Below are 111,128 nucleotides of genomic sequence, written 5' to 3'. Positions count from 1 at the left end.
TCAGGGGCCAATAGATCAATAAGCGTGGATTTATAAGGAATATTGTTTCAGGGGCCAATAGATCAATAAGCGTGGATTTATTAAGAATATTTTATCAGGGGCCAATAGATCAATAAGCGTGGATTTATTAAGAATATTTTATCAGGGGCCAATAGATCAATAAGCGTGGATTTATTAAGAATATTTTATCAGGGGCCAATAGATCAATAAGCGTGGATTTATTAAGAATATTTTATCAGGGGCCAATAGATCAATAAGCGTGGATTTATTAAGAATATTTTATCAGGGGCCAATAGATCAATAAGCGTGGATTTATTAAGAATATTTTATCAGGGGCCAATAGATCAATAAGCGTGGATTTATTAAGAATATTTTTTCAGCAGCCAGTAGATCAATAAGCGTGGATTTTTAAAGAATATTTTTTCAGGGGCCAATAGATCAATAAGCGTGGATTTATTAAGAATATTTTTTCAGGGGCCAATAGATCAATAAGCGTGGATTTATTAAGAATATTTTTTCAGGGGCCAATAGATCAATGAGCGTGGATTTTTTAAGAATATTTTTTCAGGGGCCAATAGATCAATAAGCGTGGATTTATTAAGAATATTTTATCAGGGGCCAATAGATCAATAAGCGTGGATTTTTTAATCATATTTTTTCAGGGGCCAATAGATCAATAAGCGTGGATTTATTAAGAATATTTTTTCAGGGGCCAATAGATCAATAAGCGTGGATTTATTAAGAATATTTTTTCAGGGGCCAATAGATCAATGAGCGTGGATTTTTTAAGAATATTTTTTCAGGGGCCAATAGATCAATAAGCGTGGATTTATTAAGAATATTTTTTTTCAGGGGCCAATAGATCAATAAGCGTGGATTTATTAAGAATATTTCATCAGGGGCCAATAGATCAATAAGCGTGGATTTATTAAGAATGTTTTATCAGGGGCCAATAGATCAATAAGCGTGGATTTATTAAGAATATTTTATCAGGGGCCAATAGATCAATAAGCGTGGATTTATTAAGAATATTTTATCAGGGGCCAATAGATCAATGAGCGTGGATTTTTAAAGAATATTTTTTCAGGGGCCAATAGATCAATAAGCGTGGATTTATTAAGAATATTTTTTCAGGGGCCAATAGATCAATAAGCGTGGATTTTTTAATCATATTTTTTCAGGGGCCAATAGATCAATAAGCGTGGATTTATTAAGAATATTTTTTCAGGGGCCAATAGATCAATAAGCGTGGATTTATTAAGAATATTTTTTCAGGGGCCAATAGATCAATAAGCGTGGATTTATTAAGAATATTTTTTCAGGGGCCAATAGATCAATGAGCGTGGATTTTTTAAGAATATTTTTTCAGGGGCCAATAGATCAATAAGCGTGGATTTATTAAGAATATTTTTTCAGGGGCCAATAGATCAATAAGCGTGGATTTATTAAGAATATTTTTTCAGGGGCCAATAGATCAATAAGCGTGGATTTATTAAGAATATTTTTTCAGGGGCCAATAGATCAATAAGCGTGGATTTTTTAAGAATATTTTTTCAGGGGCCAATAGATCAATAAGCGTGGATTTTTTAAGAATATTTTTTCAGGGGCCAATAGATCAATAAGCGTGGATTTTTTAAGAATATTTTTTCAGGGGCCAATAGATCAATAAGCGTGGATTTTTTAAGAATATTTTTTCAGGGGCCAATAGATCAATAAGCGTGGATTTTTTAAGAATATTTTTTCAGGGGCCAATAGATCAATAAGCGTGGATTTTTTAAGAATATTTTTTCAGGGGCCAATAGATCAATAAGCGTGGATTTTTTAAGAATATTTTTTCAGGGGCCAATAGATCAATAAGCGTGGATTTTTTAAGAATATTTTTTCAGGGGCCAATAGATCAATAAGCGTGGATTTTTTAAGAATATTTTTTCAGGGGCCAATAGATCAATAAGCGTGGATTTTTTAAGAATATTTTTTCAGGGGCCAATAGATCAATAAGCGTGGATTTTTTAAGAATATTTTTTCAGGGGCCAATAGATCAATAAGCGTGGATTTTTTAAGAATATTTTTTCAGGGGCCAATAGATCAATAAGCGTGGATTTTTTAAGAATATTTTTTCAGGGGCCAATAGATCAATAAGCGTGGATTTTTTAAGAATATTTTTTCAGGGGCCAATAGATCAATAAGCGTGGATTTTTTAAGAATATTTTTTCAGGGGCCAATAGATCAATAAGCGTGGATTTTTTAAGAATATTTTTTCAGGGGCCAATAGATCAATAAGCGTGGATTTTTTAAGAATATTTTTTCAGGGGCCAATAGATCAATAAGCGTGGATTTTTTAAGAATATTTTTTCAGGGGCCAATAGATCAATAAGCGTGGATTTTTTAAGAATATTTTTTCAGGGGCCAATAGATCAATAAGCATGGATTTTTTAAGAATATTTTTTCAGGGGCCAATAGATCAATAAGCGTGGATTTTTTAAGAATATTTTTTCAGGGGCCAATAGATCAATAAGCGTGGATTTTTTAAGAATATTTTTTCAGGGGCCAATAGATCAATAAGCGTGGATTTTTTAAGAATATTTTTTCAGGGGCCAATAGATCAATAAGCGTGGATTTTCTTTATTTTGTGGACCTATAGATGTCCACAGCCAATGAAACTGGGTGGAACCCATCGATTTGCATTCACTTTCCTGAGATAAAATATCAATTTTTGGTTTGGAAAGGTAGAAATTTGAGTTATCTTTACCATATTTCCTCTGTTTCGGACTCATAAACCTATCAAATGTGACTTTTTGTAATTTTATTGTAGTCTAAAAAAAACTTTGAACATAATTCAGTATCAAATTTTGACTTTATAAATTGTTTCTACCGATTTCTTCATAAGAATATTTTTTTGGAGTTCTAAGCATCGATTTTCATCAAATTCCAAGACCCTAATCACGGTGCGCCTTAACTAATTTTAAATGGAAGGTGCTTACACCTGGGAAGTTTTTGCAGATTCTGAAACTAGAATGTTCATAGATGAGAAATATCAAGAAACAAAAAAAATCGCCGGAGGGATTTTCAAATACATCGCGATTTAAGTTCACATTTTTAGGGGCTCTTTAGGTCTTCACGACTTTGCTTAGAAACCACGAGACCTATCTGAATGGGCCTAATGGGCCTTTTATAGCTGTAAAAATTCTCCACAAGATTGGCCTTTATAATATTTTCGTAGGTTTTACCGTTTTTGAGATATAGACGTTCAAATTGAGACAATGCACTGACTGTATCGCCTCCTTATAAAACAATGTCTTTACTGCAATTTCCCAAATTAAACTTATATATCTTGAAAATAGTAAAACCTAGGAAAAAACTAATCATCCAATCTTGTAGGGAATTTTCAGAGCTTCAACTTTTTCTGTAGTCCCATTTTGATATGAATTGCGGTTTCCAAGCAAAATCTTGAAGACTTAAGATAAAAACCTAAAAATTTGAACTGAACCTCTATATCTCAAAAATGGTAAAACCTACGAAAAAACCTAAAGGTCAGTCTTGTAGAGAATTTTCACAACTACAACATTTTCCTTAGACTCGTTTCGATACGACTTGCGGTTTCCAAGCAAAATCGTGAAAACCTAAAAAACCCTAAAATTGTGAATTTTGATCGCGATTTATTTAAAAATCCCTCCGGCGATTATTTCTGATTTTTTATTTTTCTTATCTATGAACCTTGCTGTTTCAGAATCCGCGAAATCTTCCCATGTGTAAGCGGTTTTCATCAAAAGTTAGATAAGGTGCACTGAGCATGATATTGTTTTATATGGAGGGGATACAGTCAGGGCATTGTCTCAATTTGAACTTCTATATCTCAAAAACGGTAAAACCTACGAAAATATCATAAAGGTCAATCTTGTGGAGAATTTTCACAGCTACAACACTTTCCGTAGGCCCATTTACATAGGACTCGCGGTTTCCAAGCAAAATCGTGAAAACCTAAAGTACCCCTAAAAATGCGAACTTAAATCGCGATTTATTTGAAAATCCCTCCGGCGGTTTTTTTGTTTCTTTTGATTTCTCATCTATGAGCATTGAAGTTTCAGAATCTGCAAAAACTTCCCAGGTGTAAGCACCTTCCATTTAAATTTGGTTAAGGCACACCGTGTAATACAAATTTTTTGAACAACATTTGTTGTTCAGAGATTTTTAATAAAGCGGATTCTAATGCTTTCCTGTTGTATATTTTCCACTAAATATCACTTCTTGGCGTCTCTCCACGTCGATTACATCCTATTTATTTGACCCATGCTTGATTTATCCATAGAGTTGTTCAGCGTTGTTTATAGAAAACGTCAGCTTTATTATGTTAATTTTGTATAATTTTCATAGCTTTAGGCTGTACATTTATAGCGGTCGTAAAGTCTGCATGTTCATTAATCAACATAAATCTGCTGCAATGTTAATTAATTCATCCACAAGAATTGACCGCATACGCTCCTTAATACAGTCATTCGTATGTGTTTCTGTCCATGGTCCATTGGTCATAAACTATGCGTTAGCATTGCAACTGCTGTCCCCCTCAATGCGTTGACAGTGACATTCTAATTGAGTCGCAGCAATGCAATGCAGCGGTGTCCCCTTCAAGCAATCTTTTGTTATGTTTTAGCAAATAAAAAAATATTCTATGTGGGTTTATGTTTTTTTTTTGTTGTTGTGACGGGGTTGTGACTTCAATTTGTGTTCTTGTAAATTTTGAAATTAGAGCTACATTCAGCTCTGGGGGAAGGTGCATAAAAACAGAGTTTATCAGCGTTCATTATACCTTTTTATTTTTGAGTGCCCATGATTTGTCTTGCAAATGAAAAATGTTGTAACTTTTGCAGCAGCTGCTAATGTTAGTTTATTGTCAAAACAAACAAAAAAACCTGGCAATGGTAACAGTGCCTTCAGTACTGATTGTCATTGACGCTACTGACAGTGTGCCAAGCAAATATTTCCATGACATCATTGCAATATTTATGTTCGTATTTATTGCTAAAAACTTGACTATATTACATAGTGCCAATATTTTTTTAATCACCTTCCAAACCAAACGTGCATTGTTATCTTTTGTAATTAACAAAGTTTATTGGTAATAAAAGTGCTATTTCTCTGATTTCTTAACGATAGCAAAATTTTATAGCAATTTTATTAATAGAATTTGAATGCATTTCACGTTTTACAATATAGCACAAATGTGTTGTACAACAAGTGATTTGGTATGAAAAACATTCAATATCATAGCTTCAGGTTGTGTAATTACTTTAACTGAATTTTCATTATCTTCTTTATTATTCTTTCAAATCCACGCTTATCGATCTGTCGGCTGCTAGACAATAATCTTAAGAAAACCACGTTTATTGATATGTTGGCCCCTGAACAAATATTTTTAAGAAATCCAGGCATATCGATCTGTCGGCCGTTGAAAAAATATTCTTGAAAGATTCACGCTTATTGATCTATTGGCCCCTAAAAAAATATTTTAAAAAAATCCATTCTAATTGATCCGTCGGCCCCTGAAAAATATTCTTACAAAATTCACGCTTGTTGAACTATTGCCCCCCTGAAAAAATATTCTTAAAAAATCACGCATATTGATCAATTGCCCCCTGAAAAAATATTCTAAAAAAACCACGCATATTTATCAATTGGGCCCTGAAAAAATATTCTTAAAAAATTCACGCTTGTTGATTTATTGGCCCCTGAAAAAAGTCTACATCCATAATTGCAGTTTGCTTTCGTTGTTGTAACAGTACACGGTGCTCTTGAATCAAATTTAAATGGAAGGTGCTTACACCTTGGAAGTTTTTGCGAATTCTGAAACTACAATGTTCATGGATGAGATAAATCAAAAAACAAAAAAATCGCCGGAGCGCTTTTTAAATAAATCGCGATTCAAGTTCACATTTTTAGGGGTTGCTTAGGTTTTCACGATTTTGCTTAGAAACCGCAAGCCCTATCAAAATGGGACTGATGAAAATGTTGTAGCTATGAAAATTCTCTACAAGATTGACCTTTACGGTAACTTCGTAGGTTTTACCGTTTTTGAGATATTGAAGTTCAAATTGGGACAATGCTCTGACTGTATCGCCCCCTTATAAAACAATGTCATGAAGGGTGCGCCTTAACTAACTTTTAACGAAAACCGCTTACACAGGGAAAGTTTTTGTGAATTCTGAAACAGCAATGTTCATAGATGAGAAAAATCCAAAAACAAGAAAAAATCGCTGTAGGGATTTTTAAATAAATCGCGGTCAAAATTCACATTTTTAGGTATTTTTTAGGTTTGCTTGGAAACCGCAAGTCCAATCGAAATGGAGCTAAAAAAATGTTGTAGCTGTGAAAATTCTCTACAAGATTGACGTTTATGATTTTTTCTCAGGCTGTACCATTTTTGAGATAAAGAAGCTCAGTTTAAATTTTTAGGTTTTTTTGTTAGGGTTTCGCGATTTTGCTTGAATACGGCAATTCTTATCGGCATGGGACCTGAGAAAATCTTATAGCTGTGAAAATTCTCTACAAGACTGGCTTATGTAATTTTTCCTAGGTTGTACCACTTTTTTAGATATATGAGTTTAAGTTGGGAAATTGCAGTCATGACATTGCTTTATAAGGAGACGATACAGAATTGAATTGAATTTGAATTGTCCCAATTTCAACTTCTATATCTCAAAAGATGTAAAACCTACGAAAATATGACTAAGGCCAATCTTGTAGAGAATTTTTATATCTACAACATTTTCTTTATTCCCGTTTTGATAGAACTTGCGGTTTCCAAGCAAAATCGCAAAAACCTAAGCAACCCCTAAAAATTTCAACTTGAATCGCGATTTATTTAAAAAGCGCTCCGGCGATGTTTTTTTTTTGTTTTTCTCATCTATGAACATTGTAGTTTCAGAATCCGCAAAAACTACCCAGGTGTAAGCACCTTCCATTTAAATTTGATTCAAGAGCACCGTGAGTAGTTAATATGTTTGTGTGCTCATTTTCCTGCTTAATATGACTTTGGGTATATCAGTTGTAAGAATGTGGCTATTATGTTGGTTTGTAACCACAAAGCTATATACTTAAGTTTGTTAGTAGGATTGGTAGGGCAATTGAATAAGTGCAGTGTGTCGTAGGGGCCTGTGCTGTATACTGGGCACGGTGTCATCAATACTTGCCCTTCACAAATGTCTTCATGGAAGGCACCTGACGCCAAGATCGTACAAACATTTGCATACGTTACGATCTCAATGCCGTCTGCTGCGTTTGGAATTCAGGAGAGGTTTTTCACTCTACGGGTCTTGGACTTCTTGATACTTAATTCTACGTACTGCTGTCATTTACACATATAGTTTATTATCCAACGTTCCAAACTTGAACGGTGCGTAGTCTGCTCAATGACTTCAAGCAGCGTGGAGTGCTTGGCAATATCAAAGGGTTTTGATAAATGAAGCGCCACTATCACTCTTCTATCGCAGGGCTTGCTCTGAGTGATTCACCTTTGCTGGCATCCTTGCCAGGCTTCAGTAGCTGGTATATGTTGCGAACTTTAGTAAGATACTCGACTTTCGGTCGTCCACCTGTTGCAGTTTAAGCACCGTTGCTAGCAACAGAGTTTACTTCCTCCGCAACAGATTTTGATTCATCTTACAAAAGGTTTTTTACTTCCCATCAGTGCAGTGCAGATTTCGACATGGACTCCAGCTCCAACTGCAGACTACTTTTTCGTGAATTTTATTTTACAACATTTTGGAAATGTATACTCCTTTGTTTTGTAGGTATCTACAAATCGACTTGTAGAACAGGGTTCTCTAGAGCAGGCAAGGAAACTTTTACAATTGGTCTGTTCCTTAACTTTTTAAAGTGGTAATAGTGACAAAAATGGTAAAAGTGGTGAACTGCTCTAATATAAATTGTATACTTTTAAAAGAAAGGGAACACTATGCGGGTAAAAACTGGTAACCTCAGGCACATAAACGACTAATACCAAAGAGTGCAGTCCGACTCTATTTTTAGCTCAATGATTGGGACTTCCTAGCATAATAAATAGCTATTTACATAGCTTTAAACGTACATATGTATGTATTTAGATAAATAAAAGAATATATTCATGTGTAAAAATAAAAAGTAAAAAGTATCAGTCGGCTTTGCCGACAGAGATATACCCTCAGCCTGTGTGGATTGAAGTACTTTTTTCCCAAAAAAAAGAAATGTATGGGCTTATGAACCGACAGAAATATGGATTGGATTAAAGGTAAACAATTTGCGGGGGATATCGATGGATAGGACTTTTGTAGCATACTAACCTACGAAAAGAATAATATCGGGCCACTAGGGAAACCTTCAGTAAAAATTTCCAAAGGATCCTCGAACAGACCCTCAACTACAAAAATGTGTTGAACATTTGTATGAATGGTACACCAAGTACCATTTGAACATAACTAAGCTTGGACAAACAATTTCGAGATCGAAAATTTGGACCAAATCGGTTGCTACGTTTGTGAGATATTGCGTTTATCATTTTAGCAAATATTTTCAGACATTTGTGGGAGAGGTACCAGAAGCAGTGGACCTATAAGCACTACCATCGAATTTCATCTAATATTCGAAGAAATATTACGATATCCAAAGTGTGGACGAACGCAGTATTCGGTTCGAGCTCTACAGCCACTACATATGGTGCCATAGGGGCTTTTTACAACTTTCGGGCTGTTTTCTCAAGAAGTATGAACTTGTCCCTGAAAAAACTTTTACTGTCGCAATTGAGGCAGCGAATGCAAGTTGCTTTTACAAAAATCAAAGTGATTCGAGAACAGGTCTTAAAGTGAATTTATCCAAAATTTTGTGTGGGAGGTACCCGAAGGACTGAACAAAACAAATATAGTCCATATTCGAACCTGATTTATATCTGGTAAATATATTAGGATGTGTAAAGTATGGACCAAATCGTTCACTCCCATCCAGAGTTATCGTGCGCACAATTTTCCGAACATTTTTGAACTTTTTTGGGGGAGGTACCTGAAGGTATGGACCGATATGGCTTAGCTTCGAACTTAAACTTAGTTTGCACAAAATATTATGAAGGCCACATTTTGGACTGACTCAGTAGATCCGTTCGAGAGTTATCTTGTGCTCCAACCACTACACACGGTGTCATAGGGTTTTTTGCACCTTTAAGGCTAGTTTCTCAGGAAGTGTTGACTTGCCCCTAATGAAACTTGTACCGTCGTATGGGGAGCAGTGAATACAAGTTGCTACAACAAAAATCAAAGCGATTCGAGAGCAGGTCCTAGACTGAACTTTTCCGAAATTTTGTGTGGGAGGTACCCGAAGGGGTGGACCGATTCAGTCCGTATTTGAACCTCATATTACTCTGGTAGAGAATTTACGCTATACAAAGTATGGACCAAATCGGTCACTCCCTTAAAGAGTTATCGTGCGCACAAACTTTCCGAACATTTTCGAACTTTTGTGGGGGAGGTACCGGAAGGAGTGGACCGATGTAGCTCATCTTCGAACTTAAACTATGTTTGGGCAAAATATTACGAAAGCCAACATTTTAACCGAATCTGTTCATCCGTTCGAGAGTTATCGTGCGCTCCAGCCACCAGGACAGACAGACAGACGGACGGACATGGCTAGATCGACTCAAAATTGTCTGAAACACATTTCGTCCAAACATACTTGGGGTCTAAAACCATTATTTCGATGAAGCACATTTTCAACGTATCAAAGTGTATATACCCTCTTTAGCCTAAAGGCTGAGGGTATAAAAACACAAAATTCATCTCTATTGGATCGATGGAATGGGTTCAAATGCTAATGAAAAAATCGGATCTATCACGACTTTCTTTCAATTGGTTCAAATGCTGATGCAACTATCGGATCTTTCACGACTTCCTTTGAATGGGTTCATATGCTGATGAAAAGATCGGATCTTTCACAACTTTATTTGAACCAATGCAAAAGAACCAGTGAAATCATGGCATCTCATGGAACCACTTCCATAAAATTTTGCTGGGGTATTGAAGACATATAAAATGCTAATAAAGAAGACAAGCTAAACTTTCAATCAGTACTAAGTAGATGTCGACAGAAGTCAAATATAAAATAAAATATTAATTACTAGCAAAGTACCCGCTACTTCGTATGCGGAAAGGATATACAAAACAAATAAAAAATATATAATACGAGGGCGGTTCGGAAACTTCTTAGCCTATCAATGAAAGAGAATAGTTAGTTTTTCAAAAATATTTTTATTTTTCAATATAATCTCCTGAAACTTCAATACACTTATTCCAACGCTTTTCTAGCAATTCTATCCCTTGATTAAAATAGTTTTCCTCAAGGTCTTCAAAATAGTGGTTTACAACTGTAATTGCATCTTTATTTGAGGTAAAACGCTTGCCAGCAAGGAATTTTTTTAGATTTGGGAACAAGTAAAAGTAACTGGAAGCTAAATCAGAATAAGGTGGGTGGTCAAGCAACTCGTACTTTAATTCGTTGATTTTAGCCATTGTTAAAACACTCTTGTGCGCTGGTGCGTTGTCTTGATGAAAAATTATTTTTTTGTGTTGTAAGCCAGGACGTTTTTCTCGAATTTGTACATTTAATTGATCCAAAAGGTTGCAATAGTATTCTGAATTTATTGTTTTACCCTTTTGCAGATAGTCAATCAATAAAATACCTTTGAAGTCCCAAAAAACCGTTGCCATAACCTTACCAGCCGATTGAATTGTTTTTGCCTTCTTTGGGGCACTTCCTCCAGCTTCAGTCCATTGTTTGGATTGTTCTTTTGTCTCTGGTGTATAGTGGTGGATCCATGTCTCATCAACAGCTATGAAACGACGCTTAAAATCCATTTTATTTCGCTTAAAACGATCCAAACAAGCTTGAGAAATGTTCATTCTTATGCGTTTTTGATCGACTGTTAACAAATGCGGCACCCATCTTGCAGAAAGCTTTTTCATCTGTAGTTCTTCATGCAAAATTAAATGGACTCGATCATTTGAGATGCCCATGATATTAGCAATTTCACGCACTTTTATTCGTCGATCATTTAATACCATATCATGCACTTTGGCTACAATTTCTGTTGTTGTTGCTGTTTTTGGACGTCCACCGTGGTTCATCTTCAATGCTTGTACGACCACGTTTAAATTCAGCAACCCAATTTTTTACTGTTGCATATGAAGGAGCACTTTCACCTAACACATTCACCATATCATTATGAATTTCTTGTCCCGATAAACCTTTTTTATGTAAATATTTAATGACATCACGCATTTCTAATTTTTCCATTGTAAAAAAATTGTGGATGCGTCTTTTTTGAACACCTGTTTCTATATGAAGGAGGAAGTTTCCAAAACACTTAACTTTTTTCTGTTTATACCGCGCTTTTTGTGCTAGGCTAAGAAGTTTCCGAACTGACCTCGTATAGAACGGTGAACATAGACAAATTTTTGTACTAATACCTATTTTAATTGATATTAATTTTAGAGTAAGTACTATTCGTACCACGTAAGTCCGATTTTCCTCACGCCTACACATCAAGAGGCAGCCATAATTGTTGAGATATTTTAATTGGGGTGCTCAGCGCCAAGACGGCTTAACCCACCAACCGCGATCCTCATTTCCAGCTCTATCTGTTCCCCCAAAACCATTTATAGTACTAATATTTAAAAATTCTCTTTACACAATAACAAATTGTACCAAATCCTGTACCAAATAGTACAATTCGTATATTTATGGTACATATTTCCTAAATCTGACGTTATTACCAAATAACAACAGTAATCTTAATTCTAAATCTCACGAATCCAGGTCTATTCGTTAGTCCAATACAAAATTGTGCCATGCATTGAACCATCTTCGTACCCCTAAGACTTCCAAGTCCTAATTGTACCAAATTTAGTACTTTTTGTAAACATAAGTACGAATTTCCAAAACAAACTCCAACAGTAATCTCAATTCCAAATTTCAAGATTACAGCTCTAGCCGTTCGCTCAATTCCAAATTGTACCAAATTTGGTACCATTTAATACTTTTCGCACCCATAACCAAAAATTTCCAAAACTACCTCAATCCTACACTTCAACAGGTATTTTAATTCCAAATTTGAGAATTGCAGCTGCATCAGATCACCGAAATCTAAATTGTACCAAATTTAGTACTATTCGTACCCATAAGTACAAATTTTCAAAACTACCTCAGTGCTAAGTTCAAACAATAAGCTTAATTCCGAATTTCAGGATTCCAGATATATCCGATCACTCAAATCCAAATTTGTTACCATTTAGTACTATTCGTATCCAGAGTACGAATTTCTAAACCTACCTCTATCAGCACTCCAACATCAATATTAATTCTGAATTTCACGATTCCAAATGTATCCCATCACTGAAATCCAAATTGTACCAAATTTAGTACCATTTAGTACTTTCCCAACCCATAACTACTAATTTCCAAAACTTTATCAATCCTACACTCCAACAGTACTCCTTATTCCAAATCTCGGGATTCCAACCCCATTCGTTAGCCCAAATCTAAATTGTACCAGATTTGGTACCATTTCGTACCTTTCGTACCCATAAGTACAAATTTTCAAAACTACCTCAGTGCTATGTTCAAACAATATGCTTAATTCCGAATTTCAGGATTCCAAATACATCCGATAACTCAAATTCAAATTTGGTACCATTTAGTACTTTTCGTATCCAAAGTACGAATTTCCAAACCTACCTCTATCAACACTCCAACAGTAATCGTAATTCCGAATTTCAGGATTCCAAATGTATCCGATCACAAAAATTAAAATTGTACCAAATTTGGTACCATTTAGTACTTTTCGTACCCATAACTAAAAATTTCAAAAAACTTCATCAATCCTACACACCAACAGTAATCCATATTCCGAATCTCGGGATTCTAGCTATATCCGTTCACCCAAATTTACCAGATTTGGTACCATTTCGTACTTTTCGTACCCATAAATACAAATTTTCAAAACTACCTCAGTGCTATGTTCAAACAATAAGCTTAATTCCGAATTTCAGGATTCCAAATACATCCGATAACTCAAATCCAAATGTGGTACCATTTAGTACTATTCGTATCCAAAGTACGAATTTCCAAACCTACCTCTATCAACACTCCAACATCACTTTTAATTCCGAATTTCACGATTCCAAATGTATCCTATCACGGAAATCCAAATTGTACCAAATTTAGTACCCTTTAGTACTTTTCCTACCAATAACTAAAAATTTCCAAAACTTTATCAATCCTACACTCCAACAGTACTCCTTATTCCAAATCTCGGAATTCCAGCTATATCCGTTTACCCAAATCCAAATTGTACCAAATTTGGTACTATTCGTACCCATTAGTATGAATTTCCATAACTACCTCAACCCTACACGCCAACAGTAATCTTAATTCCAAATTTCAGGATTACAGCTTCATCCGATCACCGTAATCCAAATTGTACCAAATTTAGTACCATTTAGTACTATTCGTACACATGAGTACACATTTTCAAAACCACCTCCTTATATCAACTCATCTTCTAAACCTTGATTTTCATTCCAAATTTCAAGATTTTCGCTCTATCCGTTCACGTAATACCAAATGGTACTAAATTTAGTAACTTTTAGTACTTTTCGTACACTTATAGTTCGAATTTCCAAAAACGCTTTGATACACCTTTGTAACTCGCCATCAGTGAACATCATTCCAAATTTCAGAATTCTAGCTCTTCGCGTTTGCCTAATACAAAGGGTACCATATTTAGTACCTTTTAGTACTTTTCGTACCGTTCTAGTTCGAATTTCCAAAAATCCAGCCTTATCTGACACCTTCGGGTCAAGAGTGACCCTAACCCAAAATTTCAAGATTCTAGCTTTAGCCGTTTAGTCTGGGCGTTGATTATGAATCAGTCAGTCAGTCAGTGAGTCATCATTACTGAACTCTTTTATAAGTATAGATTTTGGTTCAGGTCGACTTAAGTCATTTGGCATAAAAGCCCCCTAAAGTAAATGTTTACGAGTGAAAAGCTTATGCACAAGGGTAGTGGTGTAGAGTATCTGATAGTCGGCCCCGTCCCGACTATAGCCTTTGCTCGCTTGTTTTTTTTATATATGAAATTTTATTGAATAAGTGGAATCTAGCGAAGTGAAGTATTTTTGAAGTCTTTATTCTATCAAGTCAACCTAGAGTCTCTGGTCTTTCTAGAACCATTCTTCAAAACGTGCACATATTCAGTCAAAGGTTTTATCTTTCATGATTTCTAATGTCTTCCAGTTCGGAAGTTTGATAGATTGGCAGTGGGTTAGAACGCTAAGACATCGGCAACCTTGTCTCTTTGTTGGAGAGGACCCAGTTTCAAACCTCAGCTGGGTCAAGCGAGCTTAGCTGTGAATTTTTAGTTCGGCTTATGGAAAGAACTTTGAGGGTAGAAGGTTAGGTTAGGTTAAGGATGCGCGACCATAATTCATCATAGCCGCTTCACTCGGTGACCATAGGTCCATTGTGTTCATCCTGAAAATGGAAAGAAATAAAGAGATAGATACGAATGGTTCGTAGTAGAAGAAGAAGATGGTAGTGTGGTAGATAGCGTGAATAATACAGATTGAAGCGATGGAAAATTGAAAGTTTGTAAATCACACAATAAAAACAATTTTTATGGGTATATCACTGTTTTCCCAAAGCCATTTGCATGACTCTGAGAAACGGACAAGGGTTGCAGGATCTGCTGATGAGACTTCGGTGAGAGTAGAGAATTCGTAGTCACCCAATAGTCTCTGTCTGGTATATCTAAACACTGGACAGCGACATAGCAGATACTCAATCGTCTCTAACTCTCCCTCATCCTCACAAAGCCTACAGAAGTCAATGCCGGTACCGTCCCAATTGCAAGTTCTTGACCTGATACGACAGTGTCCAGTAATTACACCTATCGTGATTCTGATCTCGGACTTACTAAGCAAAAGAAGTGATAAGGTTCTACGTGTCGATATAACTGGCCAGATAAGTTTAGCCACCCGACATATCGGTTCCTCATGCCAAGCTCGACCGGATATATCCGAGTAGAACTTTACGAGCTCACCAATGAAATGACACAACGGCGGCCTCACATAGCATTCTGCCTGAGTACTTTCAGATTCGTCAGCGATTTCATTACCCGCAATGTTGCAGTGCCCTGGTACCCAGCAAAAGACAACTGAGTTTTGAATGTTGCCAAGTATACGTCTACACTTGTGAACAATTTCTGATTTTATTGTGCAGGATTTAAGAGCTTTTTGCGCAGCCTGGCTGTCAACAAACAGGACTACTCGCCTATCCGCACAAACTAAACCATAACGGATCAGTTCAAGGGCCTTCACTATTGCAAAGATTTCCGCTTGAAAACCGCTACAATTGTTATTCAATCTATCTGAAAGTCGAATAGCAAGTATATTCCTGATCAGGTGCCCTCCTCCATTTTTGAGCTATCAGTGTATATGGCCAATCTATCCGAAAAGGGTTCACCATGCGCCCATGCATCTCTCTCTTGTAGGAAGATTTCCGCCGTACTAAAGTTTAACGCTGGCGTAATGTAGTCGCTAACTTTAGAACCGACCTGTAGACCCGTCGCTTGTAAGATGCTTGCGTGTCCTACTTGTGCAGATCGCATACCCGAATTTCTTTTAGTCTTATGGCATTCCGGGAGGCCTGCAATTTAACCACCACATCCAGAGGTTTAAGTTTAAGGATCGCGTTAAGGGCCGCTTGTGGCGTACTTCTTACAGCTCCGGTGATTAGCAGAGAAGTCGTCTGCTGCACACTTCCCACCTTAGTTAGGTATGTCGTATTTTCGAGTGCTTTCCACCAGACCAGGCATCCATATGTTAGAATAGGACAAACCACGGTAGCGTACAGCCGGTATATAATATGTGGTTTGAGTCCCCAGCTTTTGCCGATCGAGTTCTTGCAATGCAATTTAATCCTTTTTTAGCTCGTTCCTCTGTATTTCTTTTCCATCGCAACTGCTGGTCCAGAACAATTCCTAGGTACTTGGCTTCCAGAGACAGCCTCAATTGCACTTCATCCAAAACAGGTAGAGAGAAGTTGTCTATTTTCCTTTTCCTGGTGAAGATGACAAGTTCAGTTTTTGCCGGATTTACGCCTAAACCGTTGCGATGCGCCCCCTTTGAGAGCTTGACTAAGGCCCCTAGCATTAATTCAGACAGAGTTGATGGAAACTTTCTACTGATGCAACAAAAATCAAAGTGATTTGAGAGCAGGTCCTAAGCTGAACTTTTCCGAAATTTTGTGTGGGAGGTACCTGAAGGAGTGAACCGATTGAGTCCATATTAGAACCGCAAAGTATGGACCAAATTTGTTACTTTCAAGAGTTACGTGCGCACAAATTTTCCGAACATTTTCGAACTTTTGTGGGGGAGGTACCGGAAGGAGTGGACCATCTTCGAACTTAAACTAAGTTTGGACAAAATATTACAAAGCCCAAATTTTGGACTAATAAACCGTTGCGATGCGCCCACTTTGAGAGCTTGACTAAGGCCCCTTGCATTAATTCAGACAGAGTTGATGGAAATTTTCTACTGATGAGAATGACAACGTCATCAGCGTAAGCGACAATTTTCGTCCTGACCATTTCAAATTCTCTGAGAATCTCGTTTATCACCAGAAGCCATAACAATGGTGACAGCACGCCTCCTTGGGGTGTGCCTCTGTTAACAGACTTTCTGATGACACTCCTTACTAATTGTGAATCTATGATCCTGCTCTCCAGCATCCTGTCAATCCATTAAATTAGGATGGAGGAGACACCCAGACTTAATAGCGCGTGATGGATTGACTATAGCTTAACGTTATTAAACGCTCCCTCTATATCTAAGAAAGCTGCCAGCGTGAAGTTTGAGCCGTACATATTCTTCTCGATGTGGCCTACCACCTCATGTAGTGCCGTCTCGATAGATTTTCCTCTAGTGTTGCGCTTTACATATTTGATTTGGACTAAAATTGGATCTCAATTCCAGGTCCAATGGCCTTTCCAAAATTTTCAACAGAAATGAGAGAGAGAGGTTTGGTTTCCCATCCTTGGGGATGTAGATCACCCTTACCTCCTTCCACCTGCTCGGTATGTGCGAAAGCAAAAAGCACGACCTGTATATCTCCCGAAGATGTGGAATCAATGTTGTGGACGCATACTGCAGCATCGCTGGGTTGATCCCATCAGGACCGGGAGACTTGTAGGGCTGAAATGTGTTAATCACCCATAAAATTTTGGAATCACTTATTAACCTTTTGACAAGTCCCACCTCTCCATATGTATGGGACTGACGTCCACGCCACGTCTCCGTGTATTGTCAACATCCTTACAGCCGGGGATGTGAGTACTTGCCAGTAGTTCCAGGGTCTCAAAGCCAGAGTTTGTCCAAGATCCATCCTCTCGCTTAATGCTCCCTATGGGTTTTGGATCCTTCGAGAGCATCTTGCGGAATCGGATGCGGAGTTCATTCCTTGCACCGACTCGCTGAATTTTATCCAAGAGTTCCTTTTGGCTTTCTTGACTTCGCTTTTGTACTTGTTGAAACACACCCTGTACGAGTCCCAGTCCGCAATAAACTTAGTCCTATTTGCTCTATTGTAAGCCCTCCTACTGATTTTCCTAAGATTGGCGAGTTCTTTATTCCACCATAGTGGTTGGTTTTTCCTGCCTGGGTACGTAAGCAGGACCCAGAAGAACATTGGTGATTTCCTCCACTGCATTGACAACTGCATCGGTTGAGTGGACGTTGACAGATACTGGAAGTTGAGCTGTCGTCAGGTTTTTGAAATGCGACCAATCAGTTCTTCTCGGATTCCTATGAGGTTCTTGCCGTTCACCGTTAAAAGAGACTTGAAAGATATCGTTTTATGGTCAGAGAAAGAGCAATCATTCGATACCCGCCAGTCCCTAATTAGTTACTGTTATGTCTATGACCTCTTCTCTAACCCTATTATGGAATGTGGCCGTATTGCCCCTATTGCATATTCTGAGATTATTACTTCAAATAAAATCAAAAAGGAACCCTCCCCTTGCATTGGTATTACCCCAGTGAAAATGATGAGCGTTGGCATCGCAGCCCAGAATTAGGTCACACGCACTCACGGGTTCCGTTACCAGGTTCCGTACTCCTTTGCTGGGTGGTTCGGGGTCTTCAAAAGGTAGGAAAACTGCAGCCAGGAAAAGTGCTCTACCCGAGCTCGACTACAGTCTGATAGTCCTCATGTCTCCATCGCTATAGTTTGAGGGTAGAATATAATGCCACTTATGGGATGGGAGGAGAATTATTACACTGAACTTGTCTTCCTTGTTGTAGACATGGCAGAGTAAACTCAATTTCCAATCATCGGTTCATCTTGTTAGATGTTATTGACTATCTTGTCATCCATAACAAGCGAATTGCCGTCGACTCTAAAAAGTTTGATTGTAAACGGATTATGTTACCAATGTTGCATGGTTAAAAAATAATATATATTTAGTTGCTACAACTACACTGCATCAAATGAAGCCGCTCAATATGAACTGTAACGTTTAAAAATGACTATATAATGTCTTTGATATATTTATTTAATTTTCCCCCCACAGTTCAGTATGTAGGCGTTAATATTTTTCCCCCGATTTGGCACAGTATCTCATCAGATGGTGAGCCTCCACTTAAGTAACTAACATTCCGTTTTACTCCATTTATGATGCCTAAATTTTTGATTCCTTTAGTCTCCGCTACAAACCATACAGAAATAATTTAGATTAATGCATTGCGCATTACCTCCCCCATTGCACTTCCAAAGAAGACTACAAGTTTTTGCGTGGTTGTCCTATTAAATTATATTTTTTGTGAGATTTTTTTACGAGGAAATGAATTTATGTGATGACGTTGTTATTGTTATTTGTTGTTGTAGTTAAGAATTATTTTCGCAGGGTTTTTATTGTTGAATTCTTTGTATTTCCGTTTGTTGTGCAGTGCATTGATTCAATTGTAGACAGTCTGCCAGTCAGTCCATCAGTACAACCCCTGAACTGTAAGAAGAAGCGTGATCAACAACGTCATCAAAGAAGAGAATGCCGTGCAAATCAAAAAGGAATGAAATGAAGAAAATATGGAAAGCATATAATGACGATAAAAGAAATGTGTGGGTTAAGGAAATGCAGCTGGTGGGAAGCTAACCAAATATACGCAATTGCGTCTACGAAAAAAGGCAAACCTCAGAATATTGCGATACGATCAGTCCGTTGTTAGATGATCACCTGACATTAGGGATAGTTATACAAAATTTGTATGAGTCAAAATTGTACTGTATTGTTAACATCCTACAGAATGTAGGCTGTAGGAACAGAAATAAAAAACACTCTGCATAGACATCTAAAATTTCGCAATTGCACAAAGTCATTGTCAACGGAAATGAATTGTGTGCTGGCGATGTGTATCAAAAAGAACAACACAAAACGCAAAGCAAAAATTAAATAATTAAAATCATTGCCGCCTTCAATTAATTAATGTGAATATTTAATTCCACAATGTATTGTGTTTTTGTGATTTCTCACAAAAGGTTCTGAATAAAAAAATTCTACACAACATCAAGATGAGTTTTGATGAACACTGTCAGCGGGCAGTAGCATTCCATGGAAACGTGTTTGCATAAAAAACTTCCATGCGAGTTAATTAAATTGTTAATATAAAATATAGAACACTAGCAAAGTGCCCGCCACTTCGTATGCGGAATGGATATAAAAAACAACAACAAATAATATAAAATACCGAAATGGTAAACACTGAAAATTTTGTTGTACTACTACCTATTTTAACTGATATGTAATTTCATTTAAGTACTATCTGTAACACTTTTATTAGATTTTCCAAAAAACGGACGTATCTCACCCCTACAAGTCATCTTACTTACTTACTTAGCTGGCCATTACAGAACATGTGTTCCATAGACCGAACTAAGAAAAGATCTCCAATTCTCTCTGTTTAGTGCTTCGCTTTTTGGAATACCGCGCCTTGTCATCTCTTCATCCACTTGTTTGCGCCATCTATTCTTTGGCCTGCCAATTCTGTTTGCACTGCCATGTGGCTCGAATTTGATCATCGCTCATTCTTATTATATGGCCTAGCCAACGCAATCGCTGCATCTCGATACGTTTAACTATATTCATGTCTTTATATAGCTGATATAGCTCGTCGTTCATACGACGTCGATATTCACCGTCAACGCAAATCGACCCGTAGATCTTTCGAAGAATTTTCCTCTCAAACACACCAAGCACTGCCTTATCTGCTTGCGCAAGTACTAGGGATACGTAAAATCGATTTCGGTTAATCGATTATTAGCCGTAAAATTGCTAAAAATCGTAGTCGACTATTGACTGTGCGAAAACCGTATAATCGATTATTCTTAATCGACTTTCAGAAGACGGAGTGAACTATTATTCGTAGTCAACCATCAGTCGTAGTCTTTCATTATTCGTAGTCGACTATTAGTCGTGATCGACTATTAGTCGCAGTTGACTATTGGGTGTGCTAAAACCGCGTAATCAACGGTACTTTTTTGTATACATATAACCATCACTGATCACATCAACGAAAATGGTCGATTATATTCGATTATAATCGGTTTTCGGCGGTTAACGATTAATCGAAAGTCGACTTTTAGGACACTCTCAAATAATCGACTAACCGAAAATCGAGTTTTAAGTTTTTCACGAAAACCGAATAATCGAAAAACCGATTATTGCATTTCACTGCGTATCCCTAGCAAGTACCCATGCTTTGGAACCATGCATTAGCACGGGTAGTATCAGTGTTTTGTAAAGCGTTATTTTTGTTTGACGAGTTGCGGCTTGGTTTTCAAAGTGCCTTCTTAAGCCAAACTAGCATCTGTTGGCCAATACAATTTTTCTTTTTATTTCACAACTGATGCCGTTTGTAGTGTTTACGGCGGTGCCGAGGTATACTAAGTCTTTTACTATCTCAAAATTATAGGAACCAACTTCAACAGTTGGTCCGATCTCTATGGACGCATTGCGTGTCGACACCATCAACTTCGCAGATTCTGCTTCGACCTTCCTAAAATTATCAGTTACTTCCTTTACTGATCGTCCCATGATGTCTATGTCATCAGCATAAGCAAGTAACATGTGGCTATTGGTGTAAATTGTGCCATTTCTTTTGACAGTTGCCTCTCGTATAACTTTTTCTAGCAGGTTATTGAAGAGATCACACGAAAGGCTGTCTCCTTGTCTGAAACCTCTTTTGGTACAAAACTCTTTGGAGAGGTTCTTTCCTATTTTAACTGAGGACCTGGTGTCAGTTAAAGTCATTTTACAAAGCCGGATGAGCTTTGCGGGGATAACAAATTCAGACATGGCATGGAATACCTTTGAACGCAGCGGTCTGTCGAAGGCGGCTTTATAATCGACAAAAAGGTGGTATGTGTCTCTAGGATTTGCCGCAGGGTAAATATCTGGTCAATGGTGGACTTGTAGGTCTAAAGCCGCAATGGTATGGTCCAATTATCTCTTTACCATAGGCTTTAGTCGTTCGCACAATATCCCTGACACGATCTTGTAGGCGATAGAGAAAAGACTTATGCCCTTATAGTTGGAGCATAAAGTCTTATCTCCTTTCGGGTCGGGTACACGTTCTTCCTGCCAGATGGAGCTAACTAGCTGATGCATACACCTTATCAGCGTGTCGCCTCCGGTTTTAAACAGCTCGGCTGGCAGGCCATCAGTTCCTGCTGCCTTATTATTCTTCAGCCGGTTTATTGTTGTCTTTACCTCATCTTGGCCGCGTGGTATACATTCAATACCATCTTCTTGGATTGGGTCTGTGGTATCTTTGTCGTCTTCGCTGCTATTGGATATCAACAGTTTTGAAAAATGTTCTTTCTATATCCCGAGCACACTGTCTGTATCAGTTACCAGATTACCTTGCTGGTCTCTACAGGAGGATGTGCCAGTTCCAAAGCCATCAGTTTGATGTTTCACTCTTTGGTAGAATTTTCGGACTTCATTCTGTCTCCTGTACATCTCGATTTGTACACACTCCCGCTTTTCCATCTCTCTCTTTTTCCTGTGGAAAAGGCGTTTCTCCTCTCTCCTTTTCTCGCGATACCTCTCTCATGCTCTACGCGTTGCTACTGATTGTAAAGTGCCGCATTTTTCTCTTCGGTAGCAGCACGACACCCCTGGTCATACCATGGATTCCTTGGTGGAGGTCTCTGGTATCCAAGTACTGATTTTGCGGCTGTTTGCATGGAGTGGGCAATGTTTTGCCATTGTCCTGATATGTTATCGGGACGAGGAGTGCTTTGATCAAGCAGTTGGGCCAGTTGAGTGGAATATTCTGTGGCTATCTGATGTGATTGCAGGTTACCGATGTTCAACTTCCGTATTGTGTCTGTTCGCACTTTGTTTGCTACGTTTAATCTGGTACGTAGCTTTGCTGCAACAAGGTAGTGGTCCGAGTCTATGTTTGCATCTCGGAACGATCGTACATCCAAAACGCTTGATGCATGTCTTCCATCTGTCACAACGTGATCAATTTGATTTCTTATTCTTTGAGATGCTTAAATCTGGTACTGCTAACTACTCTGTTTCTTGCAACTGCAAAGTCTATCAGCCTTATACCATTGTCAGATGTTTCAATGTGGAGACTGAATTTCCCGACTCTTGGGCCAAAGATATTCTCCTTTCCAATTTTGGCATTAAAATCGCCTAGAATAATTTTAATGTCATGGGCAGGGCAACGGTCATAAGTTTCTTCTAGGCGCTCGTAAAATATATCTTTGGTCTGTTCGTCCATGTCTTCAGTGGGAGTATGAGCGCAAATAAAGCTGATGTTGAAGAATTTAGCTTTTAATCGAATTGCAGCAAGTCTTTCATTCACTGGGGTGAAGCTGGAGACCAGATGTTTATACCATCCGCAACCAAACTCATGTTTTGTGTTATGGCAGTAATACAGTGCGTCACCTTTAGGAGTTGTTGTGACGCATTTCCCAATCCATCGTATTTCCTGTATGGCGGTAATGTCGGCCTTGTACTTTTCAAGTACATCTGCAAATGCGTAAACTGCACCTTCTCTATTAAGAGTGCGAAAATTCCAGGTGCAGATTCGCAGATCATGGTCCTTAAAACGTTTGCGGGGTTCGTCAACTTTAGAGGGGTTTGTTTTTCTTTTCTTTGTTTTTTTCATAGTAGGCTGTTTTTTCTAGGGGAAGGTTACTTACCCGACGCCCAAACCCAAGTTTTTAACGTTCTTATGGGAGAATGCGCGGTACATGTTAGCTCACTACCTTTAACGGGTGTTAAAGGCAGTTCCCCAGGTGACACCACGGGTAGGTCAGTGTCCACTTGAGATGAAAGAGGGACCAAGATAAATCCTGGGCTTTGCCATGTTAAAGCCTTGAATCTTCCATCCCCTACGTCACAAATCATCAGCGAGGTAAATTTATGGCGTTTTGTCCTCAGGGTTTAAAAGTTCCGGCAACAAAATTGTCGCATAGATCTACGTTTCCAAATGGACTTTCTAAGCGTTTAGAATAAAAACACAACAGTGGGTTTGAAAAATTGTATATAACAATACAATTTTTCAAACCCAGGGCCGTATCTAATATTTTACAGTTCTATATGTTCGCCCATCACATATTAACCCAACACAACAACAGTGGCTCTAACTTTAGAATTTGAGCTCTGTCCCTACACCAAATACCTAATTTAGAACGATTTAGTACTTTTCGTATATTTATGGAACGTATTTCTTCAACAACCTGCATATACCAACTCTACACACCAACACTCACCCTGACACCAAATAAAAATTTAGTACCATTTAGTACTTTTCTTATACTTATGATACGTATTTCCACAACCACAACCATCCATCCACTGTTCAGATTTCGTTCCGATTTCTATACGATTTTTCGTAGGGGAATTCGTTCAGATTTCGTTTCGATTTCGGAAAGAATGTCTGAAGTAAATTTCCTTTCGAATATACCAATGTTTTCTTCCGATTTCGTTACGAATTCGGAGCGAAATGTCGAAAACAAATTTCCCTTCGCACAACAACCACCTTTTGTATGTATCTAACAGCAAGGGGTTCATTTCATTTTAGTTCGTTGTCGAAAAACGGAGTGGTCGGTTATAAAATTCGCATATACATTTTTTTAAATATTTCAAATATAAATGCAACATATAATAATTCAAGCTAGTGCTGATATACTCAACACATTCGTACACAATTTTTACTTTGTCATACAATAACTACGAAAAAATAACAACAGTGGAAATATCATTGGAATGTTTGACATTACAATCTTCCACAAAAAAAAAAAAAAAAAAAAAACAAACCAAAAAAAAAAAAAAAATTGGTCAATAAAAAAAGGCGTCAGAGAAAATTTTTTCCATCGATCTTCCTACTACATTATTCCGAAATCTGTACGAAGATTCGGAAGAAAAAAACTCCACTTCCGAATTTCCCAAGGATTTTTTCCGATATCGTTCCAAAATCGGACCGACATCCATCCGATTTCGCTCCGACATTTCGTTCCGAAATTATGTAAACTACTTCATACAACTTTCGTTAAGATATCGCTACGATTTCGGATCTGACATCGCACGTAGTGTCCGAATTTTGTTCCGATTTCGTTACGATGTCGGTACGATTGGTTTGCAGGGAACAAACATCGAAATTTATACAATATTTAATACATACGTTATCAAATTTATTATAACATAAGCACTACTTTCCGAGATTTCTTTCTCATCTCCATTCTACACACCAACAGTGATATTTTAATCAATATCAAAAAGTTCAAGTTTTAGTTTCACTTGACACTTCTGGAACGCATAAGTACGCATTTCCAAAACTACCTCCATATGTCAAACCTAATCTCAATTCCAAATTTTATGATTCCAGCTTTATCCGTCCACCAAAATCCTAATTGTACCAAATTTAGTACCATTTAGTACTTTTCATACAATTTGGTACGAATTTCCAAACCTCCTTATTCCTATACTCCAACAGCAATTTTAATTCCAAATTTCACAAATCCAGCTCTATCCGGTCACCAAATTTAGTGCATTTAGTACTTTTCGTACCCATAAGTACGAATTTCCAAAACTACCTCAATTTCCAAAAATGTTGAAGTAATCTTAATTCCAAATTTCAGGATTCCAGCTCTATCCGTTCAACCAACTCAAATTGTACCAAATTTAGTACCATTTAATACTTTGTGTACCCATATGTACAACTATCAAAAACTTCCTCAATCTTATACTGCAACAACAATCTTAATTCCAAATTTCAGGATTTCAGCCCTATCCGATCACTCAAATCAAAATTTTACTAAATTTAGTACCAATCCAAATTGTACCAAATTTAGTACTTTTTGTACCCATGATATCAAATTTTCAAAAATATGTTCATTCTACACTGCAACAGTAACCTTAATTCAAAATTTGAAGATTCCAGCTCTATCCGTTCGCCGAACTCCAAACTGTACCAAATTTAGTACCATTTAGTACTTTTCGAACACATGTGTACTTCTTTCCAAAACCACCTCCCTATGTCAACGGTACTTTTTAACCTTTCTTCTTTTCACTCCAAATTTCAACCTTTAACTTTTATCTGTTATGCTCTGTTTCAGAACTGCAAGAATCTACTAATTTTTACTATTTTTATAACCTCAGCATTTATGCTAACGAGGGTATAAACACTTTCATACGGGCAAAATGTGCCTCATCGAAATAACGGTTTTAGACCCCAAGTATGTTTGGACGAAATGTGTTTCAGACAATTTGGAGTCGATTTAGCAATGTCCGTCCGTCCGTCTGTCCATCTGTCTGGCTGGCTGGAGCGCACGATAACTCTCGAACGGATGAATCGATTTGGTCCAAAAGTTGGCTATCACAATATTTTGTCCAAACTTAGTTTAAGTTCGAAGATGGGTTATATCGGTCCACTCCTTCCGGTACCTCCCCCACAAAAGTTCGAAAATGTTTGGAAAATTTGTGCGCACGATAACTCTTTAAGGGAATAACCGACTTGCTCCATACTTAGCACATCGTGATATTTCTACCAAACATAGATGAGGTTCCAATATGGACCCAATCGGTCCACGCCTTCGGGTACCTCCCACACAAAATTTCGAAAAGTTCAGTTTAGGACCTGCTCTTGAATCGCTTTGATTTTTGTTGCAACAACTTGTATTCACTGCCCCCCATACGACGGTACAAATTTCATCAGGGGCAAGCCCATACTTCCTGAGAAAATAGCCTTAAAGTTGCAAAGACCCCTATGACACCGATTGTAGTGGTTGGAGAGCAAGATAACTCTCGAAAGGATCTGCAGATTCGGTCCAAAATGTGGCCTTCGTAATATTTTGTCCAAACATTGTTTAAATTCGAAGATAAGCCATATCGGTCCACTCCTTCAAGTACCTCCCCCACAAAAGTTCAAAAATGTTCCGAAAATTTTTTCGCATGTTAACTCTTGAAGGAGTGGCCGAATTGCTTCATACATTACACATCCTAATATATCTACCAGATATAGATCAGGTTCAAATATGGACTATATATGGACCCACACAAAATTTCGGATAAGTTCACTTTAAGACCTGATATGGAATCACTTTGATTTTTGTTGAAGCAACTTGCATTCGCTGCCTCAATTACGATGGTAAAAGGTTTTTCAGGGGCAAGTCCATACATCTTGATCAAACAGCCCGAAGGGTGTAAAAACCCCTATGGCGTCATATGTAGTGGCTGGAGATCCATTCTTTTTAGTATCTCCTCCGCAAAACTTTTGATCTTTAATCCTAATCAACATTTTTGTCGGTTCAAACGCCCAACATTTTTAAAACCCCCTAAATACATACGTTTTTTTATTGACTGATACTTTTTTACGTGTTTTTATAAAGATAAACACTACGTTCCAAGATTTCTTTCTCATCTCCATTCTATTCTACACACCAACAGTGATACTAATATTAAAATTCAGAATTTTAGTTCTATATTTTAAAAAAATACCAAAAAGTTCAAGATTCTGGAACGCATAAGTACGCATTTCCAAAACAAACTCCATATCTCGAACCTAATCTCAATTCCAAATTTTAGGATTCCAGCTCTATCCCTCCACGAAAATTATAATTGCACCAAATATAGTACCATTTAGTACTTTTAATACCCATTAGTACAAATTTCCAAAACCTACCAAATTTAGTACAGTTAGTACTCTTCGTACCAATAAGTACGAATTTCCAAAACTACCTCAATCCTATATTCCAACAACATTCTCAATTCCAAATTTCAGGATTTCAGCTCTACCCTTCGCCCAAATCCAAATTGTATTAAGTACTTTTTGTACCCATGCGTACAAAATTTCAAAAATATTTTCAATCTACACTCGAACAGTAACCTTAATTCAAAATTTGAAGATTCCAGCTCTATCCGTTCGCCAAGTCTAAATTGTATCAAATTTAGTACTTTTCACACACATGTGTACCCCTTTCCAAAACCACCTCCCTATGTCAATCGTACTTTTTAACCTTTCTTCTTTTCACTACAAATTTCAGACTTTAAATTTTATCTGTTCACAAAATACGAATTTTTCAAAATTTAGTACATTTTAATACTTTTCGTACACTTATATTTCGAATATCCAAAAAACCTTTGCTACATCTATTCTACACTCTATCAGTGATCATCATTCCAATTTTCAGAACTCTAGCTCTACCCAATACAAATGGTATCATATTTCGTACCTTTTAGTACATTTCGTACCGTTCCAGTTCGAATTTCCAAAAACCCAGTCTTATCTGATATACTCGGACCGAGAGTGACCCTCACCCAAAATTTCAAGATTCTAGCTCCAGTCGTTTAGCCTGAGCGTTGATTCAGTCATTCAGTGAGTCATCACTACTCAATTCGTTTATAAGTATAGATAAAACATAAAGGCAGAGAGGCATAAGTAGCTTGGAATTCATGCTACAGGACTTTATCGTAAAAGAATAAAGGACTTTCAAAACCATATTTGAATTGGGGCATAGTTGCTCTTCATTCTTTTCTCAGACAAAACTTTACCTAAAATACCCTATTGCTTATCTGTCCCCGCCCAAAGTGCTTGGAGTTTGAAGTCAAATTACAATCTATTATACCAAATCTTATATCCATTACAATCTAATAAATATTGTTGAACACTCCCGCTAGAATGAGGTCAGCCTTGTTGCAAACATATTTTGCTCATGACATTATTGTTTTTATTTTTCGCTCTCTGTGTTTTGTTTTTTTTTTTCTGGCAACCATAACAAATCTTATGATTTATCTTAAAATAACCCCCCTAATGATTGGGCACAAATTGTTTTACTGCCAATAAACATGAAATCTTGAATGACTTTAGCCTCAAATAATTCGCATTAAAGGACCCACGCAAAATACGTCAAATGGCATTGCAACATAGTTGCAGTTGCACACAGAGGCAGTTATATCTCAATGTCTATCTTAGTCAGAGTTGAAATAAGCGAAAGTCAAGATCTGCATAAGCGGCTTCTCTAAAATGCACACACACACACTTGCGTTGCTAAAACATTTTAAAATGTCATTAATTTTCATTGGTGGTCGTCATCGCTGAGTGGATGGAGTGGCACTTAACCCTGTTTAAAGTATAAAAATTATATTTTAACTGCCTTTGGATTAATGGTCAAAAACACAAACTGTCAACAGTGTAACGTCGTAGTTTGCAATATTTTCAGAAAGTTTAACACGCAAAACTAACCTCTAATTAACCCTTTAATGACAACCACTTCGGAGATGTTAAATGACATTTTGGAAACGGAGTTGGCTCCCTGCATATGCGTGTGTGCGTAAATTTGGGTTTCATCGTGATTAAATAAACGACTAAGTCTAGCAACTAACCAGCCAGCCTTTGGCACACACTTCATTTCATTGATTCGTAAGGCCTAAACGTTAGTCACTCGAGGTACATAGTAACCCAACACTTAGCTTTAATATTTTATTCATTTAGTTGTATACTTATATTTTTTTTGAAAAAAAAGAAATAATATAAGCCTCCGATGTGTGTCATTATCGCTAATCGCAGCTTAAAATCTCGTTAGCCATTTTTAGTTCTTTTTTTTGGGGCTTGTATATTTGTTTGTCACAACAACATGGCAGCCAGCGTGCACAAAAAATGCGTGTGTGATTTTTTTCCAAAAGAAAAATAGAAAAAATATCTAAATCAGACACACACGACTGGCAAAATGCCTGCCTGCTATGACACCGTCAAGATTTGCATATTAAAAACAAATAAAAAATAATTTTAATAAAAACGAGGACAATTTGCTTAGTATAAGAAGGAAAATATAAAATATCAAAATACAAAATATAAAATACAAAATATGAAATATAAAATACAAAATATCAAATATAAAGTATAAAATAAAAAATATAAAGTACAAAATATTAAATAAAAAGTATAAAATATGAAATATAAAAAATAAAATATAAAATGTAAAATATAAACTACAAAATAGAAAATATAATTAATAAAATATACATTTTAAATCATATTTTAAATAAACGTATGCTATTGTATGTTGACAATTAAATAGTTTTATAGATTTTCCCTTCATTATTTAACCAACCTCATGACTGCAAAAACGCAACGCGAAAAACTAAGAGTAATATGCAAAATAAATGACATGTATTTTCTAACAGAAAACAGCAATAAAAATCTAAGCAACAATATTAACAACAATAAAAACAGTAACAGCAACAATAACGACATAACGACAAATAAAAAATAACACTGACATAAAAACTCAGCATATGTGACAATTGCAATACGTAGTGGCGGTTGCAATAGAAGTAGTAGCCTACAGCAACAGCAGCAGTAACAGTTTCTCGTCAATAACAAAATCGCCTGAGGCTAAATAAGAAAAAATCCCAGACTACAGAACTACCTGCCGGCAGCCATACGCTCTGCCACAGCAATTATTATCAATATAATTTGGTTTAACTACCACATTTGGCAGTTTTAACAGGTTTAAATGTGTTTTATGGTAATTTATTTTGTGATTTTTTTGTCGTCTTCATTTGTTGCGTTTTACGTAAATCGAGGGGGGGGGGGGAGAGTATAGTTGCCTGGCACATCGATAACAAAGCATATGTTCGTGTATTTAGGTGATGAACGCAAAATTGCACATAAAAATTGTCAATTACAATTTATTTACAAAATGTTGAAACACGTCGTTGTAATTTGCATATAACAATGATAAAATTACAAAGATAAGTGAATAATAAATTAAAGCTTTTGTTTGTGTTGCATTGTTTTCGAAACTGTAAATGCATTGCGAATGAAAAAGCTTGTAGTGAAGCCATTAACCGGAACTGGGAAACTTTTTGTTTGGTATATGTATGTGTGTGTATAATTGAAAAAAAGCTTTTATATTTATGCGTTGCCGTATTAGTCATTTTCGACCAAGAAAATGGGAGAAAAGTTTAGTATTAGAAGTATGGTCGTTCGTTCGTATTTTTTGAATACGTGAGTAGAGTATACTATTGGAAAACATATCGACACCTCGAAATAATAGTATGCTAAGTCTGAAAAGTGAGTTTTGCAGGAGAAGCTCTCAAAGTTTACAGTTTTCTTTGACCTTCACTACTATTCTGAGTAAACATTTGTTTATAACTTCTGTTCGGATTGACCGATCATTATCAAAATTTGACAGAATTTAAGTTAAAGAACGTAAAATGTAAAAATGTAAAGAACTTGAAAACATGCTAAGTCGACTTAGCATACTATTGTTTGGAGGCGTCGATATATGTAGGTACATTTTAGTTCAGTATAGATCACTGGAAATTTAAAATATTTAAAATAAGTGGTGTAGTAACATTTGTAGATAGGACACCTCCTAAAAGTCTTCTATAGAAAGAATATGCCCAAAATTTTACGGTTGTCTGCTCAATGTCCTCAAGCAGCGTAGAGTGCTTTACAGTAAAAATGGCTTTTGATAAATCAAACGCCGCCATCACTGTTCTATCACATGGCTTTTCCTTGTTGACTCCTTGACAAATATGTATGGAGATGGCGGCAGCGCTGTTGTCGTGCTGTGGATAGCTATTTCTTACGCTGGAGAGGACTAAGGCCTCATGGGTCTTTGCTACGGGCGACAAAAGCGAAAACCCTGTGGATTGCAGCGCTGTTGTAGTTTTGTACTGCGTATGAAACCCTTTCTGATGATGGCATTAATTTCTTGCTCTGGGGAGGAGTAAAGTATCAAAAGATTTGCTACGGGTGACAAAGGCGAAATTGGAATTTACGATTCACCTTTGCTTTGCATTCTTTGCTTGGATTTCGTAACGGGACTACTTTGTCCCTTTTTCGAAACTTCGGGTACGATGTGAGTGGTTAGCGACAGGTTGAGAACTTGTGTGAAAACTCAACTTCCGATTCATTCAGTTGTTTCAACATTACCATGGAAACTCCGTCAGGGCCCAACGCTTTGGATGATTTAGCGTTCCTAATGGCATTTGAGGAATTATTTATTTCAAAATGCGTTTGTTCTTCCTCAGCAGGAAGAGATGTAATGTTACGTAGTACTGGCACTGCCGGGGTGCACTACAAACTGTCGCCAAACGAGATTGAGGTTATATCTTCATTCATCCCAGGGTTCTGACCCAGTGTTGCAACTTTTCAGACGATCAACCCACTTATTCCGCTTGTACTCATCGACAAAACTGTTAATTTCCAGTTTCAGAACAATGAATCTTGGATCGCTGGGGTTGGCTCATCAACGCCATCTGTGCTGGAAAAATTGGGAAACTACTAATACTCAACTCTCTGAAACTAGGTCAATTAGCATTCCATGATCGATGAAAGTACTGCGTTCAAAGGCGATAACGTCGGGTGGTCTGCCGATAGAGACACGAAAACATCGACTGGTTACCTGTAGTGAGATACTTTAATTTTTTGAGTTACCGACAAAAATCGGTAAAATGTAAATGTCTATAATTTCGGTAATAAACGACAGTTTTCGGTAAATTAGCGACCAAAAGAAAAGAGTTGTAAAGTTCTACCGATAGCAAGAGGGATGCCAGCCTTTATTTAAACTTTTCATTCATAATCTTACGTTTTAATTTTGGTTTTTGGACCAAAAGAAAAGAGTTGTAAAGTTCTACCGATAGCAAGAGGGATGCCAGCTTTTATTTAAAATTTTCATTCATAATCTTGCGTTTTAATTTTGGTTTTTTTGTTCGGTAACCGTGCAAAACGTAGTCACGTTGCACTTGAATCAAATTTAAATGGAAGGTGCTTACTCCTGGGATGTTTTTACGGATTAAGAAACTACAATGTTCATAGATGAGAAAAATCAAAAAACAAAAAAAAATCAAATTGACATTTTTTAGGGGTTGTTTAGGTTTTTGCAATTTTGCTTGGAAACCACAAGTCCTATCAAAATGGGAATAAAGAAAATGTTGTAGCTATCAAAATTCTTTAATGATATTTTTGCAGGTTTTACAACTTTTGAGATATAGAAGTTGAAATTGGGACAATTCAAATTCAATTCAATTCTGTATCGTCTCCTTATAAAACAATGTCATGACTGCAATTTCCCAACATAAACTTATTTATCTAAAAAAATGGTACAACCTAAGAAAAATTACATAAGCCAGTCTTGTACAGAATTTTCACAGCTATACGACCTGAGACCCATGCCGATAAGACTTGACATATTCAAGCAAAATCGCGAAAACCTAAAAAAAATTAAAAGTGTAAACTGAGCTTCTTTATTTCAAAAATGGTACAGCCAAACAAACCATATACATCAATCCTGTAGAGAATTTTCACAGCTACAACATTTTCTTTAGCTCCATTTCGATTGGATTTGCGGTTTTCAAGCAAAATCGTGAAAACCTAAACAACCCCTAAAAATGTCAACTTGAATCGCGATTTATTTAAAAAGCGTTCCTTCTATTTTTTTGTTTTTTGATTTTTCTCATCTATGAACATTGAAGTTTCAGAATCCGCAAAATCTTCCCAGGTGTAAGCACCTTCCATTTTAATTTGATTCAAGAGCACCGTGTAGTGCTATCAATCTGCCAACACTTGCTGTATTGTTGGGAAACAGTCTCGATTTGTAGTGTTGTTTAAGTCGCCTGATCGAATGAGGAATAATCCTCGGGGCATAAGCTTAGAGAAGGAGTGCTTGAGTCGAGGAATGCAGTGAGATGATCTAGGCGTATATGAAGGGAGGTTGCTCTCAAGGATTATCTGTGGTTCATTTTTTTAGGAAATCATGATGTATTCTCTGCTGCGGGATTCTCTGAAGCGTCATGATGAGCTGGGCATGGGTATCATGTGGTTCTGGATTGAGCCATTAAATGTAGAGTTGGCGATTGTTAAGGCGGTACTGATGCTGCTGATAGGAAGATTGATCCATAAAACTGTGCTACACCAAAAAAAAATGCAAGGGTTCTTATGCCACAATTCGGTTTTGTTGTAGTCCATGGAAGACACAAATACCTATGGCTTTTCTAGATCACTTCGTAAAGTGATTTTATAAAGATAAATATAGAGAAAAATTACTTTCATAGATTTTCAACTTCTACATTTCACCACGGATTTCTATTATTTTTTCATTCATTGAAAGTACCAAATGTTACCTTACGAATCCTGTCAGCAGAGGAGTGTTGTTGCGACATGATGTTGTTTCTTGTGGATGTCGTGCCAACTACCAGTGAGGGTAGTTTTACTAAACGTTTGTGTTGTTATTGTCGCGGTCATTTTTTGTGTACTTCGCTAGGACCAGGGTTTCGGAGTCGGAGTCTGAGTCGAAAAAAATAACTCGACTCCAACTCCGGGCGAAATTTTTTCCACGTTTTAGAAATATAACATTAAATTTGGAACAAGAAAATTTTTTAAAAATCATATTTTATTTTAAAAGAAAGGTACAAGAAAATATATATGCAAACAAGTAAAAAAAATAAGTCGGTTTTGCCGACATAGATATACCCTCAGCCTGTGTAAATTGAAACATTTAAAAAAAAAGAAGAAACTTATATATTTAGGGGGTTTCAACTTTTTGGGCGTATGAACCGACAAAAATGTTGATTAGGATTAAAAGTTTTGCGGGGGAGGTACTTGAAGGAATGGACCGACATAGACCATGGGGGTGCTATAGGGGTATTTTACACCCTTCGGGCTGTTTTCTCAAGAAGTATGGACTTGCCCCTGAAAAAACTTTTACCATCGTAATTGAGGCAGCGAATGTAAGTTGCTTCAACAACAAGTAAAAAAGTGTCAGTCGGCTTTGCCGACAGATATATACCCTCAGCCTATGTGAAGCGAAACTTTCACCCCCGGACAGATCGAATGTATTTAAGGTCTCTTCAGAATTTTGTGGCCCTTTTTGGACATTTGAACTTGCCGACAAAAATGTAGATTAGGAATTAACTAAGGCACAAATGTTGAACTTTTGTAGGGCAGGTACCCTTAGGGAGGACCGATATGGGACAGTTTAGAAGTTAAACTAAATTTTGATAAAATATTAGGAGATCCAAAGTTTGTACCAAATTGTTTGCCCATTCAAGTGATATCGTCCTAGCATTTTAGTGACATTTTTTTAAATATTGGGGAGAAGTACCGAAAGTTGTGGACCGGTATTGCCCATGAAAATAAGTTTGGATATAATATGAGGAAGACCAAATGTTGGACCAAATCGGTTGAACAGTTCGAGAGTTATCGTGCTCTCCGACCGCCACATACGGTGACATAGGGGTTTTTTACATATTTCGGGCTGTTTTCCCAAGAAATATGGACTTGCCCCTGAAAAAATCTTTACCGTCGTAATGAAGGTAACGAATGAGAATCGCTTCAACAAAAATCAAAGTGATTCGAAAGCAGGTCTTAAAGTGAACTTATCCGAAATTTTGTGTGAGAGGTACCAGAAGGAGTAGACAAATATAGTCCATATTCGAACCTGATATATATCTGGTAGATATATTAGGATGTGCAAAGTATAGATTACATCGGTCACTCCATTCAAGAGTTATCGTGCGCAAAATTTTTCCGAACATTTTTGAAGTTTTGTGAGGGAGGTACCTGAAGGAGTGGACCGATATAGCTCATCTTCGAATTTAAACTATGTTTTGATAAAATATTACGAAGGCCAAATTTTGGACCCAATCGGCAGATCCGTTCGAGACTTATCTGGCGCTCCAACCACCTCACACGGTGTCATAGGGGTTTTGTGCAACTTTCAGGCTATTTTCTCAGGAAGTATGGACTTGCCCCTGATGAAACTTGTACCGTCGTATGGTAAGCAGTGAATACAAGTTACTAAAAGAAAAATCAAAGCGATTCGGGAGCAGGTCCAAAACTGAACTTATCCGAAATTTTGTGTGGGAGGTATCCGAAGGAGTGGACCGATTGAGTCCATATTGGAATCTCATCTAAGTCTGGTAGACATTTCACGAGTTGCAAATTATGGACCAAATCGGTTGCTTCTTTCAAGAGTTATCGTACGTACAAATTTTCCGAACATTTTCGAACTTTTGTGGGGGAGGTACCGGAAGGAGTGGACCGATATAACCCATCTTCGAACTTAAACTAAGTTTGGACAAAATAATACGAAAGCCAAATTTTGGACCGAATCGGTTAATCCGTTCGAGAGGTATCGTGCGCTCCATCCAGCCAGACAGACACACGGACGGACATTGCTCAATCGACTCCAAATTGTCTGAAACACATTTCGTCCAAACATACTTGGGGTGTAAAACCATTATTTCGATGAGGCACATTTTGCCCGTATGAAAGTGTATATACCCTCGTTAGCATAAATGCTGAGGGTATAATAATCAAAGTGATTCGATAGCAGGTCTTCAAGTGAACTTATCCGAAATTTTGTGTGGGAGGTACCGGATGGAGTGGACAAATATAGTCCCTATTCGAACCTGATCTATATCTGGTAGATATATTAGCATGTGTAAAGTATGGACCAAATCGGCCACTCCCATCAAGAGTTATCGTGCTCACAATTTTTTCAAACATTTTTGAACTTTTGTGGGGGAGGTACCTGAAGGAGTGGACCAATATGGCTTATCTTCGAACTTAAATTAAGTTTGGACAATATATTACGAAGGCCAAATGTTGGACCGAATCGTTCGAGAGTTATCTTGCCATCCAACCACTACACACGGTGTCATAGGGTTTTTTTTTGCACCTTTCAGGCTATTTTGCAATGAACGGAAAAAAACAAAACGATTCCCGTACCAATCACACAAAGCCACAAACTTTTCAGCTTCTCTGAATCGTTTCATTCTCACAACCAAAACAAAAACACAAACTTTTCAATGTAAAAAGATAGAAACAGTACGATTGCTGAAATGTAACTTCGGCTATGCTTTGCCGAGTTGTTTCATTCACCACCGATACAAAAAGTATTTTTGGGAAACGTTTGCCGTGTGTATTGCCAATGACACACTCAGACACACACACACACACATGTGATTGCTGAACAACCCTAAAAGTTAGCATCAGCATACCACAGTGAATTTTATCAACCGCCAAACGTTTTTGATTTATTCACATGTGTTTAGTACTATTCCGTTTTCTATCTGCTCTTGTGGAGTTGAGTACTTTTCGCTTTTCGTTTTGTTCCCACTCACGAACGTAAACAAAACAAAACTAAACAGCGAGCTCGGCCAACGTGGGTTATGTTTCGTTTTGTATTGTTCTTATGGAAAATACGAAACGAAACGATTGGAAATGTTATTTAAAGTATTTTTACGTACGCTGCTATTTTGTCAGGAAGTATGGGCTTGCCCCTAATAAAACTTGTACCGTTGTATGGGGGACTGTGAATACAAGTTGTTGCAACAAAAATTAAGGCGATTCGTGGACTGGTCCTAAACTGAACTTTTCCGAAATTTTGGGTGGGAGGTACCCGAAGGAGTGGACCGATTGCGTCCATATTGAAACTTCATCTGAGTCTATTAGAAATTTCACGATGTGCAAAGTATGGACCAAATCGGTTACTACCTTCAAGAGTTATCGTGCGCACAAATTTTTCGAACATTTTCGAAATTTTGTTTGAACCGATATAACCCATCTACGAACTTAAACTAAGTTTGAACAAAATATTACGAAAGCCGATCATCATTTCGATGAGGCACATTTTTCCCGTATGAATGTGTATATACCTGTATAAACCCTCGTTAGCATAAATGCTAAGGGTATAAATATTGTGGGGAAGGTACCATGGTCACTCCACTGACCACTTTAATCTATATATATAAAAGAGCTTGGAGATGAGTGAGTGAGTGACTGACAGATCATCGCCCAGACGAAACGGCTGAAGCTAGAAGCTTGAAATTTTGAGTGTGGGTTGCTGTTGGTGTGTAGGGGTGAGATAAGGCAGGGTTTTTGGAAATTCAAACTGGAAGGGTACGAAAAGTACTAAAAGGTACTAAATATGGTACCCTTTGTATTAGGCAAACGGGACGATCTAGAATTCTGAAATTTGGAATGAGGGTCACTTATGGATACTTAGAAAGATGTATCAAAGGGTTTTGGGAAATTCGAACTATAAGTGTACGAAAAGTACTTAATTTAGTACGGATTTAGCTAGAAACTTGGAATATGGTATGGAAATGAAGGTTGGGAAGTGGTGGTTTGTGAAATTCGTACTCATGTGTACGAAAAGTACTAAATGGTACTAAGTTTAGTACAATTTGGATTTGGGTAAAGGATAGAGCCGGAAATCTGAAATTTGGATTTAAGATTACTGACGGAGTATAGGATTGAAATATAGGGGTAGTTTTGGAAATTAGTACTTATGTGTACGAAAAGTACTATATTTAGTACAACTTGGATTTGGATGAACGGATAGAGCTAGAAACCTGAAATTTGGAATTAAGATTACTGACAGAGTATAGGATTGCGATATGAGAGTAGTTTTTGTAATTTTTACTTATGTGTATGACAAGTTCTAAATGGTACTAAATTTTGTACAACTTGTATTTGGGTGAACGGATAGAGCTGGAAACTTGAAATTTCGAATTAAGATAACTGTCGAAGTGTACGATTGTTATATGGGGTAGATTTAGTACTTATGTTTACGAAAAGTACTAAATGGTACGAAATTTGCACAATTTGGCAATTTTGGTTGAATGAATGGAGCTGAAAACCAGCAATTTCGTACTTATTTCGTACTAAATATGATATCCATGGTATTAGGCAAACGGGAAGAGCTAGAATTTGAAATTTGGAACAAGGGTCACTGATGGAGAATTATAGAGAGAATCCTTTGGTATGGTTTTTGTAAATTCCACCTATAAGTATACGAAAAGTACTTAAAGTTACTAAATTTGGTACCAATTGAATATTTTGAGCGGATATAGCTACAATCTTCAAATTTGGTATGGGAATCAAGGTTGGGAAGTGGTGTTGATATAAGGAAATGATTTTGGAAGTTCGTACTTATGTGTACGAAAAGTACTAAATGGTACTAAATTTGGTACAATTTGGATTTGGGGGAACGAATAGAGCTGGAATGCTGAAATTTGGAATTAAGATTACTTTTGGAGTGTAGGTTTGGATATTCGTGCTTATGGGTACGAAAAGTACTAAATAGTACTCAATTCGGTAAAATTAGGATTTGGGTGAACGGATAGTGCTGAAACCTGAAATTTGGAATTTAGATTACAGTCGTGAAATATGGGGGTAGTTTTGGAAATTCATACTTATGTGTACGAAAAGTACTTAATGGTACTAAATTTGGTAAAATTTGGATTTGGATAGACCTGGAAAACTGAAATTTCGAGTTAATGTTATTGTTGGAGTGTAGGGTTAAAGAAGTTTTGGAAATTCGTACTTATGGGTACGAAAAGTACTAAACGGTACTAAATTTGGTACAAATTGGATTTGGGTGAACGGATAGAGCTGGAATCCTGACATTTTGAATTTATTTACTTTTGGAGTGTAGGATTGAGGTAGTTTTGGAAATTCGTACTTATGTGTACGAAAAGTTGTATACGGTACTAAATTTGGTACAATTTGGATTTGGGTGAACGGATAGAGCTGGGATGCTGAAATTTGGAATTAAGATTACTTTTGGAGTGTAGTTTTGGAAATTCGTGCTTATGGGTAGGAACGTTCTAAATAGTACTAAATTTGGTAAAATTTTGATTTGGATAGACCTGGAAACCTGAAATTTAGAATTAAGATTACTGATGGTGTGAAGGACTGAGGTAGTTTTGGAAATTCGTACTTATGGGTACGGAAAGTACTACATGGTACTAAACTTGGTAAAATTTAGATTTGGGTGAACGGATTGAGCTGCAATCCTGAAATTTGGAAGTAAGATTACTGTTGGACTGTAGGATTGAATTAGTCTTGGAAATTCGTTTCTATGGTTACGGAAAGTACTAAATGGTACTAAATTTGGTACAATATAAAATTAGGTGGACCGAAAGAGCTGGAACCCTGAAATTTGGAATTAAGATTACTTATGCAGTGTAGGATTGAGGTAGTTTCGGAAGTTCGTACTAATGGGTACGGAAAGTACTAAATGGTACTAAGTTTGGTAAATTTTGGATTTTGTTGAACGGATAGAGCTGGAATCCTGAAATTTATAATTAAGATTACTTATGGAGTGTAGAATTGAGGTAGTTTTGGAAATTCGTACTTATGGGTACGGAATGTACTAAATGGTACTAAATTTGTTACGATTTATATTTGGGTGAACGGATAAAGCTGGAATCCAGAAATTTCGAGTTAATGTTATTGTTGGAGTGTAGGGTTAAAGAAGTTTTGGAAATTCGTACTTATGGGTACGAAAAGTACTAAATGGTACTAAATTTGGTTCAATTTGGATTTGTGTGAACGGAGAGAGCTGGAATCCTAAAATTTAGATTACTGTTGGAGTGTAGGACTGAGATAGTTTTGGTTCGTACTTATGGTTACGAAATGTACTAAATGATACTAAATTTGGTACAATTTAGTTTTGGATGGACGGATAGGGTAGAATCCTGAAATTTGGAATTACTGTTGGAGATAGTTATTGAAATTCGTACTTTCATACGAAAAGTATTAATTGTATTAAGAATAGAGATGGAATTCGGAAATTTGGTATTATAGACCCTCTTGATGTGTAGGGTTGAGATATGGATGTGGTTGTGGATATACGTACAATAAGTGTACGAAAATTACAAAATGGCACAGAAATTGGTTCAAATTTTTATTGTGTGTATTAGTAGAGCTGAAATTGTGAAATGTATGTATACGTACTTATGTATACGAAAAATACTAAATTGCGGTTGGGATTTAGTTTTATATAAAAGGCAATAGTTTTTTAACTTATACATATTATAAGTAATGAATTTGGTACCAGTTTGACGTTGCTTGAAGGGATAAAGGTGGAAATTCGAATTGTTGTATGAGGAATGGTGTCGGTGTTTAGATAAGGATTTTTTGAAATGCATACAAATTCTGAAATTAGGCTGAGGGCTGGCTGACTTATTGAGAAATACGGAATGTACTAAATGGTATTAAATTTGACGTTGGTGTAGCAATGAAGCTGGGATTATATAATTAGTGTGTGAAAAGTACAAAATTGCAATAAATTTGGTATTGGGCTAAGGAATAGAAGTGAAATTGTGGTATATTATTTATTTGTCAGGTTCATTGTTAGAAGTGGTGTACAATAAATGTACTAGAAGTATTAAGTAATACTAAATACTGAAGCACTGGTATTGAGTGAATCGATAAATGAAATTTGTTGTGAGGCTCACTGTTGAAATTGGATCAGAATGTTTATTAAAATTCACCTTTAAATGTATGAAATGTTTCTACATGTAATACCATTGGCATTGGGTAAACAAGTAGAGCTAAAACTGTAACATATGAGCTAAGGTTCTGGATTCTAAACATTGTACTGAATAATGTACTATTTTTTCTATGTTAACACGAATTCTGTTTCTAAATAATGTAATAATTGTTCCACAAACATCCTAGACGGCACAAGTGAGGATTCTCTCATATAAATGAGTGCACCACGATTCATATTAGCTCAATTATATGGGACCTACTGTTTATCGCCGAGTCCGATCGGCGTGCCTTACGACACCACTTGTAGAGAAGTTTTACATGGCTGAATACTCAGGAAATGTCGCCAACATTACTGTGGGGTATTTTGCCACCGTCGAAAATTTGATGTTGCCTGACCGGGGAATCGATCGGTTTTCTACATTTTGATATCACAAATTCCAAAATTCGGTTGAAAAATGTGGATAAAATTTTCAAAATACCCATACCGTTCTAATAAAACATGAACTGGAATTTAAAATGTAGGCCGCTGTTGAAGTTTAGAGGTCTTTTTTTGAGATTCGAACAAAGCGTGTACGAACAGTACTTGAAAGAAAGAAGAAACATCAATTCAAATAGGTATTAGTACATAAAAATTTTCAGTGTTCACCATATTAAATATTGTTTATTTGAATATTATGCCTTTTCCGCATACGAAGTAGCGGGCATTTTGCTAGTATATAGATAAAAGTCTGTTTTTAGACCTACAAACTCCCCATACAAAATTTCATCAAATTCGGCCCAACCCTTTTGCAGGAGTTGAAAGCCGAACACCGTGACAAAAGAATTCTATATATAGATTATGCTACATATATACATATATAGATTATACTACATATTATGGTGGAGGGAATAAAAAATCTTTAATATTGATGCCTCAAAAGCCTTGCTACTGATGCATCTTTACTTATACTGTGCAACACGAAAATTAGTAACCATATTCTGACACCGCAGCGTGATAGAAGACCAAAAAAGACAGGACACGTGTCTCGTATTATCTATGGAGCAGAAGCCGAGAAAAGAGGATAAAAATCGAAATTGTATCGTATATTCTAGAAAGATGTTTATTGAGATCTGAACTTCATTTTTGTAGTTGGTTGTTTGCTTCAAATTTGATCGGTTTGATAACTGTATAACAAAACTTGAGACACAATTTTAAAAGAAATTTGACTATGGCGATTTTGACCTTGCAGATGAAGTTTGATGGATTACATGTGTTCACAATTTTTGTTCTTTAAGACAAGATCTACAACTTTTCCTCTGAGATAAATTCAAATTTCCTAACGATTTGGAAGATATAGCCCTGACTAAATGATCCTTTTTTACATCAAAGCCTCAAACCTTGGGAGGCCTATAACCGCAAAAGTTGATGAGATAGGAAAAACGGCGAGACACGTGTCTTCTCGTTTTTTGTGTTCTATCACACTGTGGAGTCAGAATATGGTTAATAAAACATGACTCAAATAGATACACACAGTGTTATCGTAAACAGTGACGGTATTGCCTTCATCCAGCCATACATGTTATGGATGGGTTTTTCGAGATAAGCTAAAGTGAGATACACCAGGACCTCGATTTGTGTTGTTAATACGTTCCAAAAAAAAACGCGAATCGAAGTGAAACGACCCCAAAGCGGGGTCTTGGTGCATGTGTGTACGTGACGGACAAGGGTCTGAGAAAGCAAGTGCTTTAACTCCGCTCGTAGTACAATCCGTCCCAATTTGTGTCACCATTGCATTGATGTATACTTGTATATCGATGGACAAGGTGTTCTATCAAGCCTAAAATCTCGCTGGATTTCTGTGAAAATCATTGCAATTGAATTGCAATATTTATGCCGTTCCTATGGTGCGAAAATACACCAAAATTTAAATGTTGATGTGGCGGCCCAACTGGTCATAGAACAGTAAATGGTGTTGTTAATTGGTTCTTGAGGAAGGTTAACGTTTTGGGAAGTATTTCAATAAAATCAGAAACTTTCAGGAATTTTTAATCTTATACATATTTTTCAGTACAAAAATATGCACAGTGACCAATTAATTATAAATATATATTTAATAGGTTAGACAATAGAATACATTTTTTGTTTGTGAACATATGAAGGTCAATCGACAATTGAATTTGTTTGTTCACATTTCCCACTAACCACATACATACGTACACCAAAGTCTCCAAACATTTGACTGTTAACAAAAACTCTACACAATTTTTTCCCCAAACACAGAAAGCATTAAAAAGCTTTTTTCGCTTTTTCACTGTTACTTTGGCGCCTCAATGGCTGCAACATATAGATACAAAATACTTCCCACTGTAAGACGACAAATTGGCGCCAAAATGCCAAATGAAAATCCTTGAAGTAATTCCTAGTGACTCTCTGCAAACTTTACAAAAAAACCAACAAAAAAACGTATATAAAAATCCTTGTTGTGTTGAAATTCCTGTAGCGTCAGACAATAAAACGAGTGCTGAAAAGAATACTTGTCGTCGTGTTATGTCTTCGTGTTGTGTGCGTACACAAATGAAAAACGAATTGATGGACATAATGGATTGAAGGGAATGGAAAACTTATTACACATACACCCCATAAAGAAAGGACAGGACACGCATCATCCCTTCGCTCCCATCCCGAGTAACGTGTTAATTCTACTTGTATAAGAATAATAAAACGATGCTAGTCGATGTTGCGAGTATGACGTTATACAGCGTTACGAACGGAAATTTAGTTTTAAACTGTCACAGCGACGTCATTTGGACGATGGAGTCACACACAGTGGTCTTATTGTGTAGGAAAGTTTTAATACTTAGAACGATTTTGTAATATTAAAAGTATATATTTAGGGTCACACTGAAGGACCAGTAGCCAATTCCAAATGACATTTTTTCTACTTTGCAGAAGAGGAAAGCCAGAAGCAGAATTTAAGAAAGAAAATGAGTTGAATGTGGCTACATGTTCCATTCGTAGAACATCCGTAATTTAAATGATTTTTCATACGAGGGGAATTTCGAACATTGAATGTGTATAGAAGACCTCAAGAGATATTCTACCTATAGAAGACCTAAAGAGGTCTTCTGTCTATTTAATTCTTCAAGACGTCATTTTCTGCTTCGATTATTCAATATTGCTATTATCGAATATCTATAGAAGTCCACAAGGGATCTTGTACCTATCCAGCAAAAATTCCGATTCGTTAGTCATTATATAACCCATTACAAAGTAATGCAACATGTTAAAACTACTTACTTCTCTACTTACTAAGTAATGAGTATAGTGTGTTCCACTAAAAGTCCTTGGGCTCTGTGTTCAACGGTCACCGCCGGCACACGAGTTTTTTGTTAACAAAACAAGTAAAAAGTTATCCGTCAGCTTCGCCGACAGAGATATACCCCTAGCCTGTGTAAATTGAAACACTTTCTTCCCAAAAAAAGTATATATTAAGATGGATTTCTGAATTTTGGGCGTATGAGTTTGCTGACAAAAATATGGATGTGGATTAAAACTCCAAAGTTTTACGGGGGAGGTGTCTAAAGTAATGGACCAACATACTCCATTTTGGAAGTGGGTCTTATTTTGGGCTAGATCTGGATATATATCGCGCTCACCAGACACTTCAAATGGCCACCATATAATTTAGAACTGTTGGATCATTATATCAGGAAAGATGGATTTGTCAACGAAAAAATATAATATCGCTATAAACCAGTGTTCGAAAAGAAACAGTACACTAAAATAACGTACCGAACCAGGTACGGTATCACTAAAAAATATTTTAGTGTACCGTACCGGTACGCAACCACTAAAAAATATTTTAGCGTACCGTACCGGAGCACAACGCAAATCGTAGTGAACCGCAGTCGGTACACTAAAAAATCGTAGTGTACCACTGGTCGGTTCACTAAAAAAATAACGTACCGGTAATGTACCACACATGTGTTTTTTTTAAATTATGAGGAAATATGAATTGTTATATGCTTTTTTGGGAAAGAAAGTATAATAAATAAAATTCAATATTGTATAAATTAATTAAATTTTAATCGTTTATAAATATTGAGAAAATTACTAGAAAATATAATGTTGTTTAAAAAATCGTGAATTATAAAATCATTTACATGAATGAGTAAAGAATAATTTTACAATTTTGATGTCATTAGCATTTTTTTGGAAAAAAATTATTCAGAAAAAATTAATATTTGCTATACAATCCACATTAATATTACCAGTACCAACAAAAAATACCCATATATTTTGTTTGTAGCGAACAGTACTGTTCATCACTAAGGTTTTTTTTTCCAAGCTATGTTTATTTACACATTTAAAAGTATTTGTAGCCAAATTACAAATTTTAATATGATTTTTTCAATATGGAATGTATTTATCATAACACCAGTATGAGGTTACTAATTGACGTCATAAGGATGTTTAAAAATCCCATCGTGCAAAATCATTATTATTGGCGGCACCAATAACAGAAAATCTATTCATAGCAAGGTAATGTGGACGATCAACGAGAAATTTGCCTGTTACTTTGTGGTACTACTGAAAAGGACGAAGCAGTAAAAATTCGTAGTTCGTATTGTTGGAACAATGAAAATAATATACATATGTACATATCTGTAATGTAACATACATGTGTTTTTATGAATTATGAGAAAATGTAAAATTTGTAATGGTTTTTTGTTTTATTATGGAAGACTATATAAATTGACCCCATAAGTGTGTTATATACATATGTATATCCAATATATTTGTATAAAGTAATAAGGCACGTGTTGGTGTCACATTGATGTTTTTTGGGCCAAACGAACAGTGGAAAAAATACAGATATAGCGCGCCAAAACTGAAAAAAATCACATACGCCTATGTAAAAATTATTGGTGCAGTATTGATCTAAGGTGTTCACAGAATCTAACGACAGTTAAAATAATTTGTTTTACATCAGCCAAAGCGGAATAACGTTTAATTTTTTGTTCACAATTTATGGACTGGTTTTTATAATATATTTTAGTAGTAAATTTGCGATCGTCGTATGCAGTCTTCCTACAAAGTAATTTTAAAGCTTTTCGTGAAGACAGGTGATTAAAAAATATTTTATATTATATGTTATTTATTGTAACTCGGATTTTACACACATGTAAATCACGTGACATCCGCTTTTCTTTCAAATTCTGTACTTTGTTAAAGCTATTTAGTAGGGAGTGTCGCGGGATGGCGCGTAGATTTTTTATTTTATTTTTAGTACATATAGTTCTTACCAAACTTGTAAAGTTTTAGCTGCAACAAAGTGCAACAAAATATTTTACAATTGTTTTTTTTATTATTTTTTTTTTATCTAAAATTAGCAAAATTCGGGCTGTACATTTCTATGGGGGTCATATCAAAACATGAACCTGTGCAGACAATTCTCCGTCGGAATATTTTATACTCCCAACGTAGACTAAATGCCAAGTTTCAACTAATTCGGTTGAATAACGTGGCTACAACCTTCAAAATAATCAATATCGGCGGAACCGTTCTATGGGGGCTATATAAAAACGTGGACATGTACCGAAAATTCTTATAGGAATGCATGTATAACCCCATTGAGGCATTATTCTCATATTCTTACCATGGCAGAACTACCAGGTAGTGGTATCACACCAGCTGATCGAATATGAAAAGTAAAATCACTTTATAAAAAAATTATTTTTGTTGGAATTTCCCCAACAACATAAAGAAAGTTTTGACATAACATATTCAAATTTTTACGATGCCACTACCTGTGTAATTGTGCCATGATTCTTACCATTTTTTTGTTACCTATTACAAACGGATTTTATGTTTTATGCAATTTTATTTTAATTAATTCAAACATATCAACATTAAAACTTCAACAGAATAAACATATTAAAATTTTAAAATATATTAGCTGGAGACTCAATCTTTAGTGATCCGACTGTGGCTGTTTTGTTTGTTCATGTGGATTAGACAACAAACATAACCTTTCTATGAATTGACTTTTGCCGCAAATAAACATCCTTATGACACCAACATATTAACGTTATTCTTTTCCATTCATAGAAATGGTTTTATGATACATGCATTATCACCCCTTTTTACTTGTAAAAACTGTCTTATTATTTAACTAGGGAACAAATAATATTTAAAAAGCAGTGTTTTAATACATATGTACATTGACTACAAGGACCCTAATGAGCCCATAATAAAATTTTCTCAAAGCGAGTAAATAGAAATACATACATTAATAATATGGGTTTTAAACCTAATACTATAATAGAGGGTGGTTCACTAAAACTTCTTATAGAATTTATTAAAATATGTATTGGTTGGAAATTTTAGCTAATTTCATATTTTACACTAATTTTCTCAAAATTCGTATACAGACCGAATTTACCACATTCGTGCATTTAATTTATATAATCTTGAATTTTAGTTACTATTCTTGCCCTTATACTCAAAAACATCAAACATATAATTTTTCATCACAATTTACAAAAAACACACGTGCGGTACATTACCGGTACGTTATGTTTTAGTGAACCGACCAGTGGTACACTTCGATAATCGTACTGTACCGCAGTCGGTTCACTAAAAAATCGTAGCGTACCGCAGTCGGTACACTAAAAATCGTTGTGTACCGCAGTCGGTACAGTAAGATTTTCGTTGTGCTCCGGTACAGTATCACTAAAATATTTTTTAGTGTTTGTGTACCGGTACGGTACATTATCGTAGCGTACCTATCCACCTTGGTACGGTACAGAACGGTACGGTACGATACCGTAGTGTTTATTTTCGAACACTGCTATAAACAGGGCCACTAGTAAAAATTTTCCAAAGGATCATTGGACAGTCCCTTAACTGCACTTAAAAACAAGTAAGAACGGCGTTAAGTTCGGGCCGAACTTGTTATACCCTCCACTATGAGTTGTATTGACGTAAAATGGAACAGTTAGTTTCCTTTCGTTTATGAAGAAGACTATATACCAAATTGCAGCAAGTTCGGTAAAACAATGTGGCTAACCTTTAAAATAGCGACATTTGGGAGGCGCCGTTCCATGGGGGCTATATCAAAACGTGTATCTATACCTACAAATTTCTGGCAGAAAATTTTTAGACTCAAAGAAGACTAAAACCAAATGTCCGATATATCGGTAAAACCTTCAAAATACCGAAAATCAAGAGGTACGCTTCTATGGGGGCTGTAGGAACCCGCGGACCTATACTGATAATTCTTTTCTGAAATATTTTATAACCGAATAGATGACTAAATAAAAACGTCCAGTCTTTTGATGGGATATTGACGTCACAACCTTCAGAATTACGAAAATCGGGAGATACCGTTCTATGGGGGCTATATCGAAACGTGAACCTAAACCGACAAATTTAGTATCGAACATTTAACACCTTAAACGATGACCAAATACCAAATTTCAGCCATTTCGGTGGAATATTGAGGCCACAACCTTCAAAATACCGAAATTAGGGAGGTACCGTTCTATGGGGGCTTTATGAAGACGTGAAGCTATACCGACCATTTTTTGGGGGAAAGTTTTATATCCCCAACGAAGACTTGATACCAAATTTCAGCCATTCCTGACGTTTTATTCCTGAAGTTTTATACCCCCACAGAAGACTAAGTAACAAATTTCAGTCTTTTTGATGTGATAATGAGGCTAAAGCCTTCCAAAAACCTAAGATCGGGTGGTACCGTTCTATGGGGGCTATATCAATACGTGGACCGATATAGCCCATTTGCAAAACCAAACATCCTATGAGTAATATAAACTATACCAAATTACAAAGCTCTATCTTAAAAATTACGAGCTGTATCTTGATTTCAACAAACGGACGGACGGACGAACAGACTTAGAATTTTACCCTGATTAAGGTTTACGTGGTGCAATGGTATGCACACCCACTTTGCACGCTGAAGGTCGGGGGTTCGATTCCCCGGCCAGTCAACATCAAAATTTTCAACGGTGGCAAAATACCCCTCAGTAATGTTGGCGACATTTCCTGAGTATTTCAGCCATGAAAAACTCCTCTACAAAGTTGTGTCTTAAGACACGCCGTTCGGACTCGGCGATAAACAGTAGGTCCCATATCATTGACTAATATGAATCGGGAAGCACTCATTGATATGAGAGAAGTTTCCCTTGTCCTGTATGGGATGTTTGTGGAACAATTATTATATTATAATTCGAATTACACATGCAATGTTTCGAATTACAAATGGAAACAATTCGAATTGCAAATGGATTAATTTGAATGGAACAATTCGAATTACAAATAGAATAATTCGAATTACAAAGGAAATTATTCGAATTACAAATGAAATAATTCGAATTAAAAATGGATAAATTCGATTTACAAATGGAATAATTCGAATTACAAATTTAATTCTCGAATTACAACTAAAATGATTCGAATTTTTATAATTCGAGAATTCCATATGTAATTCGTAACATTTTATTTGTAATTCCAGAATTCCATTTGTAATTCGAATTATTCCATTTGCAATTCGAATTTTTCTATTGGTAAATCGAAACATTTCATTTGTAATTCGAAATTTTTTGTTTCAAATTTCAAATGGAATAATTCGAATTAAAAATAGAATAATATATAATTGTTCCACAAACATCCCAGATGGGACAAGGGAGACTTCTCTCATATCAATGAGTGCACCCGGATTCACTGTTTTTCAAGGCTGAAATATTCAGGAAATGTCGCCAACATCACTGATGGCTATTTTGCCATCCATGAAAATTTGATGTTGCCTGGCCTGGCGGGTGTGCATACCGTTGCACCACGGTGGCACCCACACAAATATAATAATACTAATTTCAAATAGAATAATTCGAATTACAAATGGAATAATTCAAATTTCAAATGGAATAATTCGAATTACAAATGGAATAATTTTAATTACAAATTGAATAATTCGAATTACAAATGGAATTCTCGAATTACAAATAAAATGTTACAAATTACAAATTGAATAATCGAATTACAATTAAAATGTTACGAATCACAACTGGAATGTTTCGAATTACATCTGAAAAAGGTGTCATTTAATTACAGCTACGACCTCGTACAAATTACTGCGTACATCTAAGAACAAAGAACCGTGGACGAACCTAAAGTCGAAGCCTCCGTGTGGGACGGAAAGCCGACGCTTCGTGTGGGACAGAAAAGCGAAGTTTCTGTGTGAGACAGGAAACCGAAACTTCCGTATGGGTTGGAAAGCCGAAAATTACGTGTGGGACAAAAAGCCGAAGTCTCTGTGTTGAACGGGAAAGCGAAGTCTCTGTGGGAGACCATTAAACCAAAAGTCACTGTGTGCAATATATCAATGGGACAGCCACAATGGGTAGTACCTTCCAAAAAGTACCAAAATCCCACCTTAGTGAATAGCAAGCCTCCAGCCGACTTCAACGGCGAAAACTGGAATACTTAAGGCACAGCTCATCTGAAGTGAATGTGAATTATTTTACATTGACTATAGCAAACAAATGATTTCAATGCATGGCTGGCGTAGATGGAGGTGCTGTTGAGAGAGCATATCGGTTATTTGCTATTACGATGGTAGGGGAAGACCGTAGGTGTTGTTGTTTGTATGTGACATTTTTTCACCTCACACTGTTGCAAGAATAATCAAAACGATTCGTGTGGAGGTCCTGAACAACACTTTTCCGAAATCGGTTAGTCCTTTCGTGCCCATAATTTTTGCTAAAAAATTTAACGTTTAAAAAAACGTTAATGTTTGTACGCTTGGCATAGTGTGTTTGGCTACAAATCAGAAGTTCGCATGACCAAATCCAGAAGAGAGCGAAATAAAATAAAATAAAATAAAGAATACTAGACACTTAAAGAGTTCGGTTTTTCGCTAAAAAGGCATCATTTCAAAAACTGAGAAGCCAATTGATAATTCCCTTCGCCGGGAGGAAATCATGATATTGGTAGCGATCAGTAAAATTTTGTAACACTGTCAGATTTCTGAACGATTTCGGAATAATGTAGTATGAAAATCGAAGGTACCTTCCGAATCTTCGTAAATATTTCTTAACGATTTCGGAACAATGTCGTATGAATATCAAAGGAAAAAAATCTCTGACGCCTTTTTTACTGATCAATTTGTATACCCTCAGCCTTTAGACTAGAAAGGGTATATACACTTTCATACGGGTAAAATGTGCCTTATCGAAATAATGGTTTTAGACCCCAAGTATGTTTGGACGAAATGTGTTTCAGACAATATGGAGTTGATTGAGCAATGTCCGTCTGTCTGTCTGGCTGGTGCGCACGATAACTCTCGAACGGATGAACCGATTCGCTTCAAATTTTGTCTTTCGTAATATTTTGTCCAAACTTAGTTTAAGTTCAAAGATGAGCTATATCGGTTCTCTCCTTCCGGTACCTCCCCCACAAATGTTCCAAAATATTCTGAAAATTTGTGAGCACGATAACTCTTGAAGGGAGTAACCGATTTGGTCCATACTTTGCACGTCGTGAAATTTCTACCAGACTTAGATGAGGTTCCAATATGGACTCAATCGGCACACAAAATTTCGGATAAGTTCAGTTTAGGACCTGCTCTCGAATCGCTTTACTTTTTGTTGCAAGAACTTGTATTCACTTCCCCCTTACGACGGTACAAGTTTCATCAGGGGCAAGTCCATACTTCCTGAGAAAATGGCCGGAAAGGTGCAAAAAGCCCCTATGACACCTTGTGTAGTGGTTGTAGCGCAAGATAACTCTCGAACGGATCTGTCGATTTGGTACAAAATGTGGCCTTCTTAATATTTTATCAAAACATAGTTTAAATTCGATGATGGGCTATATCGGTCCACTCCTTCAGGTACCTCCCCCACTAAACTTCAAAAATGTTCGGAAAATTGTTCGCACGATAACTCTTGAAGGGAGTGACCGATGTAATCCATACTTTGCACATCCTAATATATCTACCACATATAGATCAGGTTCGAATATGGACTATATTTGTCTAGTCCTTCTGGTACCTCTCACACAAAATTTCGGATAAGTTCACTTAAAGACCTGCTCTCGAATCACATTGATTTTTTTATTTTTGCCTTATTAAGGCGAAGGTCATTTATAGTGATATTTAATTAATTTTCTTTCGAGTTGAGCTGTTAGACCTTAGATATACATTGAAAAATTAGGAGTCTACCGAAGTCCCACGCATCCAACAATTACGCTACGTTTCAGGGGTGGTTAAGCCGATCTTCAGGCGTATTAGGATATTGTTTTTTGTGGCAGACGAAGGCAAAGCTTGGTAACTAGTATATATGTACATCGCACTTCATTAGATAAATGCATATGCGAAATTATGAAACTCCAAACTTTTCCTATAGTCCTGCTTGGTAATCCCATTTTTCAATGTTCACAACTACTATGGTAAGTTTTATTCCAACGTCATTAGTAATTTTGATTTTTGTTGAAGCGATTTGCATTCGCTACCTCCATTACGACGGTAAAAGTTTTTTCAGGGCAAGTCCATATTTCTTGGGAAAACAGCCGGAAAGTGTAAAAAAACCCCTATGTCACCATATGTGGCGGTCGGAGAACACGATAGCTCTCGAACTGTTCAACCGATTTGGTCCAACATTTGGTATTCGTCATATTATATCCAAACTTAATTTCATGGGCAATACCGGTCCACAACTTTCGGTACTTCTCCCCAATATTAAAAAAAAAATGCCACTAAAATGCTAGGACGATATCACTTGAATGGGGCAACCAATTTGGTCCAAACTTTGGATCTCCTAATATTTTATCAAAATTTAGTTTAATTTCTAAAATGGCCCATATCGGTCCTCCCTAAGCGTACCTGCCCTACAAAAGTTCAACATTTGTGTCTCAGTGCAGTTAATTCCTAATCCACATTTTTGTCGGCAAGTTCAAATGTCCAAAAAGGGCCACAAAATTCTGAAGAGACCTTAAATACATTCGATCTGTCCGGAGGTAAAAGTTTCGCTTCACATTGGCTGAGGGTATATATCTGTCGGCAAAGCCGACTGACACTTTTTTACTTGTTTGTTATGTTTCTTATTGGAGGATTGTATTTTGTTGTTATCATTTTATAGTTATAGTAGAACAATGTAAACTTTGTGTACGATTATGTTGAGTCTATCAGCGCTAGCTTGAGTTAAATTCATGTTGCATTTATATTTAAAATTTTTAAAATTTGTATATGCGAATTTTATAACCAACCACTTTGTTTTTCGACAAGAATCTAAAATGAAATCAACCCCTTGCTGTTAGATACATACAAAAGGTGGTTGTTGTGCGAAGGAAAATTTGTTTCCGACATTTCACTCCGAATTCGTACCGAAATCAGAAGAAAGAGGAAATGAAATTTACTTCCGACATTCTCTCCAAAATTGAAACGAAATCTGAACGAATTCCCCTACGAAAAATCGTACAGAATTCGGAACGAAATCTGAACGATTTTGCTTCTGAAATTGTTGGTTTGCTGGGTAGTTTATCTAGTGATAATAGAAAAACTGGTAATTCAGTGCGACATGCCCTCGTTAAAATAATGGGTTAGTAGGGGATTGTGTAAGTAGTTACGACTATCAAAAAGTACCCATTATTTATTTTTGCTGGGTATCTATAGAATTTTTCTGGAGGTCATTTTCTTTCTTCTTCGATTACGTTATTAAAAATTAAAAGTCACTACCAACCCACTGTGTTCGTGGCGGCATACTCCTTTGGTAACAACAAAACACATATGAAGCGCCAGACCCCCCCACACACACTCGCACATCCATGCGAATTGAGGAAAACTAAATAACGCCGCTACTTGCGTTCGTTTTTCCTTCCAATTTTCCATTTCGGCTGAGCTTCTTCCGTTCACAATGTTGGCTGTTACAATCAGTTGCTCGTCAATTTAGATAGCGTTTGCATCGTAACGAATAAATTCGGAAAATTTAAACGGTAGCGAAGCAAGTAAAAAATTAAACAACAATTAAAATTAAAAAAAAATATATATATATTTTGCAAACTAAAGCAAAAGCATTTACAATATTTTTTGGAATATTTATTTATTTAAATTTTTAGTGAAAATCCAGTGCATTTAAGTTTTGTTGATTTTTATTACGAATATTTTTAAAGTGAACAATAGTATTTGTTGAAAAAAAGAATAAATAAACAAAAACAACAAACAAAGTTTCCATTTCATTTAAAACAACAGAGGTGTCAATCAAAAATTTGTGCTGATTTTTTTGTTTTGAAAAGAACAACAGAAACAAAATAACTCATAAACTTGTCGCAAAAGACAAGAATCAATTTTGAAAAATTAAAACAAATACAAATTATTGTGTGTGTTTGACACTAAAAACCGTTACACATCGAACGGAAATTGCCTCGTTTTAAAAAAGAAAAAAAAAAACATGTCAATGAATTTGAAAATGATGATTATGGGAGTAGTTTTACTGGCAGCTGCTTTGAAAACAGAAGGTTAGTATTTTTTCAAATGGAAAGCAAGTAATCTTAATCGTAATTCTAACTCAGAACAACCGAAATTGGAAATAAATAAATCTACTAATAATAAATCAATTAGCTAATGCACCTTCTTAAAAATAGACTGTAGGTCTGTACGATAATTTTCCCTTTATATTCTAAAATATTTTATATTGTGAAATTTTCTTGTTCGAAAACCATGGTACAATAATTAACAGGTAGAAGCAAGTGCCTTCAAATTTGATTTTGCCGTAATACTAGTGTCAAATTCGATATGACATTCTGACATTTTTCAAATTATTTTTTATGTATACTCTTAAGTGAGGCATACACTATCAAACTTTGATGTCAATATTTGTAGTAGTATGTGTAAATTTTTCAAAATATGAGAATGTGTGTGCGAATTTTATGGATTGAGGAAAATCAAAACGGTTTTGATTTTTAAAATGAAACCCAATCAATCCGATGAATATGGTTTGTTTTCAAAATTTTCATAAAGAAATTTTGAAAAAAGAAAACATTGTGTATGGAAAGAAATAAAAAAATTTAAGTTCATTCGTTTTTAGAGGAAAACTTGAAGATTTCGGTTGCAGATTGAAGGCTGATTGAATGCTTTGCTAGACACTTATCAAGCACACACGTTCAGAAGGAGTTCATCGGATGGACAAGCCAACTTGATAGTAAATTTTCAATTTTTGCGTATACGCAAAGGAATTGACATTTAAACCCAGTGGGTTTGTTAAATCTGGCTATATATAAACGTACTATTATTCAATGGATATACAGCTATCATAACGCAAACCAAAATGTAACATTTGGTAGATCTATCCTTCCTCTATGTACATTCTCGTCTAAATAGAAAATCGTTATATGTTGATATGGGAACCAACGTAGTGCATTGGTTAGCAAGTCCGAAATGTCTTGGTATTTTGCCTTAATATTCAAAATTTATCACTTTTTGTTTGATCACTGTTTTTACATTATATACATACAGTGAGTCTAATAAGTAGTTTGCCTCTTCAGAAAATTTAACAAATTTTAATAAATTCGTTTAAAACCATCAAATTAGTGTTCAAGAAGTGGAATATTTGTATGTAGTTTGTTTGTGGATAGTTTAATATCAAAGAACCGCTTAAAGCTTAATGACCTTCTAGATATTGACAAAAATCTATAACAACCCAAACTATTTTACCTCAAACAAGTATTTTGCCTTTAAGATATTTTTTGAGAAAATTACATTTTTGTTACACGGTAAAGATTTTTATAGCCGTTGTAGGTTATCACATTCTACAACCGTTTTGGCACCAGTTCCACCATCTTGCGACATGTTTTCGCGGTTATTCTCTCCAATTTTCATACATTAATTTCTTCGACAGTAACATACATTAATTTTGGTCATTACCGAAAATTTTCTCTAAGATTACCAGTCAAAAATGATCCGCCGCTACCTTCAAATCATCACAAATGCGTTATAAGTAAATAAAAAGCTAAGATGCATTGCAGATAGTGAAAGAAATTACAGTTTGGAACTTTAAAAATCAAGAACAGTGCAAAAAATTATTTAAAAAATCGTTAAGATCCTTCCTGGTCGCTTCTAAAAATTAATAGGGTCTTCAATAGTAATCTCGGAACCAATATCTTGGATGAAGTGTCCAAAATCCAGAGATATTGATGGTTATGTAGCAAGAAAACAAGTAAAAAAGTATCAATCGGCTTTGCCGACAGAGATATACCCTCAGCCTGTGTGGATTGAAATACTTTTTTTTCCCCAAAAAAAAAAAACATATGTATTTAGGGGGTTTTCAAAATGAACCGACAAAAGTATGGATAGGATTAAAGCTCAAAAGTTTGCGTGGTTATCGATAGGTAGATACCTTTGGTAAAAATGTCCAAAGGATCCTCGAACAGACCATTAACCACACAAAAATGTTGAACAGTTGTGTGGGTGGTACCACAAGGATTGGTCAGATAGGGCCCAAATTTGAACATAAACTAAGTTTCAACAATGTTTAGATATCCAAAGTTTGAACCAAATCGGTTGCTACGTCTATAAGATATCGCGCGGGGGAGTTACCGGAAGGAGTGGACCTACAAGCACCACCTTCGAATTTCATCTAATATTCGAAGAAATATTACAATATCAAAAGTGTGGCGAACGCAGTATTTGGTTCGAGCTCTCCGGCAACTACATATGGCGCCATAGGGGGTTTTTACAACTTTCGGGCTGTTTTCTTAAGAAGTATGGACTTCCCCCTGAAAAAACTTTTACTGTCGTAATTGAGGCAGCGAATGCAAGTTGCTTCAACAAAAATCAAAATGATTCGAGAGCAGGTCTTAAAGTGAATTTACCCAAAATTTTGTGTGGGAGGAACCTGAAGAAGTGAACAAATATAGTAAATACTCGAACTTGATAGATACATTAGGATGTGTAAAGTATGGACCTTCCTTCAAGAGTTATCGTGCGCACAAATTTTCCGAACATTTCCGAACTTTTGTGGGGGAGGTACCAAAAGGAGTGGACCGGTATGGCTTATCTTCTAACTTTAACTTAAATATTACGAAGGCCACATCGGCAGATCCCTTCGAGAGTTATCTTGCGCTCCAACCACTACACACGGTGTTATAGGGTTTTTTCAACTTTCAAGCTACTTTCTCAGGAAGTATGGACTTGCCCCTGATGAAACTTGTACCATCGTATAGGGTACAGTGAAGACAAGTTTTTACAACAAAACTTAAAGCGATTCGAGAGCAGCTCCGAAACTGAAGTTTTCCGAAATTTTGTGTGGGTGGTACCCGAAGGAGTGGACCGATTGAGTCCATATTGGAACCTTATCTACGTCTGGTAGAAATATCACTATGTGCAAAGATGGACCAAATCGGTTACACCCTTCAAGCGTTATCGTGCGCACAACTTAAACTAAGTTTGGACAAAATATTACAAAAGCCAAATTTTGGCTAAAGACAGTATACATTAGAGCTGGCAAAAAATCGATTGCACAATCGACAGTATCGATTCTTTTTCTAAAATGCAAGAGATATTGTCTATCGATATTATCGGACTAAAAATCCGTATCGTAAAATGAATAGAATTTACGCCTTTGACAAAGTAATTGTTAAAAATCTGTGATCGTAGTATTCGAAAAATAAAAAGGATTTATTGCATATATCTGTATTTTTATACCCTCAGAATTTATGCTAACGAGGGTATATACACTTTCATAGGGGCAAAATGTGCTTCATCGAAATAATGGTTTTAGACCCCAAGTATGTTTGGACGAAATCCGTTTCAGACAATTTGGAGTTGATTTAGCCATGTCCGTCCGTCTGTCTGTCTATCTGTCTGGCTGGAGCGCACGATAACTCTCGAACGGATCAACCGATTCGGTTCAAAATTTGACTTTCGTAGTATTTTGTCCATACTTAGTGTAAGTTCGAAGATGGGTCCACTGCTTCCAGTACCTCCCCCACAAAAATTCAAAAATGTTCGGAAAAAGTGTGTGTTCGATAACTCTTGAAGGGAGTAACCGATTTGGCCCATACTTTGCACATCGTAAAATTTCTACCAGACTTAAATGAGGTTCCAATATTGACTCAATCGGTCCACTTCTTCGGGTACCTCCCACACAAAAGCAGGGCCTAAACTGAAATATTCCGAAACTTTGTGTGGGAGGTACCCCAAGGAGTGGACCGTTTGAGTCAATATGAACCAAATTGGTAACTCCCTTCAAGAGTTCTCGGGAGCACAAAGTTTCCGAACACTTTCTTTTGTGGAGGAGGTACAGGAAGGAGTGGACCGATAAAACCCATCTTCGAACTTAAACTAAGTTTGCACAAACAAGTAAAAAGTGTCAGTCGGCTTTGCCGACAGATATATACCCTCAGCTAATGTGAAGTGAAACTTTCACCTACGGACAGATCGAATATATTTAAGGTCTCTTCAGAATTTTGTGGCCCTTTTTGGACATTTGAACTTGCCGACAAAAATGTGGATTAGAAATTAACTGCACTAATGTTGAACTTTTGTGGGGGAGATACCCTTAGGGAGGACCGATGCGGGCCATTTTAGAAGTTAAACTAAATTTTGACAAAATATTATGGGATCCAAAGTTTGGACCAAATTGGTTGCCTCATTCAGGTGATATCGTCCTAGCATTTTAGTAAAATTTTTAAATATTGGGAGAAGTAGCGGAAGTTGTGGGGCGGTATTGGCCCATGAAACTAAGTTTGGATATAATATGACGAAGACCAAATATTGGACCAAATCGGTTAAACAGTTCGAGAGTTATCGTGCTCTCCGACCGCCACATATGATGACATAGGAGTTTTTTCACCTTTCCGGCTGTTTTCCCAAGAAATATGGACTTGCCCCTGAAAAAACGTTCATAATGCAAAGCGAATGCAAATCGCTTCAACAAAAATCAAAGTGATTCGAGAGCAGGTCTTAAAGTGAACTTATCTGAATTTGTGTGAAAGGTACCAGAAGAAGTAGACAAATATAGTCCATATTCGAACCTAATCTATATCTGGTAGATATATTAGGATGTGCAAAGTATGGATTACATCGGTCACACCCTTCAAGAGTTGCCGTACGAACAATTTTTCCGAACATTTTTGAACTTTTGTGGGGGAGGTACCTGAAGAAGTGAAAAATGTTGGAAAAAATATTACTAAGGTTAAATTTTGGACCGAATCTGCAGAATCGTTCTAGAGTTATCTTGCGCTCCAACCACCTCACACGGTGTCATAGGGGTTTTTTGCAACTTTCAGGCTATTTTCTTAGGAAGTGTGGACTTGCCCCTAATGAAACTTGTACCGTCGTATGGGGAGCAGTGAATACAAGTTGCTAAAACAAAAACCAAAGCGATTCGCGAGCAGGTCCTAAACTGAACTTTTCCCAAATTTTGTGTGGGAGGTATCCGAAGGAGTGGACTGATTGAGTCAATTTGGAACCTCATCTAAATCTAGTAGAAATTTCACGATGTGCAAAGTATGGACCAAATTGGTAACTCTTCTTAAATTGGGGGGTTTGGTAGCCACTCGGTCTGTGCTGCTGATCTTTCGGGAAGCAAGAAGGTCGTTGATATGGCGGTCACTGAGTTTATCAAAGATATTATAGTATTGGAAATGATGTTGGTTATTTAGTTTTAATATGAATCATTTGCCATACCATAGCGTAGGGTAGTTTCCAATTTCGAATCTTAAACTTCAAATTTCGAGGTTCGTGTTACGATTGCCCTAATAGATGAAAATAGCATTGGGGCTAGGCCGTTATCATTTGTGAACTGTTAAAAGATTGTCGGTAAGTTTAATATATGTAAGTCCCTATTTTAGACTGTGCCGTAGATTGATGTTAGGTCAACGAAACACGGGTTTCTGCTAAGACCTTTTTCGATGCAGTGCAGTTTCTGGATAATAGACATACATTTCGTTGCGACTTATATTAGACTTCGAATGACTTCAAGGACAGGAAGAGAAGATCAGCATGTGGATAAATATATATCTTCCTGATTTCAATAGCGCGATGACTTTTGATGTTTAGAAGACACGACATCGGTGAAGAATTTTGCGTTCCAAGCTTTTGTTAGTTTCCGTTGTGGATAATATATTCTAGGTAGATACAGTCGTACTCAGCGGCTGTGATTTTAGACAGTCAGTTCGGACTTGGCTGTACAAAGGAGCTAATATATGTAAATGTTTTCATTGATATTTGAGAAGTAGAAGTAAGATCGAGGTTGTTCATGTCAAAAAAGAAAACCTTTTAAAAGAGAAATTACTTTATATTTTAAAGTAAAAAACGATAAACATATCTTGCTTCTTCTAAAGGCTTCGGCGACGGGTCGCCTCCATGGAATTATTACATAGAATATATGGTTTGGTCGAACGCTCGATTGTATATTGTAAATTATCAAATGGAGACGTATCTATGAGAAGTCGGAAAACACTGGCGTTTATTGCAATCATGGTGCAACCCAACTGACGCATAATCATTATCAGCATGCCGCTTCCAGTATTAAACATCTGGTCAGTTGTCATTTCACTATTAGGGACCAATATTTGTTGGGAATAATTAAAATACACCTACGAGTATATCTATATATAAAATTATACAAAATAAAACCATTATCTTACGAAGCTATTGTCCCATGCGTTTAGCAATTTAAAAGCTCATCAGGTTTACTGGGTTTTAAAAATACCATTAGCAGTCATCATAAAAATTAATTCAGTTAGGCTATCTCCCAAACCCATAAGCTAATTGAGGCCACCGTTATAGACACATCAGCACGTAATAATTAATAGTGCGTCAGCTATTGCATTTGTCTGACGTAAAATCCATTAATTATTCTTCCAAAATTCTTTTTTGTTCTATACCGCAGTACGTGCTGCTGAAAACTTTATTATTTTAATATATATTTTTTGAGTTTAATTAATAGTTTTCATCATTTGCTTAGGGTGGGTTAGAGGACTGATTTCATGCGTTGAAAAAAAAAAACATTATTACCAAAAAGTGTATTTTTAAATCTTTTCATATCATCAGCCTTTAGCCAACAAGCGAAAATACACTTTGATGCGATCAAAAACGTGTATCATCGAAATTATGATTTTGGACCCCAAATATGTTGGTACGAAATCCATTTCACACAATTTGGAGTTGATTTGGTCTTGGTCTGTCTGGCTGGTTTGAGCATACGACCTCAACCGAGCTTGGCCTAAGCATTGGATCTTGTAATATTTTGTCCGGAATTAGTTTAAATTCGAAGATGGTTCATCGGTCTTCTCCTTTGGATATCACCACCACAAAAATTAAAAAAAAAAGTGGCACAACATATCCTGCGAAGGTACGCAGCAAAAATTTGGATCCGGTAGTCATTACGTAACCCATTAAAAAGTAATGTAAACAAGCTTCTTTTCCCATTACAAGTAATCTGAAAAGTAATGGGATACTTCTTAAAAAAAATACAAGGCAAACCTACTTACTTTGCTCCTCACTAAGTAATGAGGACGGTGGCACAGTGAGTGTGTGTCCGACTATAAATCCTAGGGTTGTGTGTTCAACGCTCACTGTCGGCACGCGAGTTTTTTTAATTAAAAAATAACAGTTCGTGGTGCACATGTGTACTGCACATTAAAGTTCTTAAGCAACCCTTAATGTTCGTGTGCGTGGCATAGTGTGTAGTGTCTTTGGCTAGAAATCAGAGGGTTCGTGTGTTCAACTCGCACAGCAAGCGAAATAAAATAAAGTAAAATAAAAGTAAGAAGTGTGATGAAATTAAAAAAAAATCTCCACATCAACTGTTCTAAAAATAGAATTTTTTTCAACTTACTTTTCAACTTCTAGTGGACACAGAATAACTAGTTATTCTAGTGGTCATAAAATAACTACAAACTGAGTGCGACATGCCCTTGTAAAAATAATGGGGAAGAAAGGGGGTTTGCGAGTAGTTACGGCTGCCAAAAATCCCTTACAAAACCCATGATTTTGGGAGGTTTTTTTTTTTTTTCCTGGGTAGTATCCAATTTGGTCCAAACTTTGTAAAACGCAGGGATTTCCCCAAGGAGGGATGATATCTCCGCAACAGTTTAACCTCTACCTTTCTGCAGTTCCATTGTGCGTAAGCGTATGATTGTATGCTCATCGCGTCAGGTCGCAACGTTGCTAACATATTTGTCAGGATAAACGCCTATCTCATTGATCTTGGTTAGTTCTTCCACGAGAGGAATATGAAAATTTCCGCCTCTAAGTCAACAGCCACACTCTTCACCACAAGGACTGAGGAAATGAAGCTTCCACGGAATGTGGGTCAATTATTCCAACCACTAACCACCCCAAAATCCTGGGGTTCACAAACCTTTTTAAACACAAACAACACAATAGGCCGGTCTGCGGTAAGCTATTCAGCGCTAGTGTGGTTTTCTAACGTAAGTGATATAAAAAACAAGTAAAAAAGTGTCAGTCGGCTGTGCCGACAGATATATACCCTCAGCCAATGTGAAGTGAAACGAACAGATCGAATCTATTTAAGGCCTCTTCTGAATTTTGTGGCCCTTTTTGGACATTTGAACCTGCCGGCAAAAATTTGGATTAGGAATTAACTGCACTAAGACACAAATGTTGAACTTTTGTGGGGGAGGTACCCTTAGGGAGGACCGATATGGGCCATTTTAGAAGTTAAACAAAATTTTGTCAAAATATTAGGAGATCCAAAGTTAGGACCAAATTGGTTGCCCCATTCAAGGGATATGTTCCTAGCATTTTAGTGACATTTTTTAAATATTGGGGAGAAGTACCGGCAGTTGTGACCGGTATTGCTCCATGAAACTAACCTCCACTAAATCAAATCGGTTGAATAGTTCGAGAGTTATCGTTTTCTCCGACCGCCACATATGGTGACATAGGGGGTTTTTACACCATTCGGGCTATTTTCCAAGAAATATGGACTCGCCGATGAAAAACGTTTGCCGTCTAATGGAGGTAGCGAATGCAAATCGCTTCAACACAAATCGAAGTGATTCGAGAGCAGGTCTTAAAGTGAACTTATCCGAAATTTTGTGTGAGAGGTACGAGAAGGAGGAGACACATATAGTCCATATTCGAACCTGATCTATATCTGGTAGATATATTAGGATTACATCGGTCACTCTCTTCAAAAGTTATCGTGCGCACAATTTTTCCGAACATTTTTCAACTTTTGTGGGGGAGGTACCTGAAGGAGTGGACCGATATGGCTTATCTTCGAATTTAAACTATGTTTGGACAAAATATTACGAAGGCCAAATTTTAGACCGAATCTGCAGATCCGTTCGAGAGTTATCTTGCGCTCCAACCACTACACACGGTCCATAGGGGCTCTTTGCAACTTTTAGGCTATTTTCTCAGGAGGTATGGCCTTGCTCCTGATGAAACTTGTACCTCCGTATGGGGGGCAGTGAATACAAGTTGTTGCAACAAAAATCAAAGCGATTCGAGAGCAGCTCCGAAATTTTGTGTGGGAGGTACCCGAAGGCGTGGACCGATTGAGTCCAAATTGGAACCTCATCTAAGTTTGGTAGAAATATCACGATGTGCAAAGTATGGACCAAGTCGGTTATTCCCTTCAAGAGTTATCGTGAGCACAAATTGTCCGAATATATAACCCATCTTCGAACTTAAACTAAGTTTGGACAAAATATTACGAAAGCCATATTTTTGACCGAATCGGTTGATCCGTGCGAGAGTTACCGTGCGCACCAGCCAGCCAGACAGACGGACGGACATTGCTAAATCGACTCCAAATTGTCTGAAACACATTTCATACTTGGGGTCTAAAACCATTATTTCGATCAGGCACATTTTGCCCGTATGAAAGTGTATATACCCTCGTTAGCATAAATGCTGAGGGTACAAAAACATTTTTCCACAACATCCCATATGGGACAAGGGAGACTTCTCTCATATCAAAGAGCGCACCCCGATTCATATTTAGTTTATCGCCGAGTCCGAACGGCGTGTCTTAAGACACCACTTATGGAGAAGTTTTTCAAGGCTGAAATACTCAGGAAATGTCGCCAAAATAACTGATGGGTATTTTGCCACCGTTAGAAATTTTTGATGTTGCCTGGCCGGGGAATAGAACCCACGAACTTCTGCGAGCAAGGCGGACGTGCATACCATTGCACCACGGTATCACCAAACGTAAGTGATATGCAATGGCAAAAACTGCCTATCCGCGGCACCCGAAGAACAAAAGTAAGAATTGAGGCGGCTACACAACTGAGAAGCGGCCCAACTGAGAAGCGGTTTGTGTAGCCGCCTCAATTCTCACTGGACCAGGAGTGATGGCACAATGCAAATCATCTGCCCGGCATGCAATACCAGCCCGCATGATACATGATAATTATACCGATGCCTCTCCTTGTGTTCCTGTTATTATTTTTTTCGCGCGCAAGTCTAAGCTTCCTGACATAGTGGTCCAAAAGGTCTAAGTTATGACCAACTGAAATAACAGGTGGGCGATGTCGCTGCCACGAATAGAAATGACCCCCGAAATAAGATCCACTTCAAAACTGGATCATGTCGATCCATCTCTTCAGGTACCTCCTCTGCAACTCCAAATATATATTTTTGCGGGCACGTTCATACGTCCAAAAAAGGCTAAAAAATATGAAAATCCATAATTATTGGTTAAAAGGGTTTTGATTGCGTAGCCGGTATTCGATTCGATATTGTCAATAAATGAAAGTTTCAATTTACACAGGCTGAGGGTATAGCTCTGTCGACAAAGCCGATTATACTTTTTATACCCTCAGCGTGTATGCTAACGAGGGTATATACACATTCATACGGGCAAAATGTGCCTTATCGAAATAATGGTTTTAGACCCCAAGTAAGTTTGGACGAAATCCGTTTCAGACAATTTGTAGTTTATTCAGCCATGTCCGTCCGTCTGTCCCTCGGTCTGTGTGGCTGGTTGGTGCGCACGATAACTTAGTTTAAGTTCGAAAATGGGTTATATCGATCCACTCCTTGCGGTACCCCCCCTACAAAATTTCGAAAATGTTCGGAAAATTTGTGCGCACGATAACTCTTGAAGGGCGTAACCGATTTGGTTCATACTTTGCAATTTCTACCAGACTTAGATGAGGTTCGAATATGGACTCAATCGGTCCACTCCTTCGGGTACCTCCTACACAGAGTTTCGGAAAACTTCAGTTTATGACCTGGTGTCAGATCGCGTTGATTTTTGTTGTAGCAACTCGTATTCACTGCCCCACATACGACGGTACAGGTTTTATCAGGGGCAATTCCATTCTTCCTGAGAAAATAGCCTGAAAGGTTAAAAAAACCCCTACGACACCGTGTGTAGTGGTTTTAGCGCAAGATAACTCTCGAAAGGACAAACCGATGTGGTCCAAAATTTGGACTTCGTAATATTTTGACCAAACATAGATTAGGTTCGAAGATAAGCCATATCGGTCCACTCCTTCAGGTACCTCCCCCACAAAACTTCAAAAATGTTCGGAAAAATTGTGCGCACGATAGCTCTTGAAGGAAGTGACGGATTTGGTCCATAATTTGCACATCCTAATATATCCACCAGATATAGATCTGGTTGGAATATGGACTATATTTATCCTCTGCTTCGTGTACCTCCCACACAAAACTTCGGATGAGTTCACTTTAAGACATGCTCTCGAATCACTTTGATTTTTGTTAAAGCCACTTGCATTCCCTGCCTCAATTACTTACTTATTTACTTAGATGGCTTTTATATTAAACAGAACGTCTTGTTCCATAAGCCGAACTATCCTATCTATACTATCTTTCCATGGGAGTTTTGGCCTTGCCTTGGGGCGTATACCGTCGAGTGGCTCGTATTCAAATGCCTTTTTGACGGGGGCATCTTTATTTATCCTGCTGACATGGCCAAGCCAACGCAATCGTTGTAGTTCAATACGTTTTACTATATCGATGTCGGTTAGAGTGTAAGTTTTGTTTGACGAGAGGTGGTTTTACTTTTAAACTGTTTACTTAGACCAAAGTAGCATCTGTTGGCCAATATTATTCTTCTTTTGATTTCAAAACTGATGTTGTTCCTTTTATTTCTGGCGGTGCCGAGGTAAATAAAGTCATTTACTACCTCAAAATTGTAGTACCGTCCAGTCTACTGGACGTCTTGCTTGTTGATACCATAAACTTTGTCTTATCGCCGTTGACTGCCAGACCCACTTTGGCAGACTGTTTTTCAATTTTCGCAAAGGTGGTTGTTACGGATCTAGTTGATCGACCTATTATATCAATATCGTCTGCGTAGGCCAGTAACATTATATACTTGTTGTATATACATATTGCTATTTTTATCTCTATCGGTATATACATTCGCTTCTTGTATGACAGGCAGGAATACCAAACTCAGACATGCCTTGAAACACCTTTGATCGAATTGGGCTGTCGAAGACGGCCTTATAGTCGATGAACAGGTGGTATGTTTCGATCTGTCTTTCGTGGGTCTTCTCCAGTATTTGGCGCAGTTTGAAGATTTTGTCAATTGTCGATTTACCAGGTCTAAAACCGCATTTGTATGACCCGATTATGTTATTGACCATGGTTTTTAAAGGTTCACACAGTACACTCGACAGCACTTTGTATGCGATTGGGAGCAGACTTATGCCTCTGTAGTTTGTACACACCGTCTTGTTACCTTTCTTGTGTACGGGACATAGGAGGCTGAGGTTCCAATCGTTGGGTATGCTCTCTTCCTGCCAAATTTCGGTATTTAGCTGATGCGTACTCCTTATCAGCATTTCGCCACCGGTCTTGAACAGTTCGGCGGGCAACCCATCTGCTCCTGCTGCTTTATTGTTTTTCAGCCGATTAATTGCTGTAATGACCTCGCTTTGGCTAGGTGGAAGACATTCAACGTCGTCGTTTGCGATTGGTTCTGGTGTATCTCCATCGCCGCCCATATTCGATACTAAGAGCTTCATGAAATGCTCCTTCCAGATCCTCAGTACGCTATCTGTATCAGTACTAGATTCCCTTCATGATCTTTGCAGGAGAATGTGCCTGTACCATACCCTTCAGTATGGTGTTTTACACTCTGGTAAAATTTGCGGACTTCATTCTGACTCCTGCCTCAATTACGACGGTAAAAGTTTTTTCAGGGGCAAGTCCATATTTCTTGAGAAAACAGTGGCTATGTAGTGGCTTGAGAGCACGAAAACTCTCGAACTGATCAACCGATTTGGTCCAAAATTTGACCTTTGCCATATTTTGTCCACTTAGTTTCATTTCGAAGATTGGCAATACCGGTGCAAAACTTCCGGTACTTCCCCAAAAATTCTTTTGAACGGGGCAACCAATTTGGTCCAAATTTGGATCTCGTAATATTTTGTCTTCTAAAATTGCCCACATCGGTCCTCTGGTTAGGTCTGGTTACGTCCCCCATAAAAGTTCAACATTTGTGTCAAGGTTCAGCTTAGGGTCTGTTCGAATATCCTTTGGAATCTTCGTTGTGGTTTACAGCGATATTATGTTTTCCGTGGACAAGTCCATGCTTCCTGGCATACTGTTCCAAAAGTTATACGATGATCCACGGAAATGACTAGTGGGCGCAATATCTATCGAAAAGATATGACTACCAAAATAAGATCCACTTCCATAATGGACTATGTCGGTTCATTCGTTTAAGTATCACCTACGCCACACTTTTGAAATTTAATCCAAAAGGGCCACAAAATTCTGAAAAACGCCTAAATTAGTTCGATCTGTCGGTAGATGAATGTTTCAATTCACATACCCTGTGATACTTTTTCACTTGTATTTTAATTATTCACTAGATATATAATTCGAGGCTTCGTAAGAGATCATTTTATCAGGATAGGTGGAAAAATATCGCAATATTTCCTTGTTGATAAATGCTCTAATCCATTGTGGTAAATTTTGAGGGTAGCATTTTACAATGGAATCTTCATTTATTTTCTTGGCCCATAAATTCTCTCGACATTATCAAGTTTTAATGTACTTGATTGTGGCTCTTAAAGCCATAATCAAAGTGACCTTTCTGAACTAAATGACATCTTAATTATTTCAAATACTAATTATTGTTTGTCGTGACAAATATATTGTCTTATTAAATTACTAAATATGATTACATTTTGTGTAAAACAGCTGACAGAATTGATGGAAAGAAAGTTTACTTTCATATTTCCAGAGGTGAAAGGATATACATGAATATCCTATATGTGATATAAATCTCATTAGATATAGATTTTATATACTGATATATAAATCAAAATAATTTGATATATGCCAGGTCATACCCCATAAAAGTTAACAAAATGCTATTTATACATTTACGTCAAATAAATATTTTCAACATTTGTTTCTCTGATTTCCGTAAATAATAAAAATTACTTTCATCAATCATCTCACGTAATTAAATGCTCTTTATGGGAATAAACTCATTAAGAATCGCACACCTATTTTTTATATTTATTTTTTATTGTTGTTGTTATTTCTTATTCCAAAAAACTATCGGCAATTTACAATTGTAGCTAAGAATAAACACAACAACTATAAACAACATTTTAAAAAATAGAATTTAGAAGAAGCGACGCAAAATCAAATGACCAACCCTCTTCTTTGAATTCAGAAAAGAATATCTACTCGTTAAAACATGCAAATAAACAACAATAACAACAACGTCTTGGATGGAAACAAATTAACAAGAAAATTAAAAGTGTTTTTTTTTCTTTTCTTCTGCTTCTTTTTCATCTATGTAATTACATCCAGTGTATGAAGGTCAAAGAGAACAAATTCATTATCACAGTGTTCATGATCTTGACGATCAGACTCACCTGATGCCGCCGCCGCACCAATTTTTGCCAAAATAGAAAGAAATTAAATTTTAGTTTTCAATTTTTAATGTAAACTTGAAACAATCCAAACAAACTTTTATGCGAATTGTGTATACAAGTTTCACACCAAAAAACAATTGTTGGGCAGTGGTTTTGAGGAAGAAACAATAATCATGGATATTTAAAGTATATTTTTGAGTAATAAAAATTATATAGATGTGTTATTTCAGAAAATAGTGGGGACCTACATATATATTGCAACATTTGGGGGCCCATCCGTCAAGGAGTATTGCCTTCCTCTAATAAAAACAAGTAAACAAGTATCAGTCAGTTTTACAGATAGAGATACGCCCTCAGCCTATGTGAATTGAAATTTTTCTATACGGACAGATTGAATGCATTTAGGGTCTTTTCAGAATTTTGTGGTCCTTTTTGGACATTTAAACTTGCCGACAAAAATGTTGATTAGGATTAAAGTTCAAAAGTGTTGCGCAGGAGGTACATGAAGGAATGGTCCGTCCATTATGGAAGTGGATATTATTTTGGGAGTCATATCTTTTCGATAGATATCGCGCCCACGTATAACTTTTGGACCAGTATGCCAGGAAGCATGGACTTGACCACGGAGAACATAATATAGCTGTAAACGGGACCACAACAAACAGCATCGGTATACATTTCCAAATGATCTTCGAACTGACCTAAACTGCACTTAGACACAAGTGTTGAACTTTTGTGGGGGAGGTACCCTAAGGAGAGGACCGATATGGGTCATTTTAGAAATTAAGCTAAATTCGGACAAAATATGATGCAAAGATGCAAAGTTTGGACCAAATTGGTTGGGGGGAAATACCGCAATTTATGGGTTCCACCGTGATGCAATGGTTGTTGTAGCAACGCATATATGTTCGTTCGTGTATTATTTCAGTTATCAAGTTCCTCTGTATACAGACTCAAGAATTCTGCAATCTGGACTGGTTGCGTCCATAAAGAATGCGGAGACAGGTGAGTGGAGTTTTCTGGGCAGTTGAATAAATGCAGGGCATATGTTGGGTATCGTGGCGTCAATTCTGGCCCAATACGAATTGAGGCGGCTGCATCGTCCGGATCTTAACTGAGCTAAAACCACTCGTGTTTGCCTTGGCAGCGGTCGTTCTTCTTCTGCGATGGATGGGGGATGGTTTCCAAGTACGGCATTCACACTGTATCTTCGTACTGCTTGCGCAACCATGTTGGTGTGAATGCGATTCAAGCTTGCCTGATAGGCTCGTTGATCTAGCGGTTCTCTTTTATACCTTTGGACCTCTCTCTCTAGATCATGAAGGTCTCTCCTGACGTGCCTGGGGGGAGCCTGTCCATTAAATCGTGACAGGGATGCTCACTGCGGTAACACCCAAGCAGGTACTGCATCGACAACATCTTATTGTGCTGACGCACCGGTAAAACCTTCGCCTGCTCATGAAGATGGTCCACTGGTGTCATGAGGAGGCAACCTGTTGCAGTCCTCAGGGCGGAATTCTGGCAGGTTTGAATCTTCTTCCACTGCGATGCGCTAACCTTTGCGGACCACGCTGGCGCCGGCCTATTGCATTGTAGGTGGTCAACAAGGTTTCTTTATCAGCACCCCAAGTGCTGCCGGGCAGCGACTTGAGAACCTTGTTCCTACTTCTGATCTTATTGCAAATAGCTGTGGCATGCGCGGACGACTTGAACAGGCTATCGAACGTTACGCCCAGTATTTTAGAGTAGTTAGTGGTCGGAATCAGTGCACCATCGACTAATATGTTCAGTGGGAGCCTCATCTCAGCCGTCCGCATACATCACGATCTCTATGCCGTCTGGAGGGTGTGGAATTTCAGAAAGGTAGTGGTTTAACAGTTCCGGAGATATCGTCCGCCTTGGGGAACTCCCTGTTTCACTCTACGGGGTTTGGACTTCTTGTTTCTGAATTCTACAAACGACTGGCGTCCACACATATAGTTGATTACCCAACGTTTCTAACATGGCTGGAGATTAGTTTTCTCTATATCCTCGAAAAGCTTGACATGGTTGACGGTATCGAAGGCCTTCGATATGTCAAGAGCCACCGTGACTGTTCGGTCGCACGGCCTTTTCTGGTTCAGTCCTCTACTGATATGTATGGATTTGGCGTCTAATGCTGTTGTAGTACTTTTTCCGAAATCCATGTTGATGTTGGGCAACTGGAAAACACCTTCCCATCGTGGAGAGGAGTAGCGCCTCTAGGATCTTTGCTGGCATCCTTGCCATGCTATATTAGCGGGACCACCCTGCCAACTTTCCAGGCATCCGGTACAACATAGTTGGCTAACGATAGGTTGAGAACACTTGTTAAATACTCAACTCCAGGTTCATCCATTTGCTTAAGCATTTCCATCGATATTCGGTGCGGACCCAACGCTTTGGATGATTTAGCGTTTCGGATGGCACCTGCAACATCGCTCTTCGTAAATTGTGGTGGTACCTCCTCGGCTGGAAGAGCTCTTCTTATACGGCGTAGCACACTTCTCTTCGCCCTATCACTCTCCGGGTGCTCTATGAACTGCCGGTTAAAATAACACGCGCACCTCTTTGGGTCAGTTACTGTCACGCCGCTGAAAGTAACAGCCGTTCTGTCATCCTTCTTTTCCGGACTCGAGTGTGATTTAACCGTTGCCCACAATTTACTTATTCCTGCACCAATGTTGCATTGCTTCAGATGGTCTAGCCACTTTTTCCGCTTATGTTCGCCCACTAGCCTGTTGACTTCAAGAGTAAGTTCTCTAACTCTTGGGTCTTCGGGGTTCGTGCGACGTTCATTTGCTAGTCCCGTCGCCTCTGCTGGGAAATTTGGTCTTCTTTCGGGTATTCGACCAGCAGGTATGTAGCGAGCGGCTGCTTTAGTGATGATGTCTCGGAATGTTCTCTCAGCTACTCGAGGATCAGAGGGGGTGGGCAATTGTCTGAAGTGGTGATTGGTAAATTCTCTGAAACCTTGCCAATCAGCTTTCCCATGGTTCAGGAAAGTACGGCGTCCAGAGGTTATGAAGTCGGGTGGTCTGTTTACGGAGACGATGATAGGGAGGTGGTCCGAACTAAGGGAAAGGAAATGACGGATTGCCAGGATACGTCATTTATCAGACCTGGTGCCACAATGGTGATAACTGGCGAGCTATGGCAGTTTCCTCTAATCCTCGTAGGAGCGTCTTCATTCACCGCGCAAAACGTGGAGCTATCGATTTGCTCTGCCAGCGCTGTACCCCTCTGGTTATTACCTAGGACGGAGTGCCAAAGCTCATGATGAGCATTGAAGTCCCCTAGCATCAGACGGTTATCGCCCTCTAAAAGCAAACTAATATTGGCAGTACCACACTTTACTGTTAACCCCATACACTCCATGTATGGGTCACTAGAACCAAGCTCAAGCGAGATAGGTTTGTACTGGACAGACTGGTGTATTAGGAAGGCAAGTCCTCCTCCTCCGCTTCTTGTGCGATCCTTCCGCAAAACGTTGTAACCATCACTACGTAAGCTACAGGTGGCGGTGAGCTTTGTTTCCTGTATCGCGGCGACCATGATTTTTTCCGATTTAAATTCCTGTACCGACAAATTTCAGGTGTAAATTTTCATACCCCTAACGAAGATATAATACCACATTTCGGATATTTCAGTGGGATTTTTAGACCACAAATCCTTGCATATATTTTTGCATATGTTCAGTTTATGCAAATATTTAAAAATATGTCAAAATATGCACGATATGCAAAATATGCAAACATTTCTGGGCCTAATTCGTTTTATTTTGTGATAAAACGAGTTTCTGTCTAATCAGATTTTCTCTACGACCATCCTAACCATATATGCATTTGCATAGGATTCCGCTGTCTACTTATAATTGAGGTAGTATTATTCGGGGTGCCCTCATTGATATGAGAGAAGTCTCCCTTATCCCGTATGGGATGTCTGTGGAAGAATTATTATTATACCGGAATTTGTGGACCGGTATTGCCCATCTTCGAACTGGACAAAATATGACGTGGGAAAATGTATGACCAAATCAGTTGATCAGTTCGAGAGTTATCGTGCTCTCCAACCACTACATATGGTGCCATAGAGGGTTTTTAGACCTATTTTCTCAAGAAGTATGGACTTGCCCCTGAAAAACTTTTACCGTCGCAATTGAAGCGGGGAATGCAAGCTGCTTCAACAAAAATCAATGTGATTCGAGGGCAGGTCTTAAAGTGAACTTATACGAAAATTTGTGTGGGAGGTACCCGAAGGAGTGGACAAATATAGTCCATATTCAAACCTGATCTATAGTTGCTATATATTAGGATGTGTAAAGTAGGGACCAAATCAATTAAACTTCACTTTATCCGAATTTTGTGTGGGAGGTACAGGAAGGAGTGGACCGATATAGTCTATATTCGAACCCGATCTATATCTAGAAGGAATAATAGGATTTGCACAGTTTGGACCAAATCGATTGCTCCCTTCGAGAGTTATCGTTCACACCATTTTACAGGACAATTTTGAACATTTGTGGGGGAGGTACCCGAAGGAGTGGACCGATATGGTCCATCTTCGAACTTAAACTAAGTTTGGACAAAATATTAAGATTCCCAAAATTTTGTTCGAATCGGTTGATCCGTTCGAGGGTTATTGTGCGCACAAGCCAGCCAGACAGACAGACGGACGGACAAGGCTAAATCGACTCCAACTTATCTGAAACGGATTTCGTCCAAACATAATTGGCGTCTAAAACCATTATTTCGAAGAGGCACATTTTGCCCGTATAAAAGTGCATATACCCTCTTTAGCATAATTGCTGAGGGTATAAATATAAGATTACCCACTATTAACATTTCAAAATGCGAGTAGTGGCCTTATTCTATGTTATGGTATTGAACTTTTGCAAGGGGAAATCTAAAAAATTGGGCAGAAAAAGTCGACCTTGGATCTTTCGATTCATATAGTCCCAGCAAAAAAAAAATCCTCCAAGAATAATGGGTTTTGTAAGGGATTTTTGGCATTACAAATCCCCCTACTAACCCATTATTTTAACAAGGGCATGTCGCACTGAATTTCTAGTTATCCTATGACCACTAGAATAACTAGTTATTCTACAGCCACTGGAAGTTGAAAAATAAGCTATATGATAAGAAAAAATATTTTTTTTATTTTTAGAACAGTTTAGGTGGAATTTGTTTTCAATTTAAACACACTTCATATTTTTATTTTATTTCGCCCCTTACTGGATTTGAATACACGAACTTCTGCTTGGTAGCCGAACACACTACACACTAGACCGCGCACACGAACATTAAGGGTTGTTTCAATGTTTACATGTGCACCACCAAGCCGGCGGTGAGCGTTGAACACACAACACTCTGATTTGTAGTCGGACACACTAGCTCTGTGCCACCGTACTCATAACTTAAGAAGGAGTAATTTAAGTAGTTATTTTTGTTTACATTACTTGGTAATGCATTACATAATGACTAACGGATCCGAATTTTTGCTGGTGTGCTAACCAGTTGGTCATCGCATGACCTTTTAGAGCTTTTGAACATTTATCAGACAACAATCTTAAACTGCATTTAAGCGAAAATTTGAAACTTTGCGGCGGAGTTTTTTTAAGCCATCTGTTACCGTTATCTCAGGAAGTATTAATTTGCTACTGCAAAACATTCTGCAAACATTCAACACTTGTTGAATGTCCCTACAGGCGTATACGGCTTGTTCATGAATCACAAAATATTACTCATTCGCAGCGCATATAAACTATCTCGTGACTTGCAAAGACAACTCCCGACCTTAATGACAGACAAAAATAGCTTAACAAAGAGAAACAGTGACTTTCAAAAGCTAACACACACGCACGCACACATTAACACAAAAGAACAACACATGACCTACCTGTAACTAACTTAACGTTAAACATTTATCACTCATGTAGGTTAATTTATTAGTGCAAATTTTTGTTGCTGCTTTTATTTGTTGTTTTCATGCAAGGGTCACACACACCAAAATAATGAAACATGCAAACAAAGAATGACCGACAGATAAGAAAGACTAGGAAATATCCACCTTTCCAATAAAAAAAACAAACAACATAACAGCTGAAACAAAAATGAAATTAATTTTTGCAAAGAAACAAATATACCCTGTCCGCACCTACCTTCTCACCAGCGTTCTGCAGCAATAATGAAAATTGAATAATTGTAATAAAACGGCCAATGAACTAGAAACGAACACGAACACACGCACGAAAAAAGGCCAACATGCAAACAGATGATACCGGCGTTCTAAATAAAGCAACGCAGCAGTAAAACACAAAAAAAAAAAAAAACAAAACAAACAGAAATTCCAGAATTCCATTGACGGACAGCGGAATTGAAATGTATTGCGAAATGCCAGATAGGTCATTGAAATGCGTGTAACCGAAAACAAACGTACATATGTATTTATGGTATGGCCTTTTTGGCAGAGAAAAAAAGTGCAATGGGAACATAAGTTGCCAAAAAAATACACCAAAAATTCGTACAACAAGTAAGAAAGTATCAGTCAGCTGTGTTGAACGAGATATACCCTCAACCAATGACCAAAAAAAAAAAACAACAACAACACCAAAGCAAACACAATAATTATGCCGAATAAAAAATATGTTGATTTCTTATCATGAGTTTGCTTTAAAATCTGTAGGTACCGGAGTGTGGGGCTATACCAAATCACTGACATTCATATACAAACATTTTTAGTAAACAAACTTCTTCATAAAGATCTCGAAATATTAAATTACGTTAAACTAAGATTGGAAGCAATTTTTAAAAAAACTGTTAGAGATATTTTGCACAATAGCCGCCAGTATTTTGGGTCATTATCTCAGGAAATATTGACTTACTCCGGAAAAAATTTGACAGTTGTAAATGAGGCCACTAGGACAATCTACTGAAACAAGAATCATAATAATGCGAGGGGAGCTCTTAAACTTCACTTTTTCTGACTTTAGTGTGAGAGGTACCCGAAGGAGTGGACCGATATAGTCCTTATTCCAGCCTGATACATGGCTGCATGAAATAATACGATGTACAAAGGCTGCACCAATCAGAAACTCCCTGCAAGAATTATCTTGCGGATTTGTCATTTTGGTTGGTGCCGTCAGGGTTTTATTGAGCTTTTAGGCTAATATCTCAGGAAGTATGGTCCGCAAGTACAACCTACTGAAACAAATTCAAAATGATGAGAGAAGGGCTCTTAAACTTCGCTTTATCCGAATTTTGTGTGGGAGGTACCGGAAGGAGTGGACCGATATAGTAAATATTCGAACCCGATCTATGCTCCCTTCGAGAGTTATCGTTCACACCATTTTACAGAAAATTGTTGAATTTTTGTGGGGGAGGTACCCGAATGTGTGGACCGATATGGCCCATCTTCGAACTTCAACTAAGTTTGGACAAAACATTACGATACCCAAAATTTGGTTCGAATCGGTTGATCCGTTCGATCCGCACCAGCCAGCCAGACAGACAAGCGGAAATGTCTAAATCGACTCAAAATTGTCTGAAACAACATTCGCCAAAACAAACCTGGGGGTCTAAACCCGTTATTTCGATGAGGCACATTTTTGATCGTATCAAACTGTATACCCTTTATTACCTAAGGATTGAGGGTATAAAAATATCCACATAAATATTTGGTCTGTTCCAGATTCTACTAATTTTTACTATTTTTTCGATAACATAAAGGAACAATTTTATTGTGCGGAAAAATTTTAGATTCTTGCAGGTTCTGTAACAGGTATATTAGTTAAAAACTAGATAAGGGTGGCTAATGTAGGTAGTCGATCGATACCTTTACATATGACGCTTTCATCACATCTATGAGAATACCAACTGCCCTTTTAGGGGAAGACCAACTGATCTTTTAAAGAAGACCAAAAGGTTTTCTATGAACTCTTCTATGCTCTTCTATAGAACAACGACTGGTCTTCTTCTTGTCGAAAACCATATGGACTTTTATCAAAAGAACCGTTGTTGTTGTAGCAGATTCTATATGTAGGTGTATGTCTCTGCATCGGAGACGCCACCTGGATATGATTGGTCCGTAGTAATAAGAGAGGAATTAAGTGAGATGGCTTGGCTGGGCAGTTGAAATGATGTAGCGTATCATGCGGACTGATGTTGTATGCTGGGAAGATGTTCTACGTTGAGCCATCAAACCTGACCCAGTATGTATTGAGGAGGCTACACTAACCAGACCTTAGTTGCGCCAAAAACAAAATTCACGCTTGTCTATGAAGCCGTTGTTCTTCCGCTGCCAGGGATGGTGGCTGAACTCCAAGGACAGTATTCATACGGTACGTTCTAATAGCCTCGGCGACTACATCAGTATGAATATCACTCAAATCTGCCTTGTAAACGTGGTTATTTATACCCTCAGCATTTATGCTAACGAGGGTACATACACTTTCATACGGTCAAAATGTGCCTCATCGAAATAATGGTTTTATACCCCAAGTATGTTTGGACAAAATCCGTTTCAGACAATTTGAAGTTGATTTAGCACTGTCCGTCTGTCTGTCTGGCTGGAGCGCACGATAACTCTCGAACGGTTCAACCGATTCGGTTCAAAATTTGGATTTCGTAATATTTAGTCCAAACTTAGTTTAAGTTCGGTCCACTCCTTCCGGTACCTCCCCCACAAAAGTTCGAAAATGTTCGGAAAATTTGTGTGCACGATAACTCTTGAAGGGAGTATCCGATTTGGCCCATACTTTGCACATCGTAAAATTTTTACCAGACATAGATGAGGTTCCAATATGGACTTTCGAATCGCTTTGATTTTTGTTGTGACAACTTGTATTCACCTCCCGCCCGTACGACGGTACAAGTTTCATCTGGGGTAAGTCCATACTTCCTGAGCAAATAGCCTGAAAACTGCAAAAAAACCCAATGACACCGTGTTTAGTGGTTGGAGCGCCAGATAACTCTTGAAGGGATCTGCAGACTAGGTTCAAAATTTGGCCTTACTAACATTTTGTTCAAACTTAGTAAAAGTTCGAAGATAAGCCATATCGGTCCACACCAAAAAGTAAGTCCCCTACAAAAGTTCACAAATGTTCTGAAAAATTGTGCGCACGATAACTCTTGAAGGGAGTGATCGATTTGGTCCATACTTTACACATCCTAATACATCTGTCATATGTATATCAGGTTTGAATATGGATTACATTTGTCCACTCATTCGAGTACATCCCTCAAAAATTTTAGATAAATTCACTTTAAGACCTGCTTTCGAATCACTTTGATTTCTGTTGAAGCAAGTTGCATTTGCTGCTTCAATTACGACTGTAAATGCTATTTCAGGGCAAGTCCATACTTCTTGAAAAAACAGCCCAAAAGGTGTCTAAACTTAGTTTCAGTTCGAAGATTGGCAACAACTTCCTGTACTTCCCTCCAATATTTAAAAGAAGTCACTAAAATGGTATGTACGATATCCCTTGAACGGGTCAACCAAATTTATTCAAACGTTGGATATCCTAATATTTTGTCCAAATTTAGTTTAACTTCTAAATTGACCGATATCGATCTTCTCTTTATGTTACCTCCCCCACAAAAATTCAACAATTGTGTCGATCTGTCCGTAGATGAAAGCTTTAATTCACATAGGCTGAGAATATATCTCTGTCGGCAAAGCCGACAAAGCCGACTGATACTTTTTTACTTGTTTTTGTATATTTGACCTCCCTCTCTAGATCATTAAAATCTTTCCTGACGTGCCTGGGCGGGGTTGTCTATCCAATTCGTGGTGGTTTGGATGATTTTGCCATAGACTCCTCATGTAAATGGTCCACTGAAGACATGAGCAGACGCCTTGTTGCTGTTATCAGGGTTGTGTCTGGCAGGTTTGCATGTTTTTCCATGTCGTATCACTTACGATTGCAAACCACCCTGGCGCCTCTTAGGCTTAAACAGAGGTCGCGTTGTTTGTGGTTAACAAGGTTTCCTTATCTGCTCCCCAAGTGCTGACGGATAGTTACTTGAGGACCTTGTTCCTGGTTCTCATCTTATCGCAGATAGCTGTAGCATACGCCGACGTCTTGTACATGCTATCGAATGTGACCCCAGGACTTTGGGGTAGTTTGTGGTCAAAATGTTTGACCCATCGACCTCAGTAGTGTGGTTGTTGACTTAGTGGTGGAAATTTTCATATTCCTCTCGTGGAAAAAACTCAGTAAGATCAATGAGATAGGCGTTTAGTCTGACACGGAGATATCACACCTCTTTGGGGAGCCCTCTGTTTCATTTTACGGGTTTTGTACTCATTTTTTCTGAATTCCACTTATGACTGGTGACCACGCATAAAGTTGATGACCCAACAGAGGGTAGTATTCTCGACATCCTCGAACAGCTTAGTTTGACAGACCGTATCAAAAGCTTTAGTCAGATGCAATGCTACCAACACTGTTTTGGTAGAGATCTCGGCTAATATGTGTGGAAATGACGTGCAGTGCGGCTAATATGTGTGGAAATTACTCTGCTGCTTCCGGAACCCGTGTTGATAATCCGCAACTGAATAACACGCTCTGATGCTTGGTAGGAGTAGCGTATCTTTACTACTGGTGGCAGAAGTGAGATCGTCATGTAGGATAAGTTGGTTACCTTGCTTAAATACTCGACTCCAGGGTCAAACAGCAGTTTTGGCATCACCATTGAAATTCCGTCAGGTCCAAGCGCTTTATATGATTTTGCGCCTCGGATAACATCTACAACATCACCCATCGTAAGTTTTGGTGGATTTTCCTCGGTTGGAAGAGATCGCAAACGATGTAAAAGACTCCTCTTCGCCTGACCGCTATAGGGGTGCTCGATAAGTTGCCGGCAAAGGTAGCCCGCGAAACTCTGCGAATCTGATTTAATCACGCCGTTAAACATGACAGATGTCAGATCATCCTTTTTACCCGGATTCGATAACGCTTTAGCTGTTGTCTACAATTTACATCTACCGGTTCCAATGTTGCAGCACTTCCATTGTCAATTATCGGACTCTGGGATCGCTAATGTTCGTCCGGTGATGCTCATCACGCTCATTCCCTAATTCCGCTGCCTTTGCTGGGAAATTCAGGTATTCGACCAATTGAATATGGCGTGCGGCTGCAGCAATTTTGAAGTATCGAAAATTCCTCTCTGCTACCCGAACATTGATGGAGATGAGGACAGGGAGATGGTCCGATCCAAGGGATATGACTTGGCAGTCTTTCGTCGGACCATATGACACGATGGATATGACATTATCCTCTAATCTTGGTGGGTGCGTCCTAGTTCACGATGCAAAATGTGGACCTATCTATTTGTGGAAGAATAAATCGCAAGAACAACAACAAAGAACCAAACACGAGCGTTTGGCCGCATACTCAATATTATAAAATAAGAGAGAGCCCTGTTGTTATGCTCTTTCAGAAAAATCCTCTCTCCGCCCGGGATGAAATCATGATATTGGTACAGTAAATTTTGCAGGCTGTCAGTGCGTTTTGTAAACATTACTAGCTGTATAGAACGGTAAAGATGAAGTTAAGCCAATGGGGGAATACTCCAGACTTAAGCAATCAAATACATTCTAACATAAAAATATGTTGGTACTCAAACAAATAAAATTGAGATATGTTACAAACATATATTTTTGGACCCAAACATAATATGTTTGGACCCAAACATATATCTATTTGCAACCAGACACCAAACATATTTTTAACATATATTTTTTCTGCCTGTAGAAGACCAATTTTTCTTCTAATAGAAGACAAGATTGTGTTCCCAAAGAAAACCAGTTGGTCTTCCCGTGAATATTTATAGAAGACCACTTGGTATCCTCATAGCAGGCAAGTTTTGTCTTCTTAGAGAAAATCATTTGGTCTTTTTATAGAGGACAACTTCGATTACTTCTCATAGAAGATCAGTTGGTCTTCCCATATAAGAACAGTTTGTATTCTCTTTTTTTATTTATTTCTCGTTAGAGACGAGCTTACTGACCAAGATGCTTTTTGAAAAAGGAACGTTTGTATTCTCATTATTTGTATGATAAAAATAAAAGGTGGATTGTCAATATTATGACTAAACTTTCAAAGAATTTAAATTTTTCGCTATTTGTGGTTTGTTTTGGAATTTAGCGAATTCCAAATACTAAAAACGCCATTAATATTAAATTTGTTTTATGTATTTGCTTTTTTTTTGTATTTATAATAAATTTTGCATAATATTGAACGTGAAACCAATTCGATAATTCAAAAATATATGTATATTTTTATTTTTAATCAAATTTGAGAGCATATTCTAGACAGCTATTCAATTGGTTATAAGTGCTTGGTTATAAGTTCATGCGGTTTAAATATTTCAAAAATGTATTATAAACAATAACAATATAAAAATAATTTCATTTAAGTAAACAAATTCTTTTTGCATGAAGAGGAATATTTTAGCAGGGCATCCTACACTGGGGTGAAGGTAAATAATAATAAATTAAATATATTATTATGGTAGGTGGCAGACACATATCTACACCTCCATTACCCAAGAAGGTACACAACATGATTGTATCAATTTCAATATTTCAGATAGAATAAATTATCTGTAAAAAATATTTTCAATACCAGTTCCCCTTGATGTGGTTGAATATAAATATGATTAACTTCTTGACACTCATCATTGTAATGCTCTAATCCGCAGCTTTGTCCACACCCCTTTTGGCTTATTCGTTGATATCTCTTTTCTTAATTTAAATGGATTTTAGTTCATCATAAATTATCGAATAGAGCAAAATAAGGACATTGAAGGCAACAACAGCAGACATTGATACAAAAGATGAACACTCTGAAGAGACAAAGACGAATTGCCATCAGCATTGTCACGTAGCCGTTATGTTTATCAAACTTGACACCAATGTCAAAACGGAAATGTCTTTTATAAAATATGTATACTGGGCATTCATGAAGAGCCACTGTACCGTGAAACATGGTCAATTCTTACAATGATTCTCTAATGAAAGTAATACAACTCTGTCCAATCGCATCCATTAAAGCTTACATACACAGCAACGCTTATAGAAATTTTCTCAAAGTAAACTAACTGGACAAAAGGACAAAAAAAGTTAACATAAAGTGCGTTGAAATTTAAGAACTCACATAAATTAACAATGAATACACACGCACACACAGACACACAACGGATGTTGGTGCCCCTCTGTCAAACGTTCATTATATTGCAGGAGTAGGGTTCTATTTTTCTTGATTATATATCTTTTGGCATTGTTATTTAGAACAGGCGTCCAAGTGGCGCCACTCTCATCCTTTTGTAGTTTCAATTTATTTATTTGTATGTATGTGTGTTTTTGTTGATGTTAGAGTTGTTGTCAACTGAGAGTTAACTTTAATGATTGCTGTAGAGATTTTTATGAAACGAAATCTGTCATCAACTAAAATTCTAATTTCAACCAATTTTCACAGCCAGTAAAATTGTCATATAATTTTCTAAGCAAGATATTGTGTTGTGCAGCAAAATATCTGTCATATTTATTGGATCATTATTAGCGGCCTGGGGTGTCAGTTTATTAAATTGATGTTTATCCGGGTATTTGGGGAGAGCAAAGTATGTCTCAATTTTGTTGTTTTAATTTTTTAAAATCGTGAAAACCTAAAGAACCCTTAAAAATGTGAACTTAAATCGCGATTTATTTGAATATGTCTCCGGCGATTTTTTTGTTTCTTGATATTTCTCATCTATGAGCATTGTAGTTTCAGAATCTGCAAAAACTTCCCAGGTGTAAGCATCTTCCATTTAAATTTGTTTAAGGCACATCGTGATATAAAATCTAGAAAAAATTTTGTCACACCTTCCCATGTAAGTGCCACCACTGTTCGAGGGTATATACACTTTTATACGGACAAAATCTGTTTCAGATAATTTGGAGTTGATTTAACCATGTCCGTCCGTCTGTCTGGCTGGATGATGCGCACGATAACTCCCGAACGAAACATCCGATTCGGTCAAAAAATTGACTTTCGTAATATTTTGTCCAAACTTAGTTTAAGTTCGAAGATGGGTTATATCGGTCCACTCTTTCCGGTAAATCCCCCATAAAAGTTCGAAAATGTTCGGAAAATTTGTGCGCACGATCACTCTTGAAGGAAGGAACCGATTTGATCCATACTTTGCACATTGTGAAATTTCTACAGGACTTAGATAAAGTTCCAATATGTACTCAATCGTTCCAGTCCTTCGAGTACCTCCCACACAAACTTTCAGAAGAGTTCAGTTTAGGATCTGCTCTCGAATCGCTTTGATTTTTGTTGTAACAACTTGTATTCCCTGTCCCTTATACGACGGTACAAGTTTCGTCAGGGGCAAGTCCATACTTCCTGAGAAAATGGCCTGAAAGGTGCAAAAAATACCCTATGACATCGTGTGTAGTGGTTGGATAACTCTCGAACGCACCTGCCGATTCGGTCCAAAATTTGGCCTTCCTAATATTTTATCTAAACTTAGTTTAAGTTCGAAGATAAGCCATATCGGTCCACTTCTTCCACAAAAGTTTGAAAATTTTTGGAAATCAATCGCAAATCAGTGGCTTCAGAGCATTTCCCGCCTCTGTTTTCCCCAGCAGCTTTAGTGGTATTCACCGGCGGGGCTGTCGCAGTAGCTGGGGGCTTGTATGGCAACTCCGCCCGTGCATGCCCTTTTGGCTTCTCCGACTTCGGGGACCGTGTCGGTGGGGCAGATGAAGCCGGGGTGGCCGTCACTGCCGCAGACACCTTTGGTGTCCGCAAGGGCTTCGGACAACCCGGCTTGATCCGGAGTAATCAACCCGGTCGTTGGGCTGGCGACTATCTCCGGTTTAGGCCGCGGAATCCGCTCGGTAGGCAGTGGAAGCTTCTCAAAAAGTGAAGCTTCAACCTTATCTCCCGGAATTCCGCCTGAGAGACCTCTTGTGGTGACTTGTCTACAAATCTAGAGCAGTAATTTGCTGCTCTCTTGTAGCCATGTTTGTTCTTCCTTTCCCTGGCCTTACTACTCTTGGTGGAGGGGGAAGTGAGAGATTGGTCAATCTCTTCACCAGTAGCCTCCTCCATGAAGGCGTCCTGCCTGGGTAGAATCGTCCTGTCGGTACCGAGCGACATTCCATCCCTTGAGGGAGTTACTCCCTGCTCTTCCTGGTTAACACTCCTCGAAGCAACCGAGGGGGCACCTCCCTGTTCGTCTGGGATGGGATAACCGTGGTATCCATCTCATCATCCGACAGGGGAATATCCTCCCAGTTGCTAATAGGAGAGCTGTCGCGGCTTAGATTCAGGGCCGCACTTTCCCTCAAGAGATTGAGTAATTCCCTACTCTCTGTGTTGATAGAGTCGTTAACTCTGTCCAGAGTCTGAGTGGAGCAGTCGTCCCCGCCCATATTTTCGTTAGTTGCACTGGGTGCAGCGATGTCCGTGGTCATAGCGTAGTCGGTACTCTGAATGTAACCTACAAACACTGATAGGCACGAGGTCGCTTAACAACCCGGTGTTAGGGGAGCTCAAATTATATTGGTAGGAGATCACTACCAAATCTATGTCGCTTGACCAAGAATACACTGTGAGGTTTCAGTGCATTATGTCGGTTCGCGATAAGAATAAGTCGGTCACAACCGCCCAATTCAACACTAAAAGAAATTGAATGAACAGATTGAGGCTTCAAGCCCCCGCATCGCACCAAGATTGTTATCCACGGCGGGGGATTTTTTATGAACTCTTGGTGTACCTCCTATACAAAATTCCGGATAAGTTCACTTTAAGATCTGTTCCCAAATCACTTTGATGTTTGTTGAAGCAACTTGTATTCGCTGCGTTAATTACTACTGTAAAAGTTTTTATAGGGGCAAGTCCATACTTTTTGAGAAAACATCCCGAAAGTTGTAAAAAACCCCTATGGCACCATATGTAGTGGCTGGAGAGCACGATAACTCTCGAACTGATCAACCGATTTCGTCCAAAATTTGGGCAATACCGGTCCACAATTCCCGGTAATTCCCCCCAATATTTAAAAAAAAATTTCACTAAAATGGTATGTACGATATCGCTTGACCGGTCCAAACATTGGATCTCCTATATATAAATATACCCTCAGCCTATGTGAATTTAAACTTTCATCTACGGACAGATCGAATATATTTAGTGTATTTTCAAAATTTTGTAGACCTTTTTGGACTTTTCGAAGGAATGAACCGGAAGTAGGATGTGTAAAGTATGGTCCAAATCGGTTAATCCCTTCAAGAGTTATCGTGCTCACAAATTTTCCAAACATTTTCGAACTTTTGTGGGGGAGGTACCGGAAGGAGTGGACCGATATAACTCATCTTCGAACTAAGTTTGGATAAAATATGTATTACGATAACCCAAATGCCTAAATGACATAATGTTATGTAAATGAATGTGTTCAATCAGTGTAGGGTATCACACATTGTGGACCTATGTTGACAATTTTTTTGTAGAAAAGTTTTGTGAACGCGGGTAGTTCCGTCAAACAATGTAACTAAAACTCTCAAAATACCGAAAATTGGGAGGTAGTGTTATATGGGAGCTATACCAAAAGATGGGCCTATGTTGACAGTTTTTGGTGGGGTTGGTGGGGTTGTAACTTGAATTAAAAGCCCTTAAAGTCAAATTACAGCTAGTTCGGTTAAAAATGTTTTTTGAAAGCGTTAAAATCAAAATTGGACTCACTTTCCGCCGTCAAAAATTTAGTTGATATTATGAACTATGTCAACAATGAAAAAACACAACAAGTAAAAAAGTATCAGTCGGCTTTGCCGACAGAGATATACCCTCAGCCTGAATATATTGAAACTTTTTTTTCACCAAAAAACGTATGTATTTAGGGGGTTTTAAAAATTTTGGGCGTTTGAACCGACAAAAATGTTGATTATGATTAAAGATCAAACGTTTTGCGGAGGAGATACAAAAAGGAATGGATCGACATTGACCATTATGGAAGTGGATCTCCAGCCACTACATATGGTGCCATAGGGGGTTTTTACACCCTTCGGGCTGTTTGCTCAAGAAGTATGGACTTGCCCCTGAAACAACTTTTACCATCGCAATTGAGGCAGCGAATGCAAGTTGCTTCAACAAAAATCAAAGTGATTCGAAAGCAGGTCTTAAAGTGAACATGTATCCGAAATTTTGTGTGGGAGGTACCGGATGGAGTGGACAAATATAGTCCATATTTGAACCTGATCTATATCTGGTAGATATATTAGGATGTGTAAAGTATGGTCCAATTCGGCCACTCTCTTCAAGAGTTATCGTACGCACAATTTTTCCGAACATTTTTGAACTTTTGTGGGGGAGGTACCTGAAGGAGTGGACCAATATGGCTTATCTTCGAACTTAAACTATGTTTGGACAAAATATTGCTAAGGCCAAACTTTGGACCCAATCGGCAGACCTGTTCGAGAGTTATTTTGCCCCCCAACCTCCTCACACGGTGTCACAGGGGTTTTTTGCAACTTTCAGGCTATTTTCCCAGGAAGTATGGACTTGCCCCTGATGAAACTTATACCGTCGTATGGAGGGCAGTGAATACAAGTAGCTAAAGCAAAAATCAAAGCGATTCGAGAGATGGTCCTAAACTGAACTTTTCCAAATTTTTGTGTGGGAGGTACCCGACGGAGTGGACCGATTGAGTCCATATTAAAACCTGATCTAAGTCTGGTATACGCTCCACGATGGGCAAAGTATGGACCAAATCGGTTACTCCCTTCAAGAGTTATCGTGCGCACAAATTTTCCGAACATTTCCGAACTTTTGTGGGGGAGGTACCGGAAGAAGAGGACCGATATAGCTCATCTTCGAACTTAAACTAAGTTTGGGCAAAATATTACGAAAGCCAAAATTTGAACCGAATCGGTTCATCCGTTCGAGAGTTATCGTGCGCTCCAGCCAGCCAGACAGACAGACGGACGGACATTGCTCAATCGACTCCAAATTGTCTGAAACACATTTCGTCCAAACATACTTGGGGTCTAAAACCATTATTTCGATGAGGCACATTTTGCCCGTATGAAAGTGTATATACCCTTCATAGCCTAAAGGCTGAGGGTATAAAAATTCTCCTCTTTTTTCATTATCCTGTACAAAAAGCTTTAGCTACAAGACCGGTGAATGCCAAAAATGACAACTTCCAATTACCATTCAAATTAAATGTAACCTTCAAAAGTAATTGTTTAAGGTGTAACCATGCCTTTTTTGGCATTTATTTAGACATGTTTTTAAGAGGATGGGATATGTAATTTATTATCACCTTGACCTGAATTAAAAGAACAAAGTGCAAAAGTATGTAATCTTCATTTGAAAGAATTGTAAAAAACGATTGTAAATTTATAACAACGGATATTAAATGTTCACTTCTTAAATGGTTTAACATTAAGCGTGAGCGGCGGTCAAGTAAACAAAATACGCTATTGTACCTGGTGGCATGTCAAGAAATTGAAAATGACCATGTATGTTTGTTTGTCCTATTTTAGTCTGGACGGCACTCCTTTCTTTGGCAAGCAAGAAAATTAAGGTTGCGCTGTGCGCTGCAACTTCTTTTGATGAGGTGTGAAAGTATGACGTGGGGAAAGTTCTTCGTGAGCACACAATTGAAATTGTGAATTATAAATTTCGTAATTGTAAACCAATTGTTGGGGTTAAGCATTTGTTAAATGCAATAGTGGTGGTCATAAGCTGCTTCAAATGGGAACTTGTGTTGGCGTTAGTTATGACATATTTACAGAACAAAACCACATTGCATGGAATTTATTATTTTCTATTGCAGGTGTAACAGGAAATAGTATGACCTAATTCTGATTGCTGTAATACCATTATAAATATTTATCACGAATATCGTAGTTTCTTATCGGAAAATGTTGCTTTGAAATTATTTTACACATCAGAGATTTTTTTGATACTTTTTGTGTGGTTTTGAAATGCAGGGCATTTATTTTCACAAGATGAAAGAGGTTGTTGAAAAAAACACACTCCTTAAGTAATGAAAGTGAGTGTCATGTGTGCCGCCATTTATTTATAAATGCTTTTTGTAAGAATATATAATATATAATGCCATAATATTGAGGGTATAATTAAATTTGTTATTCCGTTTGAAACTCATCGAAATTCGTTGGAGACCTTATAAAGTATGCATATCCATTCTTGACCAGCATGAAAGTCTAAGTCAAAATATCCATGTCCGTCCGTTCGTCCGTCTATTGAAATCAATATACAGCTTGCAATTTTTAAGATAGAGCTTTATAATTTGGTATAGATGTTTCTTTTGCTTCTATGTAGGATGTTTGGTATTGAAAATAGGTTATAACGGTCCACGAATTTTCCACCCACTGACTTTGAGTCCCATTTTATAGCACAGTGTCATTTATCGAAATTTTCCGAAAAATGTGCTCCTTCTCGAGGCCATAACTACCTGAAGGAGCGTTCCAATGCTTTTGCGATGTACTAAAGAGTTCTTAATTATTGTCTTGGCTACAATTGTTGTTTTTGTGTTGGATCGACAATCTCAGTGTTTTGGTTGTTATATGCCAAAATATCCAAAAATCCTTGAAAAAATACTTCAAGTCAAAATCCGGGTCTCGATTTTCACCGTAGACATATGGTCTATTTGACTTTTTTGCTCAGTACAATCCCAAGAATCAGAAACTACAGGCGCCCGTGATGGTTTTCAAATCGCCCCACTCTAATATGTATAGTAGTATTGTATATATATATGCTTCACTCGGAGGCCGTTGGTCCATTGTGTTCATCCTGTGTAGATTATGGTTGAAGATTTAAAGATGTGAGGATGTTGATGCGGTACAGTGAAATGAAGATGATAGGGTAGAGATGATGAGATGATGGTGAATACAGGTAGGGTGAAGATATAAAGATGAGACGTTTTATGCCGAGGTAAAGATGATATTGTGGTGGAAAATAGAAGATATTGTGCTGCCAAGCCATGATAGGTGTTTGGCAAAGTTGAGTAGAAAAATGGGGTCTATGTTAGACTGGAAGGTCAGAGTGTCTATCTCATATCTACCCAGTGTTCGGTATCTCCTTGCTTGCAACAAGGGGCACCTACAAAGCAGATGTTTAACAGTCTCTATCTCGTCCGCATCTTCTCATAGTCTGCAGTAGTCAATGCCACTTTCATCCCATTTTGAGGTTAGAGATCTCGCTCTGCAGTGACCTGTTATAAATCCCACCTCAATGTTCATCCCTAACTTATTAAGTGAGAGGAGGGACTTCGTTCTTCGACGAGAGACCACAGGCCAGATCGCCTTAGATACCCTACAACCAAGTTCCAATAGCCATTTTTCTTGTGACCTCTCATTGAAGATCTCCCGAAGTTTGCCGATGTAGTAGCACGTTGGTGGCCGGACGGTTTCATTAACTGATAAGTCGATAGACTTAGAACCACCTCGAGCTAGTTCATCTGCTACCCCGTTTCCCATAATGTTGCTGTCACCCGGAACCCAACATATCCTTACGGTATCGTGTATATCCTGCAGAGTTTTCCTGCAATCAAGAATAGCTCTTGAATTTATGGTCAATGACTTGAGAGCATCGATGGCCGCCTGACTATCGACATATATAGTCACCGGTCTTGTAAGACTACCTTCAACCCCTTTCACAATTCAGCTGCTTTCTTAATAGCAACAATCTCCGCCTGAAAAACACTACAATTATCGTTGAGCTTGTATGAGTTTTTAATTAGTGGATTATCCCAGTAGACGCCAGCGCCAGTACCTTCTTCCATCTTGGTCTGTGTATATTACCAGACCGTCCAGCGGAAATATGCACTGAGCTCATGCGTCCCTGCTTGGGAAGATGACCGTTAAGGGGTCAAACTTAAAGGAGGTAGGCATATAATCGCGTACGCAACCATTGTCACATAACTCAAGTCGACTATCAATTAGTTTTAGGACATTAGAGTGTCCAAAGTGTGAACCACGCCAACACCCTTACTTCCGGAGTCTACAAGCAGTTCTCGCCGCATGCAACTGTATAAGGATAGCCAAAGGTTGGAGATCCAGGATGACGTTTAAAGCAGCTTGAGGGGTGCTTTTAACCGATCCCGTAATCAATCCCCTGCTTTTCCCAATCGAGTTCCTAAAGGAGTAGAGTGCCATGAGTCCTTTCTTCGTTCGCTCCTCTACATTTATTTGCCATGTCAAGCGATGGTCCAGAATATTGTCGAGGTATTTTGCTTCTGTAGAAAGTTCCAGGGCCACCCCATGCAGGACTGGAGGCTCGAAATTGGGAATTTTGCGTTTCTTAGTGAATATTACAAGCTCTGTTTTTTCAGGGTTTACTCCCAGGCCGTTGTTCTGGGCCCAGCTTGCAAGTTGTACCAGAGCTCTTTGCATGAGCTCAGATAGAGTTGGCAAGAATTTGCCACTTATCAGCACAACCACATCATCAGCATAGGCAACCACCTTGGTCTTGAGCCGGTCGTAGCATAAAAGTATTTCATTTATTAGAAGAAGCCATAGCAGAGGTTAGAAAACTCCTCCCTGCGGAGTGCTTCTATTAACAGATTTCCTAGCAGAACTCTCTGATATGCATGAGTTGATGATTCTACTTTTCAGCATCTCATCAATCCATTCCACAAGGATAGAGGAAATACCTATGTTGCTGAGAGCATTGTGGATTGATTCAAGCTTCACATTATTGAAGGCCCCCCTATATCGATAAAGGGCGCCAGCGTGAAGCCTGAATTTTCCATATGCTTATCAACGTGACCGACCACCTCATTCAGGGCAGTCTCCACTGATTTGCCTTTAGTGTAGGCATGCTGTGATTTGCTGATGTTATTGAGTTTTAGTTGTGTTCTAATTTCAATATCCAGTAACCTTTCTAGCGTTTTCAAAAGAAAGGAAGAAAGACTAATTGGTCTGTAGTCCATTAGTAGTGTGTGACTTGGCTTTACCGCTTTGGGGATGTAGGTCACCTTTACCTCCTTCCACAGACAAAGTATGTGCGATAACAATAAATAGGCCTTAACAATTTTCTATCAGGATAGATAGTGCTGGTTCAGCCACATTCTGTAGCATTACCGGTATTATACCATCCGGTCACGGTGATTTATAAGGCTGAAAACTGTTGATCGCCCACCGAATCCTTGTGTGGTTAGTTATTTTGTCAATCAGCTGTTCATCTTCGACAGTTTGGACTCGACTGTGACTTGCTGTTGGCAAGACAGATCCAGAGTCTCTAGACCGGAGTTAGTCCAGGAACCATAGCTCCGTTTGATACTACCTATGGATTTTGGGTCCTTAGATAGTATCTTACGAAACCTGGCAGCTTCACTAACTCCTTCTATCGACTCACTGAAACTAACCGAAGAATTTCGCTTAGCTTTCTTGATTTCACTCTTGTATTAATTGGAATTGACCTAATAAACATCCCAATCCGTACTGAGTTTCGTCTTACTGGCTTTATTGTAGGATTTCCTTGCTGCTTTACGCAGCTTGGCTAATTGTTTGGTACACCACACCGATTGGGATTTCTTCCCCGGATAGGTGATTGGACAGCAGTCCTTATAGCTCGTCAGGAGGGGTTTGGTAAGGGAATCCACAGCTCTCACGACATCCTCGACAGTGCGGAGAGTATTACATCCACATAGTTTTGAATTCGCCAGAGCTTAGAATTTCGTTGTCCTGCCCATGAGATTAATATTATTCTAGGCACATTTAATGCCAAAATTGGAAATGAAAATATCTTTGGCCCAACAGTCGGAAAATTCAGTCTCCACAGTGAAACATCTGACAATGGTATGAGGCTGATAGACTTCGCAGCGCCAAAAAACATGGTAGTTAGCAGCACCAGATTTCAATATCTCGGCATCCATAAAGGCACCTGGCTGTCTCCAGATCAGAAAACAAGAAATCAAATTGATCACGTTGTGATAGATGGAAGACATTCATCTAGCGTGTTGGATGTGCGTTCGTTCCGAGGAGCAAACATAGACTCGGACCACTACCTTGTTGCAGCAAAGGTACGCACCCGGTTGAACGTAGCAAACAAAGTACGAACAGACACAACACGAAAGTTAGACATCGGTAATCTGCAATCACAACAGATAGCCACAGCATATTCCACTCAACTAGCCCAATTGCTTAATCAAAGCACTCCTCATCCCGATAACATATCAGCGCAATGGCAAAGTATTGCCCACTCCATGCAAACAGCCGCAAAATCCATACTTGGATATCAGAGACCTCCACCAAGCAATCCATGGTATGATCAAGAGTGTCGTGCTGCTACCGAAGAGAAAAATGCGACATATAGGGCTACTTTACAATCCGTAGCAACGCGTAGCGCACGAGAGAGATATCGGGAGAAAAGGAGAGAGAAGAAACGTATTTTCCGCAGGAAAAAGAGGGAGGTGGAAAAGCGGGAATGTGAAAAGATCGAGATGTACGGGAACCAAAATGAAGTCTGAAAATTCAACCCAAGAGTCAAGCATCAAACTGATGGCTTTGGTACAGGCACATCCTCCTGTAGAGACCAGCAAGGTAATTTGGTAACTGATACAGATAGTGTGCTCAGGATATGGAAAGAACATTTTTCAAAACTGTTGGTATCCAATAGCAGCGAAGACGACAAAGATACCACATACCCAATCCCAGAAGATGGTATTGAATGTATACTGCCTAGCCAAGATGAGGTAAAAACAGCAATAAATCGGCTGAAGACAGGGACGTACGCAGAGAAATGGTTTGGTTCGACAAAATTTTTTTAGCTGCTTTAACAAATTATTACGATCTTTTCTCTAAAATAATTTTTGTTTTTGAAATTTCAAATGAAAACTGATATTGTTCTGAAGGTTCTCTACTGAAAATGTACTTTGTCAACAAGTTGCCGAAGAAATATTTAATTTTTTTGTGCGAATACTCTTTTTAGAGAAACTTCCAGTAAAACTGAATTCCTTCTTTATGCCATGCCAGTGTTTTGAAATTCTGTAATGAATAAAAAGGTCTTGAGGCTTTAAACTCATTTTGTATTGAAAACGATTACAAATTCAGTATTGTGCGGATTAGAAGTACATAAAATGAAATGTCTATTGGACAATATGTACGACACACAGTGTTGCCGCTTCCATACAAATGTGGACAAAAATAGAAGGCGTTGACCTAGGTTGATGAATTTTTGCACAAGTACTTATGAGGGTATAGGAATGAAAAATATCAACTTTGGTCCATATCGGTTCAGATTTGGATATAGCCCCTATATATATCTTTCCCCGATTTTACTATAACTCGGTCAATTTTAATCGAATTGCCTTGCCATTTAGAAAATTATTTTACTGCCTTAATCAAAATTTTGTATTCCTAGTTTATATCAATTTGTTGCTAAACAGTGGAATAAAATAATGGAGAAAAATGTATTGTTGTGCATTATAAAGTGATAATAGCTCTGTTCCTTTACGAGCAAGAATCTTCAAGTTTTACCACTTTTTACTCGAAAAGCGTTCCTTTACTTCAGACACCATACAATTCATATAGGAGCAGTTTACAACTTTTACTACTTTTGCCGGTTTTACCAAGTTCAAAAGTAGAGGAACAGACCAAATATCTGCTATAAATAGCATGCCAATCTGAATTTTTTCCTATCAGTAACAAACAACCGTAAACGAAATTAATGCTTAAACTTTGGTCATATGGTATTGTATTAAAATATGCTGTTATTTGTATTGTATATCACGGTGCTCTCGAACCAACTTTAAATGAAAGGAGCTTAGATGAGAAAATAAAAAAATCGCAATTTTAGGGTTTTTTTTTAGGTTTGGACGGTTTTGCTGGGAAACCAAAAGCCATTTCAAAATGTAAGTAAAGAAAATGTTGTAGCAGTGAAAATTCTCTACAATATTGTTTTTATATGATATTTTCGTGGGTTTTACCATTTTTGAGATATAGAAGTTCAAATTGGGACAATTCACTGAGTGTATCGTCTCCTTATAAAACAATGTCATGACTACAATTTTCAAACTTAAACTTATATATCTCAGAAATGGTACAACCGAGTAAAAAAATTACGAATCCCAATCTTGTAGAGAATTTTTACAGCTATACGACTTTCTGTAGTCCCATTTCGATAAGACTTACTGTTTTGAAGCAAATCGTGAAAACCTAACAAAAACCCAAAAATGTGACCTGAACTTCTTTATCTCAAAAATAGTAAAACCTAGGAACAAATCAAACAAATTTTCAAAGTTACAACATTTTCTTTAGCCCCATGTCGATAGGACTAGCTGTTTCCAAGCAAAATCGCGAAAACCTAAAATATACCTAAAAATGTGAACTTATTTCCAGCGATCCAGCGATTTTTTCTTGTTTTTGGATTTTTCTCATCTATGAACATTGCTGTTTAAGAATCCTCAAAAACTTCCCAGTTGTAAACTCCTTTCATTTAACGTTGCTTCAAGAGCACCGTGATATTGAGCCATCACGATAAAAATTTACCTAATCGAAAAAATGTTCTTAGACTAATCATATGTTTTGACGAAACCCGCGTCAATCAATTTGGATTCGATTTATTCCAGTTCCAGGCTCGTGCTCATTATAAATCTCGAACAGATCAGCAGATTTGGTCCAAATTTTGGATCGCGCAATATTTTGTCCAAACTTCATTAGGGCACCAGACTTCAAAATGTTTCCCTTAAATCTTGAGCAAAGTCCAATTCGATTTTTGCGATACCTAGAGTAGGTTCGAATATGGATTATATCGATTCACTCCTTCAGATACCTCCAACACTAAATTTCAATTATCCGATTTGGCCGAAACTATAAACATCCTAAAATTACGTACATATATCAAGTACCAAGAGGGTCTATTTGGGACAACATCTTCGGATACATCCCTCACAAAAGTTCAACATTAGTGTAGTTTAAGGGCTGTTCGATGAGCCATTGCACTTTTTGACCAATGGTACTTCTTGCGGTCTTGTTTACAGCGAATTCCAGGATTGAATTCCAAAATTAGGTCCACTTCCAAAATGGACTATATCAGTCAACACTTTCAGGTATCGGTTGCACAAAAGTGCAAAACTGTTGCGCTTTCATAGAAGTCACATTTTTGAGCACAACATAAGCATTGATTCGTAACGCCAACAATCGTAAAGTTATACACCCCAAATGTTTCGAAATTATTGTTGGAAAGTTTATACGTCGAAAACAGGAGACGAAATTCTGAAACTTCTTGGCTACACAATTTATAGAAAAAAATTGGCTATGTAGCCCGTATTCGCTCTGTCTATATATAAAAGTCTCAACCCATACAGGCTGAAGGTATATCTCTGTAGGCAAACCCGACTGTTACTTTTTACTTGTTTCACAGAAAACAAAACTTATGAATTTTCATCAGTTTGTCTCCGCTGTGCCGACAGAAGTGATTGGTCGTTGGAAAGTTTTAAAGGTCATCGAGTCCATAAACATCTAGTCGTACAATTAAGATAGAAATAAGCGGGAACAACAACCATTGATGTATCAGATGGAGTTTTTCGAATTAACCTATTTCTTCAGAATTTAGCTAAAATGTTGCCGAGCTCTTTTTAGAGATATTTTTTCGGCCATGTTTTTGCGTAGTCTCAAACAATACTGCGAGTTGGATTCGGAGTCTATGAGTCATAGATTGCAACGCCCGGCTCCTTTCACGGACTCTATCACTTCTGGTAAAATAGTAAAGTTTTGGTGTTTTTATGACATTAAAGAAAATTATTTTCTTACAATAATACAAGACTTTTTTAATGGCACTGAAGTTAGTGTGTGATATATGTACTTTACAGAAGAAACGGCGTCGGATCGAACTGTTTATATCCTCCAAACACTGTATATATCTAATCAACGTATTCGCGAATGCAATTCCTGTGTTCGAACGTGGATCTATTTTCACCAGTCTTTTCATGGAAGTTCTCCCACCAAATGATTTCCAAAATCCATATTACTGACGATATTTTTAAATACTATGCTAATAGCCTCGAATTATAGAAAATCTTTCGAAAGCTATTCGCTGCGGGATTTAGAACCCAAAATGCCAAATAAGAGCTAATGTGGTTGAAAAATCTGGGATACACCAAAACGTACATCTATATGGGTAATATTCATTTTAAAGATTTTTTAGTTATTGCTTCAATTCTATTGGATAATTTGGTTAAAAACTTTTGTATGGAAACTATACCGAACGTGGTCTGATATGGTTCAATTTCAATTCTAAACATCCAATGACTAGTATATTATAATCAGTTCCAAATTTCAATCTTGTATCTAAAATATTGTGATCTCTCTCTATTGAATGTATATACTTCGTGGTAATGTTGAATATACATAAAATCAACTAAAAACCATTAAAAATAGATTTACGTAACGATACACAACATTTTTAATTTTCATGATTTTTGGTCAAGTTGGGCCCCCCCCGAAATGAAATCCTGCGTACGTCCCTGGCTGAAGAATAATAAGGCAGCAGGAGCCGATGGCTTACCAGCCGAGCTGTTCAAAACCGGAGGCGACACGCTGATAAGGTGTATTCAACAGCAAGTTAGCACCATCTGGCAGGAAGAACGAGAACCCGACGATTGGAACCTGAGTATCCTGTGCCCCGTCCACAAGAAGGGAGTATGCTCTAACTATAGGGGCATAAGTCTACTCCCTATTGTCTACAAGCTCGTGTCAGGGATATTGTGCAAACGACTAAAGCCTATGATCAACGAGATAATTGGACCATACAAATGCGACCTTAGACCTGGCAAGTCCACCATTGACCAGAATTTACCCAACCAGATCGGCACTTACCACCTTCTTGTCGATTATAAAGCAGCCTTCGACAGACCGCTGCTTTCAAAGGTATTCCAAGCCATGTTTGAATTTGTTATCCCCGCAAAACTCATCCGGCTTTGTAAAATGACTTTAACTGACACCAGGTCCTCAGTTAAAATAGGAAAGAACCTCTGCAAAAAGTTTTGTACCAAAAGAGGTTTCAGACAAGGAGGTTATACGAGAGGCAAACGTCAAAAGAAGTGGCACAATCTACACCAATAGCCACATGTTACTTGCTTATGCTGATGATATAGGCACCATGGGACGATCAGTAAAAGAAGTAACCGAAGGTCGAAGGAGAATCTGCTAATGTGGATCTGGCGGTAAACGGTGAGAAGACCAAGTTGATGGAGTCGACGCGCAATGCGTCCATTGAGCTCGGACCTACTGTTAAAGTTGGTTCCTATAATTTTGAGGTAGTAAAAGACTTCGTCTACCTCGGCACCTCCGTAAACACAACAAACGACATCAGTTGTGAAATAAAAAGAAGAATTGTATTGGCCAACAGATGCTACTGTGGCTTAAGTAAGCACTTTAAAACTAAGCCATAACTCACCAAACAAAAATAACGCTTAACAAAACACTGCTACTACCCGTGCTGATGTATGGCTCCGAAGCCTGGGTACTAGCGCAAGCAGACATGGCAGTCCCTGGTGTGTGTTGAGAGAAAAAATCTTCGAAAGATCTACAGACCAATCTGCGTTGACGGTGAATATCGACTTCGCATGAACCACGAGCTGTATCTGCTATACAACGACATCAATATAGTTAAACGTTTCGGGATGCAGCGACTGGGTTGGCTAGGCCATATCATAAGAATGAGCGCTGATGAACCCGCCAAAAAGGCGTATAAATACGGACCGCTTGGCGGTGCACGCAGAATTGGCAGGCCAATAATATAATAATAATTGTTCCACAAACATTCCATAAGGGACAAGGGAGACTTCTCTCATATCAATGAGTACACCCCGATTCATATTAGCACAATGATATGGGACCTACAGTTTATCGCCGAGTCCGAACGGCGTGTCTAAGACACCACTTTTGTAGAGAAGTTTTACATTGCTGAAATACTCAGGGGTATTTTTTTTTACTGAGGGGCATTTTGCCACCGTTGAAAAGTGTTTTGATGTTGTCTGGCCGGGGAATCGAACCCACGACCTTATGTGTGAAAGGCGGGTATGCATACCATTGCATCACGGTGGCACCCAAGGAATAGATGGCGCAAACAAGTGGATGAAGAGACGAAAAGGCGCGGTATTCCAGAGTTCGAAGCAACAAATAGAGAGATATTTTCTTAGTTGGCCTATGGAACAAATGTTCTGTAATGGGCCAGTTAAGTAAGTAAGTAAGTAAGAGCTTAGAATTTATCCCAATCCGTTCTCCTGGGATTTCTATGAGGGCTTTGTGCTACCCCGAGTATAGAGATCTGAAATTGTATCATCTTGTGATCCGAAAAGGAGCACTTTTCCCCATGGAACAGTACCTCCCGATTTTTGGTATTTTGAAGGATTTTGCCTCAATATCTCACCGAAATGGCTGAAATTTGGTATATGGTCTTCGTTGGGGGTATAAAACTTTCCCAGTGAAATTTGTCGTAGATGTCCACGTCTTAATATAGCCCCCATAGAACAGTACCTCTTGATTTTCGATATTTTGAAGGTTGTGGCCTCAATATCCCACCGAAATGGCTGAAATTTAGTATTTAGTCTACATTGGGGGTATAGAACTTTTCACCTGAAATTTGTCGGTATAGGTTGACGTATTAATATAGCCCCCATAGAACAGTACCTCCCGATTTTCGATATTTTGAAGGTTGTGGCCTCAATATACCATCGAAATGGCTGAAATTTGGTATTTAGTCTTCGTTGGGGGTATAGAACTTTTCACCTGAAATTTGTCGGTATTGGTTGACGTATTAATATAGCCCCCATAGAACAGTACCTCCCGATTTTTCGATATTTTGAAGGTTGTGGCCTCAATATCCCACCAAAATGGCTGAAATATAGTATTTGGTCTTCATTTGGGGTACACAACTTTCCATATGAAATTTGTGGGTATAGGTCCTCGCCTTCATATAGTCCCCACAGAACGGTACCTCCCGATTTTCGCTATTTTGAAGGTTGTGGCCTCAATATTCCTCCGAAATGGCTGAAATTTGGTATTTAGTCTTCATTTGGGGTATAAAAATTCCCATATGAAATTTATGGGTATATGTCCTTGCCTTCATATAGCCCCCATAGAACGGTACCTCCCGATTTTCGGTATTTTAAAAATTGGGGCCTCAATGTCCCACCGAAATGGCTGAAATTTGGTATTTAGTCTTCTTTGGGGATATACAACTTTCCATCTGAAATTTGTCGGTATAGTTCCACGTTTGCATATAGTCCCCGTAGAACGTTACCTTCCGATTTTCGGTATTTTAAAGTATTTTACCTCAATATCACACCGATCTGGCTGAAAGTTGGCTTTAGTCTTCATTGGGGGCATAAAACGTTTAACCTTAAATTTTTCGGTATGAGTCCATGTCTTCATATATAATCCCTAGAACGGTATAGCCAGATTTTCGGTATTTTAAAAGTTGTGGCCTCAACATCCAACTGAAATGGCTGAATTTGGTATTTAGTCTTCGTTGGTTGTATAAAATTGTCCACCAGAAATTTGTCGTCATAGGTCTTTATATAGCCCGCCCCCACCCCCATAGAACAGCACTCACGGATTTTCTATATTCTAAAAGTCAGTGGTACAAACATTCCTTACAAAAAATCATACAGCATACATCCACGTTTTGTGAAAGGCCCCATGCAAGGGTACCAACCAATTTAAGATTTTGTTGAAGATTTTAATCACATTTTCTTACCGAATTGATTGTTAATTGAAATTTTGTGTTTCCAGAAGATAGAAAACTTAATCGCAAAAAACTCTCCGTATACCTGTTGATTGCCTGCGGGGTCTTGCATTCATAAAACTCCAGTTTATTTAAAAAAACTACGTTTTATTCTAAGAAAAGAAAATTTACAATAAAATTGGTATACATATTCAATACATGACAAATAAAACTTACGAAACAATTTACCCCGTTCAATTCGAAATACAATTCAACAATAAAAAAATATTAAAATAATTTCTAGTTACATTCAAATTCAAGGCATGCTAATTCCAAATAATAATATTAAACCTCAAAGCATGCTATTACCCAACAAAGTATTCTATTCATACATTTTACAGATTTTAGAGAAATAACAATACCTACATATATGTATATAGGTTTTAGTCTAACCCCGTTATTGTCCAATTTTATGTATCTCGAGGGTTTTTTGTAAAATTTTCGAACCGAGATTACTGCACTTTGGCATTGTGTTTAGTCAGAGGATAGAAAGAACAACGATGAGCTCTTTTAAAGAGAGTTGCAACATTTTCCTTCTGAAGTGGATGTAAACTGAGATTCTGGAATCTCAATGGGTAGAAAACCTCCGCACAGAAAAAACATCAGTTTAAAGTGACTATCATCCGTCAGAATATTATTCTCCTCCAAGGAATTATACTTAAAGTAGAGAAAGATCTTGTTAGTTACTAATTGTTCATATTTACTTCAATACTGTGGTGGTGGTGTAGGGTATAAAAAGTTCGCCCCGGCCGAACTTAACGCATTTCTTAATTGTTTTTTTTTATATCCTATTTCGCTGCCGGGAAAATTCGCAAAATAAACTAATTCAAGCATTTAACAGATATCGATTGCATTTGCCAATAAAGTACAGTTAGACAAACTACGCCTTCCTGTTTGAATCCAAAAAATATTTTTCCTCTTCACAAGAAATTCACATAAATTGCCTCGCTTCCTCCACACAACTTTCATTTTCGTATGCCCACATCAAAAAGAATTGTTCTACAAAACTGTTCACGTTTTCTAATTTCAATATGACAACAATAAAATCTCAAAAAAAAAGTGATGACGTAAATGTTTTACAAATAAAATCACTTTGTTTGGCATAGTTGAACAATTGGACCAAGTTACTACCACTACTGATACACACAAGCCATAATATTATTCCAAAAAAATAAGAAGAATAAGAATTACCCTTAACACAGATTTCTGGTAGGCGCCAATACGGCTGCCAAAATTCACACAAAAAACGAATTGTCTTCGAAAATATTTAATTCTTTGACTGGGTCACCACATAAAATGTTCTTAAAATAGTTGTAAGGCAAAGCTACTAAAATGCTGACGATGATGGTGATGATGTCAACGTACTGCGGGAAAAGCGTGAAATCACTCACAGCAACACATCGCCAGCAGATATATAAACCCTTGAAAAGGACAAATATGTTTGTGATGACAACCCACATATCAGAAACTCTAACAACAATAATAGTTTTGTGTTCTTGTTTTTTTATTGGAGTCGAAGAAAACAATTTTTGGAACAACACAATTGGAATTCTAATATACATGGCATGGAAATACCAGCCAAATGACACCATTTTGTTGTTGTTTTGTTGATATTTATTTTAGTTCGTGACTTCAATAATTTGAATTATAATGGAGGCATAACTTTTGATATTTTCTAGTTTTATGGTCCATATCAAAGCATCTTTATCCTTATCCTCCTCCTACACGATTAGAAGAATTGAGGTCAAAGAAAGTTGTAATGGGGATTAAGCATCATTCGATATCCACTCGAACGTACATATAGAAAACTTCTTAGCTACAAAAATAGTTGTTTATATAAAACAAGTAAGAAAGGCGTTAAGTTCTGCACGGCCGAACTTTTTATACCCTCCACCACCACTGTATTGAAGTAAATAGGAACGATTAGTAACTACTAAGGTCTTTCTCTGCGTTAAATATAATTCCTTCGAGGAGAACAATATCTTAACTGATTATAATCACTTATACTGATAATTTTCTGTGCGAAGGATCTCTACCCATTGAGATTCCAGAATCCCAGTTTACATCCACTTCTGAAGGAAAATGTTGCAACACCCATTAAAAGATCTCATGGGGATTAGACAAAAGCCTACACATATGTATATGGATAGTTTTTTGCGAGTAAGTTTTCTATCTTCTGGGAACAGAAAATTCCAATTAACAATCAATTCGGTAGGAAAATGTGACTAAAATCTTCAAAAATTTTAAATTGGTTGGTACCCTTACATGGTGTCTTTGGCAAAGAATGGACGTATGCTGTCTGATTTTATGCAAGCAATGTTTTTTACCCCTGGCAAAGACTTTCAAAATATCGAAAATCCGTGAGTGCCTAGTAGAGCTATATAAATACCTATACCGACAAATTTCAGATGGAATGTTGTATACCCCCAAAGAAGACTAAATACCAAATTGCAGCCATTTCGGGGGGATGTTGAAGCCACAACCTTCAAAGTAACGAAAATCGGAACGTACCGTTCTATGGGGACTATATGAAGACGTGGGCCTATACCGCCAAATTTCAGATGGAAAGTTTTATACCCCTAACGAAGTCAAAATACCAAATTTCAGCCATTTCGGTGGGATGTTGAGGCCACAACCTTCAAAATACAGAAATTCGGAAGGTACCGTTCTATGGGGACTATATGACGACATTGACCTATATCGACAAATTTCCGGTGGAAAGTTGTATACCTTTAAAGAAGACTAAATACCAAATTTCAGCCATTTCGGGGGGATGTTGAGGCTACAACCTTCAAAATACCGAAAATGGAAAGGTACCGTTCTATGGGGAATATATAACGTGACGTGGACCAATACCAACAAATTTCAGATGGAATGTTGTATATCCCCAAAGAAGACTATATACCAAATTTCAGCCATTTCTGTGAGATGTTGAGGCTACAGCATTCAAACTACCGAAAATCCGAAGGTACCGTTGAATGGGTATTATACGAAGACGTGGACCTATAATCGCAAATTTCAGATAAAAGTTTTATACTACCAACGAAGACTAAATGCCAAATTTCATCCATTTTGCAGGAATATTGAGGCCACAACCTTCAAAATACAGAAAATCGGAAGTTACCGTTCTATGGGGGCTATATGAAGACGTGGACCAATACCGACAAATTTCAGATGGAAAGTTGTATGTCCCCAACGAAGACTAAATACCAAATTCCAGTCATTTCAGTGGTATATTAATCCTAAAACCCTGAAACAAGTAAAAAAGTATCAGTCGGATTTGCCTTCAGAGATGTGAATTGAAACACTTTTTCCCAAAAAATATGTATTTAGTATTTATTTATTTATGTATTAAGGGTTTCAAGAATTTTGGGCGTATGAACTTGCCGACGAAAATAAAAGAATGTCACCATACAATTTGATCTTTTGGCCCATAAGGAAACATGGACTTGCCCACGAAATAATATCGCTGTAAAGAGGTCCACTAGTACATTCGGTAAAAATTTACAAAGGATCCTCTAACAGACCCTTAACCGCACAAAAATGTTGAACATTTGTGTAGGTGGTACCCCAAGGAGTGTACCGATAGGGTCCACTTTTGAACATAAACTAAGTTTGGAAAAAATATTTCGAGATCCAAAATATGGACCAAATGATATATCGCCAGTACCGCGAATATTTTCGAACTTTTGTGGGGAAGGGACCGGAATGAGTGGACCTATAAGCACCACATTCGAATTTTATTTAATATTCGAAGAAATATTACGATATGCAAAGTGTGGACCAACGCAGTATTCGATTCGGGAGCTGCCGTGCGCTTGGCTGGTGGTGAAATTCAAAGGTGGCGCTTGCTGGCCGTAGTTGTTTTTTTTTACAGCATTCGAGTTATTTTCTCAATAAGTATGGACTTGCCACTCCAAAAACCTATACCTTCGTAATAGGTGCCTTGAGTGCAACCTGCTACAAGAAAAATCAAAACGATTCGGGAGTTGGTCCTAAACTGTACTTTTCCGACATTTTGTGGGGGGGGGGGAGGTACCCGAAGGAGTTGACATATATAATCCATATTCTATACGGAAATATGTCTCGTAGAAATATTACGATGTGCAAAGTATGGAAATGTTTTGAACTTTTGTGGGGGAGGTACCCGAAGGAGTGGAACGATATGACCCATCTTAGAACTTGTTTTAATTTTGCGCAAAATGTTACGACTGCCAAATTTTGGATCGAATTTGTTTATCCGCCTCCACCACACATGGCGCCTTAGCCGGTTTTTACAGTTTTCCGGCTATTTTCTCAGGAAGTATGGATTTGAAACTGAAAAAGCTTGTACCGTCGTAAAGGGGGCGACGAATACAAGTTGCAGCAAGAAAAATCAAAACGATCTGAGAGGAGGTCTTAAACTGCACATTTCTGAAATATTGTGTGGGGGGTACCTGAAGGAGTGGACCGATATACATAGTTCATATTCGAAGTTGATCTACGTCCGGTAGAAATATTACGATGTGCAAAGTATGGATCTAATCCTAAAGTCCCTTCCTTTGTAGGGGAGGTACCCGAGGGAGTAGACTGATATGACCCATCGAATTTATAATAGGTTTGGACAAAATTTTACGAAAGCCAAATTTTGGACCAAATCGGTTAATCCGTTCGAGAGTTATCGTGCGCTCCAGCCAGACGGATGGACATTGCTAAATCGACTCCAAATTGTATGAAACGGATTTTGTCCAAACATACTAGACCACAAGTATGATTGGACAAAATCCGTTTCAGACCATTATTTCGGTGAGGCACATTTTGCCCGTATACAAATGTATATACCTTCGTTAGCATAAATGCTGAGGGTATAAATAGCGAAAATCGGGAGGTGCCGTTCTATGGGGGCTATATCAAAACGTGGACCGTGAAAAAAAAAACGTGGACGTAAGACCACACAACGTGGACGTGAAATGTAATAATGAACTATTTTCAATACAAAACCTCCTAGGAGTAATAGAAACTTCTATACAAAATAAAAAAGCTCTATCTTAAAAATTGCGAGCTGTATCTTTATTTCAACTGACGGACGGACATGGCTATTTCGACTTAGAACTTTATGCTGATATTATAAAATATATACTTTATAAGGTCTTCTGCGAATATTTCTATGTGTTACAAACGAAATGACAAATTTAATTATACCCTCCATGTTATGGGGAAAACCATAGTTTCGATTCTCGCCACAGAATTTCATTAGTTCCCTTGTTTCTTGTTTGTGGATATTCTCCACCCAAGTTATTTTTCAATAACTCCATTAACAAAAAACTTTTTATACCCAAACATCAATTACAAACGAATGCAACATAACAAAATGTTGTTGGTCTGTTTATTACAGCAACAATATAATAGATCATTGGTGGCGTTTTTTATTGGAATAGAGTTTGCACTTTTGTTTTTTCAAAATAGTCCGGCTTAATGCCATTGCTGTTGTTTGATCTAGCCATGTCCGTCTGTTGCAACCACTCTAGCGTCCGCAATAATTGAGATAAAACACTCAAGTGTATTTTTCCACTGGTCAAGTTCGAGGATCAGATTTATAGGTCCATGTTTTGTTATAGCCCCAAAACAACGGTACCATCCGATTTAAGGTATCTTTTAATTTTAGTGACATTTTTAGTGGCATTTAGCTGAAATTCGACACTTGAAGTTTTCACTGGCCAAGTAACTCGCAACTTTCGGTATTTTGAGGATTTTAGCAACAATTTTTAACCGAACTAGCTCTTATTTGACATTTGATGTTCTCAGTGGTGCCCAAACTTCTTCACCAAAAATCGTCATCATAGGTCCACGTTATGGTATAGCCCCCATATAATGGTACCTCCCCATTTAAGCTATTTTGGGGATTTAGGCTAATTTTTTGACCGAACTAGGTGTAATTTGACATTTTAAGTTCTCAGTGGCCCAAAAACTTCTTCACCAAAAAGCGTCAACATACGTCCATGTTTTGGTATAGCCCCTATACGACGGTACCTCGGTATTTTATGGATTTTAGCTACAATTTTTAACCAAACAAGCAAAATAAATGGTCATTAAGCTCGATTCCAACGAGAAATTTGAAAAAAAGTTCGATGACAGAGAAGCCACTCTACAGCCGATATGTGTGATGAGCCGCTCTACCAACGTCGAAACATGCATGTCACATAGTGGTGGTTGTGTGGGTTTGAATCTTCGGCTTTTCTTTTAAGCTCGATTCCAATTAAAGCTAGCTTAAATTTGACATTTCAGGTTCTCCGTCGTTCCGAAACCTCTCCACCAAAAATCGTCCACATTGGCCCACTTTTTGGTATAGCCCGTATATAATGGTACCTCACAATTTTCGGTATTTTGAGGATTTTAGCTACAATTTTTAACCGAACTAGCTGTAATTTGACATTTGAGGTTCTCAGTCGTCCCGAAACTTCTCCACCATAAACCGTGAAAATAAGTAAATTTTTTGGTATATCCCCCATATAGATATACCAACAAATAGATTTTACATATTTTTAATTTTCTTTATCTAATTTAGACATTTGGGGTCGAACAATTTTTACACCTAACAGGCAACTAATTATTCTATTTAAGTTCAGATTATTTTATGATGGAGGAGGGTGTAAGAAATTCGACCCGGCCGAACTTAAGGGATGACCCCCACCGGTAAATTTATGAAAATCGAAAAATGTTTTATTGGATTAATTTAAAATAGAATATGTGGTGAAATGTTCAAGTCGATCGGAACAATATTGCCTGAGATATGAGCTTTGGAAGGGAAAAATATATTGTGTTTTGTATGCAACATAGAAACTAAAAACGTGTTTTTCTCGAAATGGCATTTTGAAATTTGTGCCAACTATAGCTCGAAAACTAGTGAACCGAATCAAGGATATCAAAATCTAGTCCTTTATCGTTAGATTTTATTTTTATTATACCCTACACCACTATGTGGGGAGGGTATTATAAGTTGGTTTTAGCCAAAAAGTTTGTAACGCATCGAAATAATGGTCGAAGACCCATTCTTATATATACCAAAATGAATGTCTCGACGAGCTGAGTCGATCTGGCGATGTGTGTCCGTCCGTCTGTCCGCCTATCCATCTAAACCTTGTAATCACGCTACAGGTCGCAGTTTTGATCGGATCGTCACCAAATTTTGGGTGTTGATGAGGAATCCGGAGGGGAAGAAACCTATTGATTTTAATGACGGTCGGATAATATTTAGGGCTCGGAATGGTCAAAAAACTTATTTGGAGAAAAAATCATCGTTTTATTTCAAAGCGAATAACTCCGTATCTATAAGGGGTATATCAAAAGCAAAACCTGCCAATTTTCCGATTTTTTGTAATCAGGTCGCTACAGGTCGCAATTTTGATCGGATCGTCACGAAGTTTTTGGGAGTTGATGCGGGTCCCACAGAGGAAGAAGCCTATGAGGTTTGGTGATGGTCGGATAATATTCAGGAGTCGGAATAAGCAAAAAGCTTATGTGGAGAAAAGTCAACGTTTTTTGCTTATGCGAATATCTCCGCTTCTGGTAGGAGTATTCCAAAAGGAAAGCCCGTCACTGGACGAAGAAAATATCTTCTTTACATCGATGCAAAATATGTTGGCGTACGTGGCAAACAACCGAGATATCGCGAAAGTAATATATCCATTTTTTCCATTTTTTGTACTCACGCTATAGGTTGGAATTTTTATCGGATAGACACGAAATTCTTGATGGGAGCCTCACAGAGTAAAACACCTATTGATTTTGGTGATAGTCGGATAATATTTAGGGCTCGGAATGGGGAAAACCTCATGTGGAGACAATTTCAAAGTTTTATTCTTTGTAAATATATAGGCTTCTAGTGAGGGTATTCTAACGGCAAAGCCTGTCAATGGAATTCTTCCATTTTTATACCCCCCGCATTTATGCTAACGAGGGTATATACACTTTCATACGGGCAAAATGTGACTCATCGAAATAGTGGTTTAAACCCCAAGTATGTTTGGACGAAATGTGTTTCAGGCAATTTGGAGTCGATTGAGCAATGTCCGTCCGTCTGTCTGTCTGGCTGGCTGGAGAGCACGATAACTCTAGAACGGATCAACCGATTCGGTCCAAAATTTGGCTTTCTACCAGACTTAGATGAGGTTCCAATGTGGACTCAATCGGTCCACTCCTTCGGGTACCTCCCACACAAAATTTCGGAAAAGTTCAGTTTAGGACCTGCTCTCGAATCGCTTTGATTTTTGTTTTAGCAACTTGTATTCACTGGCCCCCATACGACGGTACAAGTTTCATTAGGGGCAAGTTCATACTTCCTGAGAAAATAGCCTGAAAGTTGCACAAAATCCCTATGACACCGTGTGAGGTGGTCGGAGCGCAAGATAACTCTCGAGCGAATCTGCCGATTGGGTCCAAAACTTAGCCTTAGTAATATTTCGTCCAAACATAGTTTAAGTTCAAAGATAAGCTATATCGGTCCACTCCTTCAGGTACCTCCCCCACAAAATTTCAAAAATGTTCAGAAAAATTGTTCGTACGGTAACTTTTGAAGGAAGTGGCCGAATTGGTCCATACTTTACACATCCTAATATATCTACTAGATATAGATAAGGTTAAAATATGGACGATAGTTGTCTCCTCCTTCAGGTACCTCTCACACAAAATTTCGTATAAGTTCACTTTAAGACCTGCTATCGAATCACTTTGATTTTTGTTGAAGCAGCTTGCATTCGCTGCCTCAATTACGAAGGTAAAAGTTTCGTTCAGGGGCAAATCCACAATTCTTGAGCAAACAGTCCGAAGGGCGTAAAACCCCCCATGGCACCATATGTAGTGGCTGGAGATCCACTTCCATAATGGTCAATGTCGATCCATTCATTTAAGTATTTCCTCCGCAAAACTTTTGCTCTTTAATCCTAATCAACATTTTTGTCGTTTCATATGCCCAAAATATTTAAAACCCTCTAAATACATACGTTTTTTAGGAACAAATTGATTCAATATACACAGGCTGAGGGTATATCTCCGTCGGCCAAGCCGACTGATACTACAGGTCGCAATTTTGATCGGATGGTCACGAAATTTTGGTTGCTTATGGGGGTCCCAGAGAAAAAGAGGCATATTATGTTTGGTGGTAGTCGGATTTTATTCCCTTAAAAGAAATGTTTACAAGTGAAAAGCTTATGAACAGGGGTAGTGGTGTAGGGTATCACATGGTAGGCCTCGTCCCGACTATAGCCTTTGTTCACTTGTTTTTTTTTATAATATTTTTCAACGAAAATATTCAGACACTAGATTAATATGAACACATCAGATGAAAAAAAAAATATACCAAAAAAAGTTTGTTAGTTTTCTTCCAAAAAAAATCATGAAAAATTGCTTTTTGGCCTTTACAAGTGGGGGTCATCCCTTAATGTTTTTCCTTGTTAATTTGTTTTAATTTGCTCTTGGGGGACGCTATCAACTTCTGTCTTTGTTAAGCTATTTTAATAAATATTTTTCAATATAATTCACTTCCTAAGTGAAAATTGTATCAATTATTATATGAAATGACTCATGGCGAAAAACACGTTCCGTAGACACCCCGTTAATATTTTAAATAAATTATGATCATTAAAAACCAATAAATTCTGTGAGGAAAATTATTTAATAATAAATAAATATTTAATGATTTGTAATGAATGGATTTGCCCAGTGGGATATTAAATACCGTTTAGCTGTTCATATGTTTCCGAATGAATGATTTATTAGTTTGTTGATATCCCCATTGGTATTATTAATAGTTATTTATACTGTGCAGTAAATCACAAAATATATACATAGAAAAAAGTCTTCTATTTTTATTTTATTTTTTTTTTAACCTTTCAATTAATTTAAAATTTTTAATATGTGTATATCTTTTTGTTTTTTACAGCTGCCGAACCCAACCCAAACAATCGTTTACAATGCTGGCATTGCAGCTCCGACACAGTTGGGGCTGAAGAATTCTGTGGTGAAGTTTTCAATGAGGACAACATACCTGTAGATTTACTAAAGGAACGAAATCTCAGTGTATTGCGTGCCTGTAATAGCAGCATAAAATCCGAACATGAAAGGCCAGTTTGTCGTAAAACTGTTGAAGAAAGTTAGTACCACTGGTGTTTTTCCTTTTTTTTTGTTTTTGGCAATTTTAATTATGTAAATGAGATGGACATTAATGCGTATCTCTGTTTTGTTTTTTGGTCATTTCAGTTAATGGACAAACGGTCACAAAACGTTTCTGTTACTACACCAACAAATCGGATACCTTGACTCATTGCATGGATGATCCCACCGAGAAAAATGTTCATCGTGTTTTTTGTGAAGATTGTCTAACTGAAAAATGTAATGGCGCCATTGCAGTGGGTGGCAATTATTTGGGTCTGCTATCGTGTGCTGTCACCTTGCTGATTATCTTTGTGAGCAAACATGTCAATGTTTAAATATGTATGTATGTTTGATGTGTGCGGCGTTATGGAGTGAAATTTTCAAATGTAAACTTTATGTGGTGGTGGTGATAAAACACAAAAAATGCAAAGAGAAGCCGAGGAAAAAGTAAAGCTAGTAATCCTTCCCTCCCTACCCATCTAACTTCCGTGTTACAATTAAGCCAAAAACCGTGTATGGATTTTGTTTTATTATTTTGTGATATTTTTTCTTTGTTAATTATTTTTTTGTAAGTTTTTTTACATTAATTTTAAGGCTAAGTTGTTAAGTAGTTAGTATAATAACTAATTTTATGATACATACATATATTATTTTAAAATAGGTTATACATTCTCATGTATGTGTGTAATTATCATAGCGATTCTACTTAGTTAGTACCGCATAAAACACAGCACAATTTTAATGGAATATTCTGAACATTTATGCCCACGAGATTTTCCGTGTTGTAGTAGTACATAATTTTTTTTATCTGCAAATATTTTGTTATTTTTAAAAATATTATTTATACACAGTTTTGCTCTGTGATTTTAATTTTAGCTTAGTTTTATATAAAAAAAAGCTTATTTTAATATAATGTTATTATTTTGAATAACCAAAGAAAACTCTAAAAATCTATAAAATTAAATGTATTCCCCATTTGACAACTAGAAACAATTTTAAGTTCTACTTTTTAAACTGTTAATGAAACGAAATAATTGAAGTGCTTTGAACACAATTTGCCTTAATTTAATTTTTTGGCCTTAATATAATTTTATATTGAAATTAAAAATACATATATTTTATAAGCATCCATTTTTGCCATATTTGTAAATGTTCAATGTATACAAAAAAAAAAAAACAACCTCCGAATATGAACAGAAAACCAAATAAAGTTACATTCAAATTCTGTTGTTTTACTTTTATTTAATAAATTAGGAAGAGCGTAATTAATACACCACAACCTAGGTTTCACAATTCACCCAAGGAAAAATATCGACACAGTCTAATTCTATCACAGTTGATTTGCGACATGTCTGATACCAAAAATAAAAATTCGAAATCCAAATATATATTTTTGTATAACCTCAATCTCTAGGTTAACCGGGGTATATACACAAGTAAACAAGTTGGCATTGTTGACAACTAAATACCCTTGTTCTATTTACCGATCCTTAATTTAAAACATAACAAC

At 37.6% G+C, this 111,128-nt stretch overlaps 1 protein-coding gene across 1 annotated transcript; it reads left to right on the top strand.

Moving 5' to 3' along the window:
- Positions 1 to 53,807: 53,807 nt before the first annotated feature.
- On the top strand, positions 53,808 to 110,840 carry twit (target of wit). Its single transcript, XM_073966260.1, has 4 exons — positions 53,808 to 53,880; positions 53,992 to 54,390; positions 109,407 to 109,616; positions 109,724 to 110,840. Exons 2-4 carry the CDS (start codon positions 54,324 to 54,326, stop codon positions 109,951 to 109,953), a joined length of 507 nt encoding a protein of 168 aa, XP_073822361.1. The 5' UTR covers positions 53,808 to 53,880; positions 53,992 to 54,323; the 3' UTR covers positions 109,954 to 110,840.
- The last annotated feature ends 288 nt before the right edge of the window (positions 110,841 to 111,128 follow it).

The sequence above is a fragment of the Musca autumnalis genome, unplaced genomic scaffold, assembly GCF_047663935.1.
Source record: "Musca autumnalis isolate F117 unplaced genomic scaffold, ASM4766393v1 scaffold_2, whole genome shotgun sequence".
In the NCBI taxonomy this organism is placed as follows: Eukaryota; Metazoa; Arthropoda; class Insecta; order Diptera; family Muscidae; genus Musca; species Musca autumnalis.
This window is presented reverse-complemented; position numbering and strand designations above follow the sequence as displayed.

What these genes read in the sequence shown, in the direction of transcription:
- twit (XM_073966260.1), top strand. Translation starts at nt 54,324, where the DNA reads ATGTCAATGAATTTGAAAATGATGATTATGGGAGTAGTTTTACTGGCA. An exon ending in AGCTGCTTTGAAAACAGAAG is followed by an intron (nt 54,391 to 109,406) that starts GTTAGTATTTTT and finishes TGTTTTTTACAG; the next exon opens with CTGCCGAACCCAACCCAAAC. An exon ending in TCGTAAAACTGTTGAAGAAA is followed by an intron (nt 109,617 to 109,723) that starts GTTAGTACCACT and finishes TGGTCATTTCAG; the next exon opens with TTAATGGACAAACGGTCACA.